Source organism: Perca flavescens, chromosome 12, assembly GCF_004354835.1.
Source record: "Perca flavescens isolate YP-PL-M2 chromosome 12, PFLA_1.0, whole genome shotgun sequence".
Lineage (NCBI taxonomy): Eukaryota > Metazoa > Chordata > Actinopteri > Perciformes > Percidae > Perca > Perca flavescens.
This window is the reverse complement of record NC_041342.1, coordinates 22,748,165-22,861,766: the sequence shown is the minus strand read 5'-3', so window position 1 is coordinate 22,861,766 and position 113,602 is coordinate 22,748,165. Positions and strand designations below refer to the sequence as shown.

Here is a 113,602-nt window from a genome sequence, read left to right as displayed (position 1 = left end):
GACTGACCGAGCCTCTTGTCCTCTGGAAAAGCTCCGGCGGGCAGGAGACAGAGCGGCGGCAAGGTTACATCAGCTCACCATGTCTGACAGCACCGACTTGACCTACAGTGATGCTGTCACTCTGTTAGCCCCTGAGGAGTCATGTTGCTTTGACACACACAGGATAATGATCACACATGGATGACACAAACTATGGAGGAAATATTTATTCATAATTCAAATTGAAAGTCCAAAGGGAAAACAAAGCGAGATCAAATTAAAAATATTATTATTTTTTTAATTTTCCATTTGGCTTTGGCTTTTGAATTTAATATTTGGTTTTTGAATTTCAATTTATCATTGCCTTTTAATTTTCATTTAATATTTGGCTTTTGAATTTCAATTTAACATTGGATTTTAATTTTCATTTGGCTTTTGAATTTCAATTTAACATTGGATTTTAATTTTAATTTAATATTTGGCTTTTGAATTTCAATTTAAAATTGGATTTTAATTTTCATTTAATATTTGGCTTTTGAATTTCAATTTAACATTGGATTTTAATTTTCATTTGGCTTTTGAATTTCAATTTAACATTGGATTTTAATTTTCATTTAATATTTGAGTAGGCTACATGTTGGAGAATAGCGCGGACACGCACCTCACACCGCGCGCACCACCCGGAGAAAAAAGTGAGAGAAAGAAAAAGGAGAGGACGCAGTTCGGACGATGACTATCCGGTTGAGATTGTGTGTGTGCGTCCTCGAGATCGAGAAGTTGTCCGAGTCGTGTTTTAAACAGACACACCTGGGGCGAAGTTGGGAACCAGAATCAGCTTTAAATCCAGTCCTAATCTAGTCCTCACTAACACGGGCCCATTTATAGTAACTACATGAAAACTTCACGGTTGTTGCATGAAATGTGGTTTGTGTTTAGCTTACATCATCATTTTCTATCATGTGAAACAAGACCCAGCCTAGTGGTGAATCTGCAGAGAGATGCTTAACAGTGTGCTCCTCAGCAGTACGCTCCCCCTGCTGCTCATAAGGTGCCTCTGCACCCCTTTGGTTTCAGACCCTCCCACCAGCCTTTGGGCCACGCCTCCTCATTTACATTGACATGTGTCAAGTCCAAATGAAAAGGCAATGTTAAATGGAAATTCAAAAGCCAAATATTAAATGAAAATTAAAATCCAATGTTAAATTGAAATTCAAAAGCCAAATGAAAATTAAAATCCAATGTTAAATTGAAATTCAAAAGCCAAATATTAAATTAAAATTAAAATCCAATGTTAAATTGAAATTCAAAAGCCAAATGAAAATTAAAATCCAATGTTAAATTGAAATTCAAAAGCCAAATATTAAATGAAAATTAAAATCCAATGTTAAATTGAAATTCAAAAGCCAAATATTAAATGAAAATTAAAAGCCAATGATAAATTGAAATTCAAAAGCCAAATATTAAATTCAAAAGCCAAAGCCAAATGGAAAATTTAAAAAATAATAATATTTTTAATTTGATCTTGCTTTGTTTTCCCTTTGGACTTTCAATTTCTCTTTGGACTTTCAATTTGAATTATGAATAAATATTTCCTCCATACCACAAACAGTCTCTGCTGCAAAGATACCAAAAAAGGGCCAAGAATTATGTGTTAGGTTGCAAAATATTCTCACTCAAAAGTTATAACCGGTTGTGACAAGCAACTCAATGAGATACAATGATATGGATGTCTGCTAGTTCAAGTCTGTCAGCAAAAAGTCAAAAACAATAGCAAGAGAACACACATTGAATAGATTTTTGTTGCAAGCATTTTGTTGACATTTTAATGTAAAGTCAGTGAAATTAATCAATATATTAAATATTTAACTCACTCGAGCATTTTCTTAAATTAACACCATGTATTTGTACAGTATGCATGTGTGTATGGATATGTATTGTCATGTGTATGAACTTTCAGTAACTTCCTCCAGTAGGTGGCGGTATTGAGCCACACAGAGTGAAAAGGGATTTATGGTGAATAGGAATCCTGTCACTGTATCCTGCAGGTGGGCCTCTGTGAAGGCCATCCTTTAATGCAGTTAGCTTTTTTTTATGTACAGAATTCAATCTATATGAATATAATAGTTTATATGTGGAAGAGCAGAATATCTTGCCTTTTACTGTTTTATTGTGATGTACTCAGAGTTTTCATGTACCTTGCCCTGTGTATTTGACGCACAGTACCAAATAGTAACAGTAATCTGTCTGTATCCCTCTTCTCACAGCTCTCCATCCATGTGTCTTGCTCTGTCCACTCTCCTCTGCTAATCCCAGTCGTTGTGACCTCTGACCCCTCGATGGCATAAGGAGCTGGTTAAGGAAAGCATATGGGAGCAGCCCGTGTTGTGTTGCGCCAGGTTAGGTAAGCTCATTACCACTTACTCCAGGATGCCTGACAACAGCTACGAATAAACCGCAGTAGTGGGAATACCAAACCAAAGAATGCCACTACAGTAGATGAGGATGTTTGGTTCTTTTTCTGGTGTCCTAAATACATGGAACATATTTCACTTGGTTTTCTCAAGGGCAGTGAAACTTACACTTGCTGTGCATTAAACAAGCAAAAGTATAAAGTGGCTACAGGGTTTGTGTGTCTGCGTCCGATTACACTCTCTGACATTTCACCCACCTCACTGACATACAATAATCTCTTGACATGGGAGAATAGAGACAGCAGAGGGAGAGAAAACACAGCATGCATGTGTAAGGTCAACTTTGCATCAGTGTTGTTTATTTTTGTATGTTCGTCTTTTAAAATGACATGACCTCCACAGCAGAAACACACACACACACGAACACACACACACACACACACACACACACACACACACACACACACACACACACACACACACACACACACACACACACAGTCCTCTAACTGCCTTCCCCATCTGTCCTTTCCCTATCAGTGAAGCTGAGTCATTCTGCTCCAATACGCAGAATTTTGACCAAAGCATCTCCGTTTTTCAACCAAAGTGTAACACAGCATAATAGTGTTAGGAATAATCTCTCTCCGTCTCTCCAGGCTAAAATGTGAGGCTCCTCCTCCCTGTGAGCATGTAATGGTTACAGCTGACAGTGTGTACTCTGTGGTGGTAGACGCACTGTCGGCCTCCAGTGTGACACATCTTTAACAATAGAAACAATCTTTAAATTTGTAGTTGCGTACAGTCGATATATTCCTCTTTTGTTTCCATAGTGCTGTAGATAGAAGATTTTTTCCAACTGCTTCTTAAAAAAAAGTCCCATCTCTCTTCATTTTTTCCTCTGAACTAAAATCCCTCCTCCTAAAAATGGACAAATGATCTTCTCTTGGCATCCTCTTATTCTTAGGTCTAGCCTTTGACATTGCAGTCCATAATTTTCTAATCCATCAGGTAAAGCACAAGTGTCTCTCTTTGGACTGGTCAAATTTATGCAATACAAAACGTTGCAGTTCCACTGGGAATTCTTGCTCATCCTCAGCTTCCACATCCTGCAGGCGACCCTTAAGCTCAATTGTCAGTCCAATCCTCTTCTCCATTTATTTGCCGTTTGGCCATGTCATTCATTATTATGTTGTTGATCTTTAATTTAATCTCTCTGAAAGCTTGGTTTTAAATCTTAAGTATTTCTCTCTAAACATTAAATATTCATTCCCAAATAAGCAACAGTCAAAGTAAAAAAAAAAAAACAACCCATCATTATTATTTATTTATTAAGAGTATAACACTCAATTACCAGAGGCCACCTTCAAAACTTGGACTTTTTTTTACTCAGAGTAATGTATCTATATCCATGCTGCCATATCCAAATAAGTCAATTATTTTATATTTTGGTGTCACACAGAATTCTGTCTTCGACCTTAGAACATTACCGCAAGATCTCTATCAGCACCCCTATCATTTCCTCCCTTCACTGGTCCCCTTTTAGTTGTAGAATATTTGTATATAAAGTATTGACAGGTCTCCCAGCATACAGTAGACTACATATTGCTGAACTCCTTACCCCAAAAGAAACATTGAGGCCCTTTTATCAGAGCTTTTATCTGGCGCTCACTCATGTGATTCAGAAAGCTGACCAAAAAAATGATGGAATCATTTTTCCTCTTCTGTTATCCTTTTTTTCCTCCAGTGTATTCATGATTTCAACAAAAGGATTCAAGGAGACTTGAGGCCTTTTTCTTGACAGTGCCTGACCTCTTATTTGTATCCTGTGTTTGTCTGTGGGTGAGTGATTCAGTCGTGCCACTTTTTGGATTTGTGAATTTATCTTTGGTTCTTATTGTCCTTTAAAGATCAAGACCTAAAAAAAGAAATACAGCAACTAAATCACATGTCAATGATTGTACAAAATGTCCAATAACAAAGACAAATATAGGGAATTCTACTAAGCACAAAGTGAACATTTTCTTTCTGATTTAATTGCAAGACATAACTTTCTCAAATAGTGCATTATATTATGTGAGACCTTGTGTAATATGTATGCAGATGGCTGTAGAGTGTCTGCTTGGGGCAAACCAAGAGGTGCTGAAGGCATCAGGGGACAGCGACCACGTGACCATGGTTGCAGGGATTGGTTTAGTGCAGATGTGACATCAGGGAGCCTCCCCACTCCCTCCCTCTTCCCTTCTCTCTCTCTCTCCGTCTTTCCCTGCCTCTCTCTATATCTCTCTGTACCGCTCTGCTTTTTTTCCTCTCTCCTTTGCCTTTCCTCAGCATCCCCCCTCTCAGAGATGGCGTGTGTCGGTGCTGCTCGGGCTGCCGGGGCCTAACGTGCACACAGAGAGAAGACCCCCCCGCCTCTCCCCTCCCATCCTCCGATTTGCTGCATATTCCTCGGGTGTCTCTTCTCACTGTGTCCTCCACCACTGCTTCTGCCTCTCAGCTCTCCCCCCACCCCACATCCCCGTGCGGGTGTCTGGGAGTTGGGCCCTTGGGGGTGGAGGGAATCAACATCGTGCTTCGCTGGGGAGCTGTGCAGAATTAGCTATGCCCTGCCCAGGAATCCTATGACCGGCTGGATTTCTACATTTCTGTCCGCGTGCGCGCCGGCGGACAACATAGGATGAAAATCTGCAGTCATGATGCAAGGTAAATGATCTGTGCTGTGCACTCCTTCTCCTCCTATATTTCCCATGTTTCCCCCTCCCTCTTCGTCCTCCTCCTGCCCTCTTGTGTCCCGCTGGGCCATCAAAGCTGGCGAATCCAGTGGTGTGATCTGTCGCACGGTCAGTCACAGAGGACCTTTGAGCTAAAATGAGCTACATTCATGACCAGTGTGATAATCTCGGTTTGTGTGTGTGTCTGTGTGTGTGTGTGTGTGCGTGCGTGCGTGTGACGTTGTTTGTAACAGATTGAGAGGGAAGGTGTGTGAGGTCCTGTTGTTTGTGTTTACACGTGTGTGTGTGTGTGTGTGTGTGTGTGTCTCTGTTTGCTTGTGCACATTATAGCAATTTAGTTACACAATGTCACAGTCTTTGTCATAAAAATACGTATTTCAGGATTCCAGGAAGCTGCACTCATTTATACCTCTTCTGCTGTTGCTTTCATTGCATAATATATCATGGCAATAGGACAAGGGAGGCTTAAACCATCTATTATTTGGTGCCTGTGTTGCATAAAGTGAAGTAAAGGATGACATACCAAAAGTTAACAGTGGTGAATGAGGTAAAGTACATTGTAAACTGTGACGGAGGAGCTGAATCATAGATCTAACCCTCCATGACAGATGCTGGGCCTTTACCATCCATTAATGCCAACGTGGTAATGGAAGTTAGCTATTATTAGCAAGAGGCCGGCAGTCAGCCTACCATGATACTGTACTCAGATCATGAGCTACACAACAACACAGATGTCACATGCTTATCATAGCCTTCCTTAACCACACGTGCATTGCTGATTACACAGTATAGGCTGTCAGGTGTTGTGACATTCAGTACATGCTATTTGGACTTAAACATGGCTGCAGTACATGTGCTGCAATGACAGCCCTTTTGTGTGTGCAGCATGTGGTTTTATCATCTCTATAACAACATAATGAAATGCAGTATCTCCAGAACATGACTTATAATGTTAGACAACTTAGACAGTGTGAAATGAGCATCTTCGTCTTTGATTATTTGTGCAAATGACCCCTTTTTGAACTGTACAGTTATACGACTGTAGCTTGACATTGACTCCAAGGTCTATACTGGTGGTTTTGCATCTTTCAGCCCTGTAACTTCAAATCATACATACTTTACACTAACGGTGACCATGTATCAGAGCATACAGTGTTACATTGATTACCTTATTTCCAGGCAGCCTTTTGATGCAGTTAATGCCAGGACTGTGTGAAAATAAACTTGCCAAAACTTTAAACCTTCTAGAGATAGGCGATCCATTGCAAGGGAACAGAAAAAAAGATGCACAATGCATCATCCAACCTCATTGTAAAGCCAGTTAGAAGGTGGGCTGAGAAGCTACACATCAAACAGTATAATATTATTTATGAATTGGAATAAGAGGTGGTAATGTGTCATTTGTTTGCCAGCTGCCAAAGATGAGGTTTAGTTAGGCATGGTGTTGTTTAGCAGGCAATGTTGCTGTGGCGGAGATAGGTGTGTAAAGAATTCTTACACCTATGCACAACTGACAGCCAGCATGGATATCTGACAGCTTGTCTGTTTTAGGAATTTACAAAAACTGTGGGACGCATTCTTCTGAAGCAGTGATGGAAGGGACTGTTTGGAGACGTCTTCTCGCTGGTTTGTTCAGATCCACCTGCAACATTTCTCCTGGAGGTGTCAGTCACATCTGGTCGCCTTCATCTGCACATGCAGATGGCTCAGTTGTAAACTCCCCTCCACTGATGTAGGCCACCAGATGCAGCTGAATGCTCTGGAAGAAATCAAACGTCAGTTACCAGAGTTCTTCTGGAGTTTCTGCTAATGAAGGCCACAAGATGCGGCTGAAGGAAATCTAGGAAGTGCACCTTGAGTTAAGAATTTTCTCTCAAAGTAAGAAAGTGGTATGTCACAAAAAGGTTTGGAGTCCATGTGAAGGCGCCAACGTTTTTACCAGCTAGTTATTTGGATTTAAAAAGTTACTGTTCCATGACTAGATCTTACATCTCAGATGTTCAAGTTTCCCAGAAACAGTTGAACATTCAGTTTATTTATCTTATTTATACCACAGTGAAATGGATGGGGACAAATGGCTGCCTAGAAATTTGGGAATCTGTCGAAACACCTGTTTTACCAAAATGTTTTGGAAATGAGGATATGCATTTGAAACCCTATTTTGAAAGTGGAATGGTGGTGCTATAGTAAAGAACGACGGTGCATCACGTTATGCTTTACTGAAAAATAGTCTGCAGTAATGCAAAGTATATGCCATTTGTAGCAGGGTAACACGTGAAATCACCACTATGGTCAATGCAAAGGGTTTAACAGAAACGTATCCAATTATCTTGTTTCTGCACAAGAAGAAGACCCAAACTATATTTACAGCTAATATAATAATTACACTGTTTAATGAGTGTTGTAGGGATCTCCTTGGGCAAACTCTGTAAATGGGTTACAAAAGCAGCAGTCTGTTCCCTCAAGATGTATCATATTGTTCAGCAAGTTTGTCGCATATTAATGTCAGGATTGTCTATTTTTACTTCTTATCACACAAGACACGTGCCGGTTAGGCTGGACAGAAGGCTCGCTGTTCAGAGCTGTCTCCACTGATAAAGAGCAACGATGCAGGGATAATCTGTGCTATTGAGCAGCCCAGCTAGCTACTAATACATCACAGGCCCTGACATGTCCTTCAGTACCTAGGAGAGCTTCATCCCAAGTGAATGGTACTGAGCACCAGTGCAGTTGTCTTCACATTTATAGTTCACATTAGTCTTATTATCAGGATTTCAATTTGAGTGTGATGTTTCATCAAATCAGTGACTCAATATTTTGATTTCAAAGTCAGTTTGATTTAATTTCCCTCTCAACAATTAAAAACACAACAATCAGTACAGGACTCTATATATGGAACAAGTAAAATAAATGAGCCATCAACAATGCAAAAGTATGTTCCTTTTTTTAAACAGCACATAAATTACAAAAAGAGGTAATGAGCAAAGAACACAAATGGCGCATAATGGCTTATGGGTCACAATAAAGTCATTCCTGGATTCACAACATCATGCCCTCTTCTCTGTGTAATATAGCAAGGTCATTGGATAGACAGGAAGGCACTCCAAATATAACAAAAAATAATAACAACAAGGAAGGAAATATTAAAAAGCTTTTATTGTAGTGGCTAAATCGTTAAAAAAAGCCAACATGTTTTGACTAGTCCCGGGTACCGAATTCGATACTTTTTGGGCACCGATCAAATTGGCTCCTTAGTATCGAGTATCGGAAAATGCCTCATTCATTCAATACCAAATTTCAATACCCAAGGAGTAAATCTCATCGGCGTTAGTGAGACAATAAGCATGCACCATGCTTCTACCAAGATCTAATCATGTCGGTGATTGGCTGTCTTATGTTACACATCGTAGGTATGCAGCTGAAAAATATATAAAAAGATTTTTGCCGTAATGTTGTAATTTCTTTATGTTAAAATGGATTTTTATAAAATTGGTAACGAAAAAAGTATCAATTAGGAACTGTTATCGAAGTCCCAGTATTGGTTTTGACCACTGTAGGTCTTCATCTGACCTTTTTACGTCATTGTTGGACTCATATATAATATAATGTATAATACTCACTCTGGTCCCAACCATCTTGTCTGTTCCTGTAAAATAATGCTTAAAAAAAAAAAGTGTATTTATGTGTTGGAGCAAAGCATGTTTTGATGTAAGATCACATACATGGATGCATTCCTGTGGTCACATTATGTGTTAAATAGAAATATATGCATAAAAAAATGTAACACTGTAATCCCTGCTCCACGTCATTGAAAATCTATAATAAAATCTAAATGAAAAGGGAAAAAAGAGCACAAACTGAGCTGCCTCTGAATATCACAAAATGTTCATCCACCCAACTGCCCGTCACACGTGTCCCTGTTGCTCTTGTATGAATGTGAGAATCCACTGTGCTCTCTTGTCTTCTAAAACACTGTTATGCAAACCTGTCACTTGTCTATTTTGGGAGAAAAAAAACATGTTCTACACCACAGCCAATACATACAAAGAGAACATTCTCCTTTAGTGATTTCTTTTGCCATTAGGAGATTTAGCTGTTGGTCATTCTCTCGTGTTTTACAAGTGGTAAACTGTCTTTCTTTTATCAGAGGTATCATACAGGTACATGTGGAATACAGTTAAATTGATTTTACATATCTTTAACCTGAGGGAAGCAGGAGGATTGTCAATGTTAATTGTTCTGTCTTCGGTATTGCTCTATACACTGACAGCCAGCCAAACTCTCTCCTAACATCAAGACTCTGAACAGTCCACAGGTTTAATGACGTTGCAAGGAAAGTGTGAAACTGTAACATACAAAAACAGACTAATCATAATTTCTATGCTAGCTTTTAACATACAATATAGCCTACGGAATGTTCAGAATGTAATTTCATCAATTCAGATATTTCCTTTCTACCATTACACAATATAATTCATGACTATTAAACTGATAGTGATTGTGATAGTGATTATGCTGTACAAAGACATTTGTACATGTAAACAATATTACGTTCATTCATACGAGTGTAGCCTGTCCTGTGACTTATAGTTACCTAGCAACCATGTAACGTTAGTCATAGCACTAACGTTAGCGATTATGGACATTTATAATATAAACTTAACACAAAACAACACTGACATCAAACTAATGATCTATGAACCTATGTAATCATTTAAAACAGTGAATGAATACATACCAACGATGCTACTCTAGGCATAAATATAGGCAAATGTAACTGTAGTTGGCTTGCTACACTATAACCATAAATCACTGAACCGTTTGTTTGTAGCATTCGTTTAATTCCTAACTACGGCTCACGCGACATAGCGGTTACCAGCTGAGAGTCTTTAAAGTGACAGCAACGTAAATAGAGAACTAATTAAAGGTCCCATGACATGGTGCTCTTTGGATGCTTTTATATAGGACTCAGTGGTCCCCTAATACTGTATCTGAAGTCTCTTTCCTGAAATTCAGCCTTGGTGCAGAATTACAGCCACTAGAGCCAGTCCCACAATAAGCTTTCCTTAGGATGTGCTATTTCTGTGTTTGTAGCTATTGAGGAGGAGAGAGGGGGGGCAAGGTGGAGGGTGGGGGGTGTGGCCTTGACCAACTGCCACTTTGCTCGTTTGAAAGCCATGATGTCTCTCTCTCATGGGTGGGCCAAATTCTCTGGGTGGGCAAAGCAGAGAAAGGGGAGGTAATCTTGCTCCTTATGACCTCATAAGGAGAAGATTCCAGATCAGCCCATCTGAGCTTTCATTTTCTCAAAGGCAGAGCAGGATACCCAGGGCTCAGTTTACACCTATCGCAATTTTTTTTCGGGGGGGCTTTTCCCTTTATCTGAAAGTGGAAGGGGGAGAGAGATGGGGGATTACACGCAGCAAAGGGCAGCAGGTCGGATTCGAAACCTGCGCCGCTGCAACAACATGGGGGCGAACGCTCTTACTGGGTGAGCTAGAGGCCACCCCACCTATCGCCATTTCTAGCCACTGGGGGACCATAGGCAGGCTGGGGGATCTCATATTAATGTTAAAAAAACTCATAAAATGAAATTTTCACGCCATGGGACCTTTAAGACTTCTTACTTTTAACAGCTTATTTATAACAAAACATTAATTAGCCTAACTCATTAAGCTTCATTTAGTTTAAAAAAAAGTTCACCAACAACAACTCAAGTTTGCTGGGCTTTGGCTTGTCTCTGTTGTTTTTGTTAGTGCATGTGCAGAGCGGGACACACCAACACTGAGTAGCTATTTGGCTCAATTTGACAGAGAAGTGTACAATTCTGTGTCTGTTTTCAATCATCAAAATCAAACGCTAATAACTTTTTTCTTTCCAACTTTGGTGGTTCTTTGACTTTTCGTCTATTGCCACAAGCTGGTCAACGTTTTTATCCAGTGAAATGTCTCTCACCTCAGCTGTACTTGGTGTTTTTCATTTCTTTCATCAGTCATTCTGACACAATGTGGTGTGTTCCTGATGTCCATTTTCTTAGACATCCACTTCAGCAAGCTTCCTGATTTTAACCAAGTTAAAAAACAATTACTGTGTCAGCACAGAAAAAAACGACAGCCCTAGGGATGGGAAATCATAAGATTTTATTGATACCAATGCCATTATCGATTCTGCTTTTCGATCCGATTCATTATTGATGACTCCTACAAGTTTCCACCAGTGTAGACGCACAAGTTAGACGTCATTATTTTGCAATGCGCGACTGTCAGAAAAACATGCCGGTGTTCTGGCAGTTTGCCCTACCTACTCAGGATGAACTACCAGTAGCTCATCCTGTCAGACTAATCTGATGAACTAAGCCTTCCACTCCTGACTTACCTTAGCAAAAAGCATTGTTCAGCAGCTACTCGGGTCAGATATGTGTGAGAAGCAGACGTATAACCCACATCAATGGGATTAAAAGTAGAGTAGCTCATTCTTTCAAGTAGGAAATATCTATCAGAATGGACTACTACCTCCTATAAATGTGGTTAAAAGTAGAGTAGCTCATTCTGTCAGGTAGGAAATATGCATCGATAAAAGGAATCGATAAGCTTGGAGGCATACGATTCCGATGGATCAGACTTATGGGAAACGGCTCCCTGTTTGACGTGTTTCTGCACTTGTGTTTTAAGTATTGTTTTTTAATAACTGTACATTGTAGTTTTTTCAGTGTTTGTGGATTCACCTTACATACGTAATACCGCAAACCAGGAATAAAAATACAGATGAAGCGTTACACTACAATTCCAACCTTTCAATACTTACGCAAAAACCTTTTTGTTTGTTGTCACAGTCGTCCTGATTCGAGCGCTACGTGGTGCCAACCGTCAGTGCTGCAGGGGTCTTGGCATCCAGTTTGGCTGACAGTTGCTGCCGTAGTAGATCTCTCCACACTCTCCTTTGAATCTCACTAATGAAGTGGACACATTGTTCAACCTTTGCTCGTGTTTTCTTTCCATTCTATATAGTCAGAGAGGGGACACTTAAGGGGATTGCATCTGCGCTGCTGCATTTTATGTGGAGACTTTCTTCAGATGGCAGCATGTTTGTGTCCCGAATCAATACATTAATTTATATCAACTTATTATGGTTACTGTATTTCCTGTGTATCCACTATAGGACAGGTTTATCCTCAAGTTACTGTACATTAGCCTGTTACTCTTTTGTGTTATTTGCTTTTAAGTGCATTTTAATGACAAGACCGTTAACTTGACAGTTAACTATTAGGCTTTATATTAGCATTAAACTAATTCATCACTTCATGATGTTGGTCTCCCTCCCTCTCTCTGCACTAGGACTGAAAAAACGAACCAGGAAAGCCCTGGGCTTACGAAAGAGAGACAAGGATACAGATGCAACGTGAGTTCGCTCAGACTTGTAATTAACATGCCGAGTTTTACAACCACCCACTGAAAGCAGTTTGAAAATGAAACCGTTTGAAAATGTGAATGAATAGGGCTGGGTACAAACCTAAATAGTCTAATGGGATTGACCAAATTGGGTCATTAGCATCGGGTATCAAAAACATTGATAGTCAAATATTGAATGTCTGATGAGAAAGTTCCTGATTTCATAGACTATTTTATTTAATGCAAGACTCTTGTACTACTGTTGGTGTTTTGACAGAGGTATTGTAGAAAAAGTAAGCTTGAATCAGTACCAAACCTCATATTTTGTATTGGCACTAGTTTTATGATATATATTTTTTCTTCAAGCAGGACTTCACCTAACAAAGAAGGAGCTGGAAGCAGAAAGAAAGGAAATGTATGTACATTTGACATTTTCATTGAAAAAAATGTGTGACATTTCCTCTCTGTTCTCTCTCTTGAGAGTAAACAGTGCACAGTGCTGTTTAATAAAGGAACGTATCCAAATACAGTGTGTTACAGCAGTTATTACTGCCTTTAAAAGATAACTCCTGTTTATTACAGCTTGGTTTATGTAGTTTTGGTCATCATTTCTACTTCGTTATGATGAACTTTGTACTCACCACAGTAACTGCTGAAATCTGAAAACATGGCGACGCCACGACAGCAACAAGCTGACGATCTGACAGGTTGTAAACAAGCCAACATTTGATCTAAACCTCTTAATTTGAAGGTGAAAAACAAAAGTCAGCCCATCTGAAATGTCGGTAGTAACCCTTTCTGCACAGGAAAACTGTGTGCAAAAAACTACGTCAACTATGATAGGTCAAAGTTAAACCAGAAAGTCAGAATATAAATTCTAATGGATGTTTACAACTGTTTGGATACTAATTTCACTTTTTGCCTTTATTTTTTTCTCCCAAATAAGTAAGCATTACACAGGCTTTTAAACAAAACTATCTCTTTATCTGACTGCTTATATTTCTTGCCCTGTCTTACTTATTCTCAGCAATTTTGTCACAATTCATTTGGTGTTTGTAAACATTAATTTTACCGACAGGAATAATGACCAAAACTACAACATTAAAACCTTGTAATAAATTGTAATAAACCAAAGTCTCTCTATTAAGAACATTTGTTTATCATTTATTTATTTATACAAATTAATTATTTGCAGTGACATTTTAATACTGCATTTAATTGTTTTTTCTCCATTTTGTTACTAGAAAAAGGCCAATGGAGCCCCAAATGGTTTCTATGGGGAGATTGACTGGGACAGATATGTAAGTATGCGAAGCCTATTCCTCCTTTTTGATGTTTCTGACCAAGCAGGGACTTTGCAGCTACAATACGTTCTGTGAGCACTGATAGCCACTGTGCTGTGGCTATCAGTGTCACATAACACTAGGTTTAAAATGACAAATAGAGTGATGGCTGCATAGTTCTGTGAGTGTGCAGGAGCTTCAGCTGCCCGTCTCAGGCAAGACATCTGTAAAATCTGATCCCCATTTATACGCAGAGCCGTTCACAGGGATGAGTTTAGTGATGGCTCTGTACCAGTGTGTGACCGACTGGAAATTACTGTCACCTTTCTCCTCTCTCTTTTCCAGGCCTCTCCTGACGTGGACGAGGAGGGCTTCAGCCTCCGGCCCGGTGACGAGGGCGATGATATCCTTGCAGTGAAGAGAGGAAGCAGTCTTGGGACTCTTCTCCCGCAAAACTATTGAGCTGTTTGGCTCAAGTGGCTCATTGAATGAGTGCTTCTCCGCATTAACTAAACCAAATCAATAGTCCCCCCCCCTCTCTTGCCACATCACATGTGTATGTCCCTTAAACTGAGAAAAAAGAAAAGAGCAGGAGGGCAGCCGGACAGACACTTTGCATTCGGACTAGTCTATACGCACAACGTCCACTTCAGGGATTGTTCAGGTGCTGCCGGAAATTCCGCCGGATGTCTTTCATCTCGGCCGGATGTCCGTTGCCTTCCGCTTTCTTTGTGTTGGCATTTTAAACTCCGGTGGATTTCTGAGGACTACGGTTAACTGCTCCTCAGATCTCTGCAGGGTAAATCCAGACAGCTAGCTAGACTATCTGTCCAATCTGAGTTGTCTGTTGCACGACTAAAACAACCTTTGATCGTACACATGTTCCACCAAATGAGTTCCTTTCTGAGGCTATTTCGCCGAGGCGCTGTTGCTCCGTGTGGCGCTTAACCCCGCCCAAGTCGATTGTGATTGGTTTAAAGAAACGCCAATAATTCAGAGCACGTTTTTCTCCCATCCCGGAATGCTGTGTGGACTAGCCAGACCCTCCTCCGTAGCGCTGTGGAGGAAGGTCTGGCAATGCGAGACTACATTCAGACTGACTTTTCAGTTGTCACAGTTCTCATTAACAGCTGACCCTCAGTTCACTGGTATTTTTAAGTTTTTGCTCCCGCAGGTGTCAGCAGCTATAAGTATGAAATGGATTCATAGAGAGCTGGTACTATGGAGACTTCCCCCGAGCAGGATGATTTAGCGGAGACGGAGCAGGAGTGTCAGTTACAGCAGCTGTAATATAGTTAACTGGGACACAGCAGACAGAGACACAGAGTGGACACCTCACTCTTCTTTAGAGAGAGATTTTAAAAGAATACGTTATCTTTAAATGCTGTAAAAGATTTAGCCTCCATCTTTCACATTATTCCACTTTGTCCTTGACACATGTTCACCAGCTTCCCAAGCAAAGCAGTTTTTCTCCTCCAGCGACTCCGAGGACGACGAGGACAGCAAGAAGAAGTTCAAAATTAGGATCAAGCCGCTGGTGGCGGACAGTGCCAAGTGTGTCCCTCCATCTATGGATGAGCTAAAAGCCTCCGTGGGAGGCCTGGCACTCTCTCCATCTCTGGTGAACGCTGCTGATCAGGACTCTTGTTCTGCCACACAGTACTCAAGAAGAACACATGCTGCAATTTATAATATGGTAACAGCTGTTGAATTTTGTCTTACACCACTCTCTGTGTTTGTCTTCTCTTCTCATTAATCTGCTGTCATCTTTTAGAAGAGAAGTCCGGTAAGCCTGTCATTCATCTTCACATCTGTATCACCACCGACCGTGATCGCATGGCATTAATTTACTTGGAAATGCTTGAGAAAGTTTTCCTCCCTGTGATAGTTCACTTAGAAATTCCCTTTATGGCTTCACTCTTTTTTCTGCATGCATTTTCTGTCTCACCCTGAGCGTTGGTGTCCTGCCTAGGCCGTAAAGGCCATTTTTGTTGACTTTTTATTTCTGTTTAGCTTCAGCTTTACTTCAGCCTGTCTGGCAAAGTGTTTTTGTTACATAATGCACAGTTAACATAACACACACACAAAGCTCCAGGCCTATTGATTTGGTCTCGGTGAAGCTTACATGCCGTGCGACCTGCTACATAGAACACCGTGCGTGTTGGTCGTAGGTGATGCTGGGATTGTCCTCATAATCTCGAGGGTGTTATGGCTCATGTTGCATTATTAAGGCTTTGCGGTGCAAGTAAAGAGGTGCGATGTGTGCAGTTTTAGTTGGTGTCCATTTGACTGATTTGTCACTCACTCTCTGACCCAGGTCTGTTCTCTCTTCCTTTTTGCTGGTCTCAGAGACGCAGCCCGGTGAGTTTCTTACACCATCTGCTGGCTGTTTCAAAGCCGACAGCCTGAAGCACAGCTTTCTAATCCCTGCTGCCTCATCCGTTGCAAAGAAAATGCACTGCAGAGAGTAAAAGTATACACAGCAAAATAAAAATAATACATAGTTTTAAGTCTCAATATTATTATTTATTTTCCAAAAACAAGTGAAAAATATGATACTGTGGTAACAGAAGTCTATGCATTTCTATATGTTTACATTGATATATCTTCTTGATTTGACTGAACTGATTGGCTTTATTAAATTAAAAACATGTATTTGTACATATATTTGTGCCTCAGAATTAATTGAAGAAGCTAAAACTTTTCTATGAAGTTCCACTTAATCTTACTGCTTTGTTACTTGTCTTATAAAAAAACCCATCTTAAAATTGAATGGAACAGTGATTTATGTTTTTTGTGGTGTGATATATTGTCTAAATGCTCATTTTATCTTTTGTTTGGATTCTATCTTTTACAGGGACAGATAAAAAGGAATTTGTCCTGTAAGTACACCTATTGCTAAAAAATTTTGCTAACAAAAAAAAAATGCTCACACCCTCACAACGACAATGCAAACATGCCGATGGTTAGCAGGCAAAATGTGTATCATGTTCCCTATCTTAGTTTAGCTTGTTAGCATGCTAACGTTAGCACTAAACACAACGTACCGCTGAGGCTGATGGGAATGTAAGTTTTGCATGTGTTGGCCATAAACAAAAGTATTGGACACACTTCATGGCTCTTGATGAAAAGTTAAGGGATGATCAAAGTGATTGAAATTCACCCTGAGGGGAACATGACTGTATCAAATTTTGTGGCGATGCATCCAATAGTTGTTTTTAGTCTGGACCAAAGTAGTGGACCAACTGACAGACCGATTTTGCCATTCATAGAGCGACGCCACTAGCTATACATATGTTTTTTGTGATACTATAAATCAATACAATTGCAATAGAACAACAGTTTTTGTTATGTTTCTAATAGGTGAAGAGATTGCCAGACCCAGACGCTCCACCCCCACACCAAGTCCTGCCCCTGAGATGCCAAGGTCTGTCATTTTAGCAAATATTGACCATTGAATACAACAACAGAATATATTCAGTTCAGTCAGTGTTCAATACCCCTGTTTTTCAGTCTGTAAGCTATTGGTGCTACTCCAGGTTGAAAAACGCAGTGGTTCTCAACCTTTTCAGTCATGACCCCCACTGAATAATGAGGTTGGTGGTCGCGACCCCCCCCCTGCTGTTTCTACACGCCTCCCCATCCTGATTTTGAGTGATTTTTGTGAATGCTCTGATTAATAAAGATAAACAAGTAATGCTTTGCTTTAATGACCGTTAAGTTTGGTTTTAGCAGCTAGCAACTAGTCTTGTCCAATGTGCTCCAGGCTCTGTGGATTTTTATTTTTAATTGTATTTAAGATTATGTTTTGGGCATTTTCAGCCTTTATTTTGATAGGACAGCAGAAGACATGAAAGGGGAGAGAGAGGGGGAATGACATACAGTAAAGGGCTGCAGGTCGGAGTTGAACCCGGGCCCGCTGCGTCGAGGAGTAAACCTCTATATATGGGTGCCCGCTCTACCAACTGAGCTATCTGGGCTCCTGGTTCTTTTTTCTCTCCCCCTGACCCGCCTTCAGACCCCTTTCTGTGTTCCAGGACTTCCTGATTTATACATGAAGCTCTAAATATAACACATATACCAAACTAACACAGTAAAAACCACTCCCCAGTCTAGAATATGTTATTTCATTTTTTTTTTCTCCCCAACCGTCTGGCGACCCCCAGAAATGATCTTGCGACCCCCAGGTTGAGAACCACTGGAATAACCTAAGAGCAGGAAAAGTTCTTGATCGTATGTCTCCTCTTGCAGTGACAGGCTGTCGCAGAATGTTCCTGCCTTTTTTGGGCTGCCTTCAGACACCAAATATGCCAGATATGATGGTCTGTTTCCTATCGATATTAACATCACATGAATTGATACTAAACACGTCACGTAGCAGGAGCAGTTTACAGAGGTGACGTTTATTGTTTTTTCGTCATTATCCAATCACAGTGGTCCCTACTGAAGTATGGGGAGAATCAAGACCATGCTCAGAATCACAGCTGAGCAGAAGTTTCCCGACAGGAGGTGAGCTGGCATGAATGAACCTCAGTAACATCAGTACATATTTGAAATGTTGTCCTCTGTAGTGCTAAACAGGCCTGACCCCCGCCCTTGTTGCAGCCCCTCCTCCGCTTCCTCCTAAAAACATTCCATCAAGAAGTCATTACGGCTATTCTTCGGACTCTGCTGGTAAATGTAGCTTTAAAAAACAGCATTCTCTATCAATCACACAGTTAAATCCCAATGAGAGCTTTTATCTAAATGCAACCACAACTTCTTTGCAGCTGATCTACCCAATGGAAGGGCAGCTCGCAGGTCTGCCCCCATCTACCTGAACGTCCTGTCCCCCGCCTCTTACCGAGGCTCCCCGGCCCCTGACCTAGACGACGTGTTCGGCCCCACGGACGGCACCCACACCAGTGAGGAAACGATGTCTCCCAGATGGGTTACTTTCACCAGCGACAGACCCCCGCCGCCCGATGAGCCCGCACCCCTCCCCCACCGGACTCTCCTCCTCCAGACACGCCCTCGTCCACCCCCTCCACCCCCTGTCTCTCTCCAGGTCCGCCGCCAAACGAGCCCCCGCCTTCGCCTCCGTCGCTTTCTCCCGGGTCTCCTCCTCCTCCTTTCACGCCACCAGAATCACCCTCCTCCATCGTGCTCGGACCTCCTCCTCCGGATGAGCCAGCCCCTCCCCTGCCTCCCGACTTCTCCCCCTCTAATTCGCCTCCAATATGCTTCGACCACGAGGCGATCGATGAGGAGGTGCTGCAGTTTGCAGAGTACTCTTCGTCCCCTGTCCCAATCAGCCCTGTGCCCCCTCTGCCAGCAGAGCGGAGGTCTCCTCGGCCAGGAGTCACATCTCCCCTGGTCCTGGGGGGCATGGGGGGAAAGAGGACTCCAGAGGGAGCATACCTGAGAGATGATATCTCAGACTTTGTGGGTTCACCCAGAGAGCTGACACCGAGCTTCAGGGGCACGCCACCTCCTCTCCCTCCAACCACCTACAGGTCTATTATGTCTTCCCCAGGGCCCTCCTCCGGCAGCAGTGAGTACTCTTTCTGTGTGTTTACAGGGGTCAATTATGCTGCCCACACACAAAGTATGATTGGAGATGTGTATTTAAACTTTGGAGTGTCCTTTAGCTTGGTTTGTTTGAATAAATTAGAATGACGCTGCCATTGGTGCCACCAAAATAATGCAACAGAGATGCTTGAAACGCAGGTCCTCTTAGCGATCTGTTTACGTTTTGTTAGGTGTTGGGATGTAAACTGAACCAGCTGCAGAACACTCATCCCCATCTTTGTCAGATACACAGGAAAGAAGTATTATTTTGACTAGCTGACTCATTTACTATCTAGGAACCTTTATTCAAAGCAATTTTAGAAAAGCAACTGCTACAGTGACAACATGAGTTAAATTCCAAAAAACATGAGTAATTTGACTTTATTCTGAAAAGTGTAACATTATATTTATACAGTTACCAGAAAAAATGACTTCATCAAGTGATGTAACACTTAATTAACTAAGAGCGTAATAAAAATGCTAACTACTAATATTGTAATTGTTTGAATACCTTCATTATTAGACTGAGTCATTACATCATGAGTAAAAAATTATAATTTATTAAGGTAAGAGTACTATTCAAAGTACTTTATTACATTACAAATATCTTCCATTTTTAAGGGAATCTTTCATTATTTCTTTGTTAGTTGAAGCTACACAACCTAATAAAATGACTTGCTGCCCTAAAAGAAATATACATAATCTTGCAAAGTGATGTAGTTCAAGCTATTTTGTAAGCATGGATCAAAGCTTTATTTCATATAAAAATCACATGACTACAAACACACCGATTGCGATGCTAACAAAAGTTGTACATTTATTTTAAATCCAATTTTAGGAATGGCTTGTGTATGCTTATTTTAGCTACAACCTGACGGAGTCCTTGTACCTTCCAAAGTTATGGACATGTGCACAAATGCACAAACCATAGAAAGCTACTGCACCGTTTCCTTTAAAGATAAGGGTGCAGTAAATCTACCGTGTAATGTAACGTCCTTCCTGCAGTTTCACTAAGACACTATAGTCTGAATAGAAATCCAAATTAACCCAACCAATTTTGGTTAGAGAAAAAGTGGAATGGTTTATGTCATGTGCTACTGCTTCTTACTGACATCTAGTGGTATGATTGTAAGGTAACAGCCTATTATGTTCTTAATCCTTAGCAATGTAATTCTGTACCATACATACTTCTTTAATGCCCCACCAGTAACTTTATCGTAGGGACAGATGCAAAATGATCTTTTATAATTTAAAATACACAGGACATTATGTTGTTGTTCCAAGGTGACCAATGACAAATAAAGCTCCAGTTATGTTTAAAAACTTGTGTATGTTTAAAAAAAAAAAGTATTTACCTACAATTGGTGATTATAGATAGCGGACGTCCCATGTCAGACCTTTATTAATTAACAGGACCCTCAGACCCACAACACCTGCGAAAGGCTCAGCAGTAATTTTGTGGCATCCCAGAACCAGACAGCTGTGAATCTTTTTAATAAATTGTAGAAGTGAAATATGGCAGCTCTTTAAAGGTTTAATGCGTACCTTTATTTATTTATTATTAATTAACTTCCGTTACATTCAAGCCATTGCCAAATGAGTTGATACAAAGCTAATTAGGACTTTTAGCTCCACACAACTCTCTCTGTATTTCTCACTATGGCTATGTTCAGAAAATGGTGTCGTCTGGCGACTTTCATGCGCAGAAAATTGATTGAAGATAATTACCTCTTCTTAAGAGTCCATCATGTTTTTTTAATCCTCCGTGTCCTCCTTGGATACAAGCAACTGCGAAAAGCAGGGGTGGGGGTAGTGCGCAATCATGGAAGGCTTGTATCATGTGGACACGCTGTCATTACTTAGAATTCCTCATGGGGGAAACAGAAACTACGCACTATAGCTTTAAAATCAAATTTTGGTCACACGTTACTGTCTAAAGTATGTTCCGGTAAGGACATACAGTACTCTCTCTGCGAAAGTGACATGAGTGGAAATGTTGGAGCTGATGTTGAATGATAATCTCTCTCACTGTGATCTGAAGGCAGTGCTAACCACAGACACTGGTATGTGCCGCAGGCCCCTCGTCCCCAGCCCGTCCCACCACGCCTCAGTCTCGAGGCAGTCCAGTCCCCCCGCCTCCTCCTCCTCGACCGTCCTCGCGACCAAAGCTGCCCCCAGGGAAACCAATCACAGACCTGGTACATGTGAAGTGTCCTTTCATTTCTCAGTCTCTGTTTGCATTTCTCTCCCTTGATGAAATAAAATAGTGTGTAAACTGATTATTAATACAATTGTTGTTGTGTGCTGTCTCCAGACTCGGCCCTTCAGTCCTCCGGTTTCAGGCAGCCCCCCACCTTTCGCCCCCCTGGCCCGGGCAGAGAGCTCTTCCTCCATCTCCTCCATTATCTTACAGAGTGCAGCGTCCACTCCAACCTTAGGAAGGGACCTTAACATGTCCGCCACAGGTACACTACTAGCAAGTCCTCTTGCTCTTCCTGTTTTTCTTTAGCCTCACATCTCAGTCTGTTTCCATGTTGTCGCTCATCGTCATGTCCTTGTCTCACAGTCTTGTCCTCCTCATGTTTCTGCTCACTCAGAGGCCTCACAGCCTCTGGTATGGTTTGACCACGGCAGGTTTTATTTAGCTTTTGAAGGTGAGTCAAGCCAGAATGCTACTGTGGTCCCAGCAGTGCATGGGCTGAATGCACCTGCCCTCTTTTTAGCTGCAGTCATTTCCACGGTCATGTTCACTGAGCCAGAATATTGCTGCCCATCCCATCCCATGCCCTGCTCACTTACATAGAATCCGGTTTCTAAATGGATTGTTGAGTTTTGCTTTTTTTGGTTATTACTCCCCTATCCTTTGTGTATAACCCATAGAGGAACGTTTGAGCATATAGGCAAGGAGCAAAGAGAATAGACATAGTCTTAATGTATTTAGGTGTATTTTGTGTGTGTGTGTGTGTGTGTGTGTGTGTCTGTGTTTTCAACAGGATGCTCCAGAGGACCCAGTCCGCTCACCATGGGACCCCAGGACACTCTGCCAGTGGCAGCTGCCTTCACAGAAACCATCAATGCCTACTTCAAAGGCGCAGACCCCAGCAAGTAGGCCAGCATTTTTTCTGTTTTGGATAGTGGGACCATCACTGATCAGTATGCATTGATAAAATGCAGAAATGATGGAACATTTTGCTATCAGTAGCTAGATGAAGAGTCTCTTTTTATATACTAATAAACACATTCTTGCTACAAACCGACTTTGCACTTCAGCTTTGATGCTAAAGGGATTCTGGCAGTGTGCATTTTTGTTCAGCATGATCTCTGAGATCTGATTCTTCACTCCCTCCGTCCCAGATGTGTTGTGAAGATCACAGGGGAGATGGTGCTGTCCTTCCCTGCCGGCATAACCAGGCATTTTGCCAGCCACCCAACTCAACCCATCCTCACCTTTTGCATCAGCAACTACAGTCGACTGGAGCAGGTCCTCCCCAATCCACAGCTGTTGTGCTGGTAAGATGAACATTACAGGCAAACACACACACTATTTATTATCAGAAGTATCTAATTATGGTGCTCACATGGTTGATGGAGTAACTTGATGTTGAGATTGTCTGAATCAAATATGTACCTCTCATCCTTCAGTGATTCCACAACAGACAGTGTAGACACCAAGGAGTTCTGGGTGAATATGCCAAACTTGATGAGTCATCTGAAAAAAGTGGCTGAACAGAAGCCTCAGGCAACATACTACAACGTGGACATGATCAAATATCAGGTATTGAATATCCATTGGTCTATGTATTTAGTTGATCTAACTATAGTATCTATCCATCCATATATCTCACCGTCTTGTGTTTCCATGTGTCTCAGGTGTCAGCAGAGGGGATCCAGTCCACTCCTCTGAACCTGGCGGTGAGCTGGCGAGGTGACACCACCAACACAGACCTTAGAATAGACTACAAATACAACACAGAGGCCATGGCCGCCCCCGTGCCACTACACAACATCCAGTTCCTGGTTCCTGTGGATGGAGGCATGGCCAAACTCCAGGCCATGATCCCCCCCGCCACCTGGTAAGGACTCCTTGCATTTTGGACCGGCTCAAGGGGCTCATATGGAGGGGCTTAATCCAACCTAGAACAATTTCACACCCTTTCCCCAAAATGATGGGATGTTTAGATGCTATGTTGTAAGTTTCAAATGTAAGTTTTTCATTTAAAAAAAATGCCAGACAGAAAACTAGTTCTAAACACTCTTTAATCTTCAAGTTGTTCTGTAATAACGTGGACATGGACTTCTTCACCTGCCTTGTTTAGTTCGGTTTAATCGAACACTGGAGTGTTTATCCTCTTGGTGCGTTTCGTTTGGGCAGGTGTGAACACACTAATCGCACTGAGGAGGGGGTCTCTGTCCGGTCACAGACAAACCCGTTTATGATAAACTTGGTTTGTTTGTGGTGAGAACGTGATTTGACCCAGCTACCAGGTGTACTCTGCAAGTTTGAGCTAAATGGCTCCTGTAGTCAGGTCTGCTTTGCAATCTGCACTGCGGCAGGGCATGCAAACTGTAGCAGCTTGCTGTCACTCGCATCTCTGTGGTCAAACCAGCCGCTGAGCCAGCGGAGCAGAGCAGACACAGTAACGTTGCTTGAGAAGCAATATCTGGAAAATGATTTTAATGAAATGAACCGGTTTGACCATGTAGAGGCGAGAGACGGCTAGCTTGACTGTAGTCAGATATATGCAGTAGTCCAGAACACAGGACTTTCTTTCTGTATTTACTTTTGTGCTCCCGTCCCAGACACATCTGACCAATAAGGGGAACGAACGTTCTTGTGTGGTTTGTAGTAATGCATTTTGATTCAAAAAGAAACCGAACCAAAGGAAAAACACTCCAACTTTACAAACTCATCAACTGATTCGGACCAGAGCAAACCAACTATAGTGTGTATAGTGTGAAAAATGCCCTTAGGCCTAATTTATCAGACAGACAGCAACAACAACCTCTGTAATGTGGAATTACTTTCTCATAAAGGAATCCAGAGCAGCAGACGATACAGTGGAAAATCCCCAGTCTCTCTCATAGATCTGAAAATGGAGGTAAGTGTTCATTTTATGTGTTCATTCATTTTCTTACATAATCTTCTTGCTAAACAGAGAATCAGTCTCATTATATTCTCCCTTATGTCACTGCACTGAACTGAAATCTCAGTTACAGGCAAAAAGTGTATTGGTATTGGCATTGTTTTTGGATTGATTTATACAGTATATTCTTTATTCTTCTATCAAAATGTTATCATTTCACTACACAAAGTAACAGAAACAGAAACCCACACAAACCTATCAATACTGTATCTGCGTCCTACAGGAGTAGGGGCTCTTCTGGGCCGGTTCCAGATGACAGAAGGTCCCTGTAAACCCTCACAGCTGGCAGTCCAGTTCAGCAGTGAGGGATGCACTCTGTCGGGGTGCGACATCCAGCTGGTTGGGACTGGCTACCGGTTATCGCTGATCAAGAAGAGATTTGCTGCAGGTCAGTTTGAGTATCAGTATTGTGTGTGACCTCTTTGGTATAGTCATCTAAATGCACACAGACACTCCACGCTCAACTTCTCTGCTTCTCTGATATTTCGTTTTACTTCACAGGGAAATATTTGGCGGATAATTAGTGGACCTGTTTGTGAACAGAACCAAAAGAATCAATGGCTTTTGACTGTGAAGACTATGGATCCATCCCATGTTTAGTGCATTTGAAACTTTATCCTTAGCAACCATTAGAATTAATGTTTGAGATTTAACAGAATAACACAACACACAGAGATGATTTTTGAGTTTGTAATATCATTTTCAGTAGACTGACTGCTGCTGAGTTTATGCAAGTAAATACAAATCATTAGTTTTGTGCACTTGGAACACATATGGGCTTACATGGAGTAAAACATAGGGAAGCTCTGATTCTTTGTTCTTGTTTTCATACTTGTGGATTCATAGAGTGATCCAGCCTTATTCATTGCAGTTTCTTTTGTCTAACTAGTCATTGCAAATGCACTGTAAAAGATAATGTGAAATGATTATATAATATTACAACAATCTTAAGCAAGGTGGAAAACAATGGAAAATGTAAAAAAAAAAGAAAAGAAAAAAGAAGTGTATTATAGAGTTGCTTTGCAGTTGTATTTTAATAAGTTATAGGTTCCATGGTAATATCTGATTTACACTGCCACCTCAAATCAGAGTTTTTTCCACCACGTGTGATTGATCTTTATCGTTGTCTAAGCAGAATTTATGTTTCTGTGTAGACAGCCTTTGAAATCTCACAGCCCATTCTATCAGTCTTGTGATTGAAGGTGACTGGTCAGTTCACAGTTCAAATGACCTGCAGCGCTGGAATAACATCAGCACTCTTAAAGGTCCCATGACATGGTGCTCTTTGGATGCTTTTATATAGACCTTAGTGGTCCCCTAATACTGTATCTGAAGTCTCTTTCCTGAAATTCAGCCTTGGTGCAGAGTTACAGCCACGAGAGCCAGTCCCACAATAAGCTTTCCTTAGTATGTGCCATTTCTGTCTGTAGCTACTATGACCTCCATAAGGAGCAAGATTCCAGATCGGCCCATCTGAGCTTTCATTTTCTCAAAGGCAGAGCAGGATACCCAGGGCTCGGTTTACACCTATCACCATTTCTAGCCACTGGGGGAACATAGGCAGGCTGGGGGAACGCATATTAATGTTAAAAAAACCTTATAAAGTGAAATTTTCATGCCATGGGACCTTTAATCTGAAGGTGCTTTTTATATGGAATTATATTTGTGCCTCAATCCGGATCGCATGATGGGGAATATTGAGCACATGAATTATATTTTGTAGAGAAATTATCATCATACAACAAATACTTTAATTGAGCAGAGGAATAATTTTACTTATTTGCCATATCTTAAATTTAAATTCAAGTTTGGAATTTAAGTTTAAAATGGCTATAATCAATATTTTTGTATTTACATGGGATGACATAATTACTTTTAGGTGAATGAGGCTGCTCGTAATGACAAACCCACAGAGAATTATCACCCGACTGTACAGTACTGTTTTGGTTGACTCTGACTGCTCTCATAGCATTGTTTTTGGTCGCAGCAGGCAGCTGTTTCAGCAAAATGGCTAACCCCACTGTCAAAGTTAGCAACCAGCTGGGGAACATTCTGGAACATTTAGCAGCTTAAAAATCTGATTTTTCTTTAGAGGTTGATAGAGACTAAAAACAGAATTGAAAGAAGGGTAAATGTTGGTCAGGTGGCCAAAAACATGACTCCAAATGAATGCTAGTGTTACTGCATATCTGCTGGATGTATTAATCTATGTTAAAAGGCAAGTGTTTGTTAACAAATTCACCATATCAACTTAAAAGGTATAATATGTCAGTGTTCACAGCTGGTTTCCGCTGCCCACAAGTGGCTAAATTTCCAGTTTACATTTACTTTTTTTAAAGGGATTACATTAATGAATGGAATACCTTGGTTGTGTAGCTGACAATTATCAAATTAGCCAACTAGCTGAGTTAGCTACTGCATATCTGGCAGACGTTATATACCAAGGCAGCTAGTCTGCGAGCTAATCAAATACAGACTAACTTTCAAACACAGTTTCAAAAGGTTTCATAAAATCAGGTATGTTACCAAAAATGTATATAGCATACTTTATGTGTGGCTGTGGTGTGCCTGCTTATCATTCTACTACCTACCTAGGTTATGTGGTTTATAGCAGAAAAGCATGGAATTATTTTTGAACAATGATCATTTCCCTACAAAATATCATTCATGTGTTTGCAAAAAAAATCTTATTTTGTCCCATATGGCGATCAGGATCGAAGCAAATATATGTAATGCTATACTTTTACACACGCAGCCTTTACCACTACTTTGATGGCATATTGCCGTTAACGGGTCATGTGAACATAGAGTTGGAAATCCGTTACAGCCATTTGTCCTGCTGAAGAACAAAAGCATTACATTACCACTATGAGCAAGTGCAATGCTGAGATACATCAACTTTCCTACATCACAGGACTTTAGTGGTATTTGTGGTGGTGTGTGAATAGTCAAATTTTGTAACAAAAAGTCGATACTTGTGTGAATAACAGCTGCTACTTTCACTGGAAGAGTTTGGTTCCTTTATTCTGTTAATGTTACAGAAATTATGTTTAAAAGGGCCTTAAGATGTAAGACGCATACAGAGCCAGACAAGAGTGCCAAACGGTGGTAAGAAGGAGCTTTAAGTTTCAGGAGAAATATGAGGGACCTGGGCTGACAATTGTAGGAGTTGCCTTTGATGCTGCTTAAAAACTTGACCAATTCCTTTGACCATGATCTTTGATAGAGGTCTTGACAAGGACTATTGGGGACATAACAGAGTAATGAAAAGAAATGTCTATCAAGAAGACAGCACTATTTATGTCCCTGTTTTATTTTCTTGCTTTTCCACCATGTTGAATAAATGTTTTATCATTTTCTAATAGCAATATTTAAGTGTAAAAAGTGTACATAAAAAGCTATGTTTCAATATTTCTCTGGGCATATGGATGTGTCTGTGATTGTCTCTTGGTTTATTGATGTCAGCACTCATGATGAATTAGGTTCTATGTAACAACACTCCCACTCTTCATCTATTGTTTTACATGAGGGTTTCTTGTACCATAAACGTGTTACTGTTGATGAATAACTCCAAACGGTGATGCATGAAATCTGCATTTGTCCATTCCAGTCTTATCAATGCAACGCCAGTTATCCATTTCAATAAGGTCATGATAGTGTTACTGTATATTTGTGCTATGAGAGAAGACTTTTTTTCCTTCACTTAAACCTCCACTCTCTGTTTTGCTGTTGTTGCACCTTCAGAAACTCATTGTCAATAAATTTGGCATGTATTAATTGCTATTCCCATTCCATGCATCTGATATAGGTGTTTAACATTCTCCTGTGTTTGAATTGCACACAAAACACACCTTAAATGTCATTAATAAAACAATTCATGGGCTCATGTCACATATCAATATGTGTTTGAACATTACATTTTATTGAATGTTTTTTATGTGTTGACTCACAGTTTGGGCCTAGGTGTAATATTTCATTTAGTTGTTTGAAATTGGAAAAAAACATATGGTTCTTTCAGTTTATTAAGAACAACAGTTCTCAGTGTTTCTGTTACTTATGCTTCTGTTTTTCTTTGCCTTTTTTGAGCATACACTTAGTCCACCAATATGGAAGAGTTTCTGTAAGTTTATTTTTTCTACAATGTTTTGGCTGTATTCCTTTCACTGCATTAGACACAGAATATGCAAACATGTCATGTAAATTTCCCATCCAAAGATTTTGAAAGTAAATATATGAAAAAAAATATAATGTAATACCTGTTTTACTTGGTAATAAAGAAGAGGAAATATGACACATTTATCTCCCTCTCATTTGTTCAGAGACAGAAAAGTATGCATTATGGGGATATTGGCTAGATTATACAATTATTTTCTGTTTCTGTAAAAGTGAATCTCTCAACCTGATTTCTGCTGTTAGACTATTTTATTACTGTCATTTATGATTTATTCCTAAATTCCACAAAGCCTCAACTGGGTCACGCGGGTTCATCAGAGAGGAGAGGGTATGGGGACATAATATTATTAGGCTAATAAAGAAAACTATTTCACCACAAGGCCCATTTAGTGATTTTACACTTACATGTCTAACACGGGTTAAGCTCAGGTTAAAAAATAATTCATTCTTGAACTTGGAAATCCATGACAACTAGGCAAACGCTATGCTGATGAATATCATGTGGGTGATCAAAAGCTCCAGAACAGCTACTAAATAGACCTTGTGGTCAGATTGTTTCTCAACTGCTCTTACCAAGGTCAAGATTGATCTGAACTTAGGTCCACCTAGTAGCTTTTTTCCAGAAGCTTTTCAACCACATCTCACAGTCTTCATCTGCAGATGGAGTTATGAATAACGTGAAATAGTCCTTGAAAAATAATGTCACTACTACAAACAAACACAAATGTTTATCTTTGGGGCAGTTCAGCAGCAGGAAGCGTTCATACATGGAAACCCTTCCTACTCTGACTGATGGTTCATGGTTGCCATGACAACACCAAGCTCTACGGCGCTAGCTAGCTAGCTAGTTACTTTGTTCTGCTCGGTTCAAGAGGTCCTGAGATCGGTAAAAACGTGTTCAATTTCGCTCCGTAATATTTCTTTGTAGCCCAATTGACACGGCATAATCTGTAAAACTATACTGTTGTCCTTAATTAGCCAAAAAGAATCCCTATAACGTTACCCAGGAAAGCTAGCATAGCAATGTTTACATAGTTTAGCTAAACGCTTTCCGATTGAGTTTTCACTTCGACAATATGTGTTTGATACGCGTCCTCAAGTAACGTTACCACTGTATATGTTTAACTAGTTATTAATTGAGCTAACGTCAATATATTTAGGTTGTCGTCCTGTAAAGACAAGCCGTCATCATGTCTGACCTGCTTAAAGACAAATCCCAAAGAAGAGAGAAGAGGGCAGGAAAGCTGCCCTCAGAGGGAAACCATGGAGTCAGAGGCAAAGAAACAACTGGCAAGACTAAGGAGTGAGTAAAGTTAGATTAAGCAGACAATATGGGCCGATATCCACCTTTCATCATTCTTGTATTGTTGTCAGTCATCTTTATTAATCATAACGAATGGCAGAATTCAGAAAGCATTCCCAACACATGCAATATGTTTGGTTGAGAAGTTATACTCAGCTCTTCCTAAATTATTTGGAGGTCAGTCAACCACAGTGTGTACATACCATAACTACAATCTCTGATTCCAGCTCTATAAGTACTGTGTCGTACATGGATGAACTAGCACACCATGATGACAACCCTCGGATGGCCGTAACAACGGAGAACACCTACCAGATGGGTAAGATAACATTCACCAGTATGGCAGACATGCTCCACCACAGCATCATCACCAACTACAGATGTACTGTAACAGTATAATACAACAATGATCGATCTTTGATTCTTTAAGAGGTTTAGTTCATCCACATATGTGTGAAATGATTTTGATTTGATTAATTTAGTACTTAAGCCTCACTACAACCTTACACCAAGGCACTGATTTAATGAAGTGTTTTCACATATGTCCATCTCTCCCTTGTACATGCTAGGGAGAGCAGACATTTCGATGCAGTATTAATTGCAATTTCGATTGATTTGCTTTCCAAGTCCAATCAATGCATCACTATATTTTTTACTAGCCAAAGCAATTGCATAAGAAGTCAAACTTATTTGCCATGGTATTGTTGTCTTTGGTTTTTGTATCACAGGACCGTACAAACGCATCCCTATTCCAGCTGTCACAGACATACTGAAGGATGTACTTACCAGCTACCTCCAAGAGGAGGAATATGAAGGAGAGTGGTCTCAAAAAATGACAAAAACAATATCTGAGGTAAGTAAAACTGAAAAGCTCATTCATGCAACACTTTTTGAATACCTTGAACTTCAGTTTCTTTCTTTGGATTGCCCCTCCCAGGTGATAAGAGCCCGTGTGAAGGATCTCATGATTCCCCGATATAAGATTGTCGTCCTGGTCCACATCGGCCAGCTCACCGGGCAGAGCATGCAAATCAGCAGCCGCTGTCTGTGGGATGCAGCTAATGACACCTTCGCCTCCTACTCCTTCAAGAACAGCTCTCTATTTGGGGTGGCAACTGTCTACGCTGTTTACTTTGAGTGAATCATGCAGACATTGAATAGACTCTGATAAGAACACAAGGGTCGCTTTAGTTATGCATTTCTCACAGTTACGAAAAAAATTGCTGCTGTTGAAGAGTTCTGTATGTTGTATATTTTTCCATGTATAAAATGATAAAACAAGAATTTGCAAGAACAATTCATGTTGTTTTTTTTATTTTTGGAAGCATGGAAAATGAAATCACATTATCCTAACAATGTTCTGAAGATTTTATTTTAAGCTGATGTAAGACAGATTGATGATTATCAACCCAAGGACCCTTTGGATATTCCCCTTTTAGCAGAGCATGGAGAGGTCACTCCGTCGACAGCCTAGTTGACAGCACACTTGTATTAGTGCCTGGTTTTGGTCCCGCCAAGGACGGTCTATCGCTGGCTCATCTGTCGTCTTTAGTTTTGGCTCCCTGCCACCTACGGAGAGATATCAGCCTATCAGTAATTTATTATACAGTTGTGAAATGAACCCCAAAGCTACAAAGAAGGATTCCAGTGACTGTGTACTCACCGCCTGGCAAAGTCTTCTCTTCTCCCATCAGTCTTCTCCACCTGGATCCTCCGCAGGTGTACACCACTGCCCGCACAAACGCCCGGCCACACAGCCTCATCGTGTTTGTATTATCCTGTGTCTGTACCTGTGTTGCACACAACATGCACAGCAGCATCGCAAGCAAGATTAGGGACTTCATGGCGTTTATTCTCAGAAAACCTGATCCTGATCAACCCTTTTATATAGAGTCTCCAGTGATGTCACACAGTTTCCCAAGTCTTCCTCAGGTCATACCTGTGTACATTGTTTGTACAATCTTTGGTAACCATCATGTGCTTTTAACAACGGATGTCAATCTGGTCATTTGGGATATGTGTGGGAATCCAGGCCATTGTGATGATCACTGATTGTCAACATAAGAGAAAGAATGACTCATTTATGTCCAAAATGCAGGGTTTTTATTGACATGGATTTAGCAAATTGTTGCCTAATGGCTCGCTTGAGATAGCCATCCTACAACAAACTGAGGTGATGGCTCTCTACATAGCAACATAGTGGAGTGTGTGCCCACTATCATGGACATAAATCAGTGATTCCGAGAAGAGACAGTTGCATTAACCGGTACACTTGTTGTCAAATTGAACTGTGTCATGAAATAGGGTTGACCTTGAAATAGTCATTGCCAGCCCATGTATCAACTGGGCTAAGCAAAATCAAAAATATAGTTTTTATAATGAATGTGTCTTTCTCTCGCATACTAGTGATTTATATATATATTCAACATAAATTGTTGATATTCATCCCTGTGCTCAAAAACCTGTAACCTTGGTTATTTTGGCGATTTTAATTTGTCATGGCAGTAAATCCACAGGTGTAATTACACTATTACATAATTGTCAAAACTTTTATAATATGTTCAATGTTTGAATTTATTACATGATGTTGAATGTTCCTACACATCACTGTTGGGTCCTCTTGAGTATTCCCTTTATGGAATTAAAGCAACATTCAGTTTTGCATTACAGCCTGGCCATGTGAAGGTACAGCATATACAACATAATCTTTGCTGTAGGATCTAAGTGAATATGAATTATTGTTATTAACTTGACATAATTTTATTAGATTTTAGTTTTTCCCAGATAATGGCCAATGGATCAGTGCTGATGACCAAAACATTAACATATAAATTTTAAGAAATATATTCTAAATATCTGTGTCTAATCAGAATCAGAATCAGAAATACTTTAATAATCCCAGGGGGAAATTATTTTGAGGCCGAGGGTGAAACATTTCAGTGCCATTTACATTCATACTGCATTTAGGCAACTTAAAAAAAATTAAAAATAACAAAAACTTTACATATTCTTATTTCTTACTGATACTATTTTCTCGTTTTAGAGCATACTAATACATTGAATTAAATTGATTTAGATGTAATTAAACATTACAGCGTTTTAAACACAGTGGAGACTGTTTGTATATGTATATGTTACGTTTGCTAACGTTTTTATGAATATAATATTAGGCTACATAATGCACATAATAATACATCATGTCACTGCATCTTCCATGCCATGGAATAGTCATGGAATAGTATGTTCTTGATACTGCAGGTGGGCGGGGCTCTACATCCGGGAACTACGGCTAACCCCTGACGTGACCCTGCAGGATTGCAAACATGGCGGAGGTAAGAAAGTGAAATAAATATTCGGAAAAAAATAAATATATACTGTAAGATAGTTGGTTCACTCGAATGTGTACCTCGTTTGCGTGTTGTAGTTTTAATATACGAAATTAAGAATCAGATGTTTGCGTTGCTAGATAATAGCCATTTCTTGACACAAGAATGTTTACTAAACTTCGGATTTACGTTAGCTAACATTAGCGGCGCTAAGTTAGCCCTGACGGAAGGTAGCTGCGGCGTTAGCGATGCTACTTCGCGGTTTTGTTTAAGAATACCGAACTATCCATTTGAACGTTTTTAATTAGATACGTAGCGGTAGTGTCATGGTTAGAGTTATTTTATGTGTTGTTTTTCGATAATTATTCGCAGGCTGTTGATATCAAATGTAACTTGGACGCGTTAGCTAAATATATATAAAGGATATGTAGCTTTCAATTTCTATGCAAGTTAGCCAGTTGAGTAAATCAACCTAGTAAGCACTCGCCTGCTGTAACTTAGCTAACTGTGGGTGAAAGCAGGCAGTAAACACCACTGTACCTTTGCTACTCTATGTTGAGATGCTACATACATTTTCCCACAGGAAGTGGTGACAGTCTTTGTTTCTTTTTTTCTTATTGAACTGCAGTCAGCTTTTAGAGCACAGGGTCGAGCGCGCTTTTTCCGAACTCATCCGTGCCCCCCTGCCACAGTAACTTATTATGTTATAGATAAGTTGTATAAAGCGGCAAAACGTTTCTAATCGTACATCTAATGAGATTTTTTGCCTCTGAAGCTGTTCTTTAACTTTATTTATGTTTTCCGTTTTCCAGCCCTCCCTCGGGAATTCGAGCCCAGGTACATAAAGTTGGAGCCTTTTTGTTGTTGTTTAGGTGCATGGCATATCTTTCACATCTATTGTTCAAACTTACGTTTAATTATACATATTCAATTTGATGCTTAAAGGAACAATTTTGGCCTAAATGTAAAGAAAGGGAAGCACCTTCACCAAAATCCAAAACACAGGATAGGAACCATTATTCCCAAATTGATTGATAGTCTTAGACTTAATGATCTGTATTCTATCAAATAATTGTGTTATTAACAACAACAATAATAATAGTTATTATTTGTATGTTTGTGTTTTCTAATTTGCTTACACCAGTAATGTGTATACACAACGGTAAAACAAACACACAAAAGGCTTATTTTGCAGCTACACGTCAAGCCTCTGTCTATATATCAGCAATTTTATTAAAGCTAGGATTAGGCGATAAGATGGTAATGTAAGATTTAAAAGGAATTTTGCATCAGTGTGATAAAGTACTTTGATTATTGGTAATCAGTTCCGTGGACTTGCCAAAATAGACTTCGCCATCTTGGTTTTTAATCTGTAGGATCTTGGATTTGTCAGTTATGTGAAGAATTAGGCTACTATAGTAAACAAGCAAATTAATTTTAATTGAATTTTAATTAAATTAACGATATTGTGGGTATCAAATTACATATGCCAGGATAGAAGATTTGATCCAGTTCACCCACCCCCATACTTGAATATATCTTTAATCTAGATATACACTCACCGGCCACTTTTTTAGATAATCCTTGCTAGTACAGGATTGGATTGCCTTTTGCCTTCAGAACTGCCTCAATTCTTTGTGGCATAGATTCAATAAGGTGCTGGAAACATTCCCCAGAGATTTTGGTCCATATTGACATGATAACATCACACAGTTGCTGCAGATTTGTCGACTGTATGTCCATGATGCAAATCTCCACATCCCAAAGGTGGTCCATTGGATTGAGATCTGGTGACTGTGGAGGCCAGTTGAGTACAGTAAACTTATTGTCATGTTCAAGAAACCAGTTTGAGATGATTTGAGTTTGGGACGTGGTGCTTGATCCTGTTGGAAGTAGCCATCAGAAGATGGGTACACTGTGGTAATAAAGGGATGGACATGGTCAGCAACAATGCCCAGGTAGGCTGTGGCATTTAAACAATGTTCAATCTGTACTAAGGGGCCCAAAGTGTGCCAAGAAAGTATCCCCCACACCATCAGACCACCACAACCGGCCTGAACCAACCAGCCTGGATCCATGCCTTCATGTTGTCTACGCAAAATTCTGACCCTACCATCTATCTAAACGCAGATATCGAGACTCATCAGACCAGGCAACATTTTTAACTTTTTCCAATTTTGGAGTCTTGCCAATTGTAGCCTCAGTTTCCTGTTCTTAGCTGACAGAAGTGATACTTGGTTTGAACTTCAGCAGATCGTCTTGACCATGTCTACATTCCTAAATGCATTGAGTTGCTGCCACATTGGCTGATTTGATATTTGCGTTAACGAGCAGTTGAATTCGGTGCAGCTCTAGTACCTAATAAAGTGGCCGGTGAGTGTATATTCAGATATACTTGTTTGACCTTTATTGGATTTGTTCATGATTTTAAAGTAAATATTTCATTCAGTTATATTTATTAGTCAAAATTTGCAGTATCGCTTTCATTTTTGGGGATATTTTTCTAGGAGGTTCAGCAGGTTCCGTTGACCATGATTTCGACCCGTCAGCAGACATGCTTGTCCATGACTTTGATGATGAACGCACCCTGGAGGAAGAAGAAATGTTGGAGGCATCAGATGAGACCAACGCCAATGAGATTGAAGATCTTGCACGGGTAAGTTTCAGGCTTTGAGCTCATATTTGGTTTTGTCTTTTCAATCAATGGCAAGTCCCAATCCTGAGTTTTAAATTTACATTTAGACAAAAATGATTCCTTTAGGCATCAAATTGTTAAGTGTACGTTTAGTTAATTTTACAGTTTAGAATACAATGTCATTTTTCTTTCAACAGGAGGGAGAGATGCCCATTCATGAGCTGCTGAGTCTGTATGGTTATGGGGGCGGTTCACCAGCAGATGAAGATGAAGATGAGGAGGAGGAGGAGGAGGAGGAAGAACCTGAGGAAGAAGAGGATGACGAGGAAGAAGAGGAGGAAGAGGACTTTGACAACGATGAAAGCAGTCAAAGGACTGGCGAGTTAAAAAGAAATGAGGTATGTCGGTGTTTCTTGAGTCTCTTGACATTGATATGGTTTCCAAATACTTCATATATTTGGTTGTGTTGACTGTGTGTGATTTTTAGCATCGTTTGGAACTTTTTGTGTTTGTTTGTTTTCAGGGTGAGGGTGTTAAGATCTCGTTGGGACAGAGGGATGAGGCCCAGGCAACCTCGGAGGTTCGCACACGCTCAGTCAGGTCCCTTGGCACAGCAGAACTCATTCGCCCACAGAAACTCAAGTACTTTGAAAGTATGTGCCATCTTATCTCCTTTTCTTTCTCTTCTTTCCTCTTGTTGAAACTAAATGCAGATTTTTGTCTGTGGTTTAGCTGGTTAAATGGATTTCACATTGTGCCTCAGGTAATAATGATGTAGAGGAGGAGTCAGATGAAGATGAGGACTATGTTCCGTCTGAAGACTGGAAAAAGGTGTGTAAAAACTTTATTTATCTGAGTGTCAGACACTCGTACTGTCAGATTACAGCTTGATTTATACTATGCTGCCAACGCATTTGTCAGAACAAAAACATGGTTTCTTTGAAATGCTAAATGCCTTGATCAGATACATTTGCATACAGACTACTTCCTATTTATGTCAGGATTTGCAGCATGTGCAGTGTCACTTCACTATTGTCTAATCCATTAGACTTTTAGAAATACACCGCTATCAAAGTTGCTGATGGATTTATGGCTTAAAAACGCACTAAGCTCTCTTCACAAATACTACACTTACACACTACAGTTTTCATGGTGTAAAGAAAAAAAAAGCAGGTTTCATATTTGTAATCAATTATGAAGTAATTGTCAGCCAGTCTAAACTTTGTGTTTATTTCCAACAGGAAATCATGGTGGGTTCAATGTATCAGGCAGAAACTCCTGTTGGCCTGTGTAAATATAAAGACAATGAAAAAGGTAAGCTGGCTGGACAACATTTTAAGCTGTAAAACTGTGTGTCCTTTCTGGGTCCAAAAGAACTGAAGATGGTACGGTAAACAGAAGGTTAACATCACATTGCCTATATCTATTTGTCCTGTAGTTTATGAAAATGATGACCAGTTGTTGTGGAACCCCGAGTGTCTTCCTGAAGGCAAAGTGGTGGAGTTCTTGACCGAGGCATCGAGGCGGACAGGAGAGGAGAAGGGAGTGGATGCAATCCCAGAGGGATCCCATATCAAAGACAATGAACAGGTGACAGCATAATATTCTATATTTTTTCTCTCACTGTGAACAAATCCCATGAAAAGACCAGAACTGTAACAGTAAATTAATTCTACTAAACGAGTTGCAATCGTTCTGTATTACATGTTTATTCATTTGTTTATTTATTTGTTTCCCTGTAGGCATTGTATGAACTAGTGAAATGTGACTTTGACACAGAGGAAGCTTTAAGAAGACTTAGGTTTAATGTAAAAGCAGCCAGAGGTAAGTAGACAATCAAACCTCAATGTCCATCACATATTGGCCTTCAGTTTTCTCTGATGCAACATGTTTGGGGTTATATCGTGTTCTGTACTTGGATCATGTTAAGAAAACCTTGCAGACGAAAGATTAATACTTATTCTCTGTGTAACAGAGGAGCTATCTGTCTGGACTGAAGAGGAATGTAGACATTTTGAACAAGGACTAAAAGCTTATGGGAAAGACTTTCATTTAATACAGGCCAACAAGGTAAGAGCAATGTTTCAAAGCCACATTAATGAACCATTTCTGATTAATATGGCATGACCATGTGTTGATAACATTAAAATCATGTTTGATAATCACAACATTCATTTGAAATGTATGTTGATGTGTTTGCTGTGTGATGCTGAGGGTTGGACTCAACCTTGTTGCATTTTGAGACAAATCAAATTTCTTAGTTTTTTGTGTTAAAGTGTCTGTAGATCATATGACCTTTGTCAGAGTCCCAAGCAATAATTTGATTTGTCTCTTATTTGAAATTGTACTGAATCTATATGTTCAGACGATGGTAATAATGGTTATTTCATGTCTGCTGAATTAAATCTTTCAGGTGAGAACTAGGTCTGTAGGAGAATGTGTGGCCTTTTATTACATGTGGAAGAAGTCTGAGCGTTATGATTTCTTTGCACAGCAAACCAGACTTGGAAAAAGGAAATACAACCTTCACCCTGGTGTCACGTAAGTTTTTAAAATATGTGTAAAATATTAATGGAAGAAATTGTCTTCCTGTTTCAGGTTGATGTGTTTGGTCATGTTGGTTGTTTCTAATATTCCAATAGAGGTTTTGTGATCCACAACTACAATACAAACATCCAACCAGTGTAAAAAAGATTCTTAGTTTGTTTTTGTGTGAAAATAAGTCAGCTGCTGGTGGGTCCTTTTTGCAGACACACATGATACATTAAACTTAATGCTACTTAAAAACGCAGATTTCTTTGAAAAACATAAGGTGATGACAGAGCTCAATTGCATTTCTGTGGATTTAAAGGTAGCTGATGGATTTATATTCAGAATACATGAGCATAGGGTCTGAGGTTCATTCATGGAAGACTTTGGAGTACAGGACATATACTGTTAAATATATAATAAATTCTGTATTTTAGAAAGGGCACTGTCTTGAGTTTATTGCTGCAGTCTGTGCTGTGTAGAATGAGCCACTCCAGTGAAAGTATCCCATGTGGTTTCAGGTCTCAGATAACAAACGTATGATTTCCCTGTAATGTGGTGTCTGTTTCCTTCCTTCATACGGATGCCTCAGCCATGGTTATGGTAAAAAAAAATATTTTTAGCTGTATCTTAATATCCATCAGTTCTTATTCTGTTGAAACACTCCAGGCAGTAAGCCAATAAAATGTATTTCTATTGTGCATAAAGAAACCTAAGGAATCTAATGAGATGTAAAAAATAAACTAGTAGAGATTATATACATTTTTGTCTCTTGCTATGAATGATGGGTGTAGTGTAACATTATTGCACTGCCAGGGTCGAACAGTAAATAAAAGACTTTGTGTTATTTCAGCCAAAGGAATGTAACAACCACAAAGCCAGAATTAAATAAAAAGATAAAGCTTTCAAGACTGGGACCAACCTAGTCCGTAGATAAACTTGGCTTAACGGATAATATCGCTGTATGGAACACCTTCTGGATGTGACAACGTAACTGGTGATACCGCCTCAACAGCCACAGCAGCACACGGTTGGGATTGGCTTCATGTATTGCAACAAGCTTGTATCAAACACTACGATTCAACGTGCAGTATTAGACCAGAGCTAGGAGGACCCAGCTGCAATCACTTCTAGGTTAGAAAAAAAGGGACCGACCAGACCACATACACTTGGCTAGTCTTTTAAACCATATCAAGAGTGAGGTTGTGTCTAACGGCCGGTGTGCTGCTGTGTGTCATCAGAGACTACATGGACAGATTACTGGACGAGACGGAGAGCGCCACGTCCAGCAGGGCGGCGTCGCCTCCTCCCACCACCTCCAGCAGCAGCGCCAGCCACTCGGAGAGGGAAGACGGCAGCAGTCAGAACGGTGAGCTGATGAATAACAATGACTGATCTACACATACACTAGGCATGGGCCGGTATGAGATTCTGGCGGTATGATAACCTTGAGTAAAAATATCACGGTTTTACGGTATTGCAATTACAGCTTTAAAATGTTTGATTTTTGAAATGTCTGGGTAAAAAAAAAAAAGGGATTTCTAAAGTGCACTTTCTGTCCTTGAAGACTCAAGGACAGCTCATACCCTAAGTGAAGTAAGTATGTTTTAGTGTCAAAATACCGTTTTCCCAAGCCCTTATAAAAAACTTTCTCACATGATCTGATGTAGGTTTCTGTATGGTGACGTTGCTTCAGTGCAGTAATTTGGATGGCGGTCTGCACGGCCCCCCCCATCTGCATGGCCAGATACTACTACAATCTTTGTAATTTGTGTGGTCAAACGTTTTAGTTGTGTCAAACCACTAACTTTTAATTTTTCATTGTCAGGTATCGCAAGCCACAATTCAAACCACCCAGTGGACGGCGCTCAGTTGCCCCCAGTAAATCAAGTCCCGTCTGAGTCCGTTCAGTCCAACGGTCCCTCCCATCCGTCAGTGGAAGCTCCTCCTCCCATCTCAGACAACAACTCCAATGGCTGCAGCCAACCCGGTGCGCCCAACCACGACCAAAATGGTTCTCTGGAGCCTCCGCTGGAACACAGAGACACGGCAACAGCACACGAAAGGCCGGCCAAGAGATGCAGGACTGAGGCCGAGCCGTTAGGCCAAAGTGAGGTGGAAGCATCCAGAACACAGGAGGACTGAAGGATACACAGTTACGTGATGTAGACTAATAGACGCTGAATTGGGCGGGAAATTGTCCCTGCTTCCCCAGAGGAAAAGGGTGAAGAGGATGAGGTAAGATGAGCCCCTCTTGGCCCGTGAGCGTAGTATCTCCTAAGAGCAGACTCACTCTTTGATAAGGTCAAAGGTCACTGAAAGTCACACCTTAAAGAACACAGCCAACCAAACTGCAGCTGGTCCTCCAGGGGTCCACCCCCCCTCTCCATGTACTGACTGCCTGCAGAGCTCATTCCAAAGTACCACAGCTCCACCATGTCCTACAAAACATCTTCTACCAATCGTCTTTATTCCCTTTTTGGTGACAGACTAAACAAAATTTTGCCAAGAATTTCCTTTTTCTATTTGTACTCAAAGAAAATAAATCACCTGTGATATTTTTTTACACAAGAGATATTTATATTTTTTAACAAAAGAAAAACTATGATAGGTAACTGCTGTTCAGGCTATTTGAACATTTGATGAAACGGGACAGGTTTTAAACGGTTATGTGCTGGTGCTGTCGCTGGCTCTCTTTAGTTGCACTTTGATTGTATGTTCCTCAACATTACTGATAAGGAGTGGTGTCGAAACCCAGCAGAATAACATTTTCACTCGTCTTCTGGCCGTTTGTTTGATTCTGATGAATAAACCAATGGGTTAGTCCCCCCGCTGGTTTGTTTGTGTAAAGCAGCTGACATCAGTGATGTCCTGTATTATAACTCATGTAGAAGATTGCTGTATTTTTGGATTTTCATAGTCAGTGCTTTGCTCAACGCGTTGTTTTTAATAGACAGAATGTCCGTGCTTTTTAATGTAAAGTTTGTATAGATTTCTTACCTTGAGAAGTTGGTACATTTTTATAGCTGTCTGTCCATCTGTATGTTCTGGTCTTCCTTACAGGCTGGGCTTTTTGTTGTGAAATCTTTCGCTCTGTTGCTCAAAGATGGATGTAATAAAAAAAAAAGTAGCCATTCCTCTTTCCCTCTCTGTTCGACAGCCCTTCCCATTCCTGTGTGACCTTGCGCAATCTGAAATGTTTGTAGCAGAGAGCCTCACCTTTTGTGCGTAGAAAAAGGCCCACGTTGTGGTTCAGTTTGCTGCTTGCCTTTGGTTCAAAACCTCTGCTTACTCAAAGTGCTTAGTTTCAGCCCATATTTCCTGTCTTTCCTCAGTGAGAGGCTTCAGAGCAGTGAGACAGACCATGTTGACATGGGGGGGGTCATTTTGTTTTGGTACACTAGCTGTTCAGGTTGATGCTTGCGTCTTTTACTTTGTACTCCAGCTTTGAACTTAACATTCACAAATTAAGATAAGTTTGTCTCAAATAATGTTGATCCATGTAGTATTTTCTTTCCCTTTTGTTGACAATGATGTCTTGTTTCTTTTCTCTGTAAATGAATAAAAATGAAATGTATTCCAAGACTGGCTATGAATGGAATAACATTGGCTATATTTAATAAATGTATTAATGAGTGAGTTGTTTTGTGAGTTTTCAAACTGCACACTTCAACAAAACACTTCATAACAAAAATGCAACACTTCACAATTTAATTCAAAGATAGGGTTACATTTTATTTTATTTTTGTTTAATACTCTGATGCCATATTTATTTAACTTGTATTTCCGTGTTCGGATCAATTGAAAGCCGGTAAAGATAAAAGGGAATGATTAGAGTGAACAGTAACTCAATATGGCAGGTGAGTATTTTATAAAAAAAAACACTCACAAAAATGTAAATCTATCCTCTAATTTTATTGATTTGTCAAATGCAAAAAACAATCTCATGACTTTGTATTAATCAGTGAAATGTAATTATAAAAAAAAATATTTAGGCACTTAAATTATGGTTTATGACAAAAGTCTGCAGAACATTTCAGGCAGTAGGTCAGTCAGTAGGGAGTTGGGTTGGGAACCAGAGAGTCACTGGTTCAAGTCCCCATACGGACCAAAGTATGGTGGTGGACTGGCAGCTGGAGAGGTGCCAGTTCACCTCCTGGGCACTGCCAAGGCACCGAACCCCCAACTGCTCGGGGTGCCTTTCCGTGGGCAGCTCCCTCACTCTGACATCTCTCCATTAGTGCATGTATAGGTACTGAGCATGTGTGTCTAATTCAGGCCTGTGTGTAATTTGTATAATAACAGAGTGAAAACATTGTAATTTCCCCTTGCGGGATTAATAAAGTATAAATTATTATTATTTCTTTGACAGCATGGTTCAAAAATAGACATCTCAACATACAGTACACAGATGACATGAAATGTGTTCTGGACATACGTAGTTCATTAGCGTCGGGTCCGATCGGGATGCCGTGGTTTACACCTTTCCTGTTAAATTTGATGAAATGACAACACATTTCAGAAGACCGTGGTGTTCAATTTGTGCACACATTACAGTGGAGGTTTGGATTCACATTATTGGAACTGTTCTTACTTGCTTGCTCCTGTGTGAATGTGATATAGGAGTACACCAGGCTGCCAGCGATGCTGTGGGAAACAAAGAGGACTAAAAGCTGTCCGCCGGACAGAAAACACCTCCACAACAGCACGATTCAAAATGTGTGCGTTTTACCTGATGTTAAGACCAACGAAATTAGTCCAAGTGAATATGTAGTCTCCTCCAAATGCCATTCCAATGTAGGTCACAAGAATATTCTGCAGGAGTCACAGATAAGAGTCACGGCACACATCCGCATTCATAAATCTCATCAGCCCACAGACGGCAGGACCAGCGTGGTTGGTAGGACTTACCTTAATACAGCCCACAATGGAGGTGGTGAGTGCTGAGTTGTACTGCGTGCACAGCATGATGGAGTACATTAAAATGAAGCTGTACAGCACATTGAAGAGGGATTAGACGAGAGCAGCAATTATTATTATTATTAATATCCCCATTAGCTTCTGTCTGTCTTAAAGGTGCCCTGCCATACAAAACCGTTTTTAATTGCATTTTTTGAAATATGTTAGGTCCACATGTGTTATGTTGTGAATGTGAAAATGAACTGCTACTCATTACTATTCATTAGCTCGCCCAGTTGGGCTGGGTAAAGGATTCTGACAGCCAGGCTCTCATTGGCTAGCTGTGAGCCAATCAGATTCAAACAGCTTAGCTTGTTGAATATTAATGAGAACTGGCAGAAATCGAGCCGAGTCTTCCTGTAGGCTTTCTATACCACGCTAGAATGGCTTGAAACAAAGTAACCAAGGCATTTTTTTCCGCATAAAAATGTTACAGAGTCCATGGTAGAACTTCAGACATTACCACAAAGTCATGAAATAGGTGTGGCAGGGCACCTTTAAACAGACGCTACTCTTCCTGGGGTCTATTATTTCATAAACAAAAATATGACATAAGCGGGAATACATTCATCCATAACCACAATACATCATTAAATGGTGGATCTGGAGTTTACCCCATGACACAGGAAAGCACAAACTGCAAAACAAACAGCTGATCGGACCATCCGTTATACTCCAAGCCCTGTACTCAAACACACAGACGGAGGAGATTCTCAACTCTAGTTGTTGGACACTAAATTATAAATACGTCAACATAAGTATGAATATATTTGTGTCAAAAGCTTTCCTTACCACTTGCAAGTCCCCTGAGTAGTAAGCGTATGCCGCAGTGGGGAAAATCATGATTAAAGCATTGTAGTAGAGCAGCCCGTATTTGCCCAGCTCCTATGGGAACAGCAGAATAAAGTACAACTCTTTAAGAGACGATGCAGCAAACAAGCATCGCACACAGCGAGGTAGTACGATTAGCAGCTCCGCTCACCTTGGAATCAAGTTTCTGCTTCACATACGCCCCGCTGGCCGCTGTCAGAACATTGTTCAGCATTATGAATACGTATCCTTCAAGGTCGAAAGCCAAGTCAGCGCTACAAACACACACGTCCGAGAATGAGATACATGCTCACGTGTAAACGGAATAATGTCAGTGTATGGGTGTAACTTGTATGTGGCCATTTCACCTGGCAGCAAGAAAAGCACCAGCGATCATGGTGAACACGGTGGTCTTAATCGACGCAGAGAAAGTCTTTCTGCGAGGAGAGGAAAACGGGTTGCAGTTATTAAAATCATTCATTTACAGGTGGAAGAACATTCTTGTTAAGTGGCGCTGAGGAAACTTACTTCAGCAAGAGTCCCTCAAACACCATGGTGAGCAAAATGCTGAACCTCCTTAAAACCGTGAACATGGGTAAACTAGGAAAAAAAAAAGGAAAAGATGGTTTCATATTTCTAATACGACTCCTGGAACAAATTACAGCACTTTCTTAAAATCCACTCAGTCGTGCCTTTTGGACAATTTAGCAATCTGATTTTAAACCTGCAAACTTCTACTTGTAACTGCTTTACATAATTGCATTTTCTTTTGCCTCCCGGTTATCCTAATGTATTTAATCAAATTAGTGTCCAATTCGGACTGTTTTATTATCTTTCTATATTTCTTATGATTGTACTTTCTGTGTTGTTGTTTTGTATTTGTCTTTGTGAGGGGCACCCCTCATGATCTCTCGAGGATAATTAAAGGTTGAATGAATATTAAGGAAATTATGTTTCATATCACATAATAATACAGCAATAAAGTTCTAACCTGAGTCGTTGTGTCCCAAACAGCCCTGATATTTGATTCCCAACATACAGCAGAGGCAGTGGAAACATCTGGAAAGACACACAAACACACGTAATGTTAAAAGCAGTATTTCTTTTTTCTTTTTTTTTTAAATCTTTAATATGAGGTCCTTCTTAATGTCCTGTATTTCAGTCCCAAGTGAGAGAACTACTTCACAGTCTGTCTCACCTTGCGTGGTATACTCAAATCCATATCTGGAAACGAGATGACACCCAACGCCTTCCCGGTCCTCAGAACTACAACTGTAGCCAACATCTGCAGTTATTGAAGCAAGGAGAAACATCAGCCTGTAAGCCTACGTCTGTTTAGGAGAACAGGAAGCATCTGTGACTCAATTTAAGACAAACTTACTTGGCCGATTCCCACACATGTTGATGATGGAAATCTGTAAAACATTTAGACAATGGTATACATGAGGAAAAAAAAAAAAAAAAAAAAGTCAAAACAACTGTTTTTAGGCACAAAAAAGGACTATCTACTATCCTTGAATATTTTGCACCAAAGAAATAAAATAGAAAGTGACTGGAGAATAATTTTGTCTGAGGTAATTGTACTTTACTTAAGTACTTTCATAGATGCTATTTTATACTTCTACTGTACTCCATTACATTTCAGGAGCAAATTATCGTGCTCCACTACATTTATCTGACTGTTAAAGCTACCGGTTACATTAAAGATTGCACTTTTAAAAACCAAAAAAATAAGCACATAGAAATGAATGCATTGTTATACAGTAAATTAAACTATTCAACATCATATTTAAAGTTAGAATTAGCTCCACTTTGAGCACCTACAACATTAAAAAGCTGCTAACACATTGTTGTTGAGTAGCACTGAGAAGGGTCATTCTGCTGCAAAATTAAACCCATTGACTTATAATTTGGCTCGAGTCTTCTTCTAAAGTCAGTTTGTGATCAAACAGTCTGCCCAAAACAGATGGAAGAAGACAATCTACAGCTGCCCAGTTAGTCTCCCCCATACTTGATATCCCCATCATCAAAAATCTTCCATCTCTTTCCCCTGCTCTCACTTCTGATAAACAGGTGGGGAAGCTTGCTGTAACCGTTGCTTGTACTTTGTACTTTTACCTGTAGTTGGAGAGGACGCTTTTGTTGAAAACAACGATGAGGAATGAACTGACTCCGTAAAATACCGCAGCCAACAGTTTCAGATGTACCGCGGAGCTGGCACCGGATGTGGCTCTTTCGGATGTGGAGGATGCTCCTTCGGGAAACAACTTTCTGCCGCCGAGCTCATGTCGACGTTTGTGAAGCTCTGCCATCGTTTTCAATGAGCATCGATGAAGTTCAAACGGAAGCCTACGAGTTCTCCTGCGCATGCGTAAAACACTCTAACCTAAGCGTCATACGAAATATTGTCGGCGATGACGGAAACGGAAAGAAGTGAAACCTCTTGATTCAACTTATATACTGTCTATGTTCAACTCACTTTGACGCACACTCTTGGCTACTGAAGTTCCTTCTGGCTAGCTCCATCCATGGTTACTTTACATAAAGCATTAACTAATGGGCGCAGAGCTGGTTACAGACCAGGGAAATTGAGATACCACCTCGGACAGTGAAGAATATAGTTAAAGTTTGGTGTTTTTCAACAATTTGGTGCAAGGAAAACATTGTATACATAAATGTAGATATTTTAAGACCAAGCCCTCCCTGATCAGATTTATATATATGCCTTGTTTGTTTCTATATTTGTATTCTGAATGAATGAAATAAAAAAAAAAAAAAAAAAAACGTACTTCCCTTTGCTGTTCAAAAGGTTCTTGGGACAGCCTCGATTATTTTATAGATTTATTTATTACATTATCAGCTACATCTTTCAAAACTGACTTTGGTCTAAATCTTGCTATATAACCGACACAACATAATTTTATGAAACTGTACAAACACAAATTTAGTTACATTTACAGATAATACAGACATTAAAAGTAGGCTATATGTCAGTTTAAGATTCAAAATTGCCACTTTATTAGGTACAGCTAAAACTAGTGATCCTAAAAGCCCTGTAACATTAGTAGCATAAGTAACACCTTCATAAAGTTGATTATATTCAGTTTTAGTTTAAACTGCTTACAGTGGTGTTGACTCAACTTTATAGTCATTTTGGAGGCCAAGCGGTGCTGTTGAATTTAAGCCATTATATCCAACCAATTTAAAATAAATAAAGGGTATGCCTCAATATTATACACATCTTCTTAGTTCGTCGTTGGTCTTAGTTCGTTGTACCTAATAAACTCACAACTACGGGTATTAAACCCTTTTGGACGGTTATGTCCCTCTAACGTTTATATGGGATTTATCATGGAAAAGCACTGACACCACAGCTTCATTCTGCTTCAAGCAATGAAGAGTCCAGAGCACATTTGTTTACAGCTTTAAAATCACAATATTGATTTTAAACAACCCAACAGCCACTGGCAAAATACATGTAACCCTCTAAACACCTCTAAAGCAATTTATTAGAACAGGGATGTTTGCAAAGAAAGTTTCACCGTCATGTGGCTCAAACAGTCCGACAAGAAAACTGCTCCAGCCGTCTGTATCAGTGCATCACCAGCAAGTCTTTGCAGAAGACAGCATGTAAAGCTTTAAATTCACTTCATGTTCAGTACCCCCACCCCAACCCAATGTGAAATATACCCGCTTCACTAAAAGAAAATGCTCACTGGAAATGCTGACACAGGTGGCTAAAAGCACCAGTAGCTTACATTACATTCTGTAGCTCATGATTGTTCCACAATGACAGTCGACATTTCTTTTAGACAAATTATGCATTTGTGCTGCATAAAATAAAATTAAGAAACAGCAAAAATGGTTAACAAAGGGGGGTGGGGGGGAGTGGAGGAGGAACAATCTTCAGAGGACTAGTGCCGAAAACCAAGTGCTTTGAAATCTGAAAGATTCTCTAAGAGCAAGGTATGTCCATGGTCTGTGTATCACACGCAACAATTACTTCTCAAAAGAGTATGAACTACCTCAGGTGAGAACTTGCAGTCTACGTTTTTGAAAGTTGCAAGTTCAGAGGAGAGGAATAATTAAATTCTAAGTAACTAGCTGTCAAATTCACACATTCAGTCCCACACACCCCCCCCCCCCACACACACACACACACACACACACACTCAAACAAACAATATTTGCTTAGTGGTCCTGAAGTAACAAGTAGCAAAGTCTGTATGACCTACGAGGACCAGCCTAAAGATATACACATTGGGCCCTGGGACACCCTGAAAACACAGGTCGCACATCTGGATCAGGGGATACAAAGCATCACTAACCACTGGTCCACCAAAAAAGGCAAGCTATCAAAAGAAAAAGAAAAAAATGGAAAGAGGCATTTACTTTCACTGCACAACAAGCAGAAAAATACCAAGCTTTAGTAGGAAGTCACTTTGCCTGGTTATCCATCCCGGATTTGCGCCTCACAAAAGGGATGGGTAGTCAGGATCAGAGTATTTACACAAATGCATGTTAAGCCATACTTCAGATATCTAATACAAGTATCCTATGTAGTGTAGTGCTACCACATCAGTGTGTATTACTGGGAGGAAAAACTCCAGTTGAAAGTCTGACCCCATAATACTGAGCTGAAGTCATGAGGGGGGAAAAAAAAAAAAAAAGCACAAAAGCTTCAGGGGAAGAGATACACACACTTCAACCTAATTGCAGAAATTCATAAATTCAAGCAGCACAAAAAAATAATATAACTGAAGTATGCATAATCTCTGAAAAAAATTATGAAAACATCCCTGCTTTCATGTTCCTAAATACAAAACTTCAGTGTAACAAGAGGTCCTTTTCTCGCCTTTTTTTTGTCTTTTGTTCTCCTTTAAAACAGGTAAAATTTTAGTCCTCTGGTGAAATGAGTGCTATGGGATGACAGTCTTTTCTTGTCATTTAAAATCTTTTTTTTTTTTTTTTTTCTCTGTTTTCTTATATACTCGAAGATGTGGTAAGCATGCAAGCCTCGTAGAGGAGGGGCCCGGAAGGGCTGATGGGTGGGCTGGTGGTAGAAGAGGAGCCTTTAGGCCAGGGCTGGGAAGGCCTCAGGATCATCCACGTTGGGGACCGACACTCCACTAGCCTGGGGAGAAACACACACAAAAACCAGGACAAGGTTAAGAGGGCTATTATCAGTATTTTTTAGGACTGGATCTAAATATTCATTCGATGGGTAGGTATTCAATTTTGGGATTTTTTTTTTTTAAACGTGCATGCAGGCTGAAATTTGAACAAAAGTCAGAATCAACTTTTGGTGAAAAGCAACCCAATGTCAACTTGCTGTGGACAATCATGCAAAGTTAACTGGCTATCAGACTCGTCAGTTGCAACGTGCAAGTCCCGTAACGTTACTGTAAAAAAGATTTCAACACTACGTAGGTAAAACACGAAACACAAGCACTGAACTGGCCAGGATTGTGTTAACAACAGGTTCTGCAATATCAAAGCAGGTTCTCTTCATCGCTCGCTTTGTCGCCTTGCATTTTCTCTCTTTTTGCAAAGCTGCCTTCAAGTGCGGTCGGAAATGTTGGTTTCCCCCTGGCTGCCAAAGCCATCGAATATTTGCGGTTGAAAAGCACCGAAGCGTGGCCGGGTTAGCTCAGTTGGTAGAGCAGGCGCACATATATAGAGGTTTACTCCTCGACGCAGTGGCCGTGGGCTTGACTCCGACCTGTGGCCCTTTGCTGCATGTCATTCCCCCCCTCTATGTCTTCATCTGTCCTATAGAAATAAAGGCCTAAAATGCCCCCCCTCAGAAAATGGTATTCGGTACAGCCCTAGTATTTTTACATTTACAATGGATCACATTACTACTAGATATGAAAAGTCAGAGAGCCTATTGTGACATCAGGCCAAGGACTGCAGATGAAAACTAGACTTTTGGCTAAATCTGCCATATTTACAGAAATGTTTAATATGCACTGTCCCTGCCTAATAAAATAAAGATTAGAGCCCATCCGATATATTAGGCATTTTCCAAGCCATCGGTATCGGCATTTATAATGGCCGATTAAAAAAAAAAAAAAAACGGACGAAACCCCCTTCAACCATGTTATGAGTGTTGGTGTTGCACAGTTTGTCCACCACTCTACAACGTCCCTGTTGGCAACACTCGTGTTTAACCCTTTAAGTTTCATATTTTAAATTTGTATTTTTATACATTTTATTTATCAGAACTTTAATATATTTTGATGTTCCTCTGATGTTAGATTTCCCTAACATTAGTTATTTGTAGATAACAAATAACTAATGTTAGGGAAATCTGTTTGTTTTGTTACGCATTTCTGTCAGCTCTTCTAAGTGCTTTGGCGTCTTAACTTGTCGTGATTCTCCAGCCGGCAACTTTAATGTTTTGGTTCACTTTCAACGCTCTCGCTGCGTCATTTTTAGTAAAAACTCTAAAAACCCAGCGTCTGGAAGAAGCAACTAGCTGGTGAACATTTCTTTATACCAATGCTGATATGGTACCTAGATGTATTGCTTGTACTACTTAGATGGAATGTAAACATGCTTTCCTACAAAGACTTTTTAATTTATTGTTGTCAAAACAAAAAAATTTAAAAAAGGAGCAGTACATGAACCTTGCCTAAATATAACAAAATTGGTACAAATATCATTTAAATCAGTAAATATCTGATTTAAGCAGAGCTAAATCTATAGTTTGATTAACTGAACAACAGAAAATTGGTCTGCAACAAGTTTGGTAGTTGAGTAGTTGATAGGGTTGTGGTTTGTTAGACAAATATATCAATATTGGGCTTTGGAAAATTGGGAGGGGCATTTTCCCCCATTTTATAGACCACACACTTAAAGCAATTGAGTAAATAACGGTCATATAAATTGGTAACAAATTAATTGATAAACTTGAGCGCTAGATTAAAAAAACTAGTAAAAAGGAGTAGACTTTGATGCCAGCTTTTGACAGTTCAATACTATTAATTATTGCTTACCGCTACTATACTATTATTAAAAACAAATTCACATAAGTAAGCACTATTGCTAAAAAAAAAAAAAAAAAAAAAAAATCTGACATGAGGCCAGTCTGTGAGTTTTGCATTATGGGACACGTGGTCGCCGGTCTGTTATTTCAGGGCCTAAGTGGTTCCACAGCAGGTTTTCCAAGTCAGTGGTTTTACAGCCTGTTCCCAGTCCGTGAGCTAAATCCTTTGTGAGGGACACTAAACCTTTGTCGTTAACAGCGACAACAGCTTTTATTGTTACCTTTTCAGACCGTCCTCCCCCGCGTGCCGTCCGGCTGCCCACCCCGCCGCTGCCACCGCCACCGCCGCCGCCACGGCCTCCTCTGCCTCCGCGAGCTCCCCCGCGCCCACGACCGGGGCGGCCCAGGTCTCCAAAATTGATCTCCAGCTGAGATGTGATGTCGTTGGCTGGTTTGCGAAAGTGGTGGTCACTGGAATCATCCGGGGTGCCCTGCTGCTAAAAACAGACGATTAAAGTAATGTTAGACGTGAACTGCACTCCGTACTAAGAGGCATGTTTTTAAACCAGTAATGAAACAAGTAAGCATGTGTGTTCTTTTAGTGTTGCTTAGCTGCATAGCACCAACACTATCTTTAGATTCTTCATTTCCTCTGGAGCCACCCGAAATAAAAATTAATGACCCAGTTTCAATAACTGAAGGTGTATTAAACCACTCACCATTTTCTAACAGGTGGCTTCATAAAGACTGTTAACTTAACACTAATGTCTTCATGGACTGTGCGGTTGAAATACCAGTGTGAGAGCTGCAGGCACCTTGTTGTACACGGGGGCTGGCTCTGCTTCTGTCTCTGCGGCTTCGATCACAGCACCAACAGGCCTCTGAAATGCAAAGACAGCATAGGGGTTTTCATTAATATCATGTCAGATGAGCTGGCAAGACACACAAGAATGTGCAACTGAAACCAAGTTTGCGCATGCTACACAGAAGTCACCATACTAGGTCCAATCTAAATACATCAATCACGGGGAAAAAAAGCAGAGCAAGGTACTCAGGCTGTCAGCTTTGTAATAACGTTTGAAAAGACAGCAGTACTTTGGTAATGCACATGAATGAACAACAGTGTCCAGACAGTCAGTCAACTTTCTGTCACACTCAAAAGCTTCCGAGTTAGCAGCCTCAAAATACAAAATTAAAAAAAATCAGCGACTCATTTTGCTGAACAAAACAAGACATTTAAAAATAAAAAATAAATCTTCTTGGGCTCTAAGGAATTGTGATGGGCCTTTATATATTTTTTTTTAATTTCTGACATTTTACAGACAAAACAATTAATGGAGAAAAGAATCTTTTGTTTGTTGCAGCCTTAATCAGACTTTCATCAGTGCTGTAAGTTTGTCTTGATTTCATGTTGTCTGTTTTATTTGCTCGGTGCTAGAAAAATTAATAAAGAATTAATTGTTAACTTTTAAAATCATTATGTTAAAATGTTTACAGCAACAGTATATTATTTTTGCCTGGTTAAAATGTGGAAAATCCAGGTCAAACGTTTCCATACTTAAAAAACTAAGAAAAAAAAACACTTAAAAAGACAAAGATGTTTGCGGCCACAGTGACGTGTGTGTGATGGAGCCTTAAACATGAGCCGGTACAGAGCTGGTGTAAACCGCTGCAGGGGAGAAAAGCTTTCTGGTTTCCATGATTTTATAAATCACCATACTTACATCTTCACTCTTGGACTTGTGCAGCACGTATCCTTTCTTCCACTGGCTGTCGGCTCCCTCGTTGGGCTTACGGATGTTAAACTCCACCTTGGTGCGCTCCTTGTCCTGCATTGCCTTCCACTCGTCCAGGGTCATCTCTTTGGGGCCTTCGTTTTTAACTTCTTCAACTTCGTTCTCTCTGGAAAGCCAGCACACAACAATGTATGACCTTAAACCTCAAACTGCCAATCCTCTTAGCTCTGTGCATGCTCTCTAATCCTGAGGCCGAAAGGTCAGAGACAATGTTGATCCCATTTGCGCTAAAGCTTTGTGATGAAAATGCACATGCAGAGATACTGTCTGTGACACAGAACAACTTCCACACTCCAAAAGGAAAACATCCCAGTGTGATGACTATGCCCGTCACGATAGTCAATAAATCAATTAATCGCACGATAAAAAAATGAGCTCGATCATTTTTCCGGCCGCAATCATTTCCATTTGCATGCTGGTTTGTTTTCCTCGTCTCTCTCTACCAAAGAGACTGGATGACCACTCTCGATTCATTAGCGGAACGAGGAGTGAACCCTCTTGTCAGTCGCATGGTCTTTGTGTGGCCGGGACTACAGGTGGAGAGAGAGAGACAGAAAACGGTAGTTGAGAGTTGGAGCAGGGTTTCCCGCAGCAATTTGCAGTTAAGTCGCCGTCAAAATAAAAAACGATATCTACCGCGTTACTCGGCGTCCCGTTTTCTCCCTTTCATTCCAAACCACACAGCTGACAACCTGCAGGTGGTGGAGACTGGCTCGGACATACACGCCGCTGTGGACTTGTCAGTCTCGCAAGCAGTTTCAGGAAAGTGGCTGCATGTGTTCGACAATGTACAGAACATTAACGGTAGTAGCCTACAGCTGTCCACGGACACGGAGTGTGGAAAGTATGTTAGAGTTGCGCCAGTGTTTGTGTGCGTGTCGGCCCACCCCCACGAAGCTCCGACCTGCAGAGGAGCAGAAGCCGCACCTTCGCCAAAATGAAGACTGAAAAACAGTACTATTTTGGTACAAACATTTACTTGCCATGTGGCAGATAGCCATATAGATAGATTTAATTTATTAATTATATATTATTTAAATTTAATATTTAGTGTTAAATAATTGTTAAATGTAGTACAGAGTCTGTAGTCTATCGCACAAACACTCAACGAATGCTGAAAACATTTGACAGCCAGTACGAATTGCCTGGGAGAACATACGTATCACAAACGGCAGTTCCACAACTGTACAACAGCGTGAAAGACGACATAAAAAAGGAGATCAAAGACATATTGTGGATATTTAAAAGGTCTTCCAGTTCCAGTGTTAAATGTTCTTTAGAAATAAGTGTATTGATCTTTGAAAAAGGTGTACCTGCATCATTATTATTATTATAAAATTATCGTTTATCGCAATAATTTCTTGGACAATTTATCGTCCAGCAAAATTTGTTATCGTGACAGGCCTAGTGAGGAAATATGACTCTGTAGCTTCAAACAAATTTTTCTGGAGTTGTTAAAAAGATGAAATCCATAAACATCCAATTATCACCTGAACATCTGACAGGAAATGGGATACTGACTTGTTCTCAGAGCTGGCAGGTGCATTTTCCTCTCCCTCTGGGGTCGTCTCTGGGGCAGCAGTCTGTTCAGCCTCGCTGGGAACAGAGACACACAGCCACCTTGTCAATACTGAAATATTGCCTCCAGGTGAAACCTTACCAGACACTATTCTGTAAAATGTTCCATTGAAACTGGTGTACTTGTTTATTTTAAAGTGCTCATATTATGCTCATTTTTCAGGTTCGTAATTGTATTTAGAGGTTATATCAGAATAGGTTTACATGGTTTAATTTACACTATATTTTTGTTGTAATGCACATTGCTGCAGCTCCTCTTTTCACCCTGTGTGTTGAGCGCTCTGTTTTAGCTACAGAGTGAGGCATCTCACTTCTGTTCCATCTTTGTTGGGAGTCGCACATGTGCAGAAGCTAGGTAAGGACTACTAGCCAGTCAGAAGCAGAGTATGAGGGCGTACCACCCTAGCAGCTAGGCGAGCATTATAACGTGCGTTACAAAGTGACGCACATTCGTCACGGAAGTAAAGGCTGGACTACAATAGAGCTCTTTGGAGCAGTTTGTGAACAATGTTTTCTGTTGGAGATGGTAAGTCCCTTTGGGTGGACTTTGGGCTTTTTCCACTTTGTAAACCTATAACGTGCACAAAAAAGATATATAACACAATACAGGAAAGGGAAAAAGCCAAAAAGCATAATATGAGCACTTTAACACAAAAATAGAGCCACTTTATATAGACCCCTCGTAGTACAGATATCGGATGTGCATCATTTTCCTGCAGACATTAATACTCAGATAACCAGGCCATGTGTCTGTTCTTGAAAACTCACCTCGCTTCATCCTTCACGTTGCCCCAGTTGTGTGAGCCGCTGCCACTGCGCTTCTCCTCACTTTTCTGATTGCTGGAGCAAACAAAAAGGAAGGAACACACACATAGCCTAAAAATACTTACAGCCCACAATGAAGTCATCTGAAAACCAACAACCCTTGACCTCAAGTCTGAAGTGAAAAGCAGCTTAACTGAGATGTCATTAAGAAACACTTTCTTGAGATGCCATTTGGACTGTTATTCAGTGTAAACTATTCTGTGTAGAGTACAGCTTTCTCCCATTTTATAATTTAATATTTTAATGTAATGTTTAAGATGTTTTTTTAAACTAAAATATGTTATTCAAGTAGCAAACTCCTATAAAAAAAAAAAAAAACACATTAAGTTGTGTGTGTAACATCAGTGAGTGTGCGTTTGTGAGAGAGAGTATGTGTGGGACGGTGAGTATGAAGTTAACAGTAACATTATAGCTGGGAATGTAGCAGTGCTGTGTGTACTTCTGGTGGCGAAATATATGCTAAAACCTATAAAACCCAAGCAAAGTTCCTGCGTCTTGCTTGCCACATGCTGATCAAAGTAAAGGGGGTTAGCATAGAAGTTGGCAGACACCTGGCCACCTAACAACTTATCTAGTGGAAACCCTGATGATAACTGCCAATAGACTTTTTTTGGTCAGTTAGGCTTTCGTAGCAAATAAACAGACTGTGCCACCTGGTACTGGCAACCTTTGGCAGTTTAAGAACTGTAGACGGTACCTCTCGGATAAATAATCAAAAATGGGATGCTTTGGTAGGTAGTCATTTATATGGAATATTAAGAGATAGATAGATAGATATACAGTATATTTATTTATTCACTGGTCTGTACTCAATTGAGGACTGACTCACGATTTGTCATTGCCGCTGTGTCTGTCGAAGTCTCGTTTCCCACGGGAGTCAAAGCCTTCTGCTCGGCCCATGCCCCGTCCTCTTCCACCACGACCACCCCGTCCGCCACCACGCCCTCTCGGGGGCCTGTCTCCAGAAGGCCTGATGGATACAAACAGACACTAAATTAAAAATAAAATAAAGAGAAAGTGCGTAAACATGACCTTATAAAAAAGGAGTGGTCAGCACTTATTTTTACAAGCTTATTGACACACACATGCAGATCTGCTCTTAATGGCAGTGGCTGTCCAAAGGTTCAAAAAGAAAATGTACAGATGGCTGTGATGTTGAGGTTAAGTGAGCAAAGATTAGACCAAACACTTAATCTTTGCATACACCCCCACAATGATCCTGTGATTGCACCAGACAGCCTTGATCTTATCAGCACGTTTAAATATGCTCTTTGTCATTCATCACAGCTACCCACTTGTCTGCAGAGAACTCTCCACCTCCCTCGGGCTTGTCCTCTGCCGGCTTCTCGAAACGGCGCTCGCGAGGAGGTCTCCGTTCCGGCCTCTTGTCTCCAGGTCGCCCTTCACCCTGCCCACCCTGATGCTGGGAACCAGGCTGGCCCTGCTGGTCTGGTCTTCGGCCCACACGCCTGATACCTAAAAATCACAGGAGCATTAAAATGGGAATCAAACTTTCAGAAGGCACTCATTTCGATTAGTATAATAACTCCCTAACCTATTTGTGCCCAAAGACTATATTTAGTATAAGGAAAAATGGCTACATTTGTAACGAATGGTCGTAAGTCTTGAAATCTGGTATGGACATACTTTGGGCAAGTATCTAACAGTACAATTTTAAAATGTTTACATCACTTGAAGAAAAGAAAAAAAAAGAAAAATCACTTTTTTTTTTTTTTATGAGGAAAAAGAATAACACTGGGTTTATTAAATGTCTTCCATAGATATGCAGCTATGCAGTTTACACTGCATAGCTGCATATATGTGATACTCAACTTGTTATGAGAGCATAGATACCAAATACTTGATTGTGCATAGTACATAGGTTCTGAGATACAGCCATTTTCTTATGATGCTATATCTAGTGTTTGGGCACTAGAGACTACGGTTTAGTTTCCCCTAAAATAATAAAAATATAGAAAAGCAGTATTCCCATTGTGTGCCCAAATAGTATGATGACAAAAACTCAACTTTCAGCAAAACAGGTTGACCAACTTTGAACATTTCTTCAGATGTATGCTTAGGCAAACCCAGTTAAACACTTCCACCAATTCAAAATTTCTGTTGTGTTTGACAGTCGTTTATGTACATTTGGGTTTAAACTGTCATGCAAAGCTCCTAGTGTAGCCTACTCCGTCAGCACGCTACACTTAATTTCACTGCACACTGTTTACAATCCTGGCTAACAGTGGGCCTGCCTCTTTTTAGTAACTCGGTGCCATTGTTAGTGAACTCAATTTTAGACAACTAAGCTATAAAAAAAAAAAATTCACTCAGGAGAGACATCACATCACCAACCCAAACAAAGAGCAGCCTAGTTTCCCAGTGCATAGGTGAATATCTTGGGAATTTGTTTTGCAAACCCTGCAGCCGATAACGGAGCTGCGTAGCCAGTGCACGAAGCATCATCCATAAGACAGTAACTCTACACTACACCTTCCTGTAGGATGCTGGTGGAAACCATGTCTGCGACACAGGCTCGCCAGTCTGCACAGGGCTTTGCTGGTGGGCTACACCTGAGCTTGTTTATATAGTTACCCGGTACAGACATCGCTTGTTGTCTAGCTAACCTCCGCCTGTCAGGTTGACCTCACGCTGTGTTTCGCTCAGACCAGCATCTGCTAACGTTAACGTAGCTAACAAGAGATGCACATGACAGTTGATACGAAAAAGATGAAAATAAACATGCACTGCACAGCAGGTGTTATTATTATTATTATTATTTTTACCTTCTTTCTTCAGTGGAACTGGAGCTTGGGACTCCTCCTTCTTGTCCAGCAGCGGGTTCTTTCTGTCCTTCTGTGACTCCTTCTTCGGCTGCTTTGCTGCTTGAGCCGCGGACTTGGTGGAACCAGCGGCGGCCCCCTCCTTCTTCTTGTTTTCAGCAGCTTTCAGGATCTCGAACGGGTCGGACTCATCGTCAAATAACTGGTCGAACCGGTTGGTTACGACGCAGCCGAAGCCTTCTTGCAGGTGTCCGGGCATGATGGCGCCCCTTCAGCGGGATTCACCTCCGATTCTACGAGGCTTGATGCGAACAATCCACTGGATGCTGCCACAAGATGGCTGGGAGAGCTGCACCTTCTCTTCCGGTGCGAGCACCATCCGGGACATCTTACAGCGCGCACCAATCTGAACACACGGTGGCTGCAATGTTTTTATTTACATTATGTAACGATGCACTAGTGTCCTCTCATGTTCTCCTAGAATAATCCGGCTTTTAATTTCTGAGAGGAAATCACATTAGGCTGGTAATATGTGGCTGCAGTAAACAGGTTCTGCTACAATGTGCATGCATGCTATTAAATACATATTCTAGGTTTGCCTAAATAAGTACACATAAGACACATTTCTAAAATCATACACCAAAATCTCTATTAGTTTACAGCGTCTGAGTAAGCTCTACATGAACACCATACAAGTATTGCTATTAAAAACTCAGTAGCACCTTGTTTGTTCAACCATGACTCTATGACCCTATGCACATATGCCCATGCATATCATAACATTAAATGGGATTTGTCAGTTTATGAAAAGCAGCAAATGCTGTGGTGAGGGCCAGCAGGGGCATGCTGGGTAATAGCTGGTGATAACATATCTGGCAAGTCTGCCCTCTGTACAGGCAGCCCAGCACAATGCAAAAGCTGTCACACTGGTTGAAGATACATTTTGACTCTTTCTAACGTAACTTGAGGCTTGTCTTTTGAGTCATGGATGTATTTGATTTAAAAACAAGAATGAAACCCTATTCAGACCCAGGCCACGTGTGGATGTTTATGAAAATTGCTCATTTGCACCTCAGCGCAAAATTGCTGCACTCAGAATCAAATGCTAAGGTGCAATGAAAGCATTTAATAAAAAAGGCCAAGCCTTGAAGATTTCCCTGATTAAGATTAGTTATTTGGCTGTATTTCTTTCTGAAATGGCTTTAAAAATGGCTTCTGATGCATATTTGTTATGCATGTTTTCTTTTTTTCTCCATTTTCTGATCTGCCAGTTGAGAAAATACAGCAGTCAACCTCATACAGAAGAGGCAAAAAGCCATATATCTTGTAATTCAGTGTGGAAGCAGTGCATGTCAGTCAGGAACACCCAAAGCCACACACAACTCATGCAATAAGCAGTTTAGCTAGCAAAGCCTTTTGCTACCCCAAAGCAGTTAAATCAAAAAATATCAGCAAAAGGATATCAGCAATGCACAACTCGGACATATTGTAATACACCATGTTGTTTCAAACCTGATTTATTGATACACTTTATTTGGTCTACAGACCTTAGCAGTAAACATGCCATTTCTTTCAGTTAACTATGCATCTTAGTGTATAATTTGTGCTAAAGGAAGCCACTGATGACAGCTGATGGTAGTGCTGATGGTGTTTGGTTGTTGGCCTCAGTAAACCAGACAATACGCATCTAGCTAATTAAAAGTTTGTAAGGTAAGAAGCCCGTTGTAGAAGAAACATGATACAGATATCAGGTGAAGATGCAGCCGGCGGCGGTATCTATACATTTCAACAAGAAAGCAGCAACCGATGCGACTCCTGCTGGTTATTGATTTCACAAGATGCAAATGCAAAACAAAGGTATTTTAGGGTAAGTTTGTGAATGACCAATCTTTCAAGAGTGTTACGTGCTGTGTATGTTTTTGTTTGTTGTCTGCTGGAGTGTGATTTCTCTGCAGGTATGTGCTGTGTGCTGGTGATGTCAGCCCTGCAGCTAAGGCTGATCAGCTGATCAGTTGATCAGCGTTCATCAGGGAGCAGGATGGCAGAGTGGGGGAGTGAGAGCAGGGTCGAGCCAGTGTGAGTCGGAGAGTGCTGAGTTCTGCCGTGAAAGCCAGAGTGGAGCCAGTGTGAGTCGAAGGAAGAGCTTCAGTGGAAGCTGTGAGAACCTGCAAGAGCCTGAGTCGACGTCTTCCTTTTGGAGATTGTTTTGTGTTTAGTGAATAATAAATCCTTTAAAGATATTGTTGAAAGTGTTGCCGAATAGCATTGGTTTCTCTCCCGGGTTATTTTAAATTGTTTGCGTCCTCCACCCCTGGATACGAGTGGGACGTAACAAAGAGATATCACATATATTTCCGACATTCATTTACTGTAGTAAATATGAAATGTGACATGTGGCATGTGAGTCTGAAGAAAAGACAGACAGAAAAGACACATGATTCAATGATACAACTGGCAAGAAAAGAATAAGAGCACCTTTATTGTTCTTCATCACAATTCGCACACATTTGAAACAGCTAAACCATCCATTACAAAAGAGTCACTTCTACTGTATCTTACTGAGGTATTGTCCATTAGCTTACTTGTCTACATTCCCCTCACTCTGTTTCTTTCTCACTACTTTCTCAAGTTCGAGAAGCTTTGAATAGAGGATCTCAGACATCTGTTCATCGATGTCCATCTGAAACGAGAACAAAAACACGCAGAAAATCTGAATTCATTACATGTAAATAAAGCAGATTGCATTAATTCCATTTTCCAGTTTAAAACTTTTCAAGGTTTCCTGCCTGATATTCTCTAAAAAGCATCGCAACTCACCCAGTCTCTCATGAATATTTGAATTACTATAATACTAAGATTCAGGTTACCTGAGGTTCACATAGAGCAGACTTGAGCAGTATAATGTCTGTAGAAGAAGTGGTGTCTGGTTACTCACCTGTTGAGGCTGAGTGTAGTTTTTTCCAAGTCCTGATGTTAAACTGTGATACTTTGCTCTTGGATCCAGAGACTCAGAGTTTTGAACAAATAACCAGTGCTGTGAAAAGCCAGAGCAGGACTTTGTGTTCACAGTGCATTCATTGTAGAGAGAGATTTTTATATAGACAGCAACAGGAAAGGTCGACAACATACCAGTGCCTCTGCTCCGTTGTATGGTGTGAGCGTAAATGTGTTGGTAAAGATCCTAATCTGTTCACCACAGAAAGAAAATATATTATAATAACTCCAATCATGTTTAACACAGATGAGTAGAATAAAAAGATCACTCACCAGCCACATGATGGGCATGATGAGGGTCCAGAAGAAGGAGGGGAGGATGCCATAGGTCAGATTAGTCATCACCAGTCCTGGACATATTACAGAGGAAAACAGCCCCTGTCACAAAGAGAAGAAGATATTTATTTCACATAACAGATGAATGCTTAGGTTTCTTCTGATGTACAGTATCTGTTACTTTCTGAAGTTGAGAATGCTGTGGGAGTGGATTGTTCAGGCCTGCAAAAAACATTGTTAACTTATTTCAAGAAAACAGGGAGCTAAAGGGATTGTCAGAGATGTCTATGTTTATTAAGAAAAAAACTCACAAAAAAGCAACCCTTTTGTAAATGGCAATAAAGATACAGTAGATCTAGTAAAGAACATTCTAGTAGAACCTGCGCTGAAAAAGAATAGCCTATCCTTAAAAGCACATTAGTTTGGACCGAAATTGTACCTTTTGTTTCACGACAGAGTTATGTAAGTCTTGTTAACTCCCCCCCCCCCACCCCCCCCCCTCCTCCTTCCCATTACAGTCTTTCTGGCCTGGAAACCAGATGAATCTGCAAGCTCATGTTTCATTTCTCTGGCCGATATGTCTGGCTCCTCCCATTCAAACAGATTTACAGCCATCCATAAACTAAATGGGCCAATCAAGACCTCTTATCTCACATGGGGCGGGTGTAAGACACTGACAGAGGAGCATTATAAGCGTAGTTACTTGACATAACTGGCATTCTCTGTCCAGTGCAAACATCCAGACTAACATGCATTTGTGAATTAGTCTTAGCTATGCCAGGCTACAGACTTCCATGACCAATGACTACTTAAAAAACATCAACTACATACTGACTAAATACATGAAGCCACAGTTGTGGAGGACTCTCAACATTAAGACGATTAAAGAAACCATGTGCATGCTCTGTAAAATACTAAAACGAAAATAAAATCAAAAACTAATCCTAACCGAACCCTAACCCTGATTTGACCTTTGCTAAATATTCTGCGATCTTATAAACACAATATGACAATGCAGTGAAAAGGGAAATGTCGACATTTTATGCGTACAACACTTCCTCTCCCCACTAACTGTTTGGAACGACCCCTCACCATTCTTTTGACAAACCTTCTAAAAAATCAGAGGAAGATAGGGCAAGAGTTAACACTGCTTACTGCTCTTCCACCTAAACTTCCATGACCTTGTGAGATTTTGCAAAGGACTTGAATTTTAGAATGTGGGTGGATGCCAATAGTCACTACTGTACCAGTAATCTGCGGACTGTGTGATAGACAGACCTGGCTGTTCTTGTGTCTGTTGAGTGCCAGGCTGAGCATGTCTGATGCGTACTTGGAGGAGCTGTAGGGTTCCATCCCATTTCTGTGCTGAATGTCCTCGATGCTGAAGGCAGAGCGGCGGGCGTTACTCGAGGATGTCCACACTATCCTGGACGTTTGACCTCCTGGACACAGCAGGGGCTCCAGCTCCCTGATCTGGACCACAGAGTTTCTCAATTTTTTTTCACAACAGGCCTACAGTACTATAGGACTATACCAAAACATGTCTTTTTTTCACAATACATTACATCCATCCCAACAGTTTTATTTTTTTACAAATGTATCTACATGCAGAAGCATATGCCATATGCACAAACTATATCCATCTGCAATACCATACTATATGCATAATACTACCTCACTATGTTGCAGCATATAATAAATAACAACATATAATATGGAGGACTACTGTATGTACACTATGTCAAATTAAGGGAATGGTTATCATCTTTTAGATTTCATGTATGTGTAGTCTGTGGTGTACCAGGAGAAAATGACCGAAGAGGTTGGTGGCAAAAACTTCCTGCAGGCCGTCTGAGTTGAGGCGGTCCTGTTGAGTCAAGAGACCCTCTGCTGTCGCAAACATGTTGATGACATTCCTGTAGTGAGAGGGTACACTATTACATGGATAATGGACAGGTTGTACTAGTATACAATTATGAAGCTTTAAACCATAATGAAATAAAAAAATAAAAAAATAAATAGAAAGACCCAAATCAAAGCAAGTTAGGAACTGGCTTTAGGATTTTACCTGGAGAACAGACCCTTGAACAAAGCTTTGACATCCACTTGTGGGTTGGGCATAATTCCTGCATTTAAATACAGAAAGTCAATTCTGTTGTACCTGTGGGAAAGCACAAATATGCAATCTCAATTCCATATTCATTGTTGAGGACAGGTATATCAACAGCATCATGACGTCAATGTATCTTAGAAACAGTAGAATACCTGGCCTTGAGCTCCTGAGCAGCAGCGAGCACTGACTGCACAGAGCCCACATCGAGGTGCAGTAAGTCAATATGTGCGTTGATGTGAGAGGTCAGGAGGGCAGAGCGGGCATCCTCGGCCCGCTTCATGTTTCTGCAGGCTAGACACAGAAGAAGCTGGCTATCCTCAGTCAGCAGCCTTTCACACAGGGCCAGGCCAATGCCGCTGAATAAAGTGACAGATGGCAGACAAACACAATGTAAACAAACTTCCCTTAAGGAACTGTGTGATCACAGATTTATAGGTATACATGCAGTTTAGTGTCCCAAATGATGAGGGTCTTATTTGAGACAGGTTAGGGTAAGGGTTTAGGGTAGCACAGGTGGTTTAGCAGGTTCATAATTAATTAAGGACATTGTATGGGGAATTTGGGACACTAAACAGCACGTATACCCATTTATATATAGTAAATCAACTAGTAAACAAAGAAGACTTGGAGTAATTGGAGAATAAATAATAAAGGCAGACTAGAAACATCTCTTCCTCCCACCATCATTCCCCCCACTATTGAGATCTTCAAGCGTCATCTTAAAACACACCTATACTCATTAGCTTTTACTTGCATAACTTAACCGTTACTATTGTTTCTGTGAAATATGTGCCTTTACTACTAGTATTATTATAATCGTTACTATTTATTTATAGCAATAGGCCTACAGTTTATCACAGATTTTGAAGCAGTTAATCTCTCAACAGGAGGGATTATTTCCCTCAATGGCGCTACAATGTTTCTGTCGCCTATTTAACATAGCCTATTCATTTACATTTCAGTGTTAGTTAGCTCGTGAGAGTTGTCACTTTGTAACAACATGACAAACAGTGTCTAACCATGGTTATAACGCAGTTTCAATTGACTCACCTGTTCGCGCCGGTTACAAGGACAACTTTCTCCATGTCTGACCGGAGCTAGCAACGTCTGTTGGTAAAAACGGGACCGGGACAGGGACAGTTATGAAGACTCTCTACCGGGGCAGCCCATCGCCCGATTCGGCAGGAAAAAATCAGCCTATGTGCACGAGCAGCTACGTGGTGCGATTGGATGTCAACATACGACTGGCCAATCAGGTCTCACTACGGAGGCCGAAGAGGCCCATACGGTAAAAGAGCGCAACGGTTGAAAGTGTCGCATAGGAAAGTAAGACAGGAGAGATAAGTTGGCTCAGCTCAGCAATAAGAGCCGGCGTTTTCAGAGGCTCCTAATGTTATTACCAAAGTGAGACGGCTTTAGAGCGTATTTAACAAATATGTTATAGGGTCATTCTATTGTGTCTTGTATTTGCTAAAAAGAAAGAATGAAAAAAATAAACATCACTATACATTTCAACTGTATTTGTGTTTAATAACCAGTGTTGGAAGAAGTACACTAACCTTTTACTTAAGTAAAAATACTATATACTAAAAATACTAAATACTGCTAAAAAATACTGTGTTGCAAGTTAAAGCCCTGTATTTAAAATCTTATTACACTTTATGTGCTGGGCATCTTAACCCGTGATAATAAAAAAAAAAAAAGTGACATACCTGACAAACAGTAGTAAATATTAATTGTCTTTATTTCCAGGGATCTTTGGTTTGACTTGGTTTATTCTTTACTAGGCTACTATTCAACAATATACACATGCATATTTCTGCAAAAGAACGTAAACATGTTTATAAAACATGTCAGTAAACTGCTGCAGCGTAAAAACACCTGTCTCATCTAGACAACAGTCATTATCATGCCATTTGTTCCCCCTTAAAAAGCAAAAATATAAACATTCATAAAAGGTCACACATTTCTATAGACATCCTCTAATAAATGTGCAGTAGAATTAGATGTATGTATGGAAAATAAATTGAAAGAAAAATCACAATTGTGTTTTTAAATCTAGGATTACCATAGAGTACTCTATAAATAGACATAGCATAGGAAATAAAAAGAAATTAATAAATACACAAAGGAGTGAATTCACTGGGTGAACAGTGCTAATTTCTAAAACACAAGGCACTTTTCAAGTGTATACCTTCTCCTCATATCTTATTATTTACAGCACCATTGTGGCACGTCAGCTAAAAACAAATGGTTACATTTGATGGGTTGTTTCTGATTTCAAATTGATCCCAAATATATCCAGACTGAAGGGAGCAAATGTGACATGTACAGTGACAGTGCATGGCAAAGATAAATGATCTGTTCCATTTGTTACGCCAGGCTCTCCATCAGCTGAGTGTGTATCTCTTGAAAGCTCGGCCTCTGCTTGGCGTTCCTCCTCCAGCAGCTCAGCATGAGATCATTGTAGACTCTGTCAGGACAACAGGGAGGCTTTGGCAGGTACACCTGGGACCATGAGACAAGATATGAATTTAGGATGAATGGTTAAAAAGGCTGTGAGTAATATTTTTGCTAGATATTTCCAGCCAATTTGGCAGTGTGAGATACAGATGCATGAAAAATATTGGATACTTATGATTGCCACAAACAAAACAACGATTGATCATAAATGAGACCATAAACAGATTGTACTCCAGTAGATGGGTAGCTTAAACCTGCGTGATGCTCACCTGCTTGCCCTGGTCCCTGAAGTACTCGCCGGTGTTTTCAATGACCTGCTCGTCAGAGAGCTGGGAGTAGGGCTGCTTCTTACACAGAGTCAGAATCTCCCACAGAGTCACACCAAATGCCCACACGTCACTGGCCATGGTGAATTTACCCTGAGAGATCAAGACAACTTAAATCCAAATACAATCTAGCATAAACTTAATGTGGATGCTGGTTTGTACACTTGTAATAATTATGTGAATTATTATTAAATAGTACACTTGTTCCTTGTGTTTTCTTCCACATGTCCCCAACTCCGCACAACACTCACCAGTAGGATGCTCTCCCAGGACATCCAGCGAATGGGCAGGACGGCCCGGCCCTGGATCCTGTAGTAGTCCCCTCTATACAGGTTCCGACTCATGCCAAAATCAGCTATCTTTATGGTGTAGTTCTTACCCACCAGGCAGTTGCGTGTCGCCAGATCACGGTGGACAAAGTTGAGAGAGGACAAGTACTTCATTCCGGATGCAATCTGCACAGCCATGCCAATGAGTTTACTATAACTAAATAGCAGAGGAGACCACAATGAAAGAGAATACAAGTCATAAGTTCAGTGTACTTAATAGATGTAAAGTCTAGTTGGCTCTATAAATTCATCCAAGATAATAATTACAATTTAATGTCAAGATATGAACCTACCTGACCATACTCTCCCCCTCTTTTTCCTCTTGTTCTGTCTTGTCTTCATCAGCAGCCTCTTTCAGTCTGAGATTGCAGAGGAACTGGTTCAGGTCTCCATTTTCCATGTACTCAGTGATCATACACAGTGGGTCTGTGTCCACACACACCGCCAGCAGACGAACAATGTTGGGGTCCCTCAGGCGAGACATGATTCGGATCTCCTTCAGGAAGTCATTCCTGCAGCACAGCAGGGACAAACAATTGTAATTTATCGCTCGATTGACGACTGACTGAATAATAACAACAAGCTTTGAACTAATGTACTGTACACCATTGTCTTTTTTTTTAATTAACCCTCTAAGGTCTAAGGGCATTTTCACGTATCTTCTTAAATTGACCTTTTTAAGGTTTTTACATATAATTGATCCCCATGTGTTTCATATCAAGATGTTCATAACAAACTCAGCTTTCTGTATAGTGATGCCCACATTTTTTCTAGAGAAATGTGTAAGGAGATAATTTGGCGCTAAAGCTGAAAGGTTGATGTTGGCTTTTTGAAAGTCCTCAAATCTCTTTTGAAAACAAACCTTAACTTATGGTGTGTTGTACGAATACTGTCAGTGCTTGAAATGAGTTTACCAACATTTTATAGTCTATATATGATTAAAATAGTAAATAAATGTCTGAAATTAAATTTTGTAATATCACTTTTTGAGTAAGAGTTTTGCCAAACATTGTTTGAAACACGCCGGTGCGTCTTTTGTCCCCAGAGGGTTAAACAAAAAAAGTTACCACCTGTTTTTACCTTGCATTCTTGTTGGCATCTTCCCGCAGTGTTTTCACAGCAACCAGCAGGGGTGACTCATTGTTTCCCTCTATAGACAAATCCTCATCCAAAAAGTCCTGCATGCCCTCTGCCTCACACAAGTGCACCTGTTTTACAAAAGTGCCTTGTTAGTCCATCATCCACTTGGCACTGCTTGAAACCATCTGTTTAACTCTGTTTAATACCACTAAGTGTTGCCTATTTGTCAGCATGTACTGTATAGTCATTGCATTTCACACTCATGCTTTTAACACACACAGCAATAACTCTCATTCAGTCTTTAAATGAGAGCTATAAATATACATCAACATCATTTTTGTAAAGAGGGAGAGGGCAGCCAGATGAATATAATACCAAATCAATGCCAACAAAGATTAGAGCTACAAAAGGGAATATATACTTCTCCAAACTGGCCCTCTCCCAGTTTCTCCTTGAATGTGAGCTTGTGTCTGGGGAACTCTCTCATGGATGAATCTGTGCCAGCAAAAAGAGTCATGTCGACAGCTGTGATGGAGTAGGTGCTGCTGTCTGAAGACTCCTGGAGGCTAATGATGTCTGCCTCCGCATAGTGGGGGGCACCGTCTGCACCACTGGCTGCGAGGGCTCTACAGGAGGTGCTCGGTCCTGATGTGGTACACACACAAATACACACACTACAGCAGCTATAGCTGTAGCCGACCTCCGCAGCATTTATTGCATTGTGCTTTTACCAACTTACCGAGGTGTTCAGTGGACTGAGCAAACTCGGGTAGTTTCCGGATAAGGCGGGAAGGCTCCTGGTAGTCGGAGCAGAGGGGGAAGATTCTCTCATAGGTGAAGTTGGAGGTGAAGCCACTCTCACTGGACAGAGAGGAGTGGTGGGAGGAGAAGGCCTGGGTCTGGACCGCAAGACGAGCTGTGAGTTCATCATCCAGCAGGCGGCGGGATGCCTGTGGAAGAAAGAGTGTGAGAGTTGAAGTTATTTGTTGTTTATGTCAAATATCCTGTGAGAGAATTTTCCTCTTACATGGTTGCTAGAGGACTTCAGTACTGGCTGTCAGATTTGCCAAATCGAAAGAGGACACACTTGGATATAAGCAGTATTTGTGACTGAGGAAAAGGAGAAGTTGTCCACACACTGAAATGTGCAAACTCCCCAAAATGTTGAATTCATTGAACTTTTGGACCTACAAGATTATGGAGTCATAGTAGTGCGATAAAAAGAATAAATCTGTAAAATAATAAGAAAATAAATGTGGAAATATAAAGACAGAAAGCAAAAGGGAAAGAAATAATAAAAAATCAATGGATAAAAATAAATGTACAGAAGAAATAGAGTCTTCATCAGGCAAACTCCCAGGTGAACATAAAGCAAGCTATATACACAGACAAAAAAATAACAGCTGCACCTACAGATCACACAAAACAAAATAACAACAATTCACTGTGCACATGAAAAAAGCACATAGGCTTATGTCCTACAGAGTTATATGTCCAAGCCTTCGTGTTTTTTCTCCATATCATAACCTATTTTTTTTGGCAGTTCATTTCAGCTCCTGAAGCTGTTTTATAAAAACTATAATAAACAAACTGATCTGTTTTGTCTCATACAAATGGATTGAAAAAAAATACTCTCTTCTCACCTTCTCAAGCATCTTTTGCCAGACCTGCCGCCACAGGGTGATGACTATGATAGCCAATAAGATGGCGATGATAGCCACCAAGCAGCCAATCAGGATCCTGGTATTGCTGTCATCCAATTTATGAGTAGGATCATCTCCTAGCCAGATGAGAGCTGTGAGTTGAGGTGGATTTGATTTAATCCCATAATATTTATATTCTCACTGCATAATTCCCTTCATGTTCCATTACAACTACAGTAACAAGTGACATTTATTTGAATGATTAGTCATTTCTGATGCTATCAGCAGGGGGCACTGTTTAAGCAGGAAACATTTTAGTTAAACCATCGTTCTTCATTATATTTGTGGTTGGCTGAAGATTATGCTCGGCCTGTGTTTTGTTTAGCACCACATCACTTCCCAGCAGCCTCCCTCCTGCCAGCATTTTTCTCCACTGCCCGACGGCCATGTCACTAAAATAACAACCACTACTTAAAGAAAAAAGAACCATAAAGGGTTTATCTGACCTGGCGGTGTGTTTGTGGGGTGTTTGGTAGCAGTCGGAGATGTGTTGTACACGGCTGAGCCTTTGACAGAAAGAAAAAGAAAAAGACAAAGCTGAAGGATATTAGATCAAACAGGACGCAGCTTTGGTGCAGTAAACACGCTGCCAGTTAAGGAGTCAACATACTGTAATATAATTTTTGGGGTTGTTTTTTGTTATTCTGTTATTGTTGTTTATTTTATTTTCCTGTATGTGTCATGAAATGTTTAAATATTGTCTGATTAAATGTTATTTTGGAACCCAGGAAGACTAGCTGGTCGTCTAGGCGTCAGCTAATGGGGATCCTTATAATAAACTAAAACTAAACTAAACATTTACATTGTAGTCGACAAAAGCCCCTTTAAATGGGACACCCATTCAACACTGACACTGACTTACCTGACTGGAAGGCCACCTCACTGAACAGCATCCAAACATCACTGAAGTGGAAACGGCATTTGATGGCGCTGGCTGTGCGGTCCCCGAGGGACACAGTGACAAAACGGGCGCTTTGGCTCGTGCGGTCGACAGTGGGCCTGAATGTCACCGGGTCAGCCTCCCAGTCTGATCCTGACCGGAAGTAACAGGTGGCCTGTCTGAACATCCTCACCCCTCGGCTAAACATGTTATTACAGTGAACCTGTGGAGGTGGGATATGTAACTAAATGCAAGCATGATCAAAGTACTAAAAACTGTATCTCGCAAATAGTCAATTATCCTGTTAATATCCACAAAAAATATGTATATTTGTCTCTACCTATGACCATGATGACTAAATGGGTGCAGATGCTCCAAACAGTCATAATCAAAGGGGAAGATGATGCAGGTGCAGGTGAACTGATGACTAATCTGTCTTGCTGTGCTGTAGCTGAAGAACATTATCTATGATCTCTAGCCACTGCATGTAGCCATGACAAAAGGGGCTAATTATACAGAGAATGTAATTTTCACACTGCAAAGCTATTTTGCATCCTTTTGTAGCCTACATTTTTTACAGAAGATGGGTGCTTGGCTCAGCAACATAAACAATATATTCCACTTTTCCACGATTAAGCTGTTCAGTGAAGTTCTCCCCTGCTTCCTGATTCCTTACCTTCATGGATGTGAAGTTTCGGACGTGATCAAACTCAAAAATCATCTCCACGTAACCTTTGGGGAGGCTCTTGTTGTTCCAGCCCACGTAGTCGTACCCTGGCCACATGGCGTATATGTGGCTGTGGAGAAAATCATCCAGACCCCAGGTGCCATCCGTCAGCTGACCGAGGCCCTTTGTCAGTCTAGTGGAGGGATGAATGGAAGAAATGAAGAAAGAAAACACAAGGGTCAGTGTAACGCTTATCAGTTCAATTTTCTAAGCACAAATGGACATTTGGAAAAACAGAAAAATAGATTCCAATTTTTAATTTTTTCCCGCCTTGACAAATTAAAAAACTGGATCTTTAAACTGTTTTTTTTTTTTTTTTTTTTTTTCTGTTTTTATTCAGAGGATCAGAAATTTAGAAAATTACGAAATTGTGTCTGGGCTCCAATTATTCATACTGCAATGGTATTCTCTCCCTCGTCCCTAGCTACGCCCCGCCCCCCACTCGAAACCATCAGTTGCAAGCACCTCTGACCCCAAAGTCTATCAGTTGGTTTGTTTTTTGGTCCATATGCAGTTAATGACCTGCATATTCCGCAAAGTAGAGGAAGAGAATACCATTGCAGTATTGAATAACTGGAGCTCAGATGCAATTTTGTAATTTTCTCAATTTCTGATCCTCTGAATAAAATACTGAAAATTGGAAAAACAGGTTAAAGATCCAATTGTTTTATTTGTCAAGGTGGAAAAAAATGGATATTTGAACCCATTTTTCTGTTTTTCCAAATGTCCGTTTGTGCTTAGAAAATTTAACTGATAAGCGTTACACTGACCCACAAGCGTTTACATTTCTATTCATCGAGGAGTGCAGAGATTTTTAAAATTCATGACATCTTAAATCAGTTTTATTAACTGCACTCACACGGGGTGAGCAAAATAATAATAATGATCAAAATAAGCCCTAATTGTGGCAGTAAAATCCAGACCTATCAGCTGATGCTCCATCATACACAGAGTCATTAAAGTAGACATCCAGGCCTCTGTAGATCATTTGGTGCCCATCTGGAATGCTATAAGACATCAGGCCATCTACAGGAGGCAGGTCAAAGGTCAGAGATTTACTCACCGCATGCTTATAAGATATTATGAAAATACGGAAACTGGTAAGAATATGGACTTTTGGTTATTAAAAAAGATAAACTAGGTGTTGCTAAGGCAACCAGGTAAAGATGTTGCACTCTGTATAATGAAAAGCAATGACTAACCCAGCCATTCACAGCCGTAGAGCTCCACTCTCATACACACGATCATGGAGTGGTCTGTCACAGGCATAAAACGGACAAAACGAGCTATAATGGGAGGCTCCAGATCCTTTAGCACCACATCATACGCATTCCTGTTCCCTTCAATGACCTGGCAGAGGAGACGCAAATGACAGGAATAAGACTGACTGAGTGAAACCTGTCAGCATATATGTGTGGTCGTCAAATCAAATGTAAAACCTTGACAAATCTGTAAAGAAATTGATTCCCTTTATCTCATGCCAGCGCTGTTGCTAGTTCAGCTGTTTCTTAATTTCCCATAAATTCTGCTTCTGTCTGCTGCAAAGAAGATGTTATCTTCTTGTCATCTCTCACCAGTGGTGGAGGAAGTTTTCAGATCAGATCCTTTACTTTAGTAAAAGTAGCAATACAGTGATATAAAAAATACTCAATTACAAGTAAAAGTCCTGCACTGAAAGTGTCACTTGAGTAAAACATCTTAAACATTATTAGCAAAGTTTAGGCTACTTCAAGTGTTATCTTGTCATATTTCAGTAAAATTGCTCCTGTGAGTGTTGTACAAATAGCCTATTTATTATGTTGTTTTGCTTGTTTTGTTTTTGTATAGTATTTTTGTAACTGGGGCTAATTTGAACTATTTCTTATATTGTAATCTGTTGTAATTTATTACAGTGTTTCCCCCCCATACCCCTTTCTGCCGAGTGACCGTGCTATTCTCCGACATGCACTCTAACAATCTGATACTGTGGGGGGCAGAAATGTTGCCGTGGGGGGCCGCGGTCAAATCAACATAGAGGACACACTGCTATTACATTGCATCAAATTTGATAAACTCAGCATATGTCTTATATGTCAAACTAGTAAGAAACACTGTTAAATAAATCTAGAGGTGTAAAAAGTATAATATTTCCCTCTTAAATGTAATAAAAATAAACAGTAGTAAAAAGTCCAGTGAAAGTCACAGAAAATGTAAATACTTATTAAAGTACCTAAAATTTTAAGTCAAGTACAGTACTTGAGTACATATACTTAGTCACATTTGAACACCTTGTTACAATTATTGTGATAAGTAAAGTATTATGAATTAATGTCATAATGTTAGGTTAAACCGCTATAACTTATTAACACCACTCTCTGTGTTTTTGTCCCCTCATCTAATTTAATTCACATAGATAAAGAAGCCACCTGTTTAAAAACTGTAAATACTGTAATGTGCAAAGTCTCTATAGGCCCTCCTGTCATGGCAGTTTTTGCTCCAGCCTTCAGCTGCACCTGATGCAATTAAGATGTCCTGATAACATGTCCACCATCATTGAATAATACATGCACGTCTGGAATTTGAAACAATGACAGACAGTAATATCTAGACATGCTCACCTGCCTTCCCTTCCTATCATGCCAGCCCACCCAGTCGCTGCCATCGCGGCTGTACATAATCCTGTATCGCTGGGCAAACTCATTACCCATGCCGTCGGCGTGGCGACCTTGGGTGCCCACCAGCGTGATGAAGTGCAGTGAACGCAGGTCCACCTGGAGATACTCTTTGAGGCCATCCGGCTCTGACATGATGTCAGGACACCAGGCCCCGTCACCGTCTCCGTTGTCTAAGTCAAGTCTGAAAAGGAGGAAGAAATAAGAGAGGAGACGGGAGGAGAAGGGAAGGGAAAAGAGTTCAGGTAAGCACGAGAGGAGCATGATGATTAAAAGATAGAGATAGATAAAAGGGGAAAGATGTTGAATCATGAATAGAGGAAGAAATTATGCATAATTCACATTTGCATGAGAACATCTTTCACTACTCTATATTGCTGCTGGATAACAGCTGGTAAAACAGCACTATAATTATTCAACATGGAGCCAGTTCATGAAACTTTCACATATACTGAGCTTCAAATTTAATTCCTGACCTTGGAAACAGCAGTTGACCAAACAATCTCACCTTAAGGTCCATTTAGTAGCTGTTCTGGCAATATGATCTCATGGGAAGGCGTATATATATATATATATATATATATATATATATATATATATAAAGGGGCTTGGTATATATATATATACACTGTATACCAAGCCCCTTTTTAGGGTCTATGCATTTTAAGCTTTTTGTGTGTCATTTAACACCCCGTTCTCATTCTCAACTAGTCAGTTTTCAATTTAATTAAAACAAAAGTAAATGTACAGTATGTAAGTTAAATAGTCAACGTAAATAAATCAACTTTGACTTTTGGTATCACACCTCGGTTTGTTTGACCCATCCCTGCATGGAGTTTCTCCCTCTTTACACTATGTCACAATACAGTATATGTCAGCAGAGACTAAATGTTGTGAAATGACATGCAAGAAGCAATGAATGCGTAGTGATAACACACAAAATGACTTAAAATGAACTTGTTTATATTCATATCATATGCCATTTGGTGATACCAAGCTGGAGCACAATCCATCTGCTGATGAAAATCACATGATTTGATCAAAAGCTCCAGAACAGCTACTCAATGGACCCTGGGGTAAGATTGTTTAATCAACTTTCACATAATGCTGTTTGCAACACCAATTCTAAGGCAGTCTTTTGAAACCAAAGAAGTGGTAAATTTGGGTTAAATAGAAGAAAAATGTTCACTTAAAAAGAAACAAAACTTTACGGATGATCACTAAAGAAGGACTAGGAAAGACTATATTGCTTACATTGGAATTACATTTAAGTAAACACCCTGCAGGCTCTCTAACTTACTAATGACAGATTTAAATATGCAAATGAAACTGAATAAAGATATGAGAAAAGAAATGTATCATCAAACATGCCTGCCAAATCTTGCAGCTGTTGACTCAGACCACTGACTGGAGGCAGAGATGTCCTCGTCCTGAATCTGCCCACCGGTCATACCGAGAGGATATCGACAGATTTCTATAAACACATGAAGCATCACTGATACACATGTTGCTCACATAAAGAATTGTGTATGTGAGTATGAGACTTGTATTCTTTCACATGCCGTGAGTTTTGAAAAAAAATCCTTTTTGTGTTTTTTTTTGCAGGATGTGAGGAGTTGAGGGTAAACTAAGTGGTCAGGTCTCATCCCTCCCCCCCAGTCCTCTTCCTGCAGCCCTGCAAGGCCTCTAAAGCCAAACAGAGGCATCACTGTGTAGGTGCTAGTCTGAGCAAAATGAGATGGGAGTGGCCTCTGAGCTGCCTGCTCTCCATTTTTTTTTTTTTTTTTTTTTTTTTTTTTTTTACAATTTTTCATAATCTATACCAGAGCCACGTGAGAGACATTTTTGACCTTTAAAGCCCTGGCTTCTGCTGGGCATTAACTCGTATGTAATACAATAAGTTTGGCAGAAATAGATGCTTCATTAGAGTGTTAATATGATTCAGTGACCACACTGTACATCTGCTCACTGCATCTACCAGAGTGTCACTGTTTATTCTTACCATCTCTACCTGGCAATTAAGGGACGCCTGTGTTTTATTCACCTTCCCACACCGAATGCCTGACATGTACTTTGAGAGAGCAGCAGAACAAATAAGCCTTTTACTATGAAAATATTCTAAGTGGGAAAGTCAAATGAGAGCATTTGTGTGTGTGTGTGTATGTTACCTACAACTACGCCTACAAATTTCAAATTTTTTTTTTCCAAGAATGCCCCCTGCTTGTGAAAGGTCTGCCTGTTCTGGGGCTATTTGCTGTCTGACCATTAGGTAAACCACGTACACACACGGACGCACGTACACCCGCATGCACTCACTCATGCACACATGCACCCACACCCACCCACACACACACACACACACACACACACACACACACACACACACACACACACACACACACACTAAGGATACATTCTTGCATTAAGCCCACCCACCTAAAACTGCTTTCCTTCTCCATCTTGTCAACATGCGTATCCCTCAGGAATATGAGGAGGTTATTTTGAGCTTATACATGACATATCCATTCCTTTATGAACTCATCCTTTTTTCTTTTCTTTTCTGATGGAATCGGATTGATTGGTATTTGATTATTTTTGTGTGTGTTTTCATCTAATTTTTTCATCTTTAACAGTATGTTTATTGTTCGAGACCAATAAAAAAACAATAAAAAAAAAAAAAAAAACACATTGACCGGCTCATACTTAATATAAAAACTTAACCTACGTCAAATAACAGTAAACTCATATTATTGATTCTCTGACTGGCACATGCATTTACATTTACAGTAAAACGTTGATGTGTGATTCCTGCAACAACCAACACGTCCTACCAAAGTGTCCTTGAGAGAGATATTGAACCCATATCTGTTTCGAGAAAGAATCACATGGATGTAAAATACCAATGTCTACTGTACCTGGGTTGACTTGAGATCGTACAGCAGCAGCCAGCAGGATAAAGACAACATAGTGTGAGATCTGTTGAACCTTCATGACCTTCTCTTTTCAAGGAGCCACACACCTAAAAGGTTGTAGATCAGGGCATGAGATTAGGAGTACAATTTACTGTAAGCCAAAAACATCCAACGACAACTATTATTTAGGTTTTCATATATCATGTCAACAAAGTCTCCACAGCAAATCCTGTGCTTTATATTTAAATTATAAAGCACAGGATTTAGATGATTTGAAGGATTCAAAGGTTTTCTTTGCCACATACACAAACAATATGTGTGCAGGAATGCAGGGTGGCATACTCTTAAAGCTGCGCTAAAAGACTACGGTGCAGTAAATAATAAGAATTACATTATAAGAGTTAAGAAATAATTAGAAAAAAGAAATATAAAAGGTATAAAAGATAAAGCATTTAAATAATATAAGTGTTACATTTCAAGTGCTACATTTTTCAGATGTTACAAATAGTTATATAGAACTGAACAGCCCCAAAACCTACAGTGGTAAATGTACACACAGTCCTCCTTGTAGCTCAGAGTCTTGCTCTCTCCCACCACAGTACCAGCATTTTATTTACCTTGTAAAAGTCCTGTGGAGGTCTCAGTGACTTATGACTCTAACACACTCTGGTATACTATACTACAAGTTAGACCACTGTTCACAAACTGCACTTACAGTCTTTCACGTGGTGAGTTCACCAGAGATTTGGTGGGGACAATGTCGTTCTGTGTCAGTGTTATGTGTATAGAATGTAGTTTTACTGTAGCATATTGCGTTATGAGGGAAAACCCATGTCTGTAATGCATTTTTCAGCAGAGTTTCCATTTCTGGAGAGCTGACATGATGATCGCTGACTAACATTCTATTGGAATCATTTTTTCCAGTCTAATTTTGAGGTACCATTTAAAACAATACAAATAAAATGCAAATAAAGCACAAATACTGCACCTTTCTTCACCTTAATATTTTTCTTAAACCTGTAAAATGCATTTTCCTGTATGATGTCACTCTCTATACTGAGCTGAACTGACGTAAACTTCCTTCAAAGTCAACGTGGACACTGGGGTTACAGTAATAGCAACATATGAGAAGAAATATGGATTTGACTTACTTTTGCAAGTTCTTCTCTCGTTATTATGAAACCATCTGTCTGTGGGAATATTCCACATCTACTGTGACTTGATGCATTCAGCACTGTGAGTTGCTGACCTCTTCTTCCTCTGAAGGACTGGGAATGGAAAAGAGAGAGAGAGAGAGAGAGAGAGAGAGAGAGAGAGAGAGAGAGAGAGAGAGAGGGGGGGGGGAACGAAGGCTGATGTAACAGTCTTTCTGGTCGGAGGAAAGACAGAGAAAATAACAAGCTTTGGGATTTTGAGGTGAGGCCAAAATCCCAGAATTCCACCTGATCCACAAATGGTTTCAATTATGGCCCGCAGAGGCAGCTGAGAGCAGCAGTATCTGGCAGATTCCACATAGAGCTACTGACAAAAACAAACTGAAGTTCATTTTTCTGCAGAGGAGAACCTGCTAATTAGAGAGGGAGACATGTTTCAGAAAAAAAAACTATCACTGCATACAAACAAGATGAGTCACAGCTGGGATTAAAAGTAAAACTGACACAGCAGCTAAAGCAGAAAGGAGGCAGATGCTTGTTTTTAATGGTGTAGTAGCATAGAAAAGCACACAGTAGCTATGTAAATTATGCACAGATGTCTCCTAACTTTTTCTATTTACAATTACTTACAATACGAACAGTTCATCATTAATTAATTTCCCATTATTGAAGTACCCTAAACTGGCACTGACACTGAAAAAGTTTTATTTTCTACTCACAGTCATTTAAAACTGCTGCTATAGCAACAAGTGACAATATTTCTTCAGGATGTTATGAGTGAAAACCTATGGCAAAACAAAGAGCGATGTAAATGTAATGGCAAAAAAAAGAGACTTTCATTACTATTGTAGACTATATTCAAAGCCACACATTCTTTTTTTAACACACTTATTTATCTTGAAACAATAAAACTTCAAAGGGTTTTCAGTAGGCCACATCTGATGATCCCTGACTGCTAACTGCTAATCAATAAATATCTTTAATGATTATACAGATGTAATTGACATCTTGTAAAATAGCTCATGCTCGTGTTTCTAGTCTTTGTGCTAAGCTAAGCTAACCTGCTACAGCAGGCAGCTTCATATTTATATCTTCAGTATATCCATATTTATTCTGTTTCTCTTATTATATATTCTGTTAATACACTGCATATATCTATATCTATATTATTCTTACTACTAGTATAATGTCACTGCTACTACATTGCACATATCTGTACATGTTGTTCATACACTGCTCATATTACATAGCCATATTTATTCTGCTCTTATAACACTGCAATATATTTCTTGTCCTGCCTATGCACCACCTATATATACTTCTATATCGCATTGCACTTTGCTGCTTTTTTGCACTTCTGGTTGGATGCAAACTGCATTTCGCTATCTTTGTACTTGTACACTGCACAATGACAATAAAGTTGAATCTAATCTAATATTTAATGTACAAGAGTGGTATTACAGTAGTATGCAGATTTTGTTGCCTCCAGACAGAGCTAGTCCTGCTGTTTTCCTGTTTCTAGTTTGTATGCTAATCTAAGATAACTGGCCAATAACTACATATTTACAGTAAAGACATGAGAGTGGTATTGATATTCTCATCTGACTCTCTGCAACAAAGCAAATGAGCGTTATTTATAAAAATGTTAGGAAAGATGGGGATCACATCGTCCCATTCATCGTCTGGGAACCATGAATGGCCGTACAACTTTTGTGCCAATTTATTTGATATATTTTGATATTTTACTATATTAGTGAACATTTTATGACACACCATTCTACAGTAGTTAAGATATATCAGTCTGGACTGGAGCGGTGGACCGACGCTGACTGACGCTGCCATCCCTAGAGCCACAGTGCTAGTCTGGCTAAAATATTCTCGCATTGCCAGACCTTCCTTCACAGCGCTGCGGAGGAGGGTCTGGCTAGTCCACACAGCATTCCGGAATGGGAGAAAAACATGCTCTGGTTTATTGGCATTTATTTAAACCAATCACAATCGTCTTGGGCGGCTCTAAGCTCCACACGGAGCAACGGCACCTCTGCAAAATAGCCTCGGGAAGGAACTTGATGGGTGGAACATGTGCACGTTTAAAGGTTGTTTTAGTCGTGCAACAGAAAACTCTTGGTTGATTGGACCGATAGTCTAGCTAGCTGTCTGGAGTTACCCTGCAGAGATCTGAGGAGCAGTTAACCATAGTCATCATAAATCGACCAGAGTTTAAAATGCCAGCATAAAGAAAGCGGAAGGTAACGGACATCCAGTGGAATTTCCGGCAGCACCTGAACAATCCTGGAAGTGGAACGTTGTGGATATAGACCAGGCTAAAAAGACCAAACCTAGGAATAAACTTTACACTGCGAAACAATGTTTTATTGAATTCATTTTACCTACAGAACACAAGAAGGGGCGAGCAGAATGACACTACAGACCATTTTTCATTATTAATCAACAAACCAAAGTAGAGGCTGTGTCCTGGAGGCCGCCCACTTTCTGTGTGTGCTGCAGCTGCAATAGCAGAGCTGCAGGGTGTTGTGGCTGGATGTGGGCAGGTAATGGCTGATATTCTTCATATTTTCCAGCTTATCTGCAGCGTTACATCAAGCTGCGGCTGTCCGTACACGCAGTGAGCTTAATGGAAGATGACCCTGTTTAATGACCACAGCTGGTGGATCTCTAATAATAAGAGAGAGACATCTTCCTCATAAAAGACCTCCCGCATCCCATTTTCTCAACCAGTTACAAATACTAATGAGAAAAACATTTTGAAAAGGTCAGCCCACAAACTGCTGCTGCTTATCATTATGTCAGAGACATATTTCTGGTTATTTCACCCATGGATGTATTTCAGCAATTAGTAACTTATACTAAATACACTGAACATTTACCATGACACCAGATGGCATTTGAGAAAGGGCATGCAATTCCACAAGGAGAAAGATCGATTTAGGTGCAATTTGTTTAGTATATAATGTTTAGTACACTTCACGTGAACAGACGTAACCTTGGATAGAAATGACAGAGAAATCTGGATACAGCAGATAGATTGTGAGCACTGGATAGTGGGGAAGAGGTAACAAGCTTCAGGGAAAAGAGGGGAGGAAGGTGTGAGGGAGAGAGAGGGGGCCAGGAAGAGATTAATCGGTTTTGGAAAGAGCTCAAAGACACGTCCCCAATTCAGTGATTCAGAGATCTGGCTCACAGTCAGCGAGGTGGAGCTGGTGCGACAGTTAGCCAGAAGAATATGAACGTGTCCAGGAGTCTTATACGCCTCCATCCTTATCTGAATTAGAAGTTCAAGACTTTGGTCTTTGGTTTTCAGGTTTTTGTAATTGCATGCACACGCTGAGGAAGGGCGTTGCCCGAAACGTCCGTTGTGTGGCAATACAAATATTAAATTGGAGTGCTGTACTAGTAACTTTATTTATGATAGTTCAGGACTTTCCAAGGAATTCATCTGAATGGTGGAACAGTGACGCAGCAGTTTATGGTTACTGCAGTACAGCATTAACAAATAATACTCACAGTACTTTGTGGTTGCATTTTTAAACATTAGAGACAAGGTTGTTGAGACACAGCATCACCTAATCAGAAAGTCTTCTTCAATAATATAAAACAGGATGAAGATTAGTATGAATAGAAAACTGTGAAATAAATCAGACCATGAGAGATACATGCTCATTTTTTAAACCCATGTGTAATTACAGATTTGTGTCATAGCAAGCACAGTAAGGTTTTAATTTTCACACTCCAAAAAATGCGTTAGGATATTCAGACAGACTTGGCAAAGGGGTCTTTTCTTCACAGATCTTCACTGGGAAACAGCAAAGAAAATGACCACGTCCACGCCGGATGTGTCATAACTCCATGAACACAGACACAACCACAGTGTAACAAGCCCAGAGAATCAGGGAACCAAAAGGATGTAAGGTACAGAAACCATCAAACTGACACACACACACACACACAGTACGTAACACACACACATACTAACAGACAGCAGAGATGGAGCCTGAAACACAACAGTGTTTATACTATCTGACAGTCCAAGGTTTGAATAAGTCTGCACTGCGCCAAATTCCAAACTATAAACACACCTGTTGCACCTTGTTTTGGAGCTGGAATGGAGTTGAATTAAACAGAACAAATCCATCAATTAATTATACTTTCTGCATCTCTGTTTCTATTAATAAATCTTGCACCACTCATACAATTGGGACATTTTGTCAGTGCACAGGAAGTAGCAAACCAAAACAGAACAGTGGTGCGTGAGCACTCTGTCGACGATGCAGTTTACTGATATATTATATTGTTATGAAGTCCTTCAGATTCTGAATTTCAGCTGTTTCTCATTGGGGTGGTGTATACGTGCAATGTTGCCTTGAGCAGCTTTAAGAGCACCACTACACAGCCATCTCATCCCCTAAGCAGTCCGGCAGACTCTCTGCGTTCAGCACGTTTAAGAGTCGAGTGGCACCGTCAGCCCCCACTCCCTCCCCCTGCCCCCAGCTGTCCCGGTCATCGCTCTCATCTGTGTTTGATTCGTACTCCGACCCGATCCCTGACTCCCTAAACCGCAGCAGCTCCAGGGCTCCCAGGACCTGCTCCCCCAGCAGCGAGCTTTCATCCGGGGCTCCGTCGCTGGGAGTCTCCCCTGCGTCCTGGCCCTGCTCCTGGCTGTCCGGCCCTCGGGAGGTGAAGCGGAAGCACTCAAGACGAACTCCACTGCCGCTGAGCCCAAGATGGCTGGTGTCGGTGCCTGGAGAGCAGGGCCCGGGGCGGGCGGAGACCCAGGCACTGTCACTAATCTGGACCTGGGATTGAGCTGCAAAGGGACCCATAGATGAAAAAGAGCTGGGGGGCTTGGCGCGGAAAGTGATTTCTAGAAGACTGTCCTGGGATCCCACTAAAGAATATAAAGAATATCAAAAAAAAGATATCAAAAGAAGGATGTGTAAGATGAAACAAAGCATGGAGAAAATTGGTGGTTATCACATGTAAACAGAGATACAAGACATGAGAAGAGAGGTTTGAGCAAAGCCGAGGAGATTATAGGGAGAGGGATGATGTCTGTGCTGACAAGATTTGATAATTCATGACTATACAGTAGCATATTGCCACTGGCTAAAGGCAGGGAGGGGAGAGCGGAGAGCAGTACTGAATCCTCTGAGAGGGCTGCCATGGCATAATTAATTGCATGCCAGAAGTGGATGAGAAAAGGAGCCATAACGACAGGAAAGCGACACGCAAAGAAAGTGATGAAGGGAAAAGAGAGGAAGGTAGAAAAAGGATGACTTTATGACATAAATTCATAGAGAAGAACACATTGAAATAGAGGAAGATTTGAGGCAACCAAACAAAATAAAATATATAATGTAAATGGGAGGAAAAAAAGCTATAACTGCAGACTTCCACTTACTAGATGTTAAGTGGCCAGCAGATTTGAGCTCCAGTTCCTGGATCTGTTTGACCAGCAGGGAAATGTGTTGCAGCAGGTCGGTGTTCTGCTGCAGCAGCCTCTGCACTCTGGCCTGGGTTTCAGTCCGAGCACACACCTCCACCGACAGCTGCTCCTGAAGTACATGGACCTGGACACACACACACACACACACACACACACACACACACACACACACACACACACACACACACACACACACACACACACACACACACACACAAAGGATACACACACAATTCTGGTATTGATAGGCAATTCCACAGTGGCTCCTAAGTTTGGAGTGTGCTTGGTCAAAAGTTTCACTTTTAGACATTAATGACTTATATATTTTTGTTACTCCAGATACCATATTAGAAGAGACAGGCTGAAACCAACACACATCAACACTATGAATTAACTTTATGAATCAAATCCCTGTTAATGAGATTGGCCAATGCCAGCTGCAAACTCTAAAAAGCTTCAAGTCTTTAAAGGCCTTAAAACCACGGCTCATGCATATTTAATTTGATGTGAAACTTTTCAAAAGTGTATGTAGTGGTTTAAAGGAATTAAAGAGGTGAGCATTTAATAACCCGAAATGCCTCGCCATGTCCTATTTAACACACCACTGATTGAAAATGGAAATAGCGCATTGCTCTATTATGTGCTTGAACATTTTGTGTCAAGCATCACAACGTTTTCCAATAATCTTAATTAAGGTATTTTGATATGCATTTTACGGTAATACCTCAAACTAACATGTTCTAAAAATTCAATCAATTTCAAATTTAGTCTTGTAATATGTTTATGTATGTTTGTATGTTTATGTATATGTAATATGTTTTTAGCCAGGGCAATAAACAACATTGCCAGGCGGCAGCCGCTTAAGGCTCGTCTGAAAGCCCCTTTAGTCTTGTTGATCTATCTTATGTGTATATTATGTTCTATACAGATATATTTAGAACTTATGTTGTAGTCTTAATTTTTTTATTTTGATAAAAGGCTTTGCACTTGAATAAATTCATTAAACTGTAAACAATATATGGACCAAAGCTGCCATTAGGAGTTTCATCAGGAACAAAAAAAGAGAAAGAAATATATGTCATAGATGTGGTTCCACAGGAAAAAAGAACTGCCATCAGTACCTGCTCTGAAGCTGCCAGTGCTTGCTGTTCCTGCTGCTGCAGTTGTTTCTGGAGGAGCTGGACCTGGTGCTCTGTAGAGCAGGGAGCCTCTTTTGCCGACTGACCCGACACAGAGGCTCCAAGGATCGGGGAGCCCAGCAGGAGAGATGGGTAATCAGACACCTACAACAGAGATGACAGTAAATTGGGCTCTACTACTTCTAACGACATTAATAAGTTAATGAAAAGTACCTGTGATGTTTTCATTCCTTGAAATGTCTTTTTTGCTCAGTCTTTTTTACTGGAGTGATCACAGCCACCATTAACACATAGAAACATAAGCACCACCCACAGAAATTGAACTCATTGTGAGAAATACATGGAAAAAAGACTGACTGACTGCTTCGTCATCCTTGAACCGTGCAGTGGAAAACCTCATGCATATTACCACTTTAAATAAAGTTAACAAAATATAATACATCACAGCCCTATGGATGGGCTGTAAAGGAGATGGGGGAAAAAAAGTTAAGTATAGGGTAGGAAAACCAATAATCCTAAATAATGGAGTAACAGTGGAAAGTAAAACATCATATGAAAGCGTGTGAGTAGTAACACATCTAAAGAAGTGGTTTAAAAACTGCCAGTCTCTTTCTGCCAGTATGAGCTCCTTGGGGAGAGACAGAGAAGATACGCTGCACCGACAGCAGCACGACTGTTGCCTTTCATTCTGATGGAAAAAAGCCACAGATGGACCACCACTAGATATCATCATTGCTGCTTGATGTTCAAGGCCTCCCGAGGACATTTTGTGATGCCTAGTTCCACCATTTAAAGGTACACTGTGTAGGAATTTCTCCCATCTAGCAGTGAAATTGTATTTTGCATTCAAACCAATGGTGCTCTCTAGCGCCTCGCATTGCACGCTTTTTCAAATGCGTGTTGCAACTATGGTAGCTGTTATGTACCAAGAAGCTATGACAACATGTCTTCCAATATTCGCTTTTTTGGCGACAAGGATTCCTTCTCCTGTGGCTCGGCATAAGTATGATCCTCCATTATGAACTAAAGTGCAGTGCAGGCTTTCGAGCACCTCTCACTGATCTCCTTCTCCGTTTCAGCCGTTTTCAGTCATGTGAAGCTGGCTCTGAACGCAAACGTTTTGTGGATTAGCTAGACAGTAGGCTAGTGCTTTATGTCCCTCTCAGTGATTATAGTTTTTCAAAATGGTGGAACGACATGGAAGCCTCCTTGGACTTGCCTGTCCAATGTAAATACAGATAAGAAATGATTCGCTTACGAGGATAAGTCAGATCATTGGCAGAGGTACTTTTACACCAATGAGGACATTTTTATGAATGAAGACATTGATTTTAGCTAATAAAATACTTAAAACACTACACAGTGTTAATGCAACTTCAGTTCCGGATTTGATTTCAAACATCTTCCAAAAATAACCTGCAACAGCGCAACAAATGGTATTCTTTGTGCTGTATGTAATGCATACATTAATAAAACATGAATAAAGAGGGAGTTGTATTTCACACCAAAGGAAGATCAATTAAGACGCTGTGGTTTCTCTATTAAGGCTGCTGTTGATGGAGTATTTTATATTGCTGCCTGGTTCTGTGATAGATTTCCACTTGAATAACAGGTGGACTGTGAGGTGCGTGTAGAAAGAAAAACTTGGTCTTTGATTTTGAGGGGCTGACACTCAGGGGTGGAAGTAACAGATTGCATTTACTCTCGTTACTTTAACAAAGCAGTTTTGTTTTTGGGTAGGCTGCTTGTACTTTTAAATACTATATTACTAGTAACTAGTAGACTTTGCAGTGCAAGACAATGCAAGACTCCCCTTCAGACGGGTGAGTACAACAAACGCGGTGTGTGATAGTTCAAACTCTTTCAACATTGCTAGGCAATGTAGCGTTTAGTGTGTGTGTGTGTGTGTGTGTGTGTGTGTGTGTGTGTGTGTGTGTGTGTGCGCACTACGCGATGTGTCAAATCTGTGCAGTCTGTCCTGTGTTGTAATATCCAAAACAGCAAAAATGGGGTCCATAAAACCAAAACAATGAGCTGAAAGATGCTAAGCGCTTCGAAGCGCTAAGGGGAACTTTGAGCCATTGCTAACACAAAGATATCGATTATATCCGAAGCTGAAATTGAGTTCTAATGGTTGAGAGTTACATTTAATTTAAAGAGGTGGACACTTTGTTTAATCCACAACACAAGCATGACTAATCAGTTATACTGTAGATTTTACTTTAATCATGTCAAAGACATTTCTGGTCTAAAATAGCATTTAATCTAGTTGTGGAGATGGTGTTTTAATGGGGATTGATCCAGCGGAATCTATAAATAAACCTACAGATTGACCGGATGGGCAGCTGTCCATACAGGAATTATGACTCACACCATTATGTTAGAGTGCTTGCAGTCATGAAAAAAAACTACTTATCTGTGTTATATCTGAGATGTGAGATCAATATGGTAGACTGTCCTGTCAATAATGCTCGACTGTGAAGGACACTTGACCGTCAGATTACACACAGGAGAGGGGAAAATTGCATGTAAGATCTGGACATATGAAATACTGCTGTTTGATTGTGGCAGAGTTGTATCAAATAATGAAATAATAAAGCTAATGTCCTTGTTTTCAGGTAATCATATTATTAGATGTAAAATCCATTTAATTCAAACCAATTAGCTCCTCGTCAGCACAGCACTATTAAGCTGACAGTGCCACAGAGACTTGGTTGGAAAATGAGCTGACAAATATCAGAGAGCATAGTCGCTTGTTTGACATCTCAGGATACAGAGCGACGCCAGAAAGCCTTGCTATGTTTTCATTAATATACCATATGATCACATCAATATAGATGTGGAGCATTTCTTCACAAATAAGCCTTAAAGATGCCGTTGCTCGCTGTATATGCTTGTTTACTGAACTTCATACAGCTTGTTATGAGGCCAAACTTTCCCCATGACCCTCTCTGTGAGCTGTGAGCCTCCCAGAAGGATTTATGTAAATGCAACAGGGAAAAGAGATTGATCTAATAAGTTGTTTGTGTCATGTCTGTGTGGAAGGGGGAAAGCAGTTCAGTAGCAGGACTAATGGGCATTAAAAGTTACTTAAGGAATTGAATTTTAGCAGAGCTGAAACAGTTAGTCAATGAATTGATGAGTCGATTGACAGAAATGTAATCGATAAGTAATTTAAGGTAGACTCCAGGGATTTAGCAGATACAGTATCCTGACTTTTAGTGCCTAGTATGGGTGAAACTCTGAAAAAAAATTCTGGATCCTATATTTCCCATGATGCAACTTGAAAGCATCTTTCATTAGACCCTCTCTGCTACCCTGATGACATCACTATGACCTCATCAGGGTTATTTTCTCAAACTTTGGAGCTCTCTTTCCAGAGTCACAGAAGACATTACACAATTATTATTATTATTATACAACTGTTTTCACAGTCGGACTAGTACTCCTCATAATGAGTAAATTAAACTTGATGTGTAAAATTGGTGTAATGCTATTTAAGTCATTTTAAACACAAATATGAATATTTGCTGTTTTATTAGTCTTATATGGAAGTAAATAGAAGATTTAGAAGTTTGGCTTTTGGGACTGTTGGTCACACAAACAAGTGATTTGAGAAAGTTATGTTGAGTTTTGGGAAATTGCGAGGAGCATTTTTCACTATCTTCCTCCACTTTCTAGACTAAACGATCAACTGATGAAGGGCAGATAGATAATGATAATTGGTAATGAAAATGTGTTAGTTGCAGCACTATATTTTAGCTGAGTGGAAACACTGCAGGCTTGTCTTCATCTATGCAGGGTACAAAAAAAGCTGTGTTTCTAACAGAGTGAGAAAATAGCAGGGCTTTGTGTAACCGACACCGAAATGATCAAGGACTTCTGTACTCTACCTTGTCATTGTTACCGAGGGCCTCGTCCTTTTTACTCTTCTCCATGTCTGATAAGGAGACACACTCAATGCTGTCCTCTGTAGTGGCTTCAAGCTCGGTCTCCTCTGGCAATGCAAACCTCTTCTTTGCTGCAGAGGGAGCATATACATATAAGGGGGGGACTTTCATGCAGTTTTTACTTTGAGCTTTATAGTTTGCAACATATCTAGAGGCAGTGACAGCAGCAGCAGCAGCAGCAGCAGCAGCAGGCGAAGAGCTGGCAGAAGCCCACACACAAGCAAGGTCTTGGACCAATGGCTTGCCCGACTTACCAAAACACATCTGCAGCTGCAGCAGAGCAAGTGGCTGAAAGAAATCGTCAGTAGTGGATAATGACATCTTTTCTCAGAGAGATGTGTTTGCTTCTGCAGGCGCTCAGGTGTTTTGTTTGTGACAGAGAAAAAGCAAGAGGGAGAGAAGAGAAGGCCCGGGAGTTTATGTGTTGTTGTGTGAGGAAAAGAAAGAAGATTGACTTTGTGTGTGAGACAGAAGGAGAATGGGATGGAGAGAGACAAAGACAGGAGGGAGAAGGAGAAGGGATTGGTGGATGCACTTTTGTGTGTGTTTGTGTGTAGGTGTGAATCACCTGGCACTGCCTCTGATTCCTCTGCCTTCCCCTCCTCATCCTCCTGGTCATCGCTTTTCTGCTGCAGGGTCAGCTGGTGACACACATCGAATGCCTGACCCACTGTCCGCACGATCCTCATGGCCTGAGACTGCAAGGGAGGACACAGCGAAAAAGTGTGGGTGTTGGGGTGTTGAGAGCGGGGGAAGCAGCAGCAGGAGCACAGTAAGGGAAGACGCACAAATGAAGGGGTACAGTAGGGGAGAAAATGAAATGCCAGAAGAGTTGCACAGGAAGAAAAGTGAATGGATGAACGTGTGTGAGTGTGCACATGCAAAGAGAAAGAAAATGAAAAATAGCAGCAGAAAAAAATGGGGAATAGGCAGAATTGGAGGTGGAAATTGAAGACAGAGGGAAACAGGAGAAAGATACCAAATTAAAGTCAAAGATATTACGAGCACAAAGCATCAGCTGCTTGTACTTGTTCTATGCTCTGCATACATTCTGCTGTCGTAGTGATGGATTGTTCTATTTCAGAGTCACGTAACTTTTAATGCAAAGTGAAGATAAAGTTTGTTGTTACTGCAGGAGGCTCAGGTATGTCATCATCATCAGGTCAACAATCAGAGAGACTTTACCTTTACTTTAAATTACACAGAAGCCACATTTTCCCACCAAAATGAAAGCAGATCAATCAAGTGAAACAGCAAAATAAAGTGATGAGAATTGATTTATGAAATTACATTTTGCTCCATCAATTTTAAATTGAATTTTGTTTTGAAATTGTCAAGTTAAACAAACAGCCCTCCCCAGGCCAAACACAGCAAGGCTCTATTGGTACTCTGAGCTGACATCTAAGCCCTGCTGGGCAGCAACATGCCGTGATGAAAATAACTAAAATCTCCTTTTATCAGCCGGTCCATCTCCTCCTACTCAGCACACATGCTTGGTCTGCAACATCCAGATAAGGCTCCGCGGCCCTGGGGAGGTAGTTAGGCACCACTTTTTGCCTATCCCTGACATTATGGTGGGTGTTCAGTCGGCAGTGGTGAAAATGTCTTTAAGCAGCTGAGTAAAAAAGCCTGTCTTCTTTTCTTTCTTCCCACCGGGATGATTAGTATTCCGCTTCACTAAGTCACTGTCAGTCTGGTATCCATGGTGAAGGGATGGAAATCAACCTGACTGATGCTCTGTCTTTGTCATGGAGGGAAAGAATGTATCTGCTTGATATGCAGATATGTGGAGATTCATACGCATTTTAACACACATACGCTCAGAATAATTGCCCATATATGAGGTCCAACAGGATAATACATCACGAGGCAACGGGCATAATATCATCATTAGAAGCTATGTGCAGAGCATGCAGGGGAAAACAAAATGCAATGATTGACTTGCTGTGGTTCCTGAAAGGATACATCTGGAGATTTTTTGTAATTTTCAACAAATCCATAATAATACCAAAACCAACAATGTGTTCGTCCGTCTCTCAATACTAAGTTTGCAACCTCCCCCCCGCCTGTTCTGTTGCTCTCAGTGCCAATGATTATGATTTCTTGGCGTGAGTTAGATGATGAGATTGATATCACTCTCAAGTCTGTATGGTTAAAATAAAGCTACTGCCAGCAGCCAGTTAGCTTAGCTTAGCACAAAGAATGGAAACAGTGGTAACAGCTAGCCTGTCCAAAAGATGCACATCTAAAGCTCACTTATTATATTATAAAGGTTACCATTTTGTAAAAAGGGCAATTTCCCTGTTTTTTTTTGTTTTTTTTTTATAAAGCAGGTCGACATGCTATATAAAATGCTCATAATATGGGATCTTAAGTATAATTTCATAAAACAGCAGTGAACAGAGGAAAACGATACATCAGATCAGGCTAATATATACTTATAAGTAGCATCAATTCCATGTTGGCTTTGGTATTTTCATTGGATTTGTTGACAATGAGAAAAATATGTAATATCCCCAGATATATTGTCTGTCAAAGGTCCCACGGCTTGAAAATGTCACTTTATGAGGTTTTTTAACATTAATATGAGTTCCCCCAGCCTGCCTATGGTCCCCCAGTGGCTAGAAATGGTGATAGGTGTAAACCGAGCCCTGGGTATCCTGCTCTGCCTTTGAGAAAATGAAAGCTCAGATGGGACGATCTGGAATTTTCCCTATGTGACGTCATAAGGGGAAATGTTACCTCCCCTTTCTCTGCTTAGCCCGCCCAGAGAATTTGGCCCACCCATGAGAAAGAGAGAGACATCATGGCTTGCAAATGAGCGAAGCATGGCAGTTGGTCAAGGCCACCCCCCCACCCTCCACCTTGCTCCGCCTCTCTCCTCCTCAATAGCATTTAAAGCTACAGACACAGAAATGGCACATCCTAAGGAAAGCTCATTGTGGGACTGGCTCTAGTGGCTGTAATTCTGCACCAAGGCTGAATTTCAGGAAAGAGACTTCAGATACAGTATTAGGGGACCACTGAGTCCTATATAAAAGCATCCAAAAAGCAGCATGTCATAGGACCTTTAAGCATTTTCAGTTTAGCCGGAATCAAACCTACTTTTCTCTTCGACTTGAACACATTGCAGCGGAAAATGTTGCTCTGGCCATCTCTCGCTATATAACTGAAGATCTTCAAGTCTTGGGCGTCATGTGAGACATAGAAAATCCTGTTAAAAGGAAGACAAACGTCAATATTTCATCGAGTTGGTTACAAGCTGCCTGGTTATTTGGCTTTGATTTAATATCATCAGGAGGGCTTACCTGTAGATGGGATCCTGCGTCACCAAGATCGTATTCTCGTCCCATGACCACCCTTTTCTCTGTTACGACACAAAAACACATGGGTTGACAAGTGACAGAGGTGAAAAGACAAAAATATATAATTCAAATAAAGGACTGACCTTCCTCCTTTTGAGCAAAATCACTTTGACAAAATCAGTGGATACGACAATGTTGACCTTCTTTTTCTTTATATTCTTCAGTTTGAATTCATACTGTGAAGGAAAATGATATTTAAATTAACATTCAAGGTTGATAATAGATTATTATGAGGTGTGACTAGAATTAAATATCACATGGACCTGCTGAGATGGAGCACTTTACACAAGACAAATTATATATTGGAATAGAGGTATGGAATCATGCAGACAGGAGGATATTTTTCGCAATCTTCTTCTTAGAGCAAATGTGAGGTTGAGTAAACACTGTCAGTTTCTGTTTCTAGGAGCTATTTAAGCTTTCAAAGGCAGACTTCCCAGAGGGAGGCCGACATTTGTGGAACGCTTTCATCCCTCTCCGTGATTACTGCTCGATGCTGTACCCTCTGCCTCCACTGCTGGCTCCATATAACAGGGCCCAGAGATCTAAGAACAACCAGTATTTATCTGAAATAATGCGCCTTGCTTTGAAACAACAACAACAACATCCAACATCAGATGATTAATGGATCAGATGAAGATTATTTTCATCAGGATTGGATGGATTCTTATTTTCAGATCAAAAAAATAAATCTCACAGGAAGTAAAGAAAAGAGATAATTATTACAAACATAGCAAGTCATATCTGGTGATTTGAGCCCTGTTGAATCTGGAGCACTATAAGCCTGTCTGACCTGTGTCACACCCAGGAGAAAAGTACCTTAATAGAAGATTCAATAGGCGCTTATTCCTTGTCATACACTCTTATCTAGTTCATCCGTCTTATTGTTGTGTGGGAGGTTTCCTCCATTGTAGATGCTCAGGTGAAGGACACAACTCCCACAATGTGTACGTGCAGCCCCATGTAAACTGGGACAAGAGGACCATCCATCTCCAAAAAGTGCAACACAGGAGGTGTTCGTGCTAAATTTTCATGCACATCGCTCAGCCACCACTTCTAAGCACAACCAATGCTTTACAGGTTGTGCAAACTCACCTCTCATCTTATCTCTAAGCCACTGCAAGTGTTTTAAGGACAAGTCAGCTTTTGAATATTCAGAGTCCGTCCCCCGCAAGAGCAGAGACTCTTAATTACTGAGCCATTACAGCGCTCACAAAGAGTACAGACTCTTTTACCGACTTGCTTTTATTCTATCAACCTTAATCTTGCCCACGTTTAATATCATGCTGTTGTATTGTATTTGTATTTACATATTATTTGTCTCTTAATGCATTTTCTTTTCTTCTATTTTTTCATCTCCTTCCCTTTATTATCTCTGTACTTAAGGCTTGCAGAAAAGCATTTTGCAAACTCTGCTTTTAGATAAGAGCTACATAACATACATTTTAATAAAATTGGTTTGTTTAAGGACAGATTAAAAAATAGCTACATTACAGAGATTTGGCCAGCAAGGTTTTTAGCAGCCATATGATTACCTTGTACATTGTGTGTGTATATTGTTTTTATCTGATCTGCTATATCAAAAGCTCTTTTATAATGCATTATGAGAAAAACTGTAAAAATACCAAATCATTGAGATCCGTGATGTTGAGTATGTTAAGGGAGGAAACTCAAACATACAGCATCACTAAATTTCTCAAATCAAATGGTCATTATACTGCACTGTACATGAGGGATCAGGATTAAGTGTGTCCGGATGTCACTGAGGATGTGGCTGACCTCTGGTTGACTCAATAACTTGGTTGTTAGATTAGATCCAACAGCTGACACGCAGCTAAATCCTCTCCTCCCTGTCTTCTCTGTAACACTGCAGTGCTGTGTGTAATGACAAGGCATCGTTTGTGTTTCCAGTGGCCTTGTTTGGTCCAAAGGGGGGCTCGAGAGCTGTTGGTTTCACATATAAACCTGCACCCTTTATCTCTCCTCAGCCTTAAAAATCGGTGCTGCCCTATGAATCCTGCTGTGATTTAAATTGCTTCTGACAGACCACTGAATCTGCAGAGTGTGTAGTTTTACGCAGACTAGTGATTTATGTGTAAGGAGGATGATAAGGAGAGTAAAGATCCTCTGAGCACCGTGCACAAGGTGAGACATAAAACACAGGAGAGAGAGAGAGTTAATGTGCATGCACCAGCATCAATTCCAGGGTCATTGTTAATATGTTTAGACTGCTGTCACAAGGGTCAAGTTCAGCGGTCTGGTTCAGTGAAGTCACATTTAAGTTTCTTACTCGGATTCTTCTCATAGCAGCGACTATCTCCATCCGGCTGCTGGGGCGACCCACCTCCAAACTGCCAATGTACTGCAAAATGTCAGAAAAAGGTTTAAAGATTGACAGTTTGAGGGAATGAATACCACTGACTATCTGGGGAGAGCCTGTGCTGGCAGACCATTATAGTTTTGACAGCTTTTCATACATTTTTGGAAGTATTCCTCCTCTATGAATACACCATTACATGTTAGAGCTGCAACGATTAGTCGATCAGTAGATCCACAAAAAACATTTATTAACTTTTTTGATCAGTTGCCAGTTTTCCATCAAAAGTATCAAATGTTTGATGGTTCCAGCCTCTCAAAATTAAGAAATTGTCTGCTTTTCCTTGTCTTGCATTATGGTAAATTGAATATTTGGGGTTTGGGACTGTTGAAAACAAGACGAGAGATGACTTTGGGCTTGAGGAAATTGTGATGGGAATTTATCACAGTTTTCTGATGTTTTATAGACCAAACAATTATTGATTAATCAATAATGAAATGACCATGAGTTAGTTGCAGCCCTATAACACTCAGACTGATTTTGTTGGGTGCCAGAAGCCAAAGACAGAAATGTAAAAACGCTCTTATTGTTCTGCACTCATCAAAGGTTTGTCAAAAATTATATAACCGAAATGATGTCAGCATTCATCAAGTCATCAGTTAAAGCAACACTTCTCCATGCATGCAAGGTAAAAAATGATAAAATCACAAACATTTCAAAGTGATGCAAAGTGGACAAAAATCTAAAATGTTATATTGCATATCCCATCAACATCACATAAACCCATGGATGAAAATATATGCTTGTTGTTACAGTAGCAGTGACATCAATAGCCCTCATTTCATTGTTTGACACATACAGTGATGATGATCACATGCTCACATTCCTGCCACACAGAAAGTATCTGTTGCAGAGGGTCCTTACCTTTGCCTCAAAGCAGACCCCATGCTTAAACACCTCGTCGTTGTGCATGGGGATCCTCAAATCCTGCGCGTCATCCACTAAATTGTACTTGGTTACACCTGGCATCGCTTTAATGATTGCTGACTTGCTCCCGACTCCCGTTTTACGACAGCGCTAGTGTACCTGCAGATATGCGCATCTCCTCCGGTGCTGCTCCCTCCGCACTCTCTCCGTCACTCCGGAGGTCATCCGGGTTGAGGCGCACCGGTCACGACGGATTGGTCGGTTGATGGATTCAATTAACGCGCTGATCGGTGATCGGTGTGTGCACTTACTGACCCCCTCACTCCGGTCTGAGACACGACGAAGAAACAGTACACACCGCGGCCACCGCCGGGGTCCCCAATGACGCACAAATCTCACCACATGACTGTTATTTCCTTGAAGCTCCACAGCATCAATCTGCACTAATTCATCACAGTGAGCGATCAATATTCAGAAGCAGTGGGCGCTTATTAGCCATGAAACTGGCTGTAAAATGTAACAGATGAAGACAGACTCCGCTTGTAAAGACTCTATCAGCGGATACAGCTGGTGTTTGGTTGTAGGACATCTAGTGGCATCACAGGGAACAAACAATCTCCCAAATAAGTGACTCCCAGTGGTTTCCAGGAGCCCCCAGAGGACCTTGAAGGGCTCCTGGTTCCCTCTTGCAATATGAGGATTATTGTAGCCATTATTTAAGTGCAATTTAACATAGGCAGACATAAAAAAAAGCTTCTCAGACAAAACAATTAATGAAACAAGCATAATTGCTCCGATAATCGGACACATGCTTTTAACCTGGTGAAGCACATGAAGGTACACTCTGAGGTGTTAGTGGATTATTATTTCCTGGTTGCCACATGCAGTCTTCTAATATCCATTATAATGTGTGGAATTATCATGAAGCAGAGCTGAATCTTCCAGGTCATACTATATTAAAACCTGCCCAAAAGTAACTTTGCAATTTAGATAAAGATATAGTTTACTGAAGGGGCATATTTGGGAGACAGATGAATTTTAATCCCTGAATTTTTTTTTATACCTTTTATACCTGCATTTTCACTTGCTCTGCACTTTTAGAAGCAGAGACAGATTTGTTGAAGTATACTGTATTTTACTGTAATGCTTACTTGGCTTTTGTCACAAGAAAATGCAGCTCTTTTTCTTTTAGATTTCTTTGACCGTGTCATTTTACTGGCTTAACTGACATCATATTTTGATTAGCCTATTTTTTTTTTTTAAACCTTTATTTATCCAGGTAAACTGTTTGAGAACAACTTCTCATTTACAAACATGACCTGGCCAAGAGGCTACAGAAATAAATGGTAACATACCCCACAACGATACATATACATGTCATACACATAACATATATATATTATATAATAAGGTTTTGGTGACATGGGGAAAGCAGGAACAATAATTAAACACAACACTGACATACTATCACATTTTAAAGCAGCTATAGGCCTTAATGATATTTTTCTAATAAATGTATCAAAAGGCAATATAAACAATGTGACAATGTGAACACAGTCACTCGTAGGGATGAACCTACAGAGAAATATCACCATAATCTGCAGCTCCCTTCAGCTTTGGACAACCGCAGCAGGCAGCTGTTTTCAGAGACACTGACAGTGGGTTTTAGGTCTTTTTATTTTACGTCAGTGGGCCACTGTACACTATCTGCTCTTCACTAAACAGCAGACAGTCACAGTTTTGTGACCAGCTGGTAAATATAATGGAGCATTTAGCAGCCAAAGAGCCACGTAGTTCCCTCAGGAGTTTCTGCTGACCCCCTGTGGCTAAAAAAAGGAAAGAAAAAAGAAATTGGTGTTGATGGTTATTGGTTATGATGAACTTGTAAAAAAACAGTTGCCTATTCACACATCCAGGAGAGATGGAGCAACATTGGCATATGTTTGAAGTCGTGTTTTTTTCCACGTGATGAATGTAAGTCCAATACTCAGTCTCCTTGCAGCTCTGTTTGGCTCTCTGTCAAATCCTGAGGGAAATATCTGGCTCTTTAGCTGCAAAATGCTCCAATATGTACTAGCTAGTTGCTAACTTTGTTTGTCTACGGTTTGGTGCTGAGCAGGCAGTGTAGGCCACAGTGAGGTGTTTTGGTTGGTGAAAACAGCTGACTACTGTGGCTAGAAAAAAAGCTGATGAGAGCAGTGAGACTGGACCAAACGGTGAACTGAAAGATGCTAAGACGCACTGTACTGAGGGGAACTGCAGAGTTTTCACATATAGTCATTTGATCCATTGTTGGTATGACAATTTTATTATAGCAGTCTTTCACATTGACCACTATTTTCTTCAATAATCACATACCCTTGGCATGTAGATTTCACTTTAGTCCCCCTGTTGAAGTATAGGGCAATATGAGTATTTCAGCCACAGACAGAAGGTAAGTTTTACCCCTTCAAATCTGAAGTGAAACGTACACCTTTGTTTTCCTCTCACCTGTCAATAGGGGTGGGCGATATGGACAAAAAATAATATCTCAATATTTTTTCAGATTTTGACGATAATGATAATTAGACGATATACTTTAAAAATGTGTTTTTAAAAGTCTGAGTTACTTAATCACTGATGATAATAATGGGCACAATGTTGAATGAAAACAGTTCTTATTTAATTTTCTTTAAAATGTAAGTATTCAAGTAAAAACAATTCAAAGACAAAATACTAATACTATACTAATATTAATTGAACTAGTGTAGGAACATTGAGGTTAGCATCGGGTATATGTAGACGGCAGTGTGCTGTTTTCATAGTAAATAAAATGGCCTGTATATTACCAACAGGGCTCCAGGTCAGGTGAGCCGTGCTGGGCAACGATCCTGCGGTCGGTACTCCATTCATTGTGCACAAAAATGCAGTCCTCCGCTCCGCCTCTGTTATTTTCTCATACTGCCGGCAGCTAGCTTGGCGTGCTAGCCCCGACAAGAACCTGGCACGCCCGGGATGTTATGAGCCGCGTGGAAGGCTGTGTTGTATCATAGTCCTATATTGATTAGTTCAGTGTGGCTGTACTTATATAAATATAGCTACACCAACAGGAGAGCTAGCTAGTAGCCGCTGCACAATTGCGCGCCGCCATCTTTGTTGACATGAGTGAATGTGTAGCGTTCCAATCGGTTCCAATGCGTGTTTTTTAAACCAAGTGTTTTAGTAAGTAAGTAATTTAAATACTCGATAATGTCAATTTCCACATCGTTAACACAACAATGACGATATTATCGTAAACGATATCGCCCACCCCTACCTGTCATTATAACACATTGTTCTGTTTTTTTGATCTAACTTCATTCATGCCTTCTGTCCAGCAGGTGGCAACAGAGTTCTTTGCATTTTACAGGAGGTAACGCTCATAACAGCAAAAGACCAAGCAGAAGAGACAAAGTCATACATCCACTTTTATATAGCAGTGTGCTATTTTTTATTCTCCATGTCCTTTATCGTTTTGTACAGCTTGTCTTTCGTTGACCTGTGTCAGGAACCACTCAGTCTGATTGTTGCACTCTCTGCCTCAGTGTAAAGCACAGAGAGACTCCATTAAGTTCCAAATGAACAGAGTGCTCTGTCACTTCACAAAATCACCTCCCATCACTTTTTATATTCACTGTTTTCTTGGGACAAAATGTACTCTGAGTTCACACTTGGAACTGAACAGAAATACAGTGTTTTTCTGTAAATGGTCCATAGGCGTAATTTACAATAATCAAAACTGGCCAGTGCAACCCAAAAAATTCACCAGAATGCAGGAAATATGTTTGAAGGAAGTGTTTGATATGTTCAACATTTCTATTTTGTGCAAAGTGGAGATCTCAACCCCCCCCCCAATGTTAAACCCAAAGTTACTCCCTTGAAATAGTCTAATTTGAAGCAGTTGTCTTCTTGCTCGGTGCATCCAGTTCCTGCGGCCTGAATCACTGTTTTTTTTGCATGTGCCATCTTGGTTATGTTATGGCTGGTGACATTGCTATCGCGTGTTGGCACTTTATTGGTTTCATTGGGATGCAACACTTCTACAGACAAGAGTCAAAGCTTCTTGTGTCCAAATGAGTTTTATTACAAGATCAGTAAGAATGGATGCCCGTGATTCAGATGCTGCAGTTACTTTAACTTTTACTTTTACTCAGCATCAGGTAAATCACTCACCTGCTGTTTAGTTATTTGTGAGGGAGCATTCAATGAGAGCTGCAGGGCAACTTCTTATCTCTCTCATCGCTTCCCACTTCCCGCTGTGTGTTTGTACAGTAGTTACAGAAGACACAAAAAATGGGTTTGCATTCATGCTGTGAACACCATTTTCTGTCCTTTACTGCACTGCCAGACTGGCCCCATTCAAATAAATAAAAGAGGGCTGCGTTTTTTCACGCAGGGCTACTGTTGGTCTGAACGCTGCTAGTCCCGCATTGCCAGACCTTCCTCAACAGCACTGCGGAGGAAGGCCTGGCTAGTCCACACAGCATTCCGGGATGGGAGAAAAACATGCTCTGCTTTATTGGCATTTCTTTAAACCAATCACAATCGTCTTGGGCGGTGCAAGCCAAGGTGCCGCTGCAAAATATCCTCGGGAAGGAACTTGTTTTGGTGGAACTAGCTAGCCGTCTGGATTTACCTTGCAGAAATCTGAGGAGCAGTTAACCATAATCCTCATAAATCTACCGGAGATTAAAATTACACCACAAAGACAGGAAGTGGAAGGACGTGGATATAAACTATAACGCTGCCAACTGAGGCACAGTGGCGCTTTGAGTTAAAGGTCCAATATGTAATATTTGTACTGTAATAAATCCAAAAATGACACCAATGCCTAATCAGATATTAAGGAAACATGTTAAACTGAAATACTATCTTTTCTGACAACAATGCTAATGTCAGTATTTTTTCTTTTTGAAATTTACATTCCGTGACGGAATTTATGTTTATGTTTTGATCTGTGTGTTGTTATCAACGGCCCAGTTTGACAGGCAGGCCGGGTTGCCAGATATACCTGTAAAAACGTAAACCCAGCGCGCTACAGCTGTAACGGTAGTACAGCCATGAAAGCAGCAAACAAACCAACAGGATCAACGGAGATAGATTCTACATGACATAAAAAAAGAAAACAGCATGTTTCTAACAGTTGCGTGACCAGAGACGTAACAACCCCCTGGTAAATATTGGAGATGTATTTGAAAGATGGAGACAGTTTAGATCCCAAAAGGACGCAGAGTTGGCTTATTTTCTCCTGAACAGGTAAGCATTAGCTTCAGGCTAATTTATCACAGCTACTAGGGATGGGCATTTTTTGTCATTTCAACATTTGTGTACTCACATTGAATTATATAGCTAGAGTACCCGAGTTGGTTACTCGCAAAAACAATTGAGACATAGCCTGTAAAGTGATCCCGACTGGTCCTGGCTAACGGCGCCATGCTAAACCTGCTAACTGTTAACGTTACCAGGAGGACCAGGCATGCAGCCCATGGCTGTTTACAGCTTGTAGCCTCTTCAGCGGCTGGATCCGACAACGGTGAGTTATTTTAAGCCAGAAGAGGGGGGCTGTAAATCGGAAAGAGAGGACTGTGAGTTTGCAGTGTGTTTAGCGATTGTTGCCGTAATTCTAAGCCAATGAAGTGTGTTCCGTCGGCAAGGTAGTGGTATTTTTAGCGTTTCGTATTGTAATTTTAAGCCAAGGAAGTGTGCCTGACTGGCGTGTGGAGAGGACAGTGAGATTGTTGTGTTTTTAGCGGTTCATACTGTAATTTTAAGCCGAGAAAGTGTGTCTGTCAGTTGGTTACAGAGCTCCGCGTGAGCATGGGCTTTTATGACTGTCAATATAGCCAGCATCTAACGTTAGCTACTCCGCTGTGCTGTGGAGTAATGTCTGGCTATGTGAAACTAGCATCTAACGTTAGCTACTCTGCTGTGCTGTGGAGTAATGTCTGGCTATGTGAGACTAGCATCTAACGTTAGCTACTCTGCTGTGCTGTGGAGTTATGTCTGGCTATGTGAGACTAGCATCTAACGTTAGCTACTCCGCTGTGCTGTGGAGTAATGTCTGGCTATGTGAGAAAAGCGTCTAGCAACATTGTTGTGAATGCTGCGGTCTCAGCTTGGCAACCCCCGTGAACTTCGAGTCTGGGCAGGAGGGGGCGGGGGAGACGACTCTCCAGTATTTTGAATTGGTAGTGCAGTAACTATTTTAACCGCTAGCTGCTAGTATTACATACAATATTACATATTGCACCTTTAAATGCTAATGTCACATTAAAGCAAGCAGGAGTTAGGTGTTGTTTTTATAACTACAAACGAAACGTGACTGAGGGCAGACTGACACAAGATCAGCTGCTTTTAGGCATTCGTTGCTCTTCATAAGTCAATAAACACAGCCTGCTGTGTTTGTACAAAGTTGACCTTCCCACAATCTCAATCTCAATCTCAATTTTCTTGTGAAAGCCACACAGTTATCGTGTCACACACGTGTCATGTGGATGTGGTTGACCAACCTGTGGTCTTCTTTGTGCTTCACATAGAAAATAGACTCAAAGGATTGTTACAGTATATGCATCACTTATCTTCATAACTGCTAGTTGAGTTTATGAAAAGCTGCTGTTATTCATCTTTATGAACCTCTCATTTGGCTCATCACTTCTCTTGCCAGAATTCTCCACGATGAACTTTGACCATAAAAACATCCTTAAATGTGTCTGCTGGATTGGGACAGAATCAATCTTTTGTAAAAAACAAACAAACAAGCGATCAGTGTCTAGGGAGTTTGGTGACGGGAAGTGGGCGGGAGGCAACAAGGGAGATATTTTTCATTATAAACTGAAAACTGTCACTTTTCACAATTTGCAATAGAAGCCACACATTAAGTTACAAACTGACACCTTTTTTCTGCACTCAAATGACGCAGTGAAGCGTCAACCAATGTTTTTAAACGCATAGATCTGGTACTGTGTTATTTAGCTGTGATGGTATTCTAGCTTTCTAAATATTGCGGTGCACACAGGGATGTAATAGAGCAGTGAAATATGAAATGATACGAGGGCTTAATCAACACTTCAGTGGTGACTCTGCGACAACGTAGCTGGCCACGCTTGATCGTTTTGTAGCTGTTGACGCTCGTAGTGTGAGCATAGAATCAGGCTTCCCTCCACAAGCTGACAGACATAGCTTTAGTACTTTCTTGGCTGTGTGCAGTCACTTCCTAGAGTCTTTGCTAGGTGCTGGCTTTTGTACGGATTAAACAAATCAGATAAAATGTGTTAATTAATGAGCTTTAGAGGCGCTGGTAGGTGGATTTTGTTAGCTTTGGATGGGGCCAGGCTAGCTGTTTCCGGCTGTTTCCGGTCTTCATGCTAAGCTAAGTGTCTCCTGGCTGTAGCCTCAGGTTTAGTGTACACACATGAAAGTTATATTTTTCTTCTCCTCTAACTCTTGGCAACAAACACCAACAAAAATCAAACTTTCCCTTTAATGAACTTGTTGGCCTCAGTTTGCACATACTTAAAAACCTTTAAGTTCCCCCTTAAAGCAACACTATGTAACTTTTCCCTCTTCGGTCCCCCTACAGGTTGTCTCATTGGAACTACAGCCGCACAAGCTTTAGTTCCAAATAGACAACCTGTAAGGGCACCAAAGTGGGAAAGGTTACATAGTGTTGCTTTAAATAATCTGTTTAGGATCCTAATATTATTAGCTGTTTCACTCAATTAGTATTTGATGAATGGGATTGTCCAACATAATGTTATATAACTGTAAAGCTTTTAAAGTTTATGATTTTCACAAAATTGCCAAATTGTATTGTATCATATCGTAATTGTAAAATCCCAAAGTAAAAAAATAGTAAACAAAACAGACAGATACATGATGAGAAGCGCTTTTGTGCATTAAACCGTCATATTAGTGTAAGATGTACTCACCTACAGCATGCATGTTAATGTGGGAAAGGGGTCAGTCCAAAGGTTTGTGGTTTTGTGTCTTGAAACGAGTTAGCAGAGAAGCAGACAATTGGCTAATTCTTGAAAAGGTGAAGCTCAGACATAGTCATGTTTCCTGAAAACTCCAGCAGCAGAATGTTCTCAAATAAATTAGAAGGAAGCAGCATCTGACAGGATCAGAGTAAACACAGAGGGAGTTTCTATGGGACACGCACTCACAACAACACAGCTTAACTCATACTTAGTGTACTTTCTGTGTTTTGTTTTATTTCTTTATACCCTGCAAAGGCCTTAACAGACAACCACACTAACTACTCCTACATACCATAGGGTTTCCGTTGCATCTGATTTGCATGTCTTTGAACTGGAAACCAGAGGGCACCAACACAGGAACTCCACTGAGGAAAGTCAAACTACATATATTCAGGCTCTACATTATTTTTCCTGGAAAAAATGTAAACTAATAGCAAACATATGGGATGTTGCCTCACTGAGGTGAGTCATCATTATTTGCTGTACATGGCTCGACGCCATGCTGTTTCATATGGCATCATGTAATGAAATAATGCACACCAGATGTTGTTCTAGTCTCATATCTCAGGCCAGTGTTTTAATATATATCACCAAGAATCAGATCAAGTGTTTAAGAGGCTATTTTTAAGTGGAAACAGAGGAGTTTATTTATGGTAGCAGCCTATTTTTCCATTTTGTATTCCACATTAAACGAAAATTAATTAAGTTCTTGTATTATAATTGAGTATTTTAGAGTGCACATTTGGATGGGACCACTCAGCTGTGCTGGGTTTGTTCCCTTGGTAACCCGGTAACCATGACTGCAGCTCTTTGTTTTTACACCACTCTCCCAAGTTCAAGCACTGTTGGCGATGCTATTAATCACCACTCACACCGCAAATATGTATTTAAAAGAGGACGCTGACTCATTTCTACCAGTGGAGTAGGTCCCTAGATCCACCGTTTAACAGCTCCACCTCTTTTGTGCCACACTATGTTTCCACCTTCCTAACATTTAAAGCTGTCCACTTAAACTGATCCAAACCCTCATGTATAAAACACGAGGTTCAGCCTCTCCCATGCCAGCTCATCTGGGTGTGGCACGTGTCGGTTTTGACAATATATGGACCGTTGAAACTTAATGATCCTGAATGCTTAAGGTGTTGTTCAATAAAACTTGATCTTCTTAATGTAAACACATTGTTTTTATATCTGACTAGCCAGCATGGAATAACAATTTTAAACCTGAAAAGGGAGATTATAACTCTGTTTTCAACCAATTAAAAAAAATCATGACAGTAAAAATCATTGGTCAATCATTTTGCAATTGTAGGTGATGAGATCTAATTTGAGAGTCTTGCTTTGCTTCTTGGATTTATTCAGATATTCTTTATATTTTCATTATTTGTATAATGAGTTGGATGGAGGCTTCATTTAAGGGTGAGAAGCAACACTACAGCATTGTATCTGTATTTTCTTTCAGTATTTTTGGAGGGGCATTTTGACCTTTATTTTGATAATGGATATTGAAGAGATGACAGGAAATGAAAAGAGCAATCATATGCAACAAAGGTGCCTTGCTGGACTCGAGCCAGGGATTTATGTTTATGGAAGGGGAAGGAAAGATATACTTTCTCAGTTTTGAGTTTTGTGAAGATTAAGGAAATAATACAGCCTTACAGCATTATAGAATTGTATTTCATGAGAATTTAGAATAAAACATTCAATAGACCCGCATGTTTGTTATGTTATGTTACTGATACATTTTAATCATCATCAGCTTCCTTTATAACACTACGTTCTTTGTGTTAGGAGTTGTCAAAAGGCTCCAGTGACTCCTCCGTTTTATAGTTTGGCTTGGCAGATGGTTCTTGTTCTTTTTCCAGAATAACTTTAAGACATTTACTGTAAGTCGACAGCGGAAAGCACTGAAGACAACCAGTGTCGTCAAAGTTTGTGTGAGTAATGTGAGTACAGAAGTGGACACATTTAGTTAAAGCATACTTGAAATTGGTTTAGTCACTCAGGTCTCTCTCTATTATCCACACATTCATTTAATCAGTTTAACATAATACATATAAATACATATAAATATCAAGTAAAGAGGAGTCATCTTTCAGGACACTTTCAATCACACATTTACTGAAATGTAACTAACATTTTGAAGGCAAATAATGTATTTTTTACCCCACTAAATTTATTTGACAGCTATATAAATCATATGTTATTATAGATTAAGTTATACCCAGCAGCAGTATATAAAGCATTTAAAATTAGCTACACCTTTACCAACTAGATATGTGATGCTTTATTTTATCAATGCATCATTAATTATAATCCATGAATATAATATTTTATAGGCCATTGTGCATAATTAGTACTTTCACTTTTGGTACTGTATGTATATTCAACTATGCTATTACACTGTAAAGAATGTTCCTGTAAAAAAAAAAGTAAAGAACTGGCAGCGGGGTTGCCATTATGTTACTGTAAACTGTAAGATTATACACATATAATTAGTCACACAACATACAATTAAAGGAACTTTTGTTAAGAAAAATGCTATAAAAGATTTTACTGGTTGTTACTCTTCCCAAATTCTCTCTCCAAAGCTGGCTTCAAGCATATAACGTAAACCATAACAAAATGTTGTGAGTGAAGAACAGAGCTATTACTGATTTTTCAATCATATAATTACAATGTGAGATCAAAAAGAGCGCTTTTTCTTGACTTGACTTTCTTGACTTTTTATTTTGATATAAGTTGGAAACTTCACATAAAACAAATGCATGTTAAACAATTGCTAACAAAAACCTGAGACAGAGCCTTCTTTCTCAAAATGCCAAAAGCACAGAAGTCCAAGTATTGGAAGATGTCAAGGGGAGTGGGTTAGTGACTGATGGCCCACTGGCCCTCGGTAGCCCTCAGACTGCATGTGAGACAGCAGTCCGAGATATCCGAATTCCAAAATACATTGCAACTTCTCAAATATAAAATCAGCACGTTTCCCTTATTTCCTCTTATCACAATGAATGTGGATCATAAAAATACAAAAAATAAATATCCCAAGCCCTAAATTAACCCCTCAGCCAGCCAAAATTAGCCATAGTTAAAATAAAAAAGATCTAGTATAGATTCTCACCATGTAATTATAGCTGCAAAAGGCAAAGACAAATAGCAATGGAGCACAGGAAATGAGCTAAAAGTCGAGTCACGCTCTGACTGGCATTCAATTCAATATGATTCACCTCTAATTTATTTATTTGAAAAGCTTTTGTCCACCCATCTGTTTGTGGTTAGACACATGCCACAGAGATGCACAGCTGGCGTCACAAGAAGTTTTACTTTAATCCTTCAAATGGTTTGTATTTTTTATGTTGATCCAAGGTGTTTTTGCCACAGTGAACCTGTTTTCTTCCAGGGATAAAAAATCTCAATCTTTTCTCTCCCTCTCTCTCTCTCTCTGGTGCTTTTTTGATTGTTAGTGTTATTTGTATATTCATTCATCTTAAAAGTTCCAAAGTACACCTTCATGATAACACAATATCAAGTGACATAAAAACAAAAAGTCCAAACCCACATGCAGCCACACCTGGTCAGGTCTCAGATGTTTCTTTCTTTTTCCAAAGTATTCTGACATTTGATTAAATTAAATTGAATTAGTTTAAATTAGACATGAATCATGAATCATGATCTGTCTAAACAAACTGCTGAGGTGGAAATCATACTAGGCTATGTTTGTAACATCACACTGTAAACCCAGTTTCTGTAATAGTTAAAGTGTGTTTAAATAATGTTCTGTTAATGTTTTGGGTATGCATTTATGTTTATATCTGTGTTTTAGTTTTGTATGGTTGATTCAGTGTTCATGTTTATCTACATTTATTGTTGACCGAGACCCGGGTGGGGACTGATGGGAGGAAATGGTTAATTGTAGATAATGAGATTGGGAAGTGATATCTGTCTCTTGAGAGAACTTCTCCGTGCAGCACAGTACATTGGAAAACTTAAATGTTTTTTGTTGATTTATTTTCTCTCTGCGTTATTGAAATAAATGCATTGAATACATTATTCTCAAAATCACACTGAAATAAAGGAAAAAACAATATTCATACATACAATTAATTTCTCTAGTATTGATAAGTAGCCTAATGTTTTATATTTGTAATATTTCTTTGTATGTTTAACTTAACATGCTCATTTTAAACAACATCACTCCAGAAAATAATAATTTATGTTTACTAATGATTTTTAGTAATGACTAGGCCTACTAATGTAAACTTGATTTGTCTACAGCATCAACTTACTGCTCTGTGTTAAGACAACTTAACCTGTTAAGTTTAACGTTTAAGGTGAATCACCTTGTTCAAAAAACTTTTTTAAGGTTTAACGGTTTAAGGCAACGGGTTTCCACGCAAATTTCTAGTAAAGTCAACTAATTTGGGATACCAGTGCAGCTTGTACAGGAGTAAGTGACAATAAAAAGTCAAGTCAATCTGTTCTCTGAGGTAGAGAGGTTACAGTTTGCTAAGCAAAAAAAAACTAATCAGTCTTTCTTCAATGAATCTCAATTACTGTCTGTTCAGTAGAGGCCTCACTATACATCACTACTGGTTGAACACCACAGAGAGAAAGAAGGATGGAGTGGAAAGATAGCCGCTGTCATTTGTGTGAGAGCGGTGTTAATGACTTCGCCCTCTCCTCTTGAGGGGCTGAGTGTTTGAACAGGAGTCGGCTATAGCGGTAGGAGAGTGTAGGAGGAGGAGAGCGGCGAGAAGGTGGCGATGATGGATGGCAGGAGAATGGAGGGAAGGGGTTGCTTTACAAAAGGAGGGGAGGCTGCTGTGACTGCAAGCTGTGAGCGGTGCCTAAAGTAGTCAACAAACCTGCATGTGACAGTAGGTGGCTGCTGTCTCCATGGCAACCGGCCATCACACTCAAATGCTTCCCGGCAAAATGATCGTGTTTTTGGACACGCACACACACACACACACACACACACACACACACACACACACACACACACACACACACACACACACACACACACACACACACACACACACACACACACACACACACACACAAACACACACATCTAAACTGTATTTCTTGCTTTCCACTCACTTAAAGGAATAGTTTGAAATTTTGGGAAATACCCTTATTTGCTTACTTGCCGAGAGTTAGATGAGAAGATATTCAACACTTTCATGTTTGTGGGTAAATATGTAGCAATTAGTGGCAGCAATCAGTTGGTTAGCTTAGCTTAGCACAAAGACTGAAAACAACTAGCCTATGTATTGGTAGATGGATTTAGCCAGGCTAGCTGCTTCCAGTCTCTGTGCTAAGCATTTAACGTAAAGATATGAAAGTGATATCAATCTCAATCTCATCTTACTCCCGGCAAGAAAGTGAATACGTGTATTTCCCTAAATTCCAAACTATTCCAAACTATTCTAAACTATTCTTGTAGTTTAGTAGTTTAGTTTGTATGTTAGTTTTGTAGTTGTTGTGTTTTAGATGTTGTCTATTGTGACCTGTCTGACATGTGCCTCGTGTTTGTTACTGTGCATGGGTGACCAAACTAGTTTCCCCTCTGCTGATTAATAAAGTAATTTATTTATTAAAGAAGCAGTCTGTCTATCTAAATTCAGTACCTCCTATAATCCTGTGAATACCAGCCAAAATGACCTACCCTTTACTTTTCTCCAAGGGTCATACCAGATCCTTATATTGATAAAAGTACAAGAACTGACACACATTCACACACTCACTTCATATCTTCCATTCACTGTGACTCCAGAGAAAAGGAGTCATCCAGTCACCCACGTGTGAAGTGGAACCACTGAGGCCACAGATTAGTTAGCAGCTATAATAGCGCACATGAGCAAGTCTTCTTCCTTCCTCCAAAAAATGTTCTGACCTCAGTAACCACATCCACCTTCTCTGTATGTGAAGTGAACTTTCCATGCTACAAAACAGTACTCTTTTGTCTCTGGAAATGGTCATATTTTATTCAATGCATTTATTTTCACATACAGTACTTCAGATTAAAAAAAACAACACATGGAATAGATCAGTTTTCACCACATAATAAAAATACTTTAAATAAATAATAAATAAATAAATAAACACTATGCTAACTCATTTCTGTCTATCTGCATTTTATAATTTATGCCACTGTGGCTGCCGTTCATGCAGCCCTGTACGTACAGTACAGGTGTTTCTTTCAGAGGCATACATCGCCTGCAGCTGTCTGTGTCAGTCTCTTTTCACAGCTTCATGTGTTCAGCTCAGACGCCGATCTGTACGCATCCTCCAAAATAACTCCACAACCTGGCATGAAACTCCTTGGGCTGAGGTATTTGTTCCGTTTGAACCTTTCCAGTCTCCACTGTGCGTCAGTAATCTTATGTCCCTTTATGTCTGCTGCTTGAAGGATAGTTTTTTTTTTAAAATATAGTTGGTTAGCCAGTCTTTCTGCTGAGCTCCAGGTATGTGCAGGACTTGAGGAAGCGAGGGTAGCAGTCTTTTTCCATCAGGGTGTAGATTTTGGCTTGGGCCAGATTGAAACAGGATTGGCTGGGATGCTCCATGTTCTCCTTTGTGATGGCTTTGGTTGCATGGTCAAGATTAACCTGTAGGGGAGCAAAGGATGGCAAAGAGGTGATTATCAGCACTTCACAGTAATATAAGCGAAGCCAGCAGAGTGACAGAGTATCCTAAATTGTCTATTTAGTATATTTGATATTTACCTCTTGTGGTGCATCAGAGCCGATGAACTGATCATAAATTTTCTTGGCTTTGGCAGCCAGTTTTGAAGATTTTGTTGCCCGGTAGTCCTCACAAGCCAAGTAGAAAGCAATGTTTTCCTCACTGAACTCTGAGACCAGGAACGCTCTGAACAGGCACAGTCCATCTGAAAACAGGAGAGAGAGGAGAGAGTGGTGGGTTAACATCTGGTATTCATCTCAAAACCTCTGGGAGGTTTGAAACATTTGTGATGTGAAGGATCGCACTTACTTTGACTGGACAACAGTTTCTCAAACGACTCCTTCCATTTCAAAGGCTCGTCGATGTTTAACCTGCAGCAACAGAAAAAAATTATAAGAAGAAGTTCTGGAGAATTACAGAGGTCCACTTTGATTTCACTGACACGTTTAGAGAGAAAATGTGAATGTACTGTATGTCTTACCTCAGTTTGTCATCTTTCTTTGACTGGCCAGTGATGCTGTGATCTGACTTTTGTATTAAACTTCCAAACAAAGCTTTCAGCTCCTTTGCCCTGTGAAGATAAAGAAAGAGAAAATGTTACTAAGAGACTAAGTATGAGTATTTAAATTCACGTTATATCCTAGTACAGGAATAATTCTCCAAAAAAATAAAAATGGATCTCACCTCTCCAGGCAGGTGAAAGGCAGTGATTCAAGTCCTCTGCACATGATGAGGTGTTTTTCCTGTTCACTGGTGGATATTTCCAAAGGTTTTGACAATTGCTTGAAAAGTATGTATGGTACAGAGCTGTCTTCCTTGCTGTAAGTGAGTGAGTTCTCAGCTGGTCTGCTGTCTGTGTGGGAGAGTGACTTTTTATAGGGCAGTCCACTCTGTGACATCACATCTCTTAGCCAATGAAACAAGAGACGTGTGGGAGGATGAGGAGACTCTTTGACACGGATTTTCCTCCAGCCTACTTCCTCACATACTGAACAACATGTGTGATAGTTACAGTGATTGTCTTTGTGCTTAGTCAAGGTGTGTGAATATGTGTGTGTATGGTTTTGGGGAGTTTGTTGTGTGTTATTATATTTCAATAGTTGTGAGGAGAACCAGATGTTCTCACAAGGACAGAAAATTGCCTCATATTTTTTAATGAAAAATGCAAAAGCACCAAATTCAATGGTTTTCTTTCAACAGTGACGCTATGTTGAGTAAAAGTATATTAGTATAATCAGCAAAATATAAGTATCAAAAATAAAAATGTAAAACATACTTTTGTTTGATAGTTTAGTCTATATCATTACCTCACATCTTATAAACTGATCATATACTAATTGGCACTTAATGGTAACATTAACCTGTTCAACTGCTTGTTAACGCAAATATCTAATCAGCCAATCACGTGGTAGCAACTGAATGCATTTAGGCATGGTCTAGATGGTCGGCTGAAGTTCAAACCAAGCATCAGAATGGGTTACTTTGTTACTTTGAATGTGGCATGGTTGTTGGTGCCAGAAGGGCTGGTTTGAGTATTTCAGAAACTGCTGATTTACTGGGACTTTTACACACAACCATCATACATATACACATAGAGAATACTCCGAAAAAGAGAAAATATCCAGGAGCGGTAGCTCTCTGGGCGAAAATGCCTTGTTGATGGCAGACGTCAAAGGATAATGACAGACAGGCAACAGTAACTCTAAGCAGATGGGCTACAGCAGCAGAAGACCACCGGACCGAGTGCCACTCCTGTCATCTAGGAACAGAAAACTGAGGCTACAATTGGCACGGGCTCTCCGAAATTTGACAATAGAAGATTGGAAAAAGTCTTGATTTTTGCTGCAACATTCAGATGGTAGTGAATTTGACATAAACAAAATGAAAGAATGGATCCAACCTTGTGTCAATGGTTCAGGCCGGTGGTGGTGGTGTGATGGTGTGGGGGATACTTTCATGGCACACTTTGGGCCCCTTAGTACAGATTGAGCATTGTTTAAATGCCACAGCTTGAGCATTGTTGCTGACCATGTCTATCCCTTTATTACCACAGTGTACCCATCTTCTGATGGCTACTACTACCAGCAGGATCATACACCATGTCACAAAGCGTAAATCATCTTAAACTGTTTTTTTGAACATGATAATGAGTTCACTGTACTCAAATGGCTTCCCCAGTCACCAGATCTCAATCCAATAGACAACCTTTGGGATGTGGTGGATGGAATTTGCATTATGGATGTGACACGTGCAGCCGACAAATATGCAGCCATCATTTCAATATGGACCAAAATCTCTGAGGATGTTTCCAGCACCTTGATGAATATATGCCATGAATAATTAAGGCAGTTCTGAAGGCAAAAGGGGGTCAAACCGGATACTATAGCAAGAAAGGTGCAACTAATGAAGTGGCCGGTGAGTGTATATTTTGTGTGTAAATGAATCTGCAAACTAACGATTGACTAAAGCTGTCAAATAAATGTAACAGAGTAGAAAGCACCATATTTACCAATATAATATAGTGAAATGGAAGTAGAAAATAGCAGAAAATGGAAATACTCAAGTATTGAATAGCAGTTATTATTGTTCTCAAATTGTATGAGGTCACCAAACTAAACAAACCAATATGAATGACATAGGTGGACCCTCCCACCCTAACAGGTCCAACAACGCTAATATAAAGATCAGAGGGATATCAGTCAAGCACAGTCTGTACTGAGAAGGAGTCTTATTTGGCAAGGTAAGTGACAACACCTGTGTGGGTGTGCCATGGGTGTGTAGGGCCTTTAAGGACAGCACTACCTTCCAGCAATGCACACCAGCAGCATTTCTTAACTTTAGGCAACTACAACCACTTGGTTAGGTTGGGGAAATATTGTTTTCATGGTTAAAAGAAACCAACTCTGGGTGGCGGCAGAAGAAAGAATACATCAGATTCAGGTTTATTGCCTGCAGGTTTTCACATAAAAGGGATTTGCTCTAAAGCTGTGGTGCATGACAGTCAAAATATACAAAGGAAGAGAAAAAACAGGTGCCGCAAAAGTCAAGAATCACAAATGTTGAATACAAATTAACAATACAAATATGTAAAATATACAATTTATATATTTTCAAGTTTAAAAAAGGTGTACAGTGTTTAAAATGATGGAGTGATGGTGGAAAAATGTGATCCAATCCTGATAGGGCAGATTAGCTGAGTTTTTTACATCTTAACATCTTAATACATAATAACTAAAGATGTATTTTTTCTGAACTGGAACTTGTAATTTATTGCTTATTTAGTCATGACTCCTTAATGTTATATAAATAGTTAAGATTTTAAAAGGGTCTTTACTTGAGTTTACATTTGCATCACGGGACAAAACAGTAGGAAAAAAACTGAACAGAAAAATGTAAAATAATAAAATGCACAGTAGGAAATGATTACAGTAATACAAAGTACATAAACATAAACTACTCAGTAGATTTCTCCAAACAGCATAAACATTATAATAATAATAATAATAATTGTATTGCCAATTAATATATATATATTATTCTGTGGGCCCAAAAGTCCAATATTATAATGATTTTTTTATTTACTTCATTATCTTCAATATTTTTCCTCAATGGAGGGAATGGAGGAATGAAGTTCCTCACAAGTACAGTAACAGTAAAAGTGTTTTTATTATTTTGTCATACGGAAGAGGTTGCATTCTTGCCTGTCTTGCTCTTTCAAGGTAATGGTGCCTATATTTAGCGTCGGGGTCGAGAAAACTATTGTCTATTGAATAAGAAAACCTATATTTAGACAGGACAAAGAGCTAGCTAACAGTAAACTCTGCTCATGGATTGTTTCTTAGTGAGTTCACAGGAAAATGCTCAGGAAAGGGAAAATCAAGTAGCCTGATGAAAAGATGGAGAGCTCATTGGAAGTGTCTGAGTCTGCTTCCTCTGCCGGCTTCCCC

At 40.2% G+C, this 113,602-nt stretch overlaps 10 protein-coding genes across 22 annotated transcripts; 4 read left to right on the top strand and 6 right to left on the bottom strand.

The window, feature by feature from the left end:
- Positions 1-4,685: 4,685 nt before the first annotated feature.
- Positions 4,686-17,220, top strand: LOC114565230 (SH3-containing GRB2-like protein 3-interacting protein 1). 3 transcript variants are annotated; one of them, XM_028593146.1, is made up of 10 exons: positions 4,686-5,093; positions 12,457-12,520; positions 12,880-12,925; positions 13,755-13,811; positions 14,139-14,196; positions 15,239-15,414; positions 15,568-15,579; positions 16,111-16,154; positions 16,651-16,675; positions 17,157-17,220. In XM_028593146.1, exons 1-9 carry the CDS (start codon positions 5,084-5,086, stop codon positions 16,658-16,660), a joined length of 477 nt encoding a protein of 158 aa, XP_028448947.1. In that variant the 5' UTR covers positions 4,686-5,083; the 3' UTR covers positions 16,661-16,675; positions 17,157-17,220. The 3 variants fall into 3 exon arrangements, with proteins under 3 accessions (XP_028448947.1, XP_028448945.1, XP_028448946.1); XM_028593144.1 differs by lacking the exon at positions 15,568-15,579 and having other exon boundaries at positions 15,239-15,489; XM_028593145.1 differs by lacking the exons at positions 16,111-16,154; positions 16,651-16,675; positions 17,157-17,220 and having other exon boundaries at positions 15,568-15,754.
- LOC114565983 (SH3-containing GRB2-like protein 3-interacting protein 1) lies at positions 16,750-25,784 on the top strand. Its single transcript, XM_028594324.1, has 13 exons — positions 16,750-16,758; positions 17,157-17,220; positions 18,563-18,697; positions 18,799-19,326; positions 21,420-21,541; positions 21,658-21,808; positions 22,337-22,448; positions 22,698-22,853; positions 22,986-23,118; positions 23,214-23,416; positions 24,378-24,442; positions 24,711-24,875; positions 24,989-25,784. The coding sequence occupies exons 1-13, from the start codon at positions 16,750-16,752 to the stop codon at positions 25,009-25,011; spliced, it is 1,866 nt and encodes a 621-aa protein (XP_028450125.1). The 3' UTR covers positions 25,012-25,784.
- A 3,671-nt stretch (positions 25,785-29,455) lies between these two features.
- Positions 29,456-31,260, top strand: dynlt5 (dynein light chain Tctex-type family member 5). Of its 2 annotated transcripts, XM_028594017.1 has the most exons (5): positions 29,456-29,546; positions 29,821-29,963; positions 30,191-30,282; positions 30,692-30,816; positions 30,901-31,260. In XM_028594017.1, the coding sequence occupies exons 2-5, from the start codon at positions 29,851-29,853 to the stop codon at positions 31,102-31,104; spliced, it is 534 nt and encodes a 177-aa protein (XP_028449818.1). In that variant the 5' UTR covers positions 29,456-29,546; positions 29,821-29,850; the 3' UTR covers positions 31,105-31,260. The 2 variants fall into 2 exon arrangements, with proteins under 2 accessions (XP_028449818.1, XP_028449819.1); XM_028594018.1 differs by having other exon boundaries at positions 29,474-29,963.
- A 1,951-nt stretch (positions 31,261-33,211) lies between these two features.
- mier1b (mesoderm induction early response 1b, transcriptional regulator) lies at positions 33,212-42,092 on the top strand. 2 transcript variants are annotated; one of them, XM_028593231.1, is made up of 13 exons: positions 33,212-33,295; positions 34,102-34,126; positions 35,797-35,945; positions 36,122-36,322; positions 36,448-36,577; positions 36,688-36,755; positions 37,166-37,238; positions 37,363-37,514; positions 37,667-37,748; positions 37,900-37,994; positions 38,419-38,465; positions 39,695-39,822; positions 40,282-42,092. In XM_028593231.1, the coding sequence occupies exons 1-13, from the start codon at positions 33,287-33,289 to the stop codon at positions 40,596-40,598; spliced, it is 1,476 nt and encodes a 491-aa protein (XP_028449032.1). In that variant the 5' UTR covers positions 33,212-33,286; the 3' UTR covers positions 40,599-42,092. The 2 variants fall into 2 exon arrangements, with proteins under 2 accessions (XP_028449032.1, XP_028449031.1); XM_028593230.1 differs by having other exon boundaries at positions 38,338-38,465.
- Positions 42,093-42,747: 655 nt separating this feature from the next.
- LOC114565545 (UDP-N-acetylglucosamine/UDP-glucose/GDP-mannose transporter) lies at positions 42,748-46,673 on the bottom strand. 2 transcript variants are annotated; one of them, XM_028593654.1, is made up of 13 exons: positions 46,341-46,671; positions 45,604-45,637; positions 45,421-45,507; positions 45,214-45,281; positions 44,751-44,822; positions 44,591-44,659; positions 44,395-44,497; positions 44,205-44,297; positions 44,027-44,094; positions 43,365-43,443; positions 43,186-43,268; positions 43,048-43,100; positions 42,748-42,941 (listed from the first exon to the last, which is right to left on the bottom strand). In XM_028593654.1, the coding sequence occupies exons 1-13, from the start codon at positions 46,589-46,591 to the stop codon at positions 42,931-42,933; spliced, it is 1,071 nt and encodes a 356-aa protein (XP_028449455.1). In that variant the 5' UTR covers positions 46,592-46,671; the 3' UTR covers positions 42,748-42,930. The 2 variants fall into 2 exon arrangements, with proteins under 2 accessions (XP_028449455.1, XP_028449454.1); XM_028593653.1 differs by having other exon boundaries at positions 42,748-43,100; positions 46,341-46,673.
- Positions 46,674-47,216: 543 nt separating this feature from the next.
- On the bottom strand, positions 47,217-58,601 carry serbp1b (SERPINE1 mRNA binding protein 1b). 4 transcript variants are annotated; one of them, XM_028592853.1, is made up of 9 exons: positions 58,199-58,601; positions 56,708-56,888; positions 56,242-56,382; positions 55,356-55,427; positions 54,531-54,605; positions 52,938-53,115; positions 52,008-52,094; positions 51,495-51,710; positions 47,217-49,356 (listed from the first exon to the last, which is right to left on the bottom strand). In XM_028592853.1, exons 1-9 carry the CDS (start codon positions 58,452-58,454, stop codon positions 49,297-49,299), a joined length of 1,266 nt encoding a protein of 421 aa, XP_028448654.1. In that variant the 5' UTR covers positions 58,455-58,601; the 3' UTR covers positions 47,217-49,296. The 4 variants fall into 4 exon arrangements, with proteins under 4 accessions (XP_028448654.1, XP_028448655.1, XP_028448657.1 ...); XM_028592854.1 differs by having other exon boundaries at positions 51,495-51,707; XM_028592856.1 differs by having other exon boundaries at positions 51,495-51,707; positions 52,029-52,094; positions 58,199-58,600.
- Positions 58,602-60,651: 2,050 nt separating this feature from the next.
- LOC114565046 (3-keto-steroid reductase) lies at positions 60,652-64,808 on the bottom strand. Of its 4 annotated transcripts, none has more exons than XM_028592857.1 (9): positions 64,629-64,808; positions 63,731-63,934; positions 63,534-63,626; positions 63,267-63,381; positions 62,744-62,938; positions 61,463-61,567; positions 61,325-61,381; positions 61,131-61,229; positions 60,652-60,875 (listed from the first exon to the last, which is right to left on the bottom strand). In XM_028592857.1, exons 1-9 carry the CDS (start codon positions 64,661-64,663, stop codon positions 60,774-60,776), a joined length of 1,005 nt encoding a protein of 334 aa, XP_028448658.1. In that variant the 5' UTR covers positions 64,664-64,808; the 3' UTR covers positions 60,652-60,773. The 4 variants fall into 4 exon arrangements, 3 of the variants coding, with proteins under 3 accessions (XP_028448658.1, XP_028448660.1, XP_028448661.1); XM_028592859.1 differs by having other exon boundaries at positions 62,796-62,846; XR_003693877.1 differs by lacking the exons at positions 60,652-60,875; positions 61,131-61,229 and having other exon boundaries at positions 61,327-61,381; positions 62,744-62,846.
- Positions 64,809-65,304: 496 nt separating this feature from the next.
- On the bottom strand, positions 65,305-77,900 carry ddr2b (discoidin domain receptor tyrosine kinase 2b). 2 transcript variants are annotated; one of them, XM_028593137.1, is made up of 17 exons: positions 77,801-77,900; positions 76,653-76,756; positions 75,109-75,211; positions 73,684-73,921; positions 72,289-72,436; positions 72,010-72,112; positions 71,036-71,219; positions 70,342-70,582; positions 69,926-69,985; positions 69,420-69,571; positions 68,516-68,726; positions 68,198-68,421; positions 67,777-67,904; positions 66,990-67,208; positions 66,619-66,853; positions 66,311-66,460; positions 65,305-66,086 (listed from the first exon to the last, which is right to left on the bottom strand). In XM_028593137.1, the coding sequence occupies exons 2-17, from the start codon at positions 76,726-76,728 to the stop codon at positions 65,952-65,954; spliced, it is 2,607 nt and encodes an 868-aa protein (XP_028448938.1). In that variant the 5' UTR covers positions 76,729-76,756; positions 77,801-77,900; the 3' UTR covers positions 65,305-65,951. The 2 variants fall into 2 exon arrangements, with proteins under 2 accessions (XP_028448938.1, XP_028448939.1); XM_028593138.1 differs by having other exon boundaries at positions 69,420-69,556.
- Positions 77,901-82,182: 4,282 nt separating this feature from the next.
- LOC114565595 (carboxyl-terminal PDZ ligand of neuronal nitric oxide synthase protein) lies at positions 82,183-95,524 on the bottom strand. The gene is made up of 10 exons (XM_028593753.1): positions 94,963-95,524; positions 94,012-94,083; positions 91,805-91,897; positions 91,665-91,723; positions 91,462-91,570; positions 88,925-89,054; positions 88,300-88,427; positions 84,389-84,550; positions 83,223-83,391; positions 82,183-82,709 (listed from the first exon to the last, which is right to left on the bottom strand). Exons 1-10 carry the CDS (start codon positions 95,065-95,067, stop codon positions 82,207-82,209), a joined length of 1,530 nt encoding a protein of 509 aa, XP_028449554.1. The 5' UTR covers positions 95,068-95,524; the 3' UTR covers positions 82,183-82,206.
- Positions 95,525-109,210: 13,686 nt separating this feature from the next.
- Positions 109,211-110,486, bottom strand: rgs5b (regulator of G protein signaling 5b). Its single transcript, XM_028593689.1, has 5 exons — positions 110,340-110,486; positions 110,137-110,226; positions 109,965-110,026; positions 109,697-109,860; positions 109,211-109,579 (listed from the first exon to the last, which is right to left on the bottom strand). Exons 1-5 carry the CDS (start codon positions 110,381-110,383, stop codon positions 109,409-109,411), a joined length of 531 nt encoding a protein of 176 aa, XP_028449490.1. The 5' UTR covers positions 110,384-110,486; the 3' UTR covers positions 109,211-109,408.
- Positions 110,487-113,602: the final 3,116 nt, after the last annotated feature.

What these genes read in the sequence shown, in the direction of transcription:
- LOC114565230 (XM_028593144.1), top strand. An exon ending in GACAAGGATACAGATGCAAC is followed by an intron (nt 12,521 to 12,879) that starts GTGAGTTCGCTC and finishes TTCTTCAAGCAG; the next exon opens with GACTTCACCTAACAAAGAAG. An exon ending in ATGCTGCAATTTATAATATG is followed by an intron (nt 15,490 to 16,110) that starts GTAACAGCTGTT and finishes TCTCTGACCCAG; the next exon opens with GTCTGTTCTCTCTTCCTTTT.
- LOC114565983 (XM_028594324.1), top strand. An exon ending in AGGGCCCTCCTCCGGCAGCA is followed by an intron (nt 19,327 to 21,419) that starts GTGAGTACTCTT and finishes TATGTGCCGCAG; the next exon opens with GCCCCTCGTCCCCAGCCCGT. An exon ending in GGAAACCAATCACAGACCTG is followed by an intron (nt 21,542 to 21,657) that starts GTACATGTGAAG and finishes TGCTGTCTCCAG; the next exon opens with ACTCGGCCCTTCAGTCCTCC.
- dynlt5 (XM_028594017.1), top strand. Translation starts at nt 29,851, where the DNA reads ATGTCTGACCTGCTTAAAGACAAATCCCAAAGAAGAGAGAAGAGGGCA. An exon ending in ACAACTGGCAAGACTAAGGA is followed by an intron (nt 29,964 to 30,190) that starts GTGAGTAAAGTT and finishes CTCTGATTCCAG; the next exon opens with CTCTATAAGTACTGTGTCGT. An exon ending in TGACAAAAACAATATCTGAG is followed by an intron (nt 30,817 to 30,900) that starts GTAAGTAAAACT and finishes TGCCCCTCCCAG; the next exon opens with GTGATAAGAGCCCGTGTGAA.
- mier1b (XM_028593230.1), top strand. An exon ending in AGATTGAAGATCTTGCACGG is followed by an intron (nt 35,946 to 36,121) that starts GTAAGTTTCAGG and finishes TTCTTTCAACAG; the next exon opens with GAGGGAGAGATGCCCATTCA. An exon ending in ATATAAAGACAATGAAAAAG is followed by an intron (nt 37,239 to 37,362) that starts GTAAGCTGGCTG and finishes TTTGTCCTGTAG; the next exon opens with TTTATGAAAATGATGACCAG.
- LOC114565545 (XM_028593653.1), bottom strand. Translation starts at nt 46,591, where the DNA reads ATGCGCAGGAGAACTCGTAGGCTTCCGTTTGAACTTCATCGATGCTCA. An exon ending in AGCAGAAACTTGATTCCAAG is followed by an intron (nt 44,298 to 44,394) that starts GTGAGCGGAGCT and finishes CTGTTCCCATAG; the next exon opens with GAGCTGGGCAAATACGGGCT. An exon ending in TTCGTTGGTCTTAACATCAG is followed by an intron (nt 43,101 to 43,185) that starts GTAAAACGCACA and finishes TGTTTCCCACAG; the next exon opens with CATCGCTGGCAGCCTGGTGT.
- serbp1b (XM_028592853.1), bottom strand. Translation starts at nt 58,454, where the DNA reads ATGCCCGGACACCTGCAAGAAGGCTTCGGCTGCGTCGTAACCAACCGG. An exon ending in AGTTCCACTGAAGAAAGAAG is followed by an intron (nt 56,889 to 58,198) that starts GTAAAAATAATA and finishes TGTGATTTTTAG; the next exon opens with GTATCAGGCGTGTGGGCCGA. An exon ending in ACAAGTCCAAGAGTGAAGAT is followed by an intron (nt 52,095 to 52,937) that starts GTAAGTATGGTG and finishes TTTGCATTTCAG; the next exon opens with AGGCCTGTTGGTGCTGTGAT.
- LOC114565046 (XM_028592857.1), bottom strand. Translation starts at nt 64,663, where the DNA reads ATGGAGAAAGTTGTCCTTGTAACCGGCGCGAACAG. An exon ending in CTTGTAACCGGCGCGAACAG is followed by an intron (nt 63,935 to 64,628) that starts GTGAGTCAATTG and finishes CACTTTATTCAG; the next exon opens with CGGCATTGGCCTGGCCCTGT. An exon ending in GCTCAGGAGCTCAAGGCCAG is followed by an intron (nt 63,627 to 63,730) that starts GTATTCTACTGT and finishes GCTTTCCCACAG; the next exon opens with GTACAACAGAATTGACTTTC.
- ddr2b (XM_028593137.1), bottom strand. Translation starts at nt 76,728, where the DNA reads ATGAAGGTTCAACAGATCTCACACTATGTTGTCTTTATCCTGCTGGCT. An exon ending in TGAGGTGGCCTTCCAGTCAG is followed by an intron (nt 69,986 to 70,341) that starts GTAAGTCAGTGT and finishes TTTCTGTCAAAG; the next exon opens with GCTCAGCCGTGTACAACACA. An exon ending in GATGCCAACAAGAATGCAAG is followed by an intron (nt 67,209 to 67,776) that starts GTAAAAACAGGT and finishes GCTGTGCTGCAG; the next exon opens with GAATGACTTCCTGAAGGAGA.
- LOC114565595 (XM_028593753.1), bottom strand. Translation starts at nt 95,067, where the DNA reads ATGCCAGGTGTAACCAAGTACAATTTAGTGGATGACGCGCAGGATTTG. An exon ending in TGTTCAAGTCGAAGAGAAAA is followed by an intron (nt 89,055 to 91,461) that starts GTAGGTTTGATT and finishes CCTCCCTTGCAG; the next exon opens with TCTCAGGCCATGAGGATCGT. An exon ending in CACTGGCAGCTTCAGAGCAG is followed by an intron (nt 83,392 to 84,388) that starts GTACTGATGGCA and finishes GTGTGTGTCCAG; the next exon opens with GTCCATGTACTTCAGGAGCA.
- rgs5b (XM_028593689.1), bottom strand. Translation starts at nt 110,383, where the DNA reads ATGTGCAGAGGACTTGAATCACTGCCTTTCACCTGCCTGGAGAG. An exon ending in AAGAAAGATGACAAACTGAG is followed by an intron (nt 110,027 to 110,136) that starts GTAAGACATACA and finishes CTGTTGCTGCAG; the next exon opens with GTTAAACATCGACGAGCCTT. An exon ending in GAAACTGTTGTCCAGTCAAA is followed by an intron (nt 109,861 to 109,964) that starts GTAAGTGCGATC and finishes TCCTGTTTTCAG; the next exon opens with ATGGACTGTGCCTGTTCAGA.